Below are 142,546 nucleotides of genomic sequence, written 5' to 3'. Positions count from 1 at the left end.
GAAAAATCAATCAGCAATGAGAAAAGCACAAGAAGAAGTGAGAGGAGTTGTCAAGGAAAAAGGTTTTCTGCAAGTAAAATAAAGACATCTTCCGGAACTCGTATATCTGAAGACGATTGTAAAAGAGGTATTAAGACTCCACCCTCCAGCCCCATTACTTATTCCACGTGAAACAACAGAAAGATGCCGCATTGCAGGCTATGATATTCCTGCCAAAATGAGAGTGTTCATTAATGCCGCATCAATAGCTATGGACTCCGAGTACTGGGAAAACCCCGAGGAGTTAAAACCAGAGAGATTCTTGAATACTGATATTGATTTCAGAGGCCAGCACTTTGAGTTGCTACCGTTCGGGGCCGGTAGGAGGGGTTGTCCAGGAATCAGTTTTGCTGTGGTGATACTAGAGCTTGTACTTGCTAATTTGTTGCATAGCTTCGACTGGAATTTGCCAGATGGAGCAAGAGCTGAAGATATTAATATGGAAGAGTCTTTTGGGCTTGTTGTTCGAAAGAAAATTCCTCTTTACCTAGTTGCGTCCATGCCTTCGTAGCAATTTAGATGATTGCTTATAAGAAAATATCCAATAGCATCTTGTTCTGCCAGTAATATTATTGTTAGCAGAGAAGTTTTGCAATGTTTTAACTGCAATAATAAAAGTATGATTTTATACCGATAAAATAAGAATATTAACTTATCCTTCCTGTCATATAGACGTGTATAAAAGAGAAGTTTTTTATTACGATAGACAAAAGCCTTCACATATTAGCGTCTCATGATTTTAAAGATTTTTGGATTTTTAGATACCCTCGACTTGCTATAATTTGGGAATCCTAGTAAGGGTTTGAGGCAACCACACGCCTTTTTACCGTAAGGGTGAATGTGAAATTGTGTTTGTAGGCACATGGTCTCAGGTCCGGGAATTGACTTTGCACTGGTAATAATAGAGCTTGCAGCATCGCAGGCTATGAAATTCCAGCCAAAATGAGAGATTCTTGAACACTGATATTGATTTCAGAGGCCACCACATTGAGCTGTTACCATTTGGAGGAGGTAGGAGGGGTTGTCAGGAATCAATTTTGCAGTCGTGATAATAGAGCTTATACTTGCTAATCTGTTGCATGGCTTCGACAGAAATGTGCCTGATGGAGGGAGAGCCCAAGATATTGATATGAGATATCCAATTTAACCAATCATTTTTAGGCAACAGCATGCCATGCTCCTATTCTTTGAGTAAATTTTGATAACAAATTTGTCCAAATTTTATTTTAAAAAATAATGAATGTGTCCAAATAATTATTGAAGAGAAAGAAAATAAAATATTAGATTTGATAGCACCCGTCAAACCCGCGGAGATACTCTTGTGTTGAAGGAAGTGTTACCCTTGGAACTTCAAAATTGACGAACAAAACGAGGCCTTGAACTAAACGACCGCATAACCGGTCATTGCCGATTGTTTCGGGTTTAAAGTTTTCAGAAGATTTGTAAAGGGTATAACTCAGTGTTTAACCAATCTTGTTTAACCTAATTACATAGAAAAGGATCTTGCCGCTGATGCGAGTTATGCTAACATGGGAATCAACCTAATGGGAAGTTCTTATTCTGCAAATTAATGTCATGTTTTTGTGCTGAGGAACTAAAGATTAAGCATGAGGAGATATGCGCATTTTAAGTTTAAAATATTTTAGTAAAAGATTAGGACATGATGATTGCTAAAAGTTGACATCTTGCTCATTTAGTAGTAAAAATTAATATAGTATGAATTTATAACATATTAAAATATTATGTCATCATAGTTAGAAAGTTGACATCTTGTTTAATTATTATTTTTGTACTCATGATAAAATACTGTCAAGTTGAATTGTTTTATTTTTATTTATTGATAAAAAAAAAAAAGGCATGCTATATATCTAGAATGAATATGTATTACAGAAAAATAGTATAAGAAATTATGTACTAAATCAAAATGTACTCAAATATATATACTCTAATTTTTAAGCAATATGTCTTAAAGAATAACCGTACTTAGCTAGCCACTCATTATCAAGAGACGACCTTGATCATAGTTATCACAATTATTATCAAGATGTTTGTTTTGGGCATAATGTTATGATAAAGATTCTCTCGTACTACTAATTGTCGCCTTGTTACAATTTGGTATCACTCCTCCCCAGGCAATACAGTATATATGGAGCATAGACAACCAACTTTAAATGAGTGAAATAAACTGGCTAGCCTTTTTACTACACAACTCCATACAATGAGCTTCTCAATATTATTGGCAATTCTTTTCGGCATTTGCTTTCCTTTGTCAATCATCTTGATGAAGAAGAAAGCTGAAGCCAAGAGGCTCCCTCCGGGGCCTCGGAAGCTTCCCATCATAGGAAACATCCACCAGATTAGTCAACCTTTGCACCAGTCACTTCGACGCCTTTCAAACAAACACGGCCCCCTCATGCATCTCCAACTCGGTTCTGTTCCAACGCTTGTCGTGTCGTCAGCTGCTATGGCCAAAGAAGTTCTCAAGACACATGACTTGATTTTTGCTAATCGTCCGAGTTTGTATGCCTCAAGAAAGTCGAGTTACAATTACACAGATGTTGTTTTAGCTCCCTACGGGAGTTACTGGAGGGAAGTAAGAAAGATTGCGGTAATAGAATTGTTGAGTGCAAAGAGAGTTGAGTCTTTTAAATCTATCCGAGAAGAAGAGGTGGCGCATATGATTAAAACCGTCAGCAATTCATCATTAGAGTCGAATCCCATCAATGTGACTAAGCTGATATTCATGGTAGTGAATAATGTTGTAATTAGAGTTACGTTTAGTAAGAAAGGGAATCATGGTGAAGAGAAGAGAAAGAGCGGTACTCGTGAATTTGGTGATATAATTAATGAATCACTGGATTTAATAAGTGTGGGAAACATTGCAGAACTATTTCCATGGATGGGATGGTACAACAAGCTTAATGGAGTTGAAGCAGGATTGGAAAAGAATTTCAGAGATCTGGATAGCTTTTACGACATGGTAATCCAAGAGCACCGAGAGCGATCTGGAGGCTCTGAGCATGAAGATCTTGTTGACGTGCTGCTTCGGGTTCAAGATGATCCTAATCAAGAAATTAGACTCACTAATGCAAACATCAAAGGTGTACTAAATGTAAGTATACATGTTATTAAGCCTAGTTGTTTTCCTTATTTAATTACCATTATAATTTTTTACCAAATTTATAATACAGGACATGTTTCTAGCTGGGACGGATACTTCTTCTGTAACACTGATATGGGCAATGACAGAACTGATAAGAAGACCATCAGCAATGAGAAAAGCACAGGAAGAAGTGAGAGGAGTTGTCAAGGAAAGTGGTTCACTACAGGTAAACGAAAGCCATCTTCCGGAACTTGCATATCTAAAGATGGTTATAAAGATGGTTATAAAGGAGGTATTAAGACTCCACCCTCCAGTCCCATTACTAGTACCTCATGAAGCAACAGAAAGATGCAGCATTGCAGGCTATGACATTCCAGCGAAAACAAGGGTGTTAGTAAATGCCATGTCGATAGGTATGGATTCTGAGTACTGGGAAAATCCGGAGGAGTTCAAACCAGAGAGATTCTTGAATACTGATATTGATTTCAGAGGCCAGCACTTTGAGTTGTTACCTTTCGGGGCCGGTAGGAGGGGTTGTCCGGGAATCAATTTTGCAGGGGTGATATTAGAGCTTGTACTTGCTAATTTGCTGCATACCTTCGATTGGAATTTGCCGGATGGAGCAAGAGCTGAAGATATTGATATGGAAGAGTCATCTGGGATTGCTATTCATAAGAAAACGCCTCTTTACCTAGTTGCTTCTACACCTTCCACAGCTATCTAGATTATTTATAAATGACTGCATGTCATGTACCCATGAATGCTTGTACTTGTTTTTTACTCTTTTAGTTTGTGTTTTTTGGGGAGAACAATGTTAATAAAACCGGTTGTGTATTTGAATCATCTGACAGAATGAAATTTATGTATTTGAATGTTCTAACAGAACTAAAATTAATGTATTTGACTATTCTACGATTGTGTACAGCATCGAAAGAATAGTTTTAAAACTCATTTCCTACTCTTTGATGCATCAGGTACACCTGTTTCAGACAACATGTTACAAAATTTTTGCAGAGAATGATACAAAACAAGCAGAGTGCACCGATAACCTATATGATCTTGTGCAATTCAATGTTTAGGTCAGAAGATATAGATATTAGGAGCGGATATGTATTGTGCCATGCAGCTTTAAAGACTCGTTTTTGATGAGCTTTTATCGACTGACTTGGTTTTTTAGCATTATACCTTATATCAAATATGTGGATCATAGGGTCTGCTGATCCGGAGCTAATGTACAGACCATCTGGGGACCAAGCTTGATCTATTAACGCTGACTGTGAATCACTACTTTCTTGGTCCCATCCAAATGCATGGACTTCGAGCTGCCTAACCCTGTAGTCGAACAACCGAAGCTGTTTTCCCATAGTCCTGCACATAAACATGTTTTATTATAGGTGGGAAAGAGAAGCGGCACAAAGATAGGTGCTACGAGAATAAGCTTATACTTCATCCGATTCCAATCCCATTATATATATATCAGCAGTGATTCAAATGAGAACAGTTTGTTTATGAGAACAGTTGTTCTGCAATATTGAAAAAGTGCAGAACAACTGTGTTGCAGATATTTTATTTTTTAAATGTTGTATTGTTCTGCTGCAGAACAATAGTGTTCTCAGTGTTCACACACTAAAACATGTTCTCCATATACCCATATGTATAATATAAGTGCTTATTCTTCCAAGCACGCAACTTTTACATATGGTTCGTCACTAGGCGTACAAAAGTACAAGTCTAACTTCATGTTTGGATTAATATGTAATTAGTACTGTAAAGATAAGTTAAGATTTAGGGAAGTTATGTCTTCATGTAGATGTTTAGAACAGGTCTGAGATGTGAAAATTACTAGAATACATAGTTATTTGAGGACTTGTGCAGATACTTCATGCTTCTCCCATTGTAGAAAAATATTACAGTAGTAATTATAGTGGATTGACCAAATTCTTCATATGACCGACCTAGACAGCGAAAATAAATCTGCCTAGAGTACCAATAAGAACTCCTTCGGTGTAAAGTACGGACAACAAATCTACAAGAAACTGCAACTTAAGTCCAGAGAATGTAGGTGTTATTAATACCAAAGCAAGGTATCCTCTTAGACTTATATATAAATTAGACAAGGACTTGAGAAAGTAGGCTTACCCGGTCTGAACCATAAAGAGATTGAAATCACATGGATTTGGCACCACATTCATGCATTTACTTTCTATTTGATGGCTGTAGCTGGATTTACGAGCTACTAAATCGAAACCTATAATCCTCTTGTCTGCACCAGCAGAGACTATAACCTGCTTATGCTGCAACCCAGCAACTCCCATTACTGCAGAAGAATGAATGTTCCTGTGCAAAGCTTTCGGTTTCCATTCGCCAATACCTTCGTTCTCACTCCAGAGAACTACAGCATGATCACTTCCGCCAGTAACAAAACAGGTGTCTTCCCATGGCATGAACATTATATTGTTTATGATGCCTTTGACATGTGGTTTATCCTCCAGAAAGTTAACACGACGCCTCTGACATGGATACATGAAAGCTTTTACTACTTAGGTTACTTTCTATATATTTAAGAAGCATAAAAGCAGATAATATAGCAGTTTACATGAATATTGAAGTAGACACCCTTAAAATGGAAAAAGGATTTTTGTTGATAATTTAAACAAGGAAACAACTTAAACTGATGGAGATTAAATAAATAAATAAATCAATCATTGATTAGGACAAAACATTCCATTTTTCCTGCCCCCCCCCCCCCCCCCCCCCCTCTTTCAATGTCATCAAGGTCAGGTCCTAAGTACAGTTTTCATATACTCCTACCTTCTCCTATCTATACTTTTTCTGTAGAAATCACAGTATCTGGTAGAAATATCACTTTCTTTTACTCATAGCAAACTGCTTTTTGCTAAATCACTCATAGCATACACTTACATTTATCAAGAACAGTATCGTTTTTGTTCTTTTTATTTTTGTTTTTGACTGTTAGGGCTGTTTAAAGTTGTATTCAAGAAAAAAATGTACTGTACACACACACGTATATACATAAGTGTGTGTGTGTGTTCTCTGATAGTACACATTCCATATATATGATTAGTTAACAAGAGGAGAAGTTTAATCTGCACATACAATTGAACTATACTCATAATCAATATGCTATAACTCCACTGCAAAAAAAAGCTACCTCTCTTTTTCATTTGACGCCTTTGTAAATTTCGATATATGATTCTACATAACAGAATATACAACCCGGCATATCTTTATCGGTGTTTGCATTTATTTTCATAAAAGTGAATTTAATTTGAACTTGGTACAAACATAAATATTTATGGTAAGCAATCGTCTGCACAATTTACCTCATTTTTACTGTTTAGATCCAGGACAGCTACCTGCGAATCTTTACCATCAGCACTGAACACCGAAAATAGGCTGCTTCCATGGGGATGCCAGGCAATATCTTCTGGCCATCTCCTTTGCTTGACAGATACACAGTCTGTGCTACTTAAGCAATTGGCAGTTGATCTGTAAATTTTAAAACCAAATACATTATTTTTCAATTCTAGAGAGAGAAAAACATGTAATCTACATATGTTATTAAAAGAGATATGAAGGACCCAACATGGAATAGTTATCATGTTTCTAGACTGAATAAAGGCTTAAGCACAAGGCAGTATGAGATTATATGCTTGGCAAATGAGACAGGATAGGAAACAGACACGTCAAAAATCAGTATATAACCCCTTGTGCTATCTTTTTGTGGATGATGAAAATATCATAAATGACAAAAAATCACATGAAATTATGGAAGTGCTAATGGGAATGTCAAATAGAAAGCCAACAGGGATGTGCAAAGAAAAGATGACAATTTTTACGTCAAGACAACTGGAGATACGTGACAATTTTCTCGATCAAGACAATTAGTGATATGGTAACACTAGACAATTACATGTTTCTCAGTCAAGACATCTGGTGATATGGTGACATTAAATAAGTATATGTTTCTCAGTCAAGACAACTGATGATATGGTAATATAAGACAAGTATATGTTTTTCAGTCAAGACAGCAGGTGATATGGTAACATCTGACTTTATAAAAAATGAGATTGCTTAGCATATGAGTGTAGAAAACGAGAGGGAGAGAGTTAGCAGGCCTAATAATAAAATTAAGTTTTAGGTGTAAAACGAAATTTACCCTCTGGCTTGCAATTGCCACAAGTTGACAACTCCATCCAAGGCGCTGCAAAAAGAACAAATCTCAGTCAACTACGCTAAATGAAATGGCCCGCAAAGCATGGTATAATTTTTCTTCTGTGCTAATAACTTACAAAGTCAAACAAGTTTGTCCGTTCATGTTGGCAACAAAGAGACCAAGACATACATCAAAGCATGGTTGCGAACATATTTACTTAATAGTAAGTCCAATGAAGAGAAAATGAAAATAAAAATAATCAATCTTTACAAGAGGATCAACTTGTCCAACAAACATGCAAACAGAGTTGCTCAAGCCACATTATCAGTGAAAGCAACAAGGCATCACCCAACTTTAAATTCCAATTTAAAACCTTGTATAATGCGGAAGGACTCACTTTTATCGGTAAAACATTTAAACAGAAGAGGTGGAAAGACTATGCATGTGCAAATAGTATAATTTTACGGTTGAAAGGTAATTCTTATCAAATAAAATGATGGTATCTCTAAATAACTACAGTAATAGATTTACTTTAACTAAAACCTATCATAATTATAGTTATTCAGGCAAAATATACATTTTATGACTACAAATGTCATGTACATTATTAGTGAAACCTAAGTTTAAGAACCTCAGTCTACCTCGTAACAAAAAGCTGATCGTTTGTTGGACATAAAATTAGACTCCTTAACTTCCTCTTATGCTGACTAGATATAATACTTCCTGTCTGGCAACGTATAGTTTGAGCCGAGGAGCTGCCACGGACTAACCGAATTAAGTCTTGATGCTCTTTTTGCTCTGCAAATGGTAGAAAATTTTTATGAATAAGTACGATAAAGAGTAACTGGAAGTTATGTGACGAAAATCACAATTGCAGCTATGAAATCAAATAAAATGGTGAAATTACACCATAAAAAGTGAAGAATTACCAAATTTCCTCTTTGTTCCTTTAGATTGTATGTCCACAGAATCCTGCTCATACGAAATTTTACGAGACTTCACACTATTGCCATGGGTAAGAATTGAAACTGACCCATTTGAAGCTTTAGTGCCCAAGTGAGACTTGCTTAACTGAGGGGTAACAGGATTCATGGAAGGAATAACTATTTGTTTCCTAGGCTTAGCCTTGTTATGAGAAGAGCCTTCATCATTCTGGATAACAGCGCCGCCAAATACTCCTTTTACATCAACCTCAGATTTCCTGGATGACTTGACACTGCCTTGCAAAGGTTCTAATACAGACCCAGACTGGTTTTCAGGAGAATGTGAAATAATATGACAAGGACTAGTTGATCCCTTTTCAACGTTTACGTTCAGCATACCAGGTTCTAATATTTCTCTTGACCCAAGTAAATTACGTCGCCTACGAAGACGATATAGTTGATTCTTCGTCTCCTCCAACTTTTTCTCTGACTGCTCAAGCTGCATATCATATTATGAAGAAAGATTAATGATGTTTTTTAAAAACTAGAAAATGCAGAACCTTCCTAAGGTATTTTATTCATTTATTAATGTAAAGTATCTGTTGAAATATAGCATAAGATCCATTTGGGGCCTTCCTCAGTTCCTCTAACACCTTAAGGTTTTAGATGGACCGGTTCTCAACACGGTTCCAAAGCTCTGGTTTGGCGGAGGTCTCACTCTCACCCCCAATATTCTCACAAATTAATATGGACAGGAAGGCACTAATTGCCCCAAAATGGGCGCCAAGATCCATTAGATGGACTGGTTCTCAACAGTATCCAAAAAAAAAAAAATTGCATCATAAGAAAAATTACTGACAAAACACTTGCTACTTCATTATCTGAGTACTCTACAGGACTATATTACCATAAGTCGATATCATTATTTTCTAACTAATTATAGAAATATCAAATATCGGGCCTATCGGCAGATGTCTGAAATCAATAATTGCATCACCTATTCCACATCGATTCTGATTATTCCTTCCACAAACAGACATAAAAGTCTCTTCAGTTGTCACTTACAAAGTCGGGTGACCAATTTGAGGTTAAAAAAATGACCCTGTCATGATTTTCAATGCAAAGGACAAAACAAAAAATAGACCTTTTGATTCTGGAAAACACTTGTCTTGCTTGTTTTCAGTGAATTTCCATATAAACACCAAATCTGACTAACACAGATCTTTTAGACCATGTCTTTAATCTTCTATCATTATGTTATCATTCAAAAAGCAAGTCATTCACATCAAATGTGAAGTACACGACAAAAAATCTAAAAAGCAACAAATCATCCTATTCAGTACCTGATAATTGAAAAAACAGTAGTCGCGCCATTTACCAGCCTACATCTAGAACATCCAACTTGTAAACTACCATTCAATGTTAGGGTTTCATACTGTCTTTACAAGTACAAAAACATCAAAACTTCAAGAGTACATGTCGACCTTATCCAATCTTATTCACTTGCTTATCATTTATCAATCTACACTTAATACAAAACTTTGACATCGACATTCTTCCGAAATTCATCTTCTTGATGCAAATTCAAGATCAAAACTCTGAACAACAAATCAGCTTTCAACAAGATTTAAAAGTAAGTCTAGGAAATGATATCTTGCAAGGAGAACATTAATTTATGATCAGATAAATTATAACAAAAAACACGAAAACTCGAAAACAATCAATTTGAATGAAACTACCTGGGCAGTGTAATAGATGACGCGTGACTTGTTAGTCTCAACTAGTTTAGTACGATGATCAATCAGAGCTAACAGAGCTTGCTCGTCTTCTTCATCTTGTTCTCTCCGATCATCGCCGGCGCCGTGAGGTTCTTCTCCGGCCTCCTTTTTTACCTTGTTTCGCGGCAGCTGAGAGTTCATATCTACGTTGTATGCGCCCTTTGCACAAGGGGGACAATTAACAGTAATCTAATTTTTAAGACAGGAAATAACACTAATACAAGGAAACTATATTGTAATACAAGGAAATTATTTTAACGTTATAAAAACTTATCAACGCCCAGCAACAAAAAAATTCTTGAATTCTACAATTTTATGACCGTTTTGATCCGTATCATTTTATTTTTTTCCCGACACGTCAAAGATTTTAATATTGTCAAAAATAAGATAATAATGCTTTTTTCCTCTCACAAGTCACAACACATCAAAAATTCTTATTTTATCAAAAATAAGATAATTATGCGCGAATAGCACAAAAAAAATTGTCGAGGTTCTCGTTGATACAGATGATGTAACATACACTTTATTGTTACGGCTGGTGATTTATACTCCCTCCGTCTCCGGAGTAGTTTACGTACACTGTTTGCACGCATTTTGAGACTCCGGTAAAGTATAGCTTCGTAACTTTTTTCTAAATTTTTTTTTCCCTGAATAAAAGTTTAAACATCAAACTTTTATTCAGAGGAAAAAAAAATTGAAAAATATATTATGAAACTATACTTTAAATGAGGGTGGAAAAACGCGCCAAAAAATAACGTAAATAAATGAGGGGACGGAGGGAGTATCATTTTATGCGTCTTGACTCTTGAGGTTCAAAACAGTCTGACGTTATATCAGTTGAGATGTCCGGAAATTATACATCTTTTGATCAAAAGTATGCACACTTTACACTACTCAAAGGGGAAGAGAAAGACATGCCAGATTAACTTGGTAAACTGAACAAATGATACAAATATCACCAACCAGCTTAGCACAAGCATAGACAGGTTCCAAAATTTTGAGCTCCATAATAAACCAGTTAAATTAGCTGGTCAATAAGTTTACATAACAACTGTCTGAAAACCGGAAATTGCTACTCAGGTTGAGCTAGCCTCAGTTCACAAAATTGTTTAGATAATCTCTACAAGAAAAACGGATTCAGGCCACCAATGATGTACAGAACAGAAGGTGAGATCTGCCTGATTCGCAAAGTTAATGCATCGATTTAGTAGGTTAATCAAAATGAGTCCTTCACTGAACGCGGCATCGAGCTTGTCCCCCCGGATATAGCATCTCTTGCAGAACCCGACGAACTTGCTTGATTATGCTTTTCCACGTTCGGAATGCTTCGAGGTTTACTGGACCTTGATCGAAAACTAGTTCCCAGAGGAAATGGCTCCTATAGAGCAATGAAATGTATTAAACATATGATACGAGGTGTATAGAAAAGTTTAATATAAATATATAAAACTATTGCAAGAAAAAAATAATCATGTCTACTCTTATACCTGGTCACCTGCATTTGGACCTTCAGTACAAAAAAGAATTGGGCGACACCTTTTGTCCTCATTCATCAAGCTTGAGTTCTGGAAATGGGCAATTAAAGCAGCTTTCCCCTGAATCCTTGCATATGTTATAGAAGCTACTTTTCCACTGTTGAACTTCTCCCACTTTTTGCCATTGAATGTCTGCAATAGACATGTTTCGACCCATGCCAGCATTTGCAAGATTGAGAAAATGTCAGACTAAAAAAAATTCTATAAAATATATTGCACAGTCAATACCAGATAAGACAAAAAGAAATATCAAACAATGTATATAACCTTATAAAATGGTACAATTTGAGTTGTGTCGATCATGTTGATGAATGCATATCCCATATTGCACTTATTCTGTCACAGTAATAATTATGAAATCAGTAACTGCTAGATGTATTAAAACCTGAAATGTCCATTTCTTGAAACTACATATAATGAAAATATATAACTTGCCTTGAAATCAATCGGCAGATATATGAAGTCATAAGTTCCTCGATGCTGTTCATCAATTGTTGCCAGGAGCATTTTTGAAGTATACCTGCAGTGAACCATTTTTTTGATTCAAACTATTAATAGAAACAGGAACAAATGCATCAAACCAATATGAGGAAAATTTTAGTGTAAATCTTGATCCGACTTTAATTAAAGAAAAACAGTAAAATCCTTAGGACGAAGGGGTTAGTCCAATTTAAAGATATGATTGATCCAACTTCTACGAGATTCTAAAAGAAATGCAACACTGAATGACCAATGCCTCACTAATATAAAACAAATGAAATCAAATTTCCAGATTTTACGCTAATAAAGTAAGCAATCAGGCTCCACAACAAAAGAATGCAAAAGTAGATGTACATGTACATATCAGAAAATGCAGTTTTTCTAGATAAAATTACTTTTTTTGATCCCCATGACAAGATAGGAAATATTCACGAGCGACAATTTATTAAAGTAACTGTATAATAAATCTATCTAGAGAAAAGAAAAGGTGTTATTGCTTCACATACTTGTTTGGAATGTTCTTAATCATCAACGTTGTGCGGGTTTCTTCTCCACGCATCACGCGATCAATATCAAGTTCATACTTCATCTTATCAGAATGAGATGAGTCGGCTTCACTTCTGCAGTTCGATAGGTTTCTCGTGCGTTCTTTTGGGGAACAAAACGAGGTTGGTGCTGAAGCAACTAAATTCACTCCAGAAGTAAAATCGGACAAACGTTGAGGAGGGCTCGCTGCTGAGTTTATATACTTGCCAATATGATTTACATCATGCACGCAGTTATGAGGAGAGAAGTCAGGCGCTTTATTTTGAAACCCAGGCCTTCCGATAGACTCCATGTAGGCATGCCCTCTGTTCCAATGGGACGGATTAGAGGCCTGTGTCATGTCATGTGAATATGAAACTGTGTTGAGCCCGTGAGATGATAATCCAGAAAATTCAGGTAGATTTGGATTGCCATGAGCATGACTGCCACCGGCAAGTGGCAAAGAATTAGGCCAACCCAAGGAGCTTGATGAAAAATGCTGAAATATATTGGAATTGCTCTTTACATAGCGATCTTCAGGAATTGTGCAGCCAGTAGTCCGAAAAGAGCCAAAAACTAGTAAATGAAACCATCACTATCAGTATCCCATTATGTGGACCACCAAATTACAAATAAGATTAGCATCAACATTGTCACCCCCTTGAGTCCATAATTACATTTTTGATTCAGTATATATTTAATTAGATATTAAGATCTAATCGCAGATAAGAAAAACGATAGATAAAAGACATGTGATATCTTTCACATGAGTAAGTTCAGAAAAGAATTAAAAAGGTTAGCAAGTAATGCAATTTGACGTGCTACTTACCTCCAGCATGATGATTCGCTTGCTGGCCTTTGGGGTCATTAATGTATATGTTTCTGTCATTCATGCCTTCTAATATTCTAGGATTAGCATCTACGGACAAGTCCCCAACAGTGCCAAAAGGATTGTGTGAGATCACATGAGCAGAACCATTGTGATACTCTGGGAGGGAGTGAAGATGATTACTGGGAGGGCATGACTCATCTCGTGGCTCATGAAGCATAAATCGATCATGACCAGACCCCAGTCTCACTGGAAAGCTGTCTGGAACACTAAAACTACCTTCAGAGAATGCATTGTCATTAAAAGCATCAATAGTCATCTCACTTTTTGAATGTAATCTACCAACAGACCCTCCATTAAAGCAGCCAGGTGTCATCAAGGAATGAGAAACTGTCCCTGTAAAAGCTGCTGTGAGGTGGAAATCTTTAACTAAGCAATTATATAAAACTCAAACATCTTCCCCTCTATTTTTTATTGTACTCCCTCCCAAAATATATAATATACCTAGTAGATCTATCGATGAATAGCCATCCAAGCTTCCACGATGACTACGTTCATCTATTGCCATTGGGGGAAGAAACTGTTGCATTGAACTGCACACCATAAAACATAAAAGGGCATTACACACAAATAAGCAAAATTAACTCTCCACATGTTAAGTGTTAACAATTGAATGAGGTAATGATTGACATGGTACTGTTCTAAAAAATTAGCGAAAGAAGTGGAACTAAAATAGCCACATCAAAATGACAAATATATAACTATATATAGCCACATCAAACCCTGTTAAAAGAGTTAAGTCTGTGTATCAGACATGAAACATTCTTTCGATGATCATAATGTATGACTTAAAACATAGTATTAAGTAGATCAGTGACACTATATATACACGATGGTTGTACTGTACATACTGTTGTCTATCAGGGCCTAGTTCAAGCTTGATCTGCTTCCCTGCAATATTGCTACAATTTAATGTGCGATAAGCAGCTTCCGCCGATCGAATATCATAATATTCAATATATTTGTTACACTGATGTGCTTCTCCAATCTGCTATCACCAAACCATATAAGTTCCCAGCTATACAGCATTTTACAGGTATAGCATACACAAGTTCCAATTAATAACTTACTTCCTTGATCTCTCCAAAGCTGCGAAATATCTGGCGAATATAATCTTCTGACACCAAGGAATCAATATTAGATACAAGAACGGTGCCCGAGTGAATATCTGTCCCCAAAGGATCATCCTAAAACAAACAAGTTCAAACTTGGTTTTTTAGCAGAACTTGGAATCAAGATACTGCATTATACCGTATAAACTAATACATAAAGCTTTTCATTGATTTGATTATTACTAACAGTGGTCGACGAATATCAACAAGTAGAGAATGCATGTATGTTATCACTTGTGCTCAGTAATAAGAGAGTTTAACGCACCTTTGCTATCAAGTAATGTGCATCAAGATTCATAGGTCTCCATGGTTTATTGTGTAGTGAGTTCCTTGCGCTCCGAGCTGCTCTGATATCATAATAAGATACGATGATGTAGCCTAGGTGTTTACAGCTTGTGTACAGAGAATGAATTTCACCATATTTCTGCAGAAATAAATAGTAACATGACTATATATTAATTGAGGACTCTGCCGGAACTAGAACAAAATTTAAAGGTTCATGATGATTCATAAGCTTATGGACAACAGAACTATGCACCTCAAGAAGAGACCTCAACTCAGAATCTTCAGTACTGGTACCGAAGTTCATCACAAGAAGTCTTCTAGAAGATTGTTCTTCATAAGAGTGTCTTGGGGCAATTAAACTGTTAGAATTAGTTCCAACATTTAGAACTCCAGTAGTATAATTGCTGTTGTGTTGATGAGAGTTTAAGCAATTATCTGATTCTAATTCCATGCCGCCCCCACTTTGAAACAGATCTTCTTCATCTTCAATACCATCTGAAAGAGTACTAAGTCTCAGCTGATCCATTATTCCAGAAAAAAGATCATCCTCGTCAGGAAGGAGATTTCTGATACTCTGTGCCTCATTTTCTTTAGTCTCTACCAGGGGTTCTACTTTGTCCGATAATGCAGGATTACCATATTGGTGAAGTTGAACATCCTCTCTTGATAAAATAACTGCACACATCGATGAACATCGGATCAAATGCATGGAAAAAGCAAGTATCATCAAGTACACATAACCTCACAGGTCCAAAAACTGAACTTTTTGTGAGAATATAGTCAATCATAAGAACAACAGATGCATGAAAGAATAACAAATTTCATCAAAATTGAACACATAACACTATACATAGATAAATAGGCCATAAAAAGTTAGAAGAGAAAGTTGTTTTGAACTAGAAAGAACATATACATAGACATGTAAGTCAAATCACGGCTTTTAATATTTGCACGCATTGCGTGGTAAATCATGAAATTTGGCGCAGCGCGCCTCATTTATAACATGGTCCCAGTTGCCATTTTGAAAATTAATCGCTTCTATCGCACGCAATGCGCGGCAGCTGCGCATTTTTTTTAAGAAAGGTCTGCCAATCATGTCCTTTTCCATACAATGAAATGATAAAACCACTACTATTTATACCAGAGGTGACTAGCATAAGTAGACATGGCAATTTGTTTTTAAGAGTTAGCTTGGTAACTAAGGAAATTGTTAAAGTCTAAGCACTCATGACTACTATCATGAAATATGTAATATTCGGCTATTCGCATTTCGTAACTAATGGAAATAAAATATGGCTTACCATGCTTATCAGGCAGAGTTTTAAGCTCTCGGCAATCGGTCTTTCCCTGCCAATTCTAACATGCATAATATATGTAAGTTTAGAAAGAGGTGTATGCATACCAATCTATCATGTTGGTAAAACTAATTAAAAGAACTGTGCTTGTACCAAATCACGGCATTAGCTCACAAGCAACTAAAGTGGAATTACCTCAGAAAGGGTCTGTTTGCCCTTAAACAAACCAGAGGTCTTCCCAGCATCCCTTTGCTCCATCATCCGAAATGGCATGGGCAAATCCAATGCCGAAACTATCACAAAATTGTAATATTAGAATTTAGCAGAATCTGAAGTAAATTTACAGCTATTAATGCATCAATCATAGCAGACCATAATGTAGCAATTAACTTCCACAAGAGAAAATATCCTATTTGTCACCAGCCAGAGACTTAAGATTCCCTTTTTTCTTCTAAGCAATTAAATAAGTACTGGAGCAAGATGACACTAAAATAAGAATTAAACAAATAAACATATATACACTGTGACAACAAGTCAAGAACAGATCACAGGAGAAAAAGTGTGAGTTCATATATTCATGATCACAAACCAAATTGCAAAATCAGAGAATCAAATTTACCCGAAATCCCGAAAACAAACAAATAATCACACAAAAACTCATAATTTAAGCAGAACTTCACTCAGATAGCCAATCTCAACATACAATAAAAGTTCAAACATTATGAAAATCATCATCATACAAAAGTAAATTACTCACTAGCTAAACGATCAACTGTTCAAACCATATCAACAGTAACTAGGCCATATGAACTCAGAATTATGCAACTATCTCAAAATCAAGTCTAAAATTTGTAAAATTTCGAATAAATAAACTAAATGCATCTAAAAAACATCACTGTTCATTAAATTTAAACAGATATATAACAACACAAATAAAAATATTTTTACATACAGAATGAACAGTGCTTGAAGTTGTGAGCTTACCTTGCAAGTTATCTTACAGAAATGCCTCCTTAAATCAAGAACAAACGAAAGACACATTTATATGTATGCAAACATAGTACATGATAGAGACAGTGATATTAAAAATAATATATGTGAATAATTTAATGATAAATGAAAAGTTGAGTTTGTAGCAGAACGTACAGAGATGTGTGCCGGAGAATTAAGAATGTCCACCGGAGCTAGCTTCTGTGAGTTTAGTTTAGTTTAGTTGAGGAGAGAGAAAGTGTGTTTGTGTTGGATGAGAGAGAAAGTGGGGTTGGTCTTGTGGCCCTTGGAATAAAATAAAACAAAATAGACAATAGTGAAAATTGAAATGAGGTTGTTTGGTCAGTTGGAGGAGCGGTAAAAAAAATTCTTACGGTCCGTGAGAGAAATATTTAGAGCATTTCCAGGCTAAGAACGGATGAACAAGGAGTGAGATATTATTTAAAATTCGAAGAATTTATAAAAATTTGTTTTAATAATACTGTATATCATTATTATTGTTAGTTATTATAAATAAAATATTTTTTTTAATATATTAATAGATGATGTAAAATTCTACTATATTTTTAATCTATTTAAATTGAATTTTTAAATAATATCTATAATATGTGTTATAAGTGTTTTATGGGTCTTCCTTTCAGTCTCGAAATTTAAATAATATTCAATTTTAATTTGTAAAATATTATTTTTATTATTTGATATATATTTAATAAATTGTACTATAAAAAGGTTAAAGATGTAAAAATTTAGATGATGAATTTAACTCGATTTCAGGGTAAAAAGGGGTTTGAGATCGATATGAGGATATACATGAGGTGACATAATAGGCTGTGTTTGGATGTGGCGGGTGAGTTGTCCTGCTTAGCAAAATTTTTTGTTGCTTTTCGAGTTTCGGTCAAGTGTCTGCCAGTTAAACAAAGTAACGGCAGTTTCTTAATATTTTAAAACTTGAGGACCTTTGTTTGTCGTTTAATACTCACGCCATGATAAATTGAATAATTACTTGATTAAATATTATAAAATAATTGATTAATTTGATTTTAGAAATCTGACTAAATTATTATATAAATTTTTAAAATCAAAATATAAGATTTAATAAATTATGTTATATTATGTTATTCAATATATGTCATTAATAAATAATTATCTCAGTAACCATTCTATCATTCCATCAACATTTTTTTCCCTAATTAATTTCCATTCTCCCTTTAAAATATGTCAAATCTACCTATTGTGTGTTGAGCTTTAAAAATTATATATGTATTAAATTAGTTTTAGATATTTACTTATAAATTGATTAGTTTAAACAATCACCTTGAAATAGTCTAGGAATCGATTTATCATCGAACATTGTTTACCCAAACTTACATCAGAAGAAGCCATTTCAAAACAACTCACTCAATGCACTCATGCATAGGTAATATTAAGATAACTATGAAATTCAAGTAACGTAAATTTTCTAAAAATAAATGTGAATTTGCCAAAGATAAATAAAAAGCAAGTAACGTTCATGACATTTGTAAGGATTCAAGTAAAGTTCGTAACGGACCCGTAAAATAAGGGAAAGTGTAACAACTCTTTACAAGCTCACGTTGCAAGTCATCCTTTCATTCTTTATTTCCGCTTTAATCACACTATTTTGGTTTTCCTCGCCTATATACATGATAAAGTTAACTATTCATTAAAAGCATTTCCAACCATCAAAACCCCTTATCTAAAAGGTGAGTTTGCATACTAAAAATACAAAATTTTAGCTAACAGCTCGAAAAATTTAACTCCAACCATACCCAGCTGTTGTCTATAATTGTAGTCAACCTTCTATGGATGGCTAAATTTGTCGAAATTCTACAGATCTGTAAGAAATATGTAGGAAGATTGCACATCATTTATTACCATATTGATCTGATATATTCTATTTTAACAATCTAAAATATTAATAACATACTATTTTTAAATTATAGCCATCCAGTATAGCCATACTATTGAACCCTGATCGCTAGCTAAATTGAACCTGTAAGACATTATGTAAAGTTTGCTGAACCCGTAAGATATTGCACTTCAATGGTATTGGCTATATTGGTTGGCTATAATTTAAAATTAGAATGTTATTAATATTTTAGTTTGTTAAAATAGAATATATCAGTTTAATATGGTAATAAATGATGTGCAATCATCCTACAGATTTCTTACAGATCTGTAGAGGTTCGACAAATATAGTCATCCATGAGAGGTTGGCTAAAATTATAGACAACAGGTTCACGTGGTTGGAGTATGATTTTTTCAAAAGGTTGGCTAAATTTTTTATATTTGGAATGTCAGCCCACTTTTTAGCCAAGTGGTTTGTATGGTTGGAGATGCTCTTAAAGCAAAATGTCTTACAGGTTCAGCAAATTTTACATAATGTCTTACAAGTCCCGTTTAGCCAACGATTATAGCCAACGCCGTTGGAGAATCATTGAAAACCCTTAGCTAAAAAGTGAGTTGACATACTAAAAATAAAAACAATTTAGCCAACAGCTTGAAAAACTCAACTCCAACCATACCCAGCTGTTGTCTACTCCCTCTGTTTTTTCTATATGTCACTTTTGACTTGGGCACGTACCTTTAGGTGGGTTGACCGCATAGTAAAACTTAATATTTTTAATTATTTTTTTTTTGTGAATTAAAATTTTGATTACATATTTTTTTCAGAAAAAGAAAATTTCAAAAATAATACTTTTAACTACCCGGTCAAAACACTTAAAAGTGTGTGCCAAAAAGTCAAACGTCATATATTAAAAAACGGAGGGAGTATAATTTTAGCAAACCTCCTATGGATGGCTAAATTTGTCGAACCTCTACAAGTCTGTAAGAAATTTATAGGAATATTGCACATCATTTATTACCATACTGAACGATATATTCTATTTTAACAATCTAAAATGTTAATAACATACTATTTTTAAGTTATAGTCAACCAATATAACCAATACCACTGAAGCAAATTGTCTTACAGGTTCAACAAATTTTACATAATATTTTGTAGATTCCATTCAACGATTATAGCCAACGCCTTTGGAGATGCTCTGACACAAGATAACTTAGTCATCCAAAGAATGGTGTTTGTTTTCTTAGAGAGAACTTAATTAGTGAAAAAAGTTATATTTATATATTTAAAATGTTCAAGAAGTGTTAATCATTCACTATTTTATGGCATAAGTACTTGGTTTTAGGGGGAATAAAAATTTACATATTATTTTAATTTTAGTTTAATTTATTTTTAAAAATAAGATAAATTAAACATATTATAAATAAATTTGTATTCAAAAAATATTTGTTCAACGTACTTCTAATGGCTCGTTTCCATTAACACCGGGAAATTGGAGAGAAGATTGATATTTTTCTTTAACTTAATTCAAATTAAATTTTTTGAATATGTACGGACTTCAATTTAGAAATGTCAATAGTAGTAAAATTTAATTACGTAAAAAAAAGTAGAGATGTAATTCAAGTCAGGCTGCTCGCGAGCTCGCTCGGCTCGAACTTATTTAACTGGGTTCGCCTTGACTCGACTCGTTAAACGAGCCGAATTCGGAAAAAGCTTCCGACTCATTTAATTAAGCGAGTCGGCTCAACTCGACTCGTGAAAATAAATGAGCCGAGTTTGGGTAGAGGTTTAGAGTTGATTAAGTGTAAAATTATACGAGTTGGCTCGCTCGACTCGCTAAAACCGGCTCGTTTAGCCAAACGAGTGAGATCGACTCGACTCGTGAAATTAACGGATCGAGTTCGGATAGAGGTTTAGGCTCAATTAGTTAAACCAGCCGGCTCGACTCGACTCGATTAAACTTGACTCGAAATTCGATCGGCTCGGTTCGAATTACCGCCTATAAAAAAGTGTTAGAATGTTTTTTTAAGAAAAAGTTGGAGAAAGTTGCGTATGGCCATTTTTGACTTTTGACGCATAGGTATTAGGGTGTATGACTGGACTTATAAATAACATGATTACTCTTTTACTTACAAACTAGTGTATAAAGCGTTTTTTATAAATTTTGATACGAATTAATATTATAATTGCATAAAAATTATTTTGGGTCATGCTCCCGTTAAACATATCATTAATAAAAAAATTAAAAATAATATTATAATTAATATAAAAATTTCTTTAAGTGGTCCTCATGTCAAACACAATACTAATAAAAAAAATTGATTGAACCGCCCTCCCATCAAAGATAATATTAATCAATAATTATTATAATTATGATATAATTAAATATAATAATATAGATAAAAATTAGTTTGAGCCGCTCTCTTGTCAAACACAATACTAATAACAAAAAATTATAATATACATATTAGTTTGAGTCGTCCTACCGTCAAACACAATACTATATAAAAAAATACATTATGACTTAGATAAAAAATGTTTTAGCCGTTTTCCCGTCAAACATAATACTAATAGAAAATTTATTATTATTTACATAAAAATTAATTTGTGCCGTTTTCCTCTCAAACACAATACTAATCAAGAATTTTTTTTATAAATTTTGATACGAATTAATATTATAATTGCATCAAATTTATTTTGAGTAATGTTCCTGTTAAACATATCATTAATAAAAAATAACTATAATTAATATAATTTTTTTAAGTGGCCCTCCTGTCAAGCACAATACTAATAAAAAAAATTATTTGATCCTCCCTCCCATCAAAAACAATATTAATCAATAATTATTATAATTATGATAAAATTAAATATAATAATATAGATAAAAATTAGTTTGAGCCGCTCTCTTGTCAAACACAATACTAATAACAAAACATTATAATATATATATTAGTTTGAGTCGCCCTACCGTCAAATACAATACTAATAAAAATTACTATAGTTATGATAAAGTTAAAGATTATAATTGGCTAAATATTATTTTAAGTTGTGGTCCTGTTTTAATAAAAAAAAATATTATAACTTGGATAAAAAATTATTTTAGCCGCTTTCCCGTCAAACATGATACTAATAGAAAATTTATTATTATTTAGATAGAAATTAATTTGGGCCGCCCTCCCCTCAAACACAATACTAATCAAGAATCATTTACATTATGGTAGAATTATAATTATAATTGGAAAAATATATCCAATTTCATATATTTTAGTTATTATATTTTTCTTTAAAATTCCTATTTCTTAATTGTTTAGAATTATTTCTTTTTGCTTTTAAGATTTCTATTCCGTAACTACTTAGAATTTCATAGATTTTAGCTATTATATTTTTGTTAAAATTTCTATTTATTAACTACTTAGAATTATATCTCTAATTTTACGATTATCATTTTTTAGCTACTTACCTATTTTCTCTCCATAAATTAGAAAAAATAAACGGAAAGTTTCCGGGAGACTCCACGTAACCTCCCGCGTATCCTCTCAAGAATCATTTACATTATGATAAAATTATAATTATAATTGGATAAATATATCCAATTTCATAGATTTAAAAAAATAATTACAAAAATACTATAGATTTCTACTTTTGTAGGAGTCTCAACACGTGTGCAAGCAGGAAACATAAATAACTTGTTTGTTGGGACGAATGAAGAATGTCCGATTATAATTGGCCACTGTGATGTGTTTATTAAAATAAAATTCAATCGTTCGACACGCATTTTAATGCTATTATAAAATATAATTTAATAATATCTTTAGAAAATTTTCCACTAAATTCCTTTGACACACATATTTTAAAGCTATTATAAAATATAGTTTAATAATTTTTTTCATTTTTTTTTAAACATTGCAGGACTATACTTTGTAGGAGTCTCGACATACGTGCAAATTATAAACGTAAATAACTTGTTGGGAGGGACCGAGAATGTCTGATCATAATTGGCCAATGTGTTCTCTTGATTAAAATCAAAATTCATTCGTGATGACGCAAAATTTCCGATATATGCAGGCTCGACGGTATCAAAATTCTAAGACAGGGGATTGTAATACCTTTATGATTCTTGAATGAGAAAAAGAATTGTATTACTTTAAGGATTTTTTTTTCTCTAAATTTTAGAGTATTACTTTTAGAATCCAATAAGAAAAGAATTCTATTATCTTTAGAATTGTATTAAATCTGATTTTTCGAATTATAATTATATTTCTTTCTCCAAAATTTAAGAAAAATTAGAAGACTGAATCAAACAAATTTTATGATTCGAACATATCGTGTTCTCTAATTTATTATTTGTATCTATTATTTAGACTCTTGAACATAGTTGTAATTACGGACCTAGTATTAGATTGTTCTTCTATATATCGTATTGAAAATAAAATTTTATAATATAAAATTCAACTACATCTTCTATAGTATATCTTATCAAAAAAATAAGAATTGTACATGTTAAATTACAAATCTTAAATGTAAATTGTATTTTTATCAATTATTGTTAGTTTGAATAAATATAATCATATTTCTTTTAGGATTACTAAATAAGAAAAGAATTGTATCATCTTTAGAATTTAATAAGAAATACTAAATAAGAAAATAATCATATCAACTTTAGAATTCAAATAAGAAAAGAGTTGTATTACTAAAAGAATTCTTAAACCTGATTTTTTGAATTATAACTATATTTTCTACCCGAAATTTAAGAAAAATCAGAAGACTGAATCAAACAATTCTAGAGACGCCCGCATTCTCCTTTATATATATATATATATTGATAATAATTATTTTATAAATTAAGTTAGACAGTCCCGATAAAAAAGAAGGGTCCCAATAAAGAATGGTGCAAATCTACGTCGCTCCTAAAATCGTACAAATATATTGCTTGCGTGTTTGTTTTACAGGAGTTGCTAAAATCTAAAATCGTACTAATATATTGCGTTTGTTTTACGGGAGTTGCTTCTACGTACTTCAGCTTTTCACTGACCAGTTTGCGTAAATAAGTAGAAGCATTTTTTAAAAAATTACTTATCTTTCGCAGCTTCTACTTTTCTTCCAAACACTTTATTAACATATTCACTTATTACCTCTAATCCACTTCTTATTTTAAATAATACATTATTTTTTTTTAATTCATCAAACAACCCTGTAATACTGAACCTGATTTTGTGCTCGTGAGCATTACTCCTGCGGTCATGGAGTTATATATATTTGGAACAGAATATTTGATATGTTTTCTATTTTATGAAATATTATGATTTTATAAATTATTTTAAAATTACCTTTTTGATAAAATTTAATATTTAATTTTATCTGAAATTGAAAAAATATATATATACTCTCTATGTCCCCCTCATTTTTTTACGTTACTTTTCAGCACGTTTTTCCACACTCATTTAAATTATAGTTTCATAATATATTTTTCAGTTTTTTTTCTCTAAATAAAATTTGATATTTAAACTTTTATTCACAAAAGAAAATTTTAGAAAAAAATTATTCAACTATATTTTATAGAAGCCTCAAAATGCGTGGAACGTAAACAAACACGGGGCGGAGAGAGGCGGAGAGAGTATATCTTATAAAAATATTAAATACTTGTCAACAAATACAAAGAAATCGTAAGAATGAAATGGCAGGGGCAACACTGTACAGTGACGAGTTGCTGACTTGCTGGTCATTGGTCCACTTGTTCTGTTTATAGAATGTTTCTCTGCATCTCAGTTCTGATTTCGAAAACCAAGACTCTGAATTGACAAAATATTTAAATAACTGCTCATGATAAATAATGCAAGTGAATGACACTGTCTTTGACCTAAGATCTCTCCTTAACAATGATGTACAAAATAATTGAAATGAATTTTATCTATAATATACTCTTTCTCCCTTTCATTTATTTATTCTCTTTTTTCGTTACTTGACTTGTATTTTAAAACGCATAAAAAATATAATTTAACAAATTATATTTTATGAGAGTATTAACATACGTGCCCAGCCGCTTAACAATTAAGGGGGACGGACTATGCTATATATGATTTTGGTTTTTTTATAGGTCTAGCTGATACTAATTTTGCCTTGCTGTTTCACACGACGGTGTTTATCTTAATTTCTTATTCCCGTCTCTTGTTTACATTTTATTTGAAATTGTTCGACACATATTTTTAAACTTCTTATAAAATATAATTTCATAATTTATTTTCAAATTTTTATTTTGTTGAATAAAAGTTTAATTATTAAATTTTCGTTAAAAATAAATTTATTAAATTATATTTTACAAAAATATTAAAATATGAGTCAAGTCACGTGTTCAAGTAATTGATACGAACGAATTAAATATAATCACGAAGTAACTTGGGCTATATGATATACAAATCACTCAACTCACATGCCCCCGAACAAAATATTCCAAAGTGCAGTTCTTAGACAATGATTAAGATGTTGATAGGCCAAGATTGAAGTGCGTTATCCATAATTGTCCAAAAATCTTTTATTAAACTATGAAGGAACACCGTTAAAGCAAGTCCAAGATTATTTTATTAATTATCTTAAAGATATAATAAAATATAACTTTCACAATAGTTTGGGATTATTTTTATATATTCACTCCAATGTATTATTTAAATATTATTATATTTAAATTGTAAGTGTGATTAAATAAAAATGTAAATACAGGGAAAAGATGTGTAGAAAGAGAAGGAAAAATAATGTTTTAATATTAAAACTAAAATGAGATTTGAGTAGGACAATCCTAAAAATAGAATGAAAGATGTCTGAACAATTTAAAATTTTTGTGAGACATTGTTAGACCTTTTATTTTCACGAATTGCCATAAATTTTGAAAAGATGCGGGCATATCGTGACACTCGGGAATAAATTTGGATTGAAGTTTGGATCACGCTAGATAACACACCCCAAACCTGGACTAGTTGTCCTAAGGCCATCTCCAACCATGTAATCAGTTTTTACCTAAATTTTGGCCTAAATTTACACCGAATCATCTTTCCATTCTAACAGTTTGGCCTGAAATTTGGTCCAAATTCGTATATCAATATTTTATTCTTCTAACTATATTTATATTATTATTCTAATCTTTTAACAATAATATAAGATTTCATATTAATATTAAACTCAATAAATTTATTAAATAAGAGAAACATTACATATAAAAAAGAAAAAAATTACTTAATTAGCTAAAATTACTTGATATAAGATTAAGTTTTTTTTTTTTGACGGATTAATATAAGATTAAGTTGAAGTTTTAGTTTTTATTATGTTTTCGAAGTTTTAGTTATTATGTTTTCGTGTAAGCTTTATTTGCAATTAAATTTTATCGAATGTAATCTTTATCTTATTTTTAATGTATTGTTAATTTGAATTATTTTAAAAATGTTTAATTTTATTATATTTCATAATTAATATATATATATATAATTAATATATTTCATAATATATATTAACTAAATATACAAAACATAAAAAGTTATTATTATATTACTAAAAAGATTTAGGCCGGTGAATAGTGCCGGCCTAAATTTAGACCAATACGGTTCACCGGCCTAAATTTGGACCAAGATTTAGATGACTGTTGGGGAGATTTAGGCTGAAACCGGCCCAAATTTGGACCTTTAGGTCAGATTTGCCCTAATAACATGGAAGAACATGCTTTTCTCCGGAGCTTTCAGAATTCGGGAATCCAGATATTTCACAATCCAATTGAAAAATACTCTCTCTATTTTAAAATGCATGTTCATTTAAAAAAAAAAATTGTTTCAAAATACTTGTTAATTTCAACTCTCAATGTAAATTTATATTTCTAAAATCAACTCTCCTTCACGTATTGCTAATTTATATTTCCAAGATCAACTATACATCACATATTATGTTCAACTAATGACTTAATACACCTCTTTTTTCTCAAAATCCACTTTTCTTAAAATGTATGATTTTTTTAAAGTGGACATGTAATTTGAAACGGTGGAAGTATGTAAATTAACATCAAATAAGGGTATGTTTGTTTTTATGAAGTAAAAGTTGTTCCTGATTTCTGTTTTTCTTGAGTCGTTTGTATATATAAGTAGAAATACTTTCAAAATTTTAAGAATATTAGCTTATTTCTCAGAACTTCTACTCTATTCCAAACATTTTATTAATTTATGTACCTCTCACTTCTAATTCACTTATTTATTTAAAAAAAAAAGACCACTTTTTTAAACTTGTCCAAACGGCCCTAAGATTTTAATATAACCAAAGACACGGGGATATTTTAATAAACTTAAAATAAGTGTTTCTTTCCTAAAATGAAAAAAATTGGCTATAAGTGAGAGGTATTTACTGTCTCTTATAAATATTTTTGAATTTTTACACAAACGAATTAAGAAAAAAGAAATTAAGCTTGTTATTAAAAAAAAAAAAAAGGTCCAGAAGTCTCCCCTGCCAAACAGGCACGGTATAATGGACATGCGAGGTCAAATGTTTTTTCTTCTTCTTCCTTGTATATTCTCTGTGGCCCTCACTCCTTCCTCACAGTGTCCAAGTCTTATCCGCGTTTGTCCAGTATAACAGTACCGGGCTTCTCTAGCTTTCAATTTCCCATGCTGTGACAGCTGAACTGAAAAACCCACCTGCACTTGGCCATTAATTAAAAAATTTACTAATATACAGTGTAACATTTTTAATCATATTATCGTTTGCCATGATGATATTTCAACCTGTAATGCTCGGGAAGACAACTGTCTATATCCGTTTTGGTATATTCATATTACTCCGTATTGTTTTATCCTAGTCAAAAGAACCAGCTTTCTTGTGATGCTCAAGTATTCGAACAGAGATTGCACCCGCATCTCTTCTACAGTTTAAGCAATTTCCTCCAAAATTGTTAAATTAAAATCACTCACACATATAGAATTGTTAACACCCGAACCAAAATTCAAATTTTATTGAGCGAACTCGAGCTTTTTAATTATATTAAAGCAAAAATTTTGAACTTTGTCAAAATTTGGGATATACGTTTGAACTAAATCATGTTCGAGTTTATATTTTAAAATTGTTATACAAGTCCATATCAATATATGTACAAGGCTTAACTGAACCTAGGCGAGATTAAATGACAAAAATTTTATGTAACCTCAAACCACAATAAATCACCCACACCAGGCCTAGAATCTACATATACATATGTGAATAGTAGACCAGGAGTGCACGTACAAACACATAACGAAAGATACCAAGCAAATCTGCAGAGGGGGAGTCGTACGTAGTTTGAATATGGAAAAAGTAAAGCCCAAGTTTCCATCTCTGTACAAGTAGTACCACCTACTCTCTACCTGTCTATCTCCTACCATATCACCACCTTCTTCACTTTGTTTTTCTCTCTCTGATGACCTACGCATTGACTAGTTATTTTCACTTTCTTTCAGCTTTACGAATCAAATCATTAATGCCGTCTAACATTTCTCCGTGAATATAAACACTTCGTGCGCAATATTTAGCAAGACAAAGTTGATCTTTGATCCAACGATTAATACCGCCGTCATGTAAAGGGATTTAGATCGCTCTCTGATGATAACATGTTGCAAGAGAGTTTGGTAATTTCAGTAATTTTATAGATGATTAAGTTGTGAATATTAAAATTTTTGTTTTATGACTTCTGATCCGAAGATAAATCTTTAATTACTAGATTATCTAATGGTGCTCAAAAATCGGAACATCTTATTATTAATTTAGTATTGTTGGGCGTTCCAAAAATTTTGGTCAACGACAATAAATTAGAGTTTGATTAAATAATATTAATCAATTGATTATATTTTTTTTTAAATTTAGTTTTACAAATTCTTTAATATATCATAAATTGCTGGTATAAATATTAATCATTTTTATCATCTATTCGCAAATGTTTTTTTTTAATATTAGTACGTTTTAATGTGTTTTTTGAGCGATTTCAAATAATATTTTTTATTTCTTAATATGTAGGGAAAAGATATTATTTACTCAACCTTGACTGTGATATAGGTGAACACAGATAAATAAGATATCTTTATTATAATTGTTATTTGATGTGATGAGTTTTTTAATCTCCTTTTACAGTAGCTTGCAATTCTTGTTGATCTTGCCGATTTTGCTGTGAGTTGATCCAAAAACGAACAAAGGGCAGAGATCAAGAATGGCGGTTTGGTTTTCCATTTTCAACCTTATTTTTATTTCAATTTATTATCAAGTGGAGGTTATATATATAATTTTTAGATTTAAAAATAGGCTCCTTGTGAAGCAGGCCTCGTGCCATTGCATGGGCTGCACGGTATTTAAGCTGGGCGTGATGCACGTTCTTGAAAAAAAGTAAATTACACCGGATGATAATCGATTAACTATTATTAAAGTTGGAAATTTATCTTCCGTGATCTCATATCATGGTTCGACTCTGACTCGGCTCAAGAACATGTGAGAATACTCAATTACAAAGATATAAGTCATATACTCATATTAGTCAAAAAAATTTTTGACCCATCATGACATTAATCATTCAATTTCGGGCGGAGGGCTAGGCCCATGATATTTGGCAAGAAGCCCAATCGCAGCCAACAAGATAAATTTGGGCCCTGTTTGGAAGTTAAAAATTTAGGGTGTTTTAGAAGTTTTACCATTAAAATCTATTAATACAAGTGTTTAGTAGTTAGCGGATTGAAATAAAGGTTTAGACAAAAAAACTAATTTTGAAAAAACTATGAGGAGCTTTTAAAACTAATATCATATTGTCATCGGGATTTAGAAAAAAGTTCTGATAACAGTTTTTCTACATTAACATCTTGGCCCAACATGATCCTAATACAGCTTTTTGACAACTATCAACATAAAGCACTTCTGCATCCTGATCAAAACTTTGTTACACTAATATGGCAAAATCATAATTCTCAAGATCTCACACTGATATTGGCATATATGTACTTGTATTCCATATTTTCTATTTGCCGTTATCCCATTGCAATTTTACATACTAGGATACAAAATTTGCACTTTAAACCATTTATCTGAAGCTTCCATTTAAGCCTAATCTGGTATTATTAACCTTGCATTTCAAGAATTAGAGACAGAGATGACTAGAAGATTATGAGAGAATTTGCTAAATCAAGATTAAGGGTGCCTTAATTTTGGGTAGTCCATTACTAGTAAATACAAATACAAGGGATTTACTTCATAATATGGCCTATTAGTGTCCTTAGTTGACCCTTCATTAGACCATAAAGATCCTATGATGTACACCATTGCCTCACTGTGTTGTTCTAGTGACTAACATTTTAATGGCATTGGTGCCTGTTGATACGAAACCAAATGTCGAAACTCCAGTAGCTAAGGTGGTTGAAGGGCCACAGACTAAAGTTGATGGTGGTGATGATAAGAATAAAACAGCTAGGCATCCGCGATGGACCAGGCAGGAGACTTTGATTCTGATAGAAGGGAAGAAGGCTGCAGAGAATCGAGACAGGAAGGGGAGGAGATCAAGCTCAGTGTTTGGTTCGGACCAACTTGAACCAAAGTGGGATTCAGTGTCATCATATTGCAAGCAGCATGGAGTGAATAGAGGACCTGTTCAGTGCAGGAAAAGATGGAGCAATCTTGTTGGTGACTTTAAGAAAATTAAGGCATGGGAGTCAAAGTCACAAGAATTGGATTCTTACTGGATGATGAGGAATGATTTAAGAAAAGATAGAAAGTTGCCTGGTTACTTTGATAATGAAGTATATGATGTGTTGGATGGGAAGGCATATACTGCAGCAGCCTACCAATTGGCACTGGTGACTATAACTGCAGAGGCAAAAAACGATGAAGCAGAAGCAGTGGTAGCTGAGGAAGCGGAAGAGGTGGAGGAAGATGCTGAGCCTGTCTTTGATAGTGCTCGGCATGCCACAGCTGAGGATGGTCTGTTTTCAGATTCTGAAGAGTTGGGACAGATGGAGACAGATGGGAACCATGGGAAGGAGAGAATTTCTGCAGATGATCCAGCAAAGAAAATTCCTTCTCCCAAACCTATATCAGGTACCCTTAAAATCTTCAATTTCAGATTTTTTAGGTAAATGACACTGAGAGGAGAAAGAATAGCATGCAAAAAATAAACTTTAAACATGGCAAAAGTTAATGCAGAAACAGAATACTTGATGCACATCACACTAAGCAAAATGTGACATTCAAATCCGAGCGTGAGCTAGTTTTCTACAGGTATATAACAAATCAATCAAAGTTAAGGAGAGGAACAGATATGCACAGAACAACCGAGCTCATATCAAGCATTTAGTTTGCGTAGGATTAATTTTCTCTACAAGCGAGCTTCATTATAATCACTCAAAGGGTAAAACTCGCGCCATGTGATGCATGTGAAATGTAGACGGTACCTAATAACAAAATTTGCTACTTATAACATTATGGTCATCAGACAACTGGTGCAAATGCTGCATTGTAACTATGTGGGAATTGTTGTCATATACTGATAATCATCGGTATATATACATCTTGTGTGTGAATGGGGGAGTTGAACCAAAAGTTGCATCACAATTCCTGGAGCATTAATTGGAAATTGTTTATATGCCATATGAAATAGATGTTTTCCTAACTTAGTGTTTTGTTCAAATCCTTCAATCTTATGATGCTATTATTTTTCAACTGATAAGCAGAGAGAAAATATGGACCAGTCAGTCAGCCCTACTATATTCAAGGTAACTGTTACTCACTTGAACATATTACCAACTAGTTACTTCAATCTTTTGGTCGTTTCTTCTGCCAGAATTATTAAGAACATATGAATTTCATGCTCTGACAAGTTTAACAGCAGAATCTTTTAAAGTGTAGAAGCTAACTCACACGAGGCACAATGGCACCGAATCAGTAGAAAATTTATGAAAATATATATGCAAAACTGTACATGTGTTATTATCACATAGTTCCGCCTGTGGAATGTATTGTACTTACGGACACAGGCAGCTACTCATGCATTCAGTAAATATGCAATGGAGGGCTTAAAGGCTATGCACTAGTTATTTTTCAAAGAAAAAGATCTGCACTTTCTCGCTAGAGGGATCATGTTACTGAATATGCTATAATGACAATAAAATCTATAGTAGTTGATTAATGTTTCTTAATGAATATATCCTTCTTCTTATGATGCTAATTCTGTTTTTCTAATTACTGATGACATTTGTATTGGAGTTACCAAGTTATTCTTTTTTGTTATTAATGAAATTATAAGCCTCAGGTACTTCAAAAGAGCAGCAGGCAGGCTCATGTTATTGGAAGGAATTCCAATCTCAAGAGGGGTGCAAGCGAAGAAGAATGTCACGAGTTGAGTCTCGTGATGGCAATTTGGAAGACAGACTGGTTAAAGTTTTAGAAAGGAATGCTAGCAGTTTCAATGCACACCTTGAGGCTCAAAATATGAATCATAAGCTGGACAGGGATCAGCAGAGGTACCAAAACGAGAACCTAGTTGCAGCTCTTGATAAGATTGCAGGTGCTTTGACGAAAATTGCAGATAAGCTATGAGGCAACTGGACAGTATGGCCTTGAAGCCGTTTGCATCTGGCAATATATACTTGCACGAATCGTTATTCTTTATGATTATAATGCATGTTACAGATTGATGAGAGCTCTACTCTAGTTGTGTGATCTTTGTTATTTCTTTTAGCAACATAACAGTAGTTCTCATCATCATTGCCTTAAGGTCATCTCATAGCTGAGACACGAGAACACGTGTCCCCCTAATTTTATCACAATTTTAAATTTTACAAAATTATAAAAATGTCTCTAAAATTTAAAAATATATAAGTATTTTTTGAAAATTTGCTTGGTGCCCCTCCAAGATTGACATCTGAAAAAATTTATATATGATGTCAATTACATAGTGCCAGACCATACCAGGATACAGGGCCTTTCTGGGTTAAATTTATTCTCTTAAAATAAAAAACTTATTTGAGTAACAAAAATTCAATTTTCTATTTATTTTATTTAAAATTTGGCAAAAAATGTTAAGTTTTAATAATAATATTTAAATATATTTTAATTATAATTAAAAAACACAATAAAATTATTACAAGTAAGTTAGTCTTACCGATCAAAATATTTCGACTTCAATAATACAGCATACTAGCTTATAACCCGTGCAAAGCACGGGCGGATATAATATTTATTATTTTACCGTATATATTTTAGATTTAACTAATTTTATTGTAAAAATAAAATTATGACAGAATAATGTGGTATAATAAATCTTTTATTTAACAGTTGAATAAATTCTTAATAGTTAAGTCCGTCAAAATACTAATGACCAAGTTTTTAATATTTTGGTTTTGACCAATCATACAACCAAAATTTTAATTTTTTCACAATTTTGCTAAATAGATAATAATAAAAAATATTAGAACATTTATAAATTAAGGAGGTCCGTAAGGTCAAATACCAATCGAATGACTAAATTTTTAATATTTCGGTATTATTGTGAGGTCATTAGAGTATTTAAAAATAATTTTAATTGTAGTTGAAAAATATCATCGATTATTTATTTATAATTATATATATTAATATTATCTTTTTATATTATGCTGCCCGTTTTATTTTAGAAAATCAGCGTTTTAGTTTAAAAATCTAAAAAAATGATGTGTTTTAGTTAAAAAAGGTTATTAGTATGTTGCTCAATGTTAATTTAGAAGATTGAGTTGTTTTAGTTAGAAAATATAGAAAAGAAGATATGTTTGGGTTAAAAAGAATAATTAATTGTATAAATAGGCCCAATTCGGCCCAAGTACCGACCGACCAAACTTTTAATGTTTCGGCTTTAATAGTACTAGCTTATAGCCCGTGCAAGGCACGGGAACTTTTTAATTATTTATAAACTTTTTAAATATATTGTAAGTGGTGTGAAAGAATTTAATTTATAAATAATAAATTAAAATTTTCATTAATAAAATTTGAAATTATGATTTGTTTGTAAGTCAGAACTATTGTAAAAATATATAGGTTCTACTTGTTTCTGTAAAAAAAACTGATTACAAATGTTGGATCATCCGACGATGCGGTATAAAATACACCGTCACACTCATTAATGACTTCAAGTAAACTATTGTAATCAAGCCATTACTTTTCTCTTATGTATCATGCCAAAGTATTATATATTTTCTATCAAATTTTAATATATATTGAGAAGAATATGTGACATCAACTTCCATTAGATTATATTTATAAATGTATTTTATATAAGAATTATTATAATATGATTTAAATTTGGCTTACTAATTTTAAAATATATTTGATAAAAATAATTTTGTGACAGTGCGATTTATATGATTCTACAATTAAAACTGATAGGAAATATTTATTTTGAATTAAAATATCCGGCTTATTAATTTTAAAATATATTAGATAAAAATAATTTTGTGACGGTGCAATTTATATGATTCTACAATTAAAGCTGATAGGAAATATTTATCTTGGATTAAAAAAATCATAAACATGTGAAAGACAGAATTTGTTTTGGATTCAGAAAAGGAATTATAAACATGCATATCAGTTGCCTTATAAAAATAGAAGTTAATATTGTTCTAATCTAACGGTACTTATTTGTTCAATATACGATCCAACGGATGATAAGCTTTTGGACCATGTGACCATGCGACCAAATTATCTCCCTTACGCTTATTATATATAAGTATATATAATAGTATAGATATGATTAATTGTTTATTATAAATATTATCTACTTTTCCTATAAAAAATTAAAAATTATTTGTTTTGTTGCAACCCATTTGGTTCTTAATACCCGGAAAGACGATACCTGAAAAACCCCAATAGAATCAGACCTTACCTGGCGAATCCATAGAATTTCTAATCTCTCAAAGCTCACAAGTCAATCAAGGTATGATATTCTTCTGCAGCTTTGTATACACTATACATACTTTCGTGTGTTATTTTATGTGTCTATGTTTATCAAAATTATTCTATTAATTACTTTGTGTGTTATTATGTGGTTGATTATTTCCTTTACAAATTATCATTTTCTGAAATTTCATATGCATATACTGGATTAAAGTTGAATTACTTTGGATGCTTTATGTAAAAATTAAAACTAGTACAGGCCTAATACTGGTGTTTCTTTCTAAATTTAATGTTTGTTAGGGTCTTAAGGTACTGCAGGAATGGATCAAGTTAATCAATATAATCCTGGTAGCGCCTTTAATCACAACAAGCAGGCGCCTACTTCTCGGAACAATGATGGATTTAAACAATTGGGAGTTGAAGGGAAGAAGGCTGCGGTTAATGAAGAAATGAGGAGGCTTAACCAATTACCCTCAAATAGCAGTTACGTTGTTCATCGTTCACGCGTTCTTAGCAAAATTATGCAGCTTCTGTCCGTTCAGGTACTGGAATGTTGCTTGGAAAGAATTTTTTGCTCACTCTGTCTGGCTAATAGTTGGTTATGTTCTGCTTTAAATGTGATGGATTTATGTCAAAACCCCAAAGTCATGTGCTAAGACCATCTCCAACCTATGCCACCAAAATGGTGTAAATGTTAATGACTTTGGTGTAAAAAAGCGATTTAACGACACCGGAAGTTTTAAAGATAGAAAAGGGAATCTTAACCATGTACACAAGAGTAGTACACCATCTCCAACCTATTGACACTATATTTTACAGCAAAAGTATTCTTTTACATATAAAATGGAATATTCTAACTTGATCAAATTTTTTATATATATATATATATTTTTGTGAGTAGGACAATATGAGCTTCTAGCAGGTGATAATATGATGGCCATTTATATTAATGGGAGCTCAAGCTTGCAATACAGTTTGATCATAGGTGCCTGAGGTGTCTAGTTTAATTTCTGAGTAACTAGTAAAACTAACAGTATACAGGATGCAAACTATGAAATGTACATGGAGGAGAAAAATAGCAATGAAGTCATGCACCCTTGTAAAACAATTGCCGATCCTAGCGTATGCAAATATCAAACTTTCAACCAGTAAACTACTGGCACCACACTTAACAGCATGCAGGAAATGAGGGGTCAAACTATGAAACACACATTAAGGAGGATAATAGCAAATTACAATAACAGTGTTACTACACTGCCAGGGCATAGAAAACTTGCTACTACAACAGTGAACATAGAAGAACTACTATTACAAAAGTGTACAAGAAATAAGACTAGCAGAAACAACAGTGTTGCATATTAGGCCAGCTTAATTATATGAATTCATGTGTTCTTCCCATATGTGCTTGATCAAGGCATTACAAATTTCAATATGAGCTTTTTTATCTTTGATTTGTCGATATCTACTAAGAAATTTTTTGCACCATTTTGGAGTTGGATTGGAGTAGATTTTGCACCCAAAAGTTACACCATTTTAGAGTTTTGGTGTTGGGTTGGAGATGCTCAAGTATCATATTTCATAAGATTATTGCAGTTTTCATAAGTTTGCAAAATTTGAAGTGTGCACCTGCCCTGTAAATCCACCAGTAGACTATAGAATGTTCACAACTTGACTGGTTTGCCTGAGTTAGATCATTACATGCGATATAATAGAACTACCGACTTGTAAGCACACAAGTTACGACAGGGGCACAAATCACTAACTTAACTAGTACTTGATCTATCACCAAGGACAGGACTGAAGGTTCATGTTTCCCTCAGATTTGGAGTTATGTTATATATGGCAGTTTTTGTCAAAGATGCATCCTATTTCGGATAAAAGTCAGCTTTTGGGATTAAAAATTGACAAAGGTTTGAATGCTTGTGCTTACGTTTTTTCTGTGAAAGTTTAAACCATAGTTACTAGGATTTGCAATGGACAGGTGAAAACATGAGGTCTTACTAATGGTCACTAACCACTTCAGTACTTCAACTTGTTAAAAATGTGTGTGTTTTGCAAATTAGAACCTCCCTTATTTTTGTTATATTTCACCAGAGAACAACATCTCAAGACGAGGAACTGGAGCTGCTTTTTGCTGGGCTTTCCCTGTGAATAGCAATGCGTGTTTAAGTTAAGTCTGCATCTCAAGACGAGGAACTGGAGCTACATTTTGCTAGGCTTTCACTTTGAGCCGCAATCTAAACTGTCCAAGTTACGTCTGTCATTGCCAAGTTCTCCTGTGGGGCAAATATGTAACTGTTCTTACTTCTTAGAAGCAAGTGTTGTAAAGGCTGGGTTCACCTTCCATATTGTATATGTTCACTTGAATGTGTTAATATGAAGTTTTTGTATTGTGTTGTTTGGGGAAATGTGGATTGAAGTTTCTTGTGATGCCTTGATATCCTCCATGATTTGCTTCAAATTACCACCGTCTCTTTTGACGTTATTGGGCTTGTAATTTCTTTTTTATCAATAAAAGCGAAGACTAGAATTCTATGCAATATAATCATATTACATAAATTTTCACATTGATTTGTAATTAAAGAATAACACTTAATGAAAATTAGTGTAAAATTTTATATGAAATTTCACCCATTTCATATCTGCTGTACAAGCTTGTGGAACTTGTCTGTCAATAAATTTAAAAGGATGAAGTAAATAAATAAATAACTAAACATAATTGATAAACACTATGGTTAAAAATGCATATTCTTAAACTAATTATTATATTAATCTAAAAGAGAAAACTGGTCAGAGTGCCCTCATTCACCTTTTACGGTATATGAAATGAGGATGGCACTTGGATTCACAAAAATACCCAGTTTTTAATTAACCTAACCTGCACCCTCAAGCATATCAAACATTATCATCATTATACATGATGACAGTGTTTGAATAAGTTTTTTTTTTAAAATCTAATAAAATAAATCTTAGTTGGGTTTAAAATATAAATAAACAAGGTATAAGAAGATAATTAGGTTAATTATTATCTAAAAATAGGATTTCTCTTCAAAAATAAATAAATTAGATAGCCCTGGTCAAAGCCGGGGTGTGTGGTTCTTCTGGACATGCAATTCAGAGCAAAAGACACTATTTTTACACAGTGGATTCAGAGACTATATGCTAGAACATATTTTACAAACATGAACAACCACTTCTTAAATGCAAAAACTCATCCTTCCCAAAATCACATCCCCTTGTCAGGTTTGAAAAATAATTTAGGATAAATGAAACCAGAGGAGTGCACAGATGTAACAAAGGAATTTAAAGCTGATATGTAATATAAAACACTTGGCTAGATGACCAAGAAAATTCTAGGAGAGGGGGGATAAAGTGCGTTGTAGTCATTCTCTTTATAGATTCCTGTTTACTAGTCCGCGAATGGTATATTCTAAACAGAACAAAAAAAAAAGATCCTCATACTTAAATTTTGTGACCTCGCAAAGTCATGCAAGATATGCTACAGAAATATCAAAAAAATTATCTAGCACAGAAGTACAGGGTTATTCGTGCGTTCAAAACCAGGGGGAAAAAACGAATGTAACCTAAAATGGTAGTCTGGAACTTTAAAAATTAATCCAACACAACATTCTTCAATTTCTGGACACATTGTATCCAGACAACTTACACTAGGCTTTGACCTACGAAAGCTCAATTTATGTCAGATTTATTTCTACTGTCCTCTACATAAGCTGTCAAAGGAAGCTAATGCAGATAACACAAATTACCCACAAAAAAAAAAGGCCGCTGAATCGTCAAGATTCCGGTGCACTTTAAAAACTAAAGCTACTGAGTACATGGTACAAGGTCAAGGTCCGGATTCACTTACGGAAAGGAGGAGGTAAAGCATTTGGCTCCAAATGCCAAGAATTTTCAGGTATTCCATATCGTCCGATTCCCGGAACTCTGAAAGCAGGAATTTGGTGAGAGAAGCCAAGTATATCAGTCTTTAAAACTACACGAGACATGTCAAACCCGTCACGCTGAATCCTCTGGAAGAAAGTAAGACAACCCTTCACTTCGCCCAATCTAACTACCACCATTCTTTCATCTACTGAAAAATCTGATAGAATCTCCACAATCCAACACTTGTAATTTTCATAATCACCGGGGCCCCACTTGCAACTCCAGTTTTGGTACATAGCCCAAATCTCACCCTTCATCGGGTAAATCTTGTACATAGGCCTCGTTGTGCTCATTTGGCACTTCACTTGATGGGATACTTGTGATATATTTAAATGCACATTGGTTTCTTTGGCTTGAAATACCCCGCAGACAATGGGCATCACCTTCTTTAAATTATGATCATAACTATTTTCAAGTTGAGGTTCTAAGAATGTAACACCCACCTCGTCCCCTGAGATCACGCTATTCAATCGAGCATATCTACGTGGCATCAGATCTTCCCCATAGTATACAGCCCACACTTGACCAGTAGAAAAGTCACTTACTGACCATTTAGGTCCGAGCGTGGTGCATTGTGAGCTTCGCACCACAGGTGGAAGTGCTTCCATAGGCTTTTTGAAATCAGAGTTTTGGCCTGCCCTTATCATCAGTTGACTATCAGTATCTTGTATCCTATTGTACGATAGTGCCAGTTCATCAAGCTCAATCATGCCGCTCACGACTCCATCAATCTCTCCACCAGTAAATTTATATGCCGGCACATTGTGAGATAATATGTACAGATCTCTTGGGGATATGTGAAATATCGATGGATTCCCATCTTCGCTTTCTCTTTGATAGATGTTTTTAAAACCATCCACTTTCGACAAACAAGCACCTTCTCCTCCTATAATTTTCGAAAAATCTGAAAGGATCTCAATAAACTTAAATTTGCATCCTCTGACTTTTTCAGGATAATAACACCAATCATCAAGGTCCCAGTCCTCATAAAGTGCCCATACTTCACCCTTTTTCGGGTAAATTTCAAATTGTTCCTCTGTCACTCCAGGAACCCATGAACAATTGTAGGAAAATGCTAGTGTACTACTCATTATCTCTTCACTCAAATTTAGATCCAGACAGAAAGATCCACAAGCAACAGGCAAACCCGCATCACACCATCTTCTTTCGCATAAGGTTACAGGCACCGGTTTTAACCAACTGACTCGAACCTCAGATTTTGATATGGCATTAATCTGTGCGTAGAGATAGTTCTGATCGTCTTTCAAGTAATAGTAAACTGCCCATACTTGCCCTATCTTAAAATTCTCTACTGTTTTATTGACCTCAAAGTTAAAGAAGTCTTGATCAGGCTTCTTATATGCAACATGCCTTTTAGACCAAGAAGAATCACTCATCCTAGGTGGTCCAAGTGATGAGTTTAAATCATCAATTGACAAGTCAATGTCTTCCCTTGCATTCCCTTCAGAGTTCATATCAGAAGAAACTACACTGGAGTCTTGAGAACTAACTACAATATTTTGTTTGTTACTATCACAAGTAGCTTCTAGCTTAGGTCCCAAATCATCAACCCTCTCGTGCACTTGCATTGATAAACCCTCTGCATTTTGCACATTGCAGACTTGAGCAGAAGAATGTATTAAAGAACTTTGAGCATTAACACCTGTCTCGGCATCCATAAATGGTTGTGATGGCAAGGGGTTAGCAAATGATTCAAGCTCATCCCAACTACATGCTCGTTTTGAGTCAAATATTAAACGCTTTACCCTGTCAGAAAGCACAGAGAACGCCTCATCTACGTACTTAAGAGCCAGGGCTGCACCAGAGAACTTGCCCTTGATTGGTTGCAGCAGATTTAAGAGTTTATCGTACTGCTGTTTCAAATCAATGGACGACGCTGCAGGCATAATATTAAGAACCCAATAATAATCAGTTTCATATCCTGGAACTCTATTTCTAGAAGCTGAGAGTATATCACAAACAGTCAGCATTGCAGCAATATGATCTAGTGGTGGAAAAAGTTGCTTCGCCTTCAATAATTTTTCCCTTGCACCGACGTAATCATTGCATGCTATCAACTTTTCCGCATCTGCTTTTTCTCGTAGAGCCTCCACTTTGTTATACATCTTTAATCAGATCACTGTCGACACCTTAAAACTGCTGCAATCAGCATAATTGGAAAGAGTTCAATAGAAAGGAAAACTATTACGCCTCAGCGTTCGTTATCATAGTTGTGTAGGACCCACACGAGGTAAGAATATTTTAGTAAAAGTTTACAATAAAGAAACTAAAGAACATATTTTATAAACTCAGGTTTAACTAATGCTTTAATAAAGTTTTTATTAAAATTATTATACTTAGTGACATTATGATAAACATTCTTCTTTACCTAGATAATAAGGTACTTGTAATTAATTCTTACTCTGCAGTTCTAGATATATTAATTTGTTCTGTAGGCACTTAAAGCAAAAACACAGTAAAAAGACAAATGCCTTGTAAATCAAAAGGAAATTAACGAACATGCTAATAAACTATACAAAACAATGCAACCATCCTTTTAAGTACTAAATATCTGCGGGGGAAAGCATGATGCCTTATGTAGCAAAAATTGTATACATATTATAGATCTGCATATGCATCAGACCTCACCAACATGAAAGCTTCCCCAAAAAAGAGTCCAGTTGTAAAATACGCAGTGCATTAATTTGTTTTGTTTTGCATGTACAGATTTGACATACCAGCATCGTCGCACACAAAGAATAACGTACATACACAACCATTATTCACTTAAGTATTAGGTTACATCTTACTACTTAGTTCAGATCTCTAAACTCAAAATCACCAGGTAAAGGAAACCCACGATGTAACACACACAAAAACAATTCATATAAACCTTGGGGAACTCTCAAATCTATACAAACCCCCATCAATCTTTAATCACTCCTTATTATTTGTACCTTAACCAATTTTCTGGTCAAACAAATCAAATTCTCCGATGCATGTATCACCCGAAATAATCTAAGCCCCCAAAGTAAAATTATACATCACAAGAAATCAGCTAACATGAGCTAATTAAACATATCACATACTCGAATGCATGTCCTTCAATCCTAGGCCAAAACAGAAGTACAATTCTTGAAAAACATACAAAAACATGCCATCATAATTCTCAATTACCACAAAAAATTCAAGCCCATTAAGCTAAAAATCAAAATGGGTAGAAACCAAATAAATTAAACCACCAATTCCCAGCAAAATCAAACAAGATATAACAATGGCTAATTAAAAAACCCAACAAAAACACAAAAACAAGCACAAGAATCCCGACTTTAAACAACACAAAAACAAGAACTGAGCTGAAGGTGAAATTCACAAGTGAAGCACTCACATTTTGGGATCAGTGGTTGTTGTTACATCAAAATGAAAGAAGGGGCTGATTTGAGAAGAACCCAATTGGGGAAAATGGTAGATACAGCATGTATGTAAGTATAATTGGGGAGGGCAAGCTGTGTCGGAAGTTTTTTTCTAGGGGGGTTTTGTGTGTGTGCTGAGAGAGGAGATTGCTCTTTGTCCTTGGACTGGTTATTAGACTCTATTAATTTATTTTATTTTAACTAGAATTGTTTCTACTGTAAAATGTCTATTGCGTCCCTCTACAAAAGAAAACGTATATTTTTTTCTGATGTAATAATCATTTAAGTATCAAACTTTTATTGTTATTGTTATTTTTGATATGTTTGATGCCCTCGAATAGAAAACATGAATATGAAGTGTGCTGTATTTCGAGGATTATTATTGATGTGATAAAATATTTGTTTATCATTAAAATATGAATTATAATTTATATTTAATATTTAATAATAGAAAATTTTTGATGTTTGAAATATATATAATCAGATGTGTCTGAATACAAGTTCATTCAAATCATGAACTCAGCACATAATGATTAATCTAATTGAATTTATGTGAGGAATCTGACTAGAGTAGGCGTTCTTGTCAAGTAGATTCAATATTTGAAAATATATGATTGAAGCAATGATCACTTTTTAAGAAAAAATTATCAAAAATGATTTGGCTTGAATAAATATTTCACAATATGACGACCTCGCTTCAAATCATCACATAATCGTTCAATACGATTTGAACACTGAATAATTTTTATCAAAGTAAACTATTTCAAGACGTGATAAAAGAGCCATCATCCTCAATTTAGACTTGTTCAAATAAAATAACATAAAAAATAATATGAATCAATAAATGAAATGATTTTAGATTTAAGTAGTAATTCTGTATAAAAAAAAAAATCTTGAATCATATTTATATACCTTGAAAAAAAAAAAAATTAAACCCCATTTACAACCACTACCCACCCGTGATCACCCGTAACCACCATCTCTCTCTTTTTTTTTTTTTTTTACTCCGACAATCCAACGGGATCACCATCGTCCAATCATCTCGCCGCCTTCTTCAACCCCTAGACATGTATCAGAAACAACTATCGACCCGCTTTCTCTTCCCGCCCACTCTATATTCGACTCCGGCCAGCGAATACTGACTCTCTCTCTTTCTACTGGTAAAATTTTGATATATACAATAGTATAATACGACCAGAGTATTCAAATTTGATGTGCCCTCTTTTAGATTTATAATACATGCATATCATTTTACTGCATCATGAAAGAAAGTGACGAGCATAATTAAATGTATGGAACCAATTAGATCACGTTGAGCAGTCCTTTTAAAATCTTATTCCTAACCGAGAGTGTGCGATATATCTCAGCTGAAGGGAATGAATTGTGCGATAAATTATTGATTCATTAAGAAAAAAGAATACGAGACCTGTATTTAGATTTATTAAATTATTATGTTTTGACAGGGAAAAAAGAAAATAAAAAGGTAGTCGGCCCGTCAAAAAAATCAAACACTCCCTCCGTCCCTCCCATTTCTTATTAAATGGGTTGGGCACGGAGGTTAAGAAATACGAATAAAGTAGTGGAAAAGAGAAAGAAAAGTGGGTGAAGTGGTGGGACCTATTGATTTTTAATGTATAAAAAGAAGATGGTGGAGTAAAAGTAGTGTGAAAAGGAAAGAAAAGTGTAGAAGTTGTGGGACCCATTGACTATTTTTGGTAAGTTTTGAAATGTAAAGAATTGGATGGGACACCCCAAAAAAGGAAAGTGTAAAGAAATGAAAGGGCTGAGTAAAAAAAAAGCGACTAAAAAGATAAATTAAGGAGAAGGGGTATCGTGTCCACGAAGAACATGGGAGGGTGGATTTTGGCGCGAATTATGATAAGTTAGAAAAACAAGTAAACTAGTCGTTGATGAGAGAGAGAATATATGTATGTGACGAGCACGATTTATCGCGGCCTCTTTCTTCCCTCTTCCCTTCCCTTCAATTCCGCTTCTTTTTATAACCAAAACAAAACAAACAACCAACCTACCCCCTCTCTCTCTAGAAACTTATTCATCTGTACGTACATAATCAAAACTCTGATTACGTTTATATCCAACAATATAATCGCAATAGGTTTTGTTTGATCCAATTCGTGGATTCTATGGAGTTTATAGGTGCAATTAGGTTTCAATATTTATAAATTGAGTATTGGATCGTACAATTTTGTTTGAATTGGATGAGATGCAGGACGAAAAGATGCATTTTAACAAGCTCGATGATTCTCCCATGTTTCGACAACAGGTCTCTCTCTCTCTCTCCCCCCCCCCTCCCTTCCTCCCTCTCCCTCCCTCCCCGTCCCCCCTCTCTCCACCCCTCTCTCTCGATATTTCTCTTTGTATATGTGCGTATGATCATATTTCTCTTTGCACTATGCTGAACAAGTTTATCGAATTTACATAGGAACAATCGGAGTTTGTTCATGTTAATTGTTTCGTAACTAGTTACTAACTTACTTTAGCGCGTCTCACAGAATTAGGTTACAGTGTCATTAATAGGATTCTGTTTTGGTTCCTGGTATCGCTGTATGTTAGGTACAATAATGTATGTCGCTCTTTCTATAGTATAAGTAGAAGAGAAGATGCCCTCGTGGCCAGGCTTTTAGTGGCCTCACTGTCATGCTGCAAACTGCAGTATTCAGTATCCTTTTGCAGCTATGTTCTTCGAATCCGTAACGCGCAGTTTGGAGTCCTACTTCTTGTAAGCAGCTTGTTTAGTTCTTAACGAGTTTAGTGCTTCCGTGAGAAGTCAAACACTGTTGAAGTTGATATTTGTCACTTGTACTTTTAGATTCACGACACTGAATGCTACATGCTTATGTTGAGAGCTCCTCGTTGTTCTCCTGCTTCTTTTCTTGTTAGAATTTCTTTATTTATTACATAGACAGGAATATAATGTAACAGAAGGCAGTGAACTTCTCCAATAGAATTTTGATGTATATTACAGTTACTACAAAGAGATCATCAAACTCCTCTCTAACAGATTGTCCTTCTCTTTATTGAATAGATTCTGATACTGTAGAATGCTTTACACAAGATGAGGAAGAGATAAAAGGGAAAAAGATTTAGTACAGATGAATGAGTGAAAGAGCGATAAATGCAGGACAGAATTTTTGTTGACATTAGTAACTCGGAAGTCTGTTATAAAATGTAAGAACACTATTTGAAGGGTCTGTTTGCAATTCCTCTCCAGTTTTAAATCTATATACCACCCATAGTCTGAACAAAGACCACCAAGAATACCCTTTCTTATATAACATAAGTGGACATGTAAAACTATAAATTTTCTACAGCCCTTATTAATGCATATATTTGCTTAAATCATCTCCAAAAATTCTACTCCCTCTGTCCCATTTAATTCTATACGTTTCTTTTTCACTGCTCGACACGCACTTCAATACTCCTATAAAACACAGTTCTGTAACTTATTTTTAAAATTTTCTTTTTCTGAATAAAAATATAACATTCAAACTTTTATACAGAAAAGAAAAATCTTAAAAGTAAGTTATAGAACTATACTTTACGGGAGCATTAAAGTCCGTGCCGCGTCCCGGTCCCTTAATGTATGAAACTCAGGGGGACGGAGGGAGTAGTTACTAACAGATGTTGAGGCTTTGACTTTGAGGCATTGCTGCTTGTTAAATTTTAATCACTGCACACAGTTGTGTAAAATGAGAATATTTTGATGAAAAGCTTAGCATTTAGCCAAGGTGACATCAATTTCAATTTTTTTGGGACAACAAGGTCGTGATGCACATGGTAGACCATTAAGTTAATGAGGCGGTTGAAGAAAGTTATGGTTCACATGGTAAATATAAGAGAAATGTGTAATTGTGATGTATATGTATTGAGATATTATATCACTAAACAAATTAGGTATGGATTAAAAATTACTGAAATGGTTGAACTATGTGTTACAAAGACTAATAGTCACTAGTACTACGTGGTGCAAAATTTTGGAAGCTGATGCATCACGGAAATTTATGTATATGGTAAATCAAGCACAAGAAATAAATTAAATGCTAAGTACCTGTCTAACACATTGCTAGTATTTGAAGGCATCTGAATCTGCTGTGCTTTACAAAACTTAATAATGGTAGAGCTCAAACTTGTCCCATGTCTAAAGATGAATATGTGAACTGATTTTACTATGTAAGTATTGATCAGATTATTTTGCTTAAAATTTAAAAAAGACAGTTGTATTCAGTAGTCCTCGGCTCTATGAGCTCTTTGTGGTTAGCTGATATTTAAGCATCATATTAATAAAGTTCTTTTAGATAAAGTTTATGACATGACCTTTAATTAGTAGTCAAAATAACAATCTAATTTAAGTTGAAATATCTCAATCTGTGATGTAGATTCAACGTTTGGAAGAAAGTGCTGAGACACTACGGGAGAAAAGCTTAAAGTTTTACAAAGGATGTCGTAAGTACGCGTAAGTTTTTCCTCTTTCTTTCTACAAACCATTTTTGATCTTAATTCTCTATTGCCCTGACCCTGAATTTACATCCTTGGAAGAAAAGTATCAGTTGTAAACTTTACGTTTTTTTATAGGAAGTGTAATTCTTCCTTGCCCTATATTATCTTAAAGTCACCTTCTTTTTTTTTGCCGCATACTTTTACCGCTGAAATAATAAAATCTGAAAGGTATCATCAAATAAACTGTTTGAACTGTTGCATGTCCTTGGACTCTGGAGCGACTTGGGTGATACAGATTATATGTCCACACACAAGTTAATGAAATAATATTTGGTTAAGTAGCCTATTAGAACATTAAAATTGAGCACTGCCAGAAACATGGAGGCTCATCAATATCTATCAAAATCTGAGCTGTCATATATGAACTTATATATGTATATATATATAAAGAGATGTTTCAATTGCTTCATATATATTTTTTTTCAATGATATGGCTGTGAGCCTTAAATAATCAGCTACCACTACTTAGAATCTTCCTTAATATAAAGTCCTCCACAACAAATTATTTCATTCTCATACAAATTTCACTTTCATCAAATACTTGATATTACATGGTGGATCATGGAACCAATAGAGTTGTATAATGTGCTTTTTTAAACCACTAAACTGTTTTCTACTTGTTGCATGCTTCGCATGTTGTCATGCCTTCACTTCCCTTATTCTTTTTGGAAGAGCTTTGCATTGTCAATATATAACCCATATACCATACCATAGCAACTTCTTTTGCTTGATATAATACAAATTGTTTGTTTTTACAGAAGCCTGTATTAGATTTCCATGATATATTATAAGTAGTGATTGATGTCATAATGCATAATTATTACCATATACAACTTCAGTATATTAATTGTTCATGACTAGAACCAGTATCAAATATGTGGTCCTTGTAACAGTGATGGACTTGGAGAAGCGTATGACAGAATTCTTTATTACGCAAGTGCTCTTGAAATATTTGGAGGAAGTGATGATGATCCAATTTGTGTTTCATTTGGAGGTAAGAATGTTAGGTTATTTGCTATCGGGTATTTATTACCTATAAGCTAACCATAATAGGGTGAGCTATTACTTATAATAAAAATAATAACATATAAATACATTACCTTTTAATTGACATGAACCTTACTCCTTACTGTTAGTTTTGTTATAACATGCACTTTGCAACAATATGGATTTGTATCTATTCAAACCATAATCATGCATAAGTGCTTCAAATCTAAAGTTTCTAGTTGAACATGTACTTGCAGTTATGATCTTAAAAAATATACATTTCTTAGATTTGATCACCATGGTCTGCATTATATAGTAATAATATGTATTAATCAAAGGCAACATGTCTTAACTTTTCATGAATATTAGCCTCAAACCATAACCCATCAAAATGAACTGTTAAATCAGTCGAACATTGTTTCTCTTGTCAATTTCAACACTTCAAACTTACATGAGTAGTTATCTAAAAAATATTAGCTAGTTTTTTAAGGTAAAGCAAAAATTGAACTTGTATTAGTTAGAACGAAATACTAGTATCACAGAATAGTTGAATTCGACATTCACTTACATTTTAGGTTCACAAAGATCAAATCCATTTTGTGGTTTACAGATATACGGGTTACTCTTGTGCCCTTTTTTCATTAATTTAATAATATATAGACAAGAGTTTCAACATTTCCAAGGCAACAATCCAAAATTAAAATTTTAATGAAAACTGATGGAGGTAACACATCAATAATTATATTTACCTTACATTTTGAATTATAAAAAAATTGTGTATATAGCTGACAATTTTTTCTTCGGTTTTTAGGACCTGATATGACCAAATTTGCGTATACATTGAGGGAGATTGCAACATACCAGGAGGTCCTTCGTGTAAAGGTTGGGTTATCATGATATATGTGTGTACATATAATTCCAGCGAAACTGCTCAACTTTAAAAAAAAATTCTTGCGAACCTCAAAACTGTCTGAATGTTTTATTGTTGCTACATGCTCCCTTTTCATTTTAAGTGGGACTTGCGATAAAAGTTTGGATCCATAAAGAGATGGCTTAATTAGTCCTCATGAAAGAGTTAATTTTGATTTCTGTAATTTGCATGTAGTTATACTTTTAAGTTGATTTTTATGGCCTTTAGCCATGAGGTATAGGAGCAGAGTCCTGCCATTAAAATATTAAGATTCCTCACCCAGCAAATTTAATCACCTTGATACCTTGTAATGAATTCTTCCTTTTGAAAAAACTATGAAGAAAGGACTTATCAATGCTACATTCGTCTCAGTACTACTATTTTGCATACAATCAGGGTTGACACCTGAATACAGTGTAGTTCATTTTGGTCAACCATCTACCTTCCATAGGATAGGAACTGTGCTTTATACCACCAATATTGGCAGAGTTGGAAGAAGATATGATAAATGCCTACCAAGTTTATGCTTGGGGAGATCAGAGATATTCAAGTGATCACTGAGTGAATGCTCAATGGAATAAAATTTCAGATTTTCATTTCTTTAAGGCAGAGTGGAAAACAATATTGCGATTTAATTCTCTACATTGAGTTGGTAAGTGTCTAAGCTTGATGGTGATGTAGTTGTCATAGATCCTTTTGTACTTTTTTTTTCAAACTAATGAGTTAAAAATTTTAGTTGGTTTTGGGCCATCACCTGTCTTCAAAATGTGAATTGTGTTCCAATATGAGTGCTTCGGCCTACGTGCTGTATTTTGTTTGCCAGTACTTAAGGCTATGAGTATGTCTCGGGGTATTACATTACTGATAAATGATAATGTTCCACCTAAAATTATTGTATGCTTTGAGTTCATTGCGCTGACATTATATTGTCTTTCACAGCTTGAGCATGGTTTAACTGCTAAACTATTTGAATTAGCCAATGATGACCTACAAGAAGTTAAGGTATGCTGCAAATTACTGCATATGTATTTTTCCACAAACGAATAGAAGTACGTCCTGCTAAAGATTAGCTTGCATGTTCAGTTCCTTAAAAAGGATTTTTGCTTTGCATCCTTTTGGATATAGTCTCTCAGTATGTAGTATATGATGCAGAATATTGCTATTTGGATCATCTTTGCACAGTGTATGGTTCTTGAATAACTATGTTTCATCTCTTCTGGTTAAATAACTTTTTTTGAAACTTCATTAGAGTTGGTCCATGTGCATTCTATCTGGAGCTCTTAAAGCTGACTTATTGCTAACATCAATAAATTCTTACATTGGCGTAGGAAGCTAGAAGACGTTTTGACAAGGCCAATGTTACCTATGACCAGGTGGGGGAGTGTTTTCTTGGAAGTTTTTTTTTTTTTCCTAGTTAAGTTTTTTTTTTTCCCGCTAATCAAAATTCCTTTCTTTTGATCATATTTTGCTTTTTTGTTGTTGTTGTTGTTGTTGTTGTTGTTGTTGTTGTTGTTGTTATATGCCATATAGTAGCCGAGGTGGATTGGTAATGTATGAACCAAAGAGTCCATTTGAGATCATTATATGGTTTAAGTTAATATATACTGTGAAAAGACGATGAGGAAAATTAACAATGGCTTTTAATTTTTTAAGAAAATGGTCTGAGATCTTATGGAAGATATTTGTAGAGGGTAAGCTCACCTCGGGCATACTGTCTTTTAACATAACTATCTCTTGACCAAGTTTTGTAATAGCACTTTCACAGCCACAGGATTGAGCTAATGTGAAACATTCTGCTTCTACTTGTTGATGTTTAGTACATAAATTATTTAAGGGCAAGCATACAACAAATGCATTAATTGTTTCCCTCTAGTTAACTCCATCAATCACCACTCACATTCCCAGTCCATCTGATAGAGTTGATTAAATGCTAGAGACAGATAGTACAGAATTCATCTTGTTAAAGTTTTTTTCCCAAAATTATATGACCTCTAACAATGCGTCAAACTGCTGTTTGTTGTACTTTTCTACAAATATCATTCCCTTTTTGCATAACCTAATTCACTTGATATATCTTGAATTGTAAAAGGAAAGGGAGAACAAAAACCAAGAATATTATTTAAAGAAAATCGTGACTATAGTGCAATAGCTAAATCTTCAAATCCAGTCTGGAGTACCAGTTTGAGAAATTTATGCCCATTACGAAGTGTAGTAGAGAAATAACTACATAGACAGTATTAAAAGGTGTATTGCACAGTATCCTATTAAATGTCTTGTTTATGTATAGTCATAACTTTCTGCAGGTTCGTGAGAAGTATTTATCACTCCGGAAAAGCACCAGGATAGATATAGCTGCAGCCGTAGAGGAGGTACCAAGTTTTCGTCTGTCTATACAGATAAATCGGCTCCAACTGCTGATGAATTAGTTAGTTTATTACTGATAACAATCATTTCGAACTCTGGTTATATGATGCATTCCAGGAAATGTCCAGTGCAAGATTAGCCTTTGAGGAAGCCCGGTTTAATTTGGTAAGTTTATGTGGGACCAGATCTATTCAGCAAAAGCATTATTTAATATGCCACAATTTCAGTTGTATGTTTTAGAAGGCCCGATAAAACAAGATTGTAACAAGTGGACTAGTGTGCAGATTGGCGCTCTTTCCACTGTTGAGGCAAAGAAGAGGTTTGACTTTCTTGAGGCCTTTAGTGGAACGGTGGAGGCTCATCTTCGTTATTTTAAACAAGTAAAAGCTTTGACATATAATCAAGTTTTTTGGCGTTGCATGTAATCTGCTATTAAGACTGTTTGTTCCATGCAGGGGTATGAGCTATTGCATGAAATGGAGCCTTTTATGAAACAGGTTTTTTTCCTCCTCATAATTTATAGGAAATGCTAAGGGGTCTTAAATCAGTTCCCCAAAATTTTCCCAGATGTCATTTATCTCATTATTAATTGGCTATGAAAATAATGGAGGAGATGGACTGCCCCCTTATTCACATCAATCACACCAATTAAGACCTCCCATTATGCCACGTCATCTCTGCCACCTCTTTTTGGAATTTTTTTGGTACCCATTTGGAACCCTTACCACTACTTTAACTAATATTGTTGATGACTATTTGTGTCATTGGATTCTATCTCAAACTCACTACTCACGTTGTACCTCCGCGCGCGCGCGCTGGGGGGGGGGGGGGGTTTGGTGGTATTGCTAACACTGCTCTGTTGGCTCTGGTAAAGTTATATGGACTATATCAAGGATTTGATCTCTCAACTATAATTTCCAATCCTGAGTGATGTGTATATATATTACAGAGAAACACTACCATATTAATTTATAGGTCCCCTTGTCTTAAATGATACATTATTACATGTCCAACCCTCTGCATTCTATCTTAATTGTTCCTGAAAATGACATTATTAAGCATGAAACCTATGCATCCTTCCTTTATCAGTAATATTTTCCTGCACGGTTGTGTAATAACTGATAATCTCCTATATACGTACTTATGAAATCGTAAATGGCTTATGAATCTGTTATAGGTCGAGCCTAAAAAAATGCATCCAAGTAGTTTCTTGCCTTGGCATATAGTGAACCAGGTGTAATATCATTGCAAGTTCTTATAAGTAATATAACAACTGTTTTAAATGGACAATTATGGTAAAGATCTGCTCAGGTTAGTACATTACTGTCCAGAAAAGATGCGTTGAACTGTGTAATGTGTTATATTTTTTGTCTGGAATTTAGGGTAAGAACAGAAAGTCAAGGCATGTCTATATGTGTCAGGTTTTGTCTAATGCACAACATTCAAAGGAAGGTTTCATCAAAGAGCAGGCAGATCTCAGTGCAAAAATACAAGAGTACAAAAAGAATATTAATCAAGATAAGTGCCCTTTACCTGGGTCGCACCAATCTTTAAATGGAGACGGCACTCAACCTATCCCTAGAACTTCTCAAAAGGAGATAGAGGCGGTTATGCAATCAACTTCAGAAGGGAAGGTACTTAAGAGAGAATGTTTCCTCTTTGCAAATATAATGGACTTTGTTTTGCTCTGCACAGTATTGTGTGTGCGCGTGCGTTCCAAATTTTCTAATCTTCTGCTAAGACTTTAATAGTATAGGTTCAAACAATCAAACAAGGATATCTTTCAAAACGATCATCTAATCTGCGGGCTGACTGGAAGAGAAGATTCTTTGTTCTCGATAGCAGAGGAATGTTGTACTACTATCGCAAACAGTGGAGCAAGTTATCTGTAAGTTAGCAGAAAATAAATTCAATTTTCAAAACTAGCAATGACAATCTAAGATACCAGACTGTTCGTTAGCTAGATTTCTTTCTCTCATTTGTTATGTCTTTAATCAACATTACAAGTTTAAGCATAATTTAGGTACCTGGGGCCCCATCTGCACAAAAGCCATCTGAAACTGGTCCTGGGCTGCTAAGTAGGTGGCTGTCTTCTCATTATCATGGTGGTGTGCATGAAGAAAAGGCTGTTGCACGTCACACAGTGAACTTGATGACATCAACAATAAAGGTCGACGCGGAGCAGTCAGATTTAAGGTTCTGCTTCAGGATTATATCACCAACAAAAAATTACACCTTGCAGGTGGAGTTTTTCTTCATTCAGCTTGAACTTGAACATATGGCTTTGCTTATAAAAAAACTGTTTATTCCTTATCTTTGTTTGCACTTGCACTTTTCAGTAAGTGATGCAAACTCTAGGCATTGTATATTTTGTATTATCTGTGACTATCGCTTGTCTAATTCTACCATATGGCAGGCTGAGAGTGCACTGGATCAGATGGACTGGATTGAGAAAATAACAGGAGTCATTACGTCGTTGTTAAGCTTCCAACCGCTCGACAAGGTAAACTCTTATTAATGCTCAAGAAGCTTGTAGCTTTCATTTTTTTTTTTTTATCTTGTTTTGAATATAATAATTCAACTACATGCCAGTTTCTCCCTTGTAGTCCAACCAGTGGAAGCAGTTCTCCTGGAAGTCCCTCCCGTCAGAATCTTCAAGCAAACGAAGAACATACTTGTGCAAAGAATCCTGTTTCAAGAAATGTGATACGTACATCTAGAAGTTCCCAACAGCTACCTTACACTGCAAAAGGCGGGAAGCCGGTTGATGCATTAAAGAGTTTACCTGGAAATGATAAATGTGCCGACTGTGGTGCACCTGAACCTGAATGGGCTTCTTTGAACCTTGGAGTTCTAATCTGCATCGAGTGTTCTGGTGTGCACCGTAAAATTGGTGTGCATATATCTAAGGTCAGTGTATATATGTAGATGGTTTGTGCCTCAACTATTTTATGTGAAAGTCCTCCTACTAGTAGCTGACAACAAGCTCTTAGTTGCAAAACATGAAACGGTCCTCCTGGAAATTTAATTGTGTAGCATTTAATGTAGCGCATCGGTGATTGTCATGTATAGCATTTCAAGCATAATTTATGGCAGGCATTTTGGCATTAAAATTGGATTAACCTTATATTATTTTGTGTGCTCGTGTGTGTGTGTGTTTTCTGTGTATCTGCATATGAAACAAAGTGTACGCTATTAAGTATTTCTTCTACCATCTTAATGTTTAGCTTATGCATGTCTACTAGTGCAGGTTAGATCCTTAACTCTTGATGTAAAAGTGTGGGAGCCTTCTGTTATAACTTTATTTCTGGCTCTCGGGAATGTCTTTACGAACTCAATTTGGGAGGGACTGATACAATCAAGCAAGACTTATCAAGCTGATGAACTGCCAAAGAGGTAAATACTCAACTTGTTTAAATGTGAAACTATTCATTTAATTTATAAAAAAATATAATTATTCTATATGTAGGTTTCCTGATTTCCAAAGACACAAAAAATTCTTTTCCAAGCCTAGTCATAAAGATCACATATCAGCAAAAGAGAAATTCATTCAAGCAAAGGTATCATTTGATGAATGCCCGGCTTTTTTTTTGCTGGCTTATAGCGTCTGATTATTTATTTGGTATTTAAGCTATGTAATGTCAAACTGGTAGGGTGATATGTATTCAGCCATTGTTCACTTATTTATTCGGCCAAAAACAATTGTTGCAGCATACAAATTTTAAGCATAAATGAACTTTAATATATATTAGAAATAGGTGTACCAAGTCCACAAAACTATTTTGAGCAGCCTTCCCTTAAATTTCGTAAAGTAGACAATTGACCATCCTGCTAAGACCTTAAATGAAAAAACCGTTCACTAATAAATATGTTTCATCTTACTTAGAATCTTAATTAGTCAACTAGACAAGCAGCAACTTCCACGCTGTAGTTGTGCTTGTGCCTAAATTCTCAGACATTTTTCCAGTATAGTAGAACCTCTATCTAGTAATACTCTATGTAGGAATAGCCTCTGTAGAGCATTTTCAACTCTCTAAAATCCTTAGCTCAAATTAGATAAATAATATCTTAAATTAAAAATATTGAGAACAAGTGAAAATTCTCTACTCCAATCACGCATTCCCTTTGTCTAAAAATTTAACCAACATGTTTGCTATATTTGTCGAATCTCTGGAGAATATTTCACATTATCTATTATCATAATAAAATAATATATTCTATTTATAACAACTTGAAATATATTTGTCATCCATAATGTCCATCCAACATGAGCACACATTCCTGCAATTAGCATAATGTCCACCACTATATGTTGTCAAATTTATTTGTCATCCATAATATCCATCCAACATGAGCACACATTCCTGCAATTAGCATGAGCATTGAAAGTTGAAAACAAAAGAGAAACATGTACAATATGTGCATCTATGTATATCTGGAGAAATGTATCTAGTTGTGTTTCTCTGTTGTTTGATTCTTCATGGTGGAAAACCCAGTCATGTTGATCTTTCTTCCCTGTAGTATGCAGAAAAACGTTTTGTTCACAAAGTGAAGGACACTCGCAAGATCCTCTCAGTTGCACATCAGTTATGGGACTGTGTTCGGATGAATGACATAAAATCGGTGTACCGCCTTATCGTGATCTGTGAAGTAGATATCAATGCTCTCCATGGACAAGCCTTACCCACTACATTTCCATCTCTAGACAATATAATGAAATTGGAAGATCAGTCACCAAATCTTGAGGGAAGCTTTGATTCCTCATCTCGTGAATCTTTCAAAAGTTCTCACAGCTCTTTTAGCTCACTAAAAGAAAATGACGATGAGATCATTGATGAATTTCTTGATGGTTGTTCTCTGCTTCACCTTGCTTGTCAAACTGCTGACATTGGCATGGTAGAACTACTCTTACAGCATGGAGCTCACATAAATGCTCCTGATACTAGGGGTCAGACATCACTGCATCACAGTATTATAAGAGGAAAAAATGTGATTGCGAAACTGCTTCTTACGAGGTGATTTTCTAGTGACCCTGGTAATTTAAATTTACTTCCAAGCATTGTTTGGTTATTTTTCATTTTGCTTCATATCTGAGGTGGTATCCGCTCACTGAGCCGAGAATAAATTTGTCACAGTCGGTTTATATGGTCATATTAATTGTTTTCTGAAACTTAATAGACTCAAACCGACAGCGTGATCAACAGATTCATGAGTAGAATCAGGGGCTACCCTAGCCGAATTTTTAAAATGGTGCTCCTTTCTCTTTAAGAAATTCTAAAACAAATAAATTATGCATATTAAAATCTAAACATTCATACCAATTATATACGACACCAAGACAAAAAAAATGTGGTTTATATCAATTCGAGTTTAAATACAATCATGTATAAATATATTTACAAATATATGTTATATAAAACTTATATGTAATTTTTTTGGTGCCCCTTATCAGAGTGGTGCCCTAAATGCTTGCCTTACCCAGGCTTGCCCCGAGTAGAATTGATGTTGATGATCACAGTCTTTCCTGTCATTAAGTCTCATATCAATAACAAGGCATAATCTGAAAAATTTCCTAATAAAAGATTAACAATTAAGTTTTTGCCATCACATAGTTGATAGTACTCCCACTATATTTGTGCAGTCCAGGATTTCATCTAGCAAAAGGTTTTATACGTTTTATTAAATCTTCAGAGCATGTCGTTTACAGCTGTTACATAAACTTTACTTTGTTTAGTTGATGAGTCTGACGATTGGACTTCTTCATGTCCTGCCTAAGAGTTTGGTATGCATTTAAAGTGAGAACACATCTTCTAGTTGTGTAGTTTCAACCAGTGAGTCAACTTTTCATACATGTATTCTATCATATATGTATCTATCATTCTCTTTATCTTTAGTTTCATTGCGCTTTTCTAATCTTTGCAGAGGAGCTGATCCACTAGCTGTTGATTCTGAAGGTGCAACTCCTCTTCAGCTTTACTCTAAATGCGCTTTAGATGATGTTGAATTACTTGCTCTTTTACAAAATACTAGGAGATAATGAAGGTTTTTTAAAGGCAGCCCCTTAAAGTCCCCAGATCAGGATGTCTGTATCTCGGGGAATATTTTTGCAAATTATGAAAGTTACAGCTCAAGGGACTGTGGACATCTACCCTCAAGACCTATGCTGCAGATTCACGTCCACTGGATTGAGAACTTGGCAGAAGTAATGCATGAGCTGCTTCATCTTTTAAATATCAATACCGGTCTTTACTTTACCCAACATGGGGGTTAGATAGCTGTAGATTTAGGGAATTAGTTGTTGACATGTTGTACATACATTATATGAGCTTAGTGTTTCCGGCCTTTCAAAAATGAAACTTTTTAGAAGTCAGAACCAAAAGATGAAATTGATGCGGAACAGGGGCGTCAAATCCTTCATTCATGGTGTCATTACATGTATATCTGTAGCATTATGCAGTTAGATGTCTTATTGTTATTAAACCAATAACGTAACTAATTCTCCTTAAAAAAAGGAACTATGACTAGAACAGATAGGGCAGTAGCTCTGCAGATTAGAAGTTGTCTGGTGTATAGTTTAATTAGGATGAGGCTCAGAGGTATATTTTTTACTAAATGGCCATATAATCCACTGTCGTCAAATGATTCAGCCAGTAAAAGATACGATTAATCAAATAAAAAATAATAAAAGATTACAATAGAACACAACTTTTACAATCAAATAATATTAATATCATTAATAATTTGGGTTAATGCTCTATTTCATCACTCTACTACACTAAAACTTTCAGTTGGCCTACTGAGTCAAAAAAGTTTTCAGTCAACTAATTGTACCATTAAAAACTTTCAAATAGGCCACGTCAGACTCCGTTAAGTTTTTAATGGCTTAATGTTCTATTTCATCATTGTACCCGATCAAAACTTTCAGTTGACCTACCGAGTAAATGACAACTTTACAAGCACTCATCACGGATGTGCCAAGGTGAAATGCGTGATCATCTTCAACATTACAAAACAATGTCATTTACTCGGTAGAACAACAATGTCTCCGCTAGAACAAAGGAGACATTGTTTATAACATATCTCAATTTCCCTTCAACATGATCCACTGAGTTGATCATGATAGTTCTGTTCACGGGGATTTGGCCATAGTGGTATGATCCCTGTGGATTTGGTAAGGTTAGTCCTGCAAACATTACAAAACAATAAGACAATTCGATATAAAACGCAATCTGACAATCCTGAACCAAGATCAACAGAAGCATCCTTGATATAAACCATTAGAACAAACACTTTAACAAATAAATCGATTAACGAAACACACATGGTTGCAGATGGCCTGAGCCCAAACCCTTGCATTTCCATGTACACCCATTCACCGTATCAAACAAAGTAGCATAACATCCATCACTCGGTGAATTCCACGTCTGCCTCTTCGCCCACCTAAACAAACTCAAAGAAGCCTCCCCATCTCCCAGACTCCCACAGCCTTCAACGCCTGCAATTACAAGCTACTTCTTGCAGAAGGCCCCTCGTCAAGCCTAATAGGTCCGACCGAACTCACTCAACCCAAAAGCATACAGATCTCAATACATACAAGGCAAAAACATGCAATTTTGTTAAATTCTGTTTAAGTTAACATTTTCCGTTAAAGTCAAAGACATGCTTAACGACGCTGAAATATTTTTTTTGCTTAATCTCGTGATTGAAAATTTTTACGTACTTTATTATTTAAATGAAAACTTTTTTGACTCGGTAGGCTAACCGAAAGTTTTGGTTCAGTAGAGTGATGAAATAGAGCATTAACCCTTAATAATTTGGTAAACAATCTATGCTACTGAAAATAATCTAATATAATAACAGGAGACTAATCCTAATCATTTTTACTAATACACTCGAGACTTCTTGAAAGACTAATTTTATCATGTCGTCATATTTTCAACACTCCGTCAGTAGGAGCCCGCTGGAAAATGCATAAATCCTGGCCCCTGTTGTGTTAATTCCAGACGAAATGATATATCAGAGTTGACGGGAGAAAATACATGTAAGACGGAAGACTGTTGCAGATAAACCAGGGTGAAAACTAAAATGGTTAACAGTGGACTGTTAATCATAAACAGAGCTGGAAATTTGTTAAATATTGAACTTGTGTTCACAAGTTCACTAACTTGACAATTATACCTTTTTCTTACTTCTATAAGCCACAGATAAAGCTATAACTTTCTATACAACAAAACTACCTCGAGAGTAGTGCTGCACGTTGATATGACTGGGGCCGCACTTCATATTCCTGACTTGATTTTGCGGGTCACATGCCTCTTTTGACTTGGGTCGCCTCCCTAAGCTTTTGCAAGTCCTGTCATATCAATAACAGAAATTTTCCTATAGTCAGTCATATAATCTGTTCTTGGCTCAATACACTGTATATACTTACAAAATACTAATGTGCTCTTGTGTAAATATTATAAAGAGCACACGGGGTTCAGCAACAGAAACTGATCTGGACAAGTATGTAGATGAAATATGGAAAATGCCAGAGACCCCAAATTAGATCCCACAAAATTTCCAAACTTCACATGATACTTTCTGATTGAATATATCACAATTATATAATAAAAGCATTTGTATTTTTATAAGCTCTTTATGGAGTTTAGTTGAACAAAGCACCGAGACTACAGATTTAGTGTGCGTCAACAACTTACGCAATCCAATGTTGACCCAGTGTCCGTCCCTCCATGTTGTATAATGCAGTAAATACTCAGATCAGTTCAGTTACCTTCCTGGCATAACCTGGAATGTGGTAGGCCATGACTGTTAAAAAGCTGAACCTCATAAGAAACAGTGTCGATTGTTCTTTATTTACCGCAAGTTAATTTATTTCAGCACAATATGTGTGGAATCAGCATTTGATACCAGAGCCACAAATTCAAAGGGAACACTACTGATTAAAGATCGCCACTAATAAGCAACTTGCTCGGAAACACGCATCACATCTCCAGAAACCGAATTCTTTTTATGATCATCAGTCAAGTCTGCTAAACTGGTAGAGCGTGGAACCCATCCAAACTTCACCATACTTTTCAGGACCTGAGCTACTTCATTTTCATGTTTTGAGTTATATAGCCCATGAACTACAGTTTTACATGTAGCAAAACTAAGCATTAGCCCTTGTTTCCCTATAGAATCAAGCAATGTTAAAACTTCAGAGAATTCTCCCATCTTACAATGTGTATTTACTAATACTTCATACACATCTCTGCTAAATAGACCCCTCTCAACCAATTCGTCACAAAATTTAAAGGCTTTGTCAGAATTTCCTTCCTTGAGCTGACTATGAACCACACTCTTGACAATATCATCAGGTTCAATGCCCTTAGTTATCATTTCCTCAAATAGTGAAACCATCTTGGACCTTTCCCCTATATTGTTATAGCCCTGTAAAAGGGAGGTATAAGTTACTACAGTCGGCATAATATTCTTCTTTTGCATCTCCAGAAAAAGCTCTTCTGCTTTTTCAACCATCCCCTTCCTGCAGTGATAGTCAATTAGTGTTGTAAAAGTAACATGATTGGGAATGATTTGCCTAGTGACCATGTCATTCACTAACTCATTTGCTTCTGTCAGTTTCCCTGATTTGCAGTAACCATCAATTAATGTGTTGTAATTGATTGTAGATGCAATATTCTTTTCCCTCATGCAGTCGAATAATGACAAAGCCTTCTCTAAGTCTCCTTCTTTGCAGTACCCACTGACAAGAACATTATAAACAAAAGGATCTGGTTTAATCCCCCTTGATGACATGTCTTCAAATAACCTCAACGCATCGGCAAGATTTCCAGATTTGCAATAACCATCCATCATTGTAGCATAAGTCACAACATTAAGTGGCAAACCTTTTTCAGGAATACCATCAAATATTTTCCTAGCTTTTTCAATGTCACCTGATTTGCATAGACCATTAATCAAAGCATTGTAAGTAAATGTGTTTGGAGTAATTCCCTTTTTACACATATGGTCCAACAGTTCAAAAGCTTGCTTCATATCACACACTCTACAGAATCCAGAAATGAGAGAGCTATAAGTGAAAACATCAGGGACAAGACCCTTGCCCTCAAGTTCTGCATATATACCTGTTGCTTCCTGCAACTTTCCAGTCCTTGCAAGGCCATGAATAAGTACACTGTATATTTGCAGATCAGGGATCACTCCTCGACCGAGCATTGATCTAAATATAGAGACGGCTTCTGCTATATTTTCGTTTTTGCAATGTCCATCAATAAGAGATGTGTATATGACTTGATTTGGCACAATACCACAGCCAAGCATTTGGCTAAAGTACATGTCGGCTTTCTGCATGTCTCCACCCTTGCAGTATCCAGCAATGAGAGCTCCGTAAGTGTACCCATTTGGATTCAGTCCCCTCTCCACCATCTGAACTATGTAAGTCTTAGCTTCCTCCATTCTATTTGCTCTGCAGAGTCCATCTATAAGACAATTATAGCAGAAGACATCGGGTGAAATGCCTTCATCCCCCATCTTGTTCAAAAGCTTTATTGCCTCTTCGATTTGACCCTCCCGAATATAACTTTTTATGAGATTTGTACATATAATAACATTTGGTTTCAAACCTCCTAAGATCATGCTCTCCAGTAATTGGTTAGCCCCTTTTAGATCTCCAGAATGGCAAAGGCCATTTATTATGACAGAAAAAGTGTATGTTGAAGGTGCCAGGTCCCTTTCCTTCATCTCAGCCAGCAGCTCATTCGCCTTATCAGTGTTTTTCTCTCGTGTGTAACCCTCAATTAGTAAATTGTAAATCCTGGTATCAGGTTTTACACCCGCCAGAATCATCTCATTCAGTATATCAACTGCCTTGTCCATCTTACCAGCTCTACAGAACCCATTTACTAACGAGCTGTAAGTCACAAGGTTTAACTTAACTCCATTAGCAGCCATCTCAACTTTAATTTTTGAAGCCTCGTCGAGATCACCTTGTTTCATGAACCCATCCATCAAAGCAGTGTAAGAGAAGTGATCAGGACTGACACCTGTAGTACACATTTCTTGCAAAATCAACTTTGCCTCGCCGGACCGCTTCTGTTTACAAAATCCATCTATAAGTAAATTATATGTGTAGCCATCCGCAACCAACCCCTCACTAAGCATTGACTTCTTCAACTTTAATGCTTCATCAACAAGACCCGCTTTACACAACCCACCAATAACCACATTACAAGTAACCAGATTGGGTTTACAACCCTTTTCATTCATTTCCAAAAGAATCCTTCTAACCTCTCCAACATTCCCTATCTTACAATAAGCACCAATAACAGTCGTATATGTGTAAATATCAAACCCAATCTTGGCCTTCACCATCCCTTCATAAACCTTCCAAAACAAATCCATTCTATTACATCTCAACAAATCTTTCAAAAAATTATTACAACACACAATGCGCGGACAAAATCCACTACCCTTCACCGCCAAAAACACACTAACAGCCTCATCCCACAAACCCCTTTTCTGATAAGCACTAATCAAAACATCAAACACTAGATTATCAACTTTAGACCCATCACTATAATCTTTACAAAAACCAACAATACAATCCACAAGAGCTGATATCGGCACACGGGTACTGATCATTTGTTTTAAAACACCAGTAGCAGGCAAAAAGTGATTGGATTTACACAAAACAAAAGCAAGAATAAAGAAAGATTTCAAATTTTGAGGAGTACCCATTTGCTGACAAGACCAATTGAAGAAATGGAGGAGAGTCTTGGGGTCAGCATCAATGTTAGAGTGAAGAACAGATGGAATCACATCTGGGTTCAGTTTTCTTGGGATGTTTGATGATTCTAAGTAGAACTTCCAGTTGTTGTGTTTGAGAATCTTGGTGATTTCCCCAATTGTTGCATCCTCATTGTGAGAAAAGAATCGTGTTGTTTGTTTGATGAAGTTGTTACTTCTATGAGCTTTCTTGTGCAAGAATAACCTCATAATCATCAAGAATTTGTGTTAGATTATACAATCTTACATATATATAAGAATTTATCTTTGAGGATTGCTGCTTTCTTTTAGAAGGTGAGGAACAAAAGATAAATTTTCAGGGTTTACCTGATGAAGAAAAAGGACAGAACTGTCATAAATTTATACATCGTAAAACAATGCTATTTTCAAAATTATGGCTAAAATAGCATTTTGACAACAGATAATCCGAATTATTTACCTTTATTATTTATAATTTTTTGATAAAAGAATTATTGATGATAAAAAGATGATAAAAGGATTTATACATGTAGATGAATATATGGGTTTTATATGTAAAAGTTTCAGAATTTAGAAAAAAAATCAGATATTCGATTATTTATTATTTCTGAAAATAGATAGAATGTGATACAATATTCTGGAATGCGAAACACTTCTTAAAAAATAATTATTCCCGTTTGTTACCGGCCCAAGAATGGATAACACGTGGTATCTGACAATGTGCGAAAATTAAAAAAATATTATTTATTCCCAGAATGCATAATGTGTGATATCCTAATCGAGTATGTATACTAAAATGATATTTTTGGAGTGTTTTAGTAAAAAGAAGTGATAAAATATTCTAAGTGTGAATTTTAGCCACCACGTTCTATAAGATTATCACCTATAAATAGTGGACTAAATTTATCAGAACCTTTATGCACATCTGAATTTGATCTCGTGATGGATTATGGGATGTGCATTTGGCCTGGATGCTAGTGTCTACTCTGTCATTGAATGAGATTGATGTTTGGGGCTGACGCTCCCACCCCGACTAATCTTGAGAGCATCCACCACTTTCTCAATCTCCATTGACATGGCACTGTCCACACTGCCTGATGACAGTTTCTTGTGTGATTTCTGCAAATGTAGCTTCAATGAGCTGCTGCTCAGCCCTGCATTCTTTCCGCATATCGGACACACCTTCATCGTTGGCCTCCGCTGCTGCCATTCCATGGATACCTTTCCATGCAGCTTCTTGTCAAGCTCCACTAGTATTTTTGCAAAGCCATCATTTGGCTGAGCACGACGATGGACTCGCTTTAGGGTGTTCCATGCTTTTTGCAAAGTCAAGTTCCTAGAGAATGACTATTTATCAAGAACTAGTTATTATTACAGAAGGAAACACTGTTTCAGGAATTAGCCTTGCCTTTTGAGCATCAAGTATGCAAGAACCACGGTTGCACTCCGGCTTCTTCCTTCAAAGCAATGAACTAGGACCTTTCCTCCTATTTCTTCAACATCGTCGATGAAATGATGCGCCTCTGCAAAAAGATCATCAATGTTTGCATCTTCTTCATCGTTTATCTGCTTACAGACATCATAAATTAAAATAAAAAGTCATACTTATTTGTTTGTTTAAGTATCTACATTCTGTAGTAGACCCTACTTATTAGTGCAAAATATTTACGAGCTCAAGTACTTGAAGTCATACAATTTGGGATAGTTGAGATTGCAGATATCTGTTAAATTAATTCGATTTCATGCTATGAAAGTCGATGACAAAGTCGTTCTAGTAGATGAGACAAAAGCAGGAGTCAATGCCGACTTGAAATGATGGGGAAGAAGATTTGGCAACAGGGTTTTTGACAGGGGCGGCCCTGAGAATTGCAGGGTCCTAGTCAAAATCAGTTTTTCGGGCCCTAATTGATATTTACTCTTCATATGTCATACATTTATATATGAAGGTTTCAATAATACTTGGGGTCCTTAAGGACACTTAGGCACCAGTTCTTGCCTGCCTATAGCCAGGGGGCTACCCCTGGTTTTCGACTAAGTCGATCAAAGACAGAGTATATAAAATGCAGATTCAGCAAGCTCTAGACTTGAAACTCTAGAGTAATGAAACTTCACAGGAAAAATCTTAAGGACCAAGAAGTTTAGATAACCTAGTATCTATTCTGCAGAAGAATGGAGAGATAGACAGTGACTCAACCACAGAATCCATGTAGGTTGGCTAAAATGGAACAAAGCTAGTAGGATTATAATATTTTTTCAATTGAAAGGAATGATTATACAATTAACAATTTGATCCCATATTTTAAGAAAATTCATGCTGATGGGTTACTGCCTTGAAATTTAATCAGAAGCACATAAGCTAGGTGACTGAGAATACTCAAGTATATAAAATCTAAAGCACTTACTGAGAAATTTTTGTACTGGAAAATATCAGGATACTGAGAATCTGACTGGCCGATTTCATTAGAGCACAAGCACAAAATATGTGTAATTCCTAAATGCTGCAGAGTGTACTGAGACCTCGCAGCCAGGGCACCACCAATGAACAGTGTACTTGAAATCAACGATGGCTTTTCTGTGTTGGCCGCATCAGATATTAATGCTATCCTCTCCAGAATGTGCTCAAGCCTAACCTGCAAGTAGCAACAATATTATAAATCAAAAGGAAGAGAAACAAAACTTGAAAAGCCTTCCACAGATGCATAACAAGTGAAATTGTACCTTTAACTCATAAGCATCAATTACACTGCTACTCTCACCGCTCTCAAAGAACCCTGTACTGAAATTGTTCTCCTGGCACAGCTTAACTGCTTCGACTTTAAGCATTTCATTCCACTGCTCGATTTCTTTGTTTAGTTCTACATCATCCTGGAAACACAATTTAGCTTAACTAAGGGAGAAGATTATATTGACTTAGTAACACTGCATCTTATTGCATTTTTGTGTTGTGATTTTGCGGTATGAGATCTAACAGGGCGGGTTGAAAAATTGACCTTAGCAAACTTGTGGAAGTCACGTAGCTTGGATATGAAATGCATGTTACGAAGGGATTCTGAATTTCCCTTGTTGAACCTCCCAGGGACACCATCTCGAAACTTGGGGGAACCCGAATCAGAGCTAGCCTTGCATCCTGATGATGATGCCCTAGGAGTACCTCTCTGCACCTCTGGTTCATTTAAATCTGATTGGTTATCAATGGCTGCACGTTCTTTACTTGGAGTACAGGGAGAATGAACACAGCCTGTAGCCTGAGCTGAGGATCCGGAAGCCACCGTGTCAATATCCTCTCTGTCAACCTCAGTTTTGTCTATTATATTAACAAATATCTTTAGAAGGCTGTCCAATTTCTGGTGAAGAGTAAGAAGGAATATATGAAATCCCTGCAAATCGCGGACTGCTGCACGGAATCCACTCCGGAAATGATGAACAACTGAAGACATGTCAGTCAAATGAGAACCAGACTCTGGATCAGCATTCTCCGGAGAAGAGCCTAATTTTCCTCCACTTACCTCATAGAGAACTTGTGCTGCATATCGAGAACTGTTGATAATAAGCTCGACCAGCTTCGGATACTTTGCCCGATCATTTGCACGTTTTCCAGCAGGGGGTCGACGGGGGACACCTGAATCAATAGCCACGATATGAAAGTCCGGTATTGCTAATTCTGTTGAATTTTGGCTTTTAGGTATTTCTTTGCTTGATTTCGGAGATTCCATAATGTCAGAAAGATCAGAGCTCTGTGATACCAGTACCGCATTATGAGTGCTCAGTCTGCTATCAACTGAAGTTGATCTTAGCTCTTTTTGGAGGGCTCGGATTATAGTTGGTCTATATTTATTTATAACGGATTCGAAGGGTTCGTTCATTTCATCAACATATACTGAGGCAATCTTGTCAGCTAGCAGTAAATTTGCAAAATTTCCACGCCATCTCAGCTGCTGACAAGGAAGTCTATCTTCATTTCTGATGACAAGATCCAACAGCAAAATTCGGCCCAGGGCTGCTGCGGTTTTTGCAGCACCTTCACGTAAATCAAATGCAGCTGAACTTTCCAGTAGAGGAGTTCCATGTATGTAACTGCAAAAACAGACTTTTCTATAGGGTAAGAGAAAGAACCCGAAAAAAAAGAAGTAATAAATTCTAGCAAGTTACAAATTATTGCATAGTTGCTAAATGACATTAGATATCACTTATCAGGTTTTAAACATACTTCATCAGAAAAAGGCAGCGGCTCAGCTCAAGAGCTTCTAATAGTTCTGAACATGTCATTTCTCCAATTTCATCACCATCTGCATTTGCTGCATCTCGTACCCTTTCTGCAGCTTCCTTGATCTGCAACCACTCGTGACTAAGATTGTGTACAACTCGAGCCTGCAAGATTGATATGGTGCAATATTAGATGGCCATAAATAGGTGCCAGATGCTAAGGATCAGGTCATTACACTAGTAGAAGTCACTGACTTGAGGAGTTAGGACACCTAGCCATTTAGCAAATTCATAACCCAGGCGCTCTGATTGAGTTGCCATTCTTGTAGAGGATATTTTAATTACTGCAACCGCTTCCTTTGATGGAGATCCGTCCCTTTTAGGTTGTCTGAAGAGTGCAAGAAAAAGAACTCCTCCAGAATTCACCGTGACCTGTAGCCACATGAACAAGTTGGACTCAGGATATCAGATACTCTCATCAGGATAGAAGAAACATTTGGAAACACGTATTTCACAGATTGACTTTTAAATCTTCTGAACTAGTTTTTTCATATGATTTTCCAAACATTCTTCGCCCTTTTTGCACAGGACCCCGAAACTAGAAGGGTCTGAACACACCATACCTCTAATGGTTTATTCATCTCATCCTCAGATGGCTCAGTGCTGCTACTATTCTCTGTGCGGTGAACAGAAGAAAGCATGCTCCAGGAGAACGAATTCGACTCAATATCCAGTACGGCTGCTTTGCCAAGCCGGTCCCATAAAGTGAACTCCCTCACTTGATCAGCAGGGAGAGCACTAGTAGAGTCCAAACTTGATTCCCCTGCACTGGGCCACAAATTTTAATATCATGAACTTTCTCAAAATTTAAAAAAGTAATGCTACGTACCCCAAATTCTACGTGAGTGATTTTAATTGGATGGTTTATGTGCCCACAGAAGGTCCCTCTTATTCTTAGTGTGAGTAAAACCAATCAAACAATGCCAACCAAGATTTTGAGAAAAAAAATTGGGAACAATTTTTGGGATACTTTCCTAATTAAAATACCAACACATTAAATTCAGTTACACCCGAGTCCCTCAAAAAAATCATACTAAGTCGCGGAAAATTTGGTCTAGAGAAGGACTGGGAAGCTGCATTTGAGTTGACACAATCCAAGAAAAGCTAACCTTAAGAAGGGCATACTACTGATTCGACGAGGGTGGTTAGAGAAGGCCGGATTCTGGTACTTGCTGCTGCGTTTTCGAACCAGCTCCAGCCATTGAGTGAACCTATACCCAGGACCAGACGTAATGTCACCTAACATGTACAGCACCTGCATTTTACACCAACCAAATATTTATACACAAACATAAAATGCGCATAATTGCATTTGCTAAATGTAATTTCGAGATGTAACCCGGGAGGTGAGGGTAAGAGGCAAAGGAGCTTCATGATCATAAGATCCGAAATCGTACTCCTTATCCTCCTCGTCTTTCTGCATGTAAAATATGCAATACAAAGGCAAACATTAGATCAGATAGTACATTTTCAATACGAAAGAATGTAGTGAATTCGATCATAATTAAAAAAAATTCACCTGGAAAGCGTAAATGTCTTCTTTGTGATGATGAAGGTGATCTGTGTCTCTCGACATTGTAAATTTAAGTGAATGACATGATACTCATACTAATATTAATGTTAATTACTTTTGCTCTTGGAGTGAATAAGATGAAAGAAAGTGTTCAAAATATAGTTTGCTAGTTAATTGAGGGATTATTTTTCCGTTTTATATGGTCCATAATTATTGTGTGTAATATCTCTTTAATTCATCTCCAGACTAATATTTATTAAACTTACATAAATTAAAATAATTTAACAAATTAATAGTAATGTTTATCAAAGAAAACTAAATTTAAACTATGAAAAATTACTATGAAAAATTGATATTAAATGATAGAGCGGAATTTGAAATTGTCTTCAGCATGTTCGGCCAACCTTTTTCTTATGAATATAAAGACTTATTTCGGGAGAAAATTCACATTCACATTGTATGTTTATATTGTATTTTTTAGTATAAAATTATATAACAGGGGTTTAACATTTCTTATTTGCTGAAGAAATAAGTCCTTTATATTTCTCTAGAATGATCAGCTAAAACTTTTCAAATCATTTTAATCTGTATGTACAAAGATTTTGGTAACCTAGCAAATATGGGAGACATAAGATTATCTGGACAACAAATCTTAATCTGTTTACTACTGATCTGATCAATGTATTATGAGAACTTTTCTGGTAAAGGCATGCCTTTCAGAAATGATTTGAATACCACCAGAGATCGCTCCGGCTGTGAGAAAGGAGTTTCATGAGCAGCACCTCTTATGGTTGCATATGATAGAATATTTCCGTAAACTTGAGTCCATCCACCAACCTTGACAAACCAGATAATGAATCAGATTCATATAAGTTACACATATAAGTTATAAACCGAAAATGATATGATTGAATTATATTCATACGTAAAGTTTAACAAATCGTATATTTCTGTATATAAACTATTTTTTATGTTTAGTTTCTATTAGAAACCTTATTGGATAAATAAATTTGCAGATTTGCAGAATTTGTAGTCTGAAATGGTTTGTAGCAGAAACAGGCATTAATATGTTGAATGAAGAATAAATGGAGTTAAGTTCCACGTAGTCCACATATTTACCGTAGTACTGTAGACCACGTATGTTCTGCAACTATATAATGACATAAAAACATTGCAAAATGTATGAAACTTGTTATTTTGTGAAATACATTCTATAAATATCACTATTTCATGAAAAATATTGAAAATCATTTATGTTCGACAAGTAGAACACATATGTTCTGTAATATGTAAATATGTTCTGCAAACTTAACATGTTTTGTAGAATAATGTGTTTTTCACTATTTAACTTGTAGAATGTTTAGTATTGTCAAAATTTTTAACAAAATAATGATTTTTATAGAACATGATTTGCAAAATAACACATTTTGCAATGTTTTTATGCCATTTTATAGTTGCAGAACATACGTGGTCTACGGTACTACAGTAAATATGTGGACTACATGGAACTTTGTTCAGAATAAATGTGCCTATTCATCTAAACCAGATTCTAATCTTCTAATAGTAGGTGGTGAAGTAGCCATGGAAAATTGTGGAGTGATAGGGGATAAAATAAAAAAAAAGGAATCACGGCCATTATATACCAATCCTCAATCGTAAAATGAGTGTATGACAACTATTTTTCAAGAATTACTTCCTCTTTACCAGACTACAAATTGTATAAATTTCAATTTCATAGTTTTTACCTGCTGCCCTTGGAACCAAACTCTGTAAGGTACAGTTGTATTCAGTCCTAGCTGTTTTGCTAGTCCATGCACCAAGGTCCGGCTTCCAGTCAATGGAATAACAGAATCCTGATCTCCGCTGTTGTTAATAAATGTACATCAATAAACTTTTACTGAATCTTGTTAATGTTTTGGAGTTGGTAAATCAGACATCTAGGCGTACCTGAAAACCAGGACTGGGATTCCTTCCATGACAAGTGATCCAATTAATGATATTGTAGGTTTTTCAACATCCAGATGATCATAGTCCAGAATGCTATTGTAAAAGAACGAAACCTATATAAATCATAAGTTTCAACTTGCAAATATGTATAGATTCATTTACAGATAAATACTTTCCCGGAAATTTTTATGCACAATCACCTAGTCCTTGGCTTTATTTAACGAAAACACTTACTTATTTTATTCCTTTTGATACAGGTGACTGTGTAAACTCCAAAAAGTAGAGATAAAATCTACATACGTCTTATACTCCACAGACCCTAGTCTATGTGCAGGATACATTTGGTACGTTTAGTTTTACTATTTACACGTGAACTATGTGAAGAACACTTACTTGCTGGTTACATTCCATTTGTCGACTCCAACAAGACGAGCATGAAGTGCCTTCTGGACATCTTTCCGGTTCAAATAATTAACGGTTTCGTCTTCCAAGCATACATCAATATTATTAATAACCTGCTACGAGAATAAATTACTTGAACAGCATAATTATTACGTAAAATACTTCAAAATATATGCAGGAGTAATCAAAAGGATAAAATTTTAAGAGAAGAATTAATTACCTGAGGGCTAATAACCTTCGATTGTGCAAAGACTGATGCAATGCAAATATCAAGGGTAACATCATATATGTCCACAAACCTACTAGTTTCTTTGTTTACTTCACCAATCACCCCTGAACATGTAGATGAAAGGGAATCTCTATAAAATTCACTCATAAGGCGAGAATAGTTGCAGACGGAAGTAAAGATATTGTATGTTGAATCTGATATCACTCCATGAGACCATAAGAACTCAGCCCTCGAATTGAAGTCTGTCACATAATCTAGAACTGGATTACCCAGCTTTACGAAGAAAAGAGGAGGAAAAATTCAGAATGCTTTAATGTAATCACTTCCTGCAAATTAAAATGTAATTGGCTGCTCATAATTAAATATTGAAATATTTAAACAAAAAAAAAGACGCATGCTTACCGCGATGCCTTTCAAATTGAATACTCTCTGCTTTTTATTGGATTGGGTCATGAGCTGTGCAAGATGAGGAATATAGTGACCTGGTATTCGAGGGGAAGATCAACCAGTACTTTAAACATATGAAATATTAATGGACTGTTCTTTATGTGTCCTCAAATTCATACCTGCATAACTTTCTCCCATTAAAAACAACTCTCTCTGGCTATACTGAGGAAACTTCATGAACCAGCGTTTCAAGAAAACAAGATTGTCCCTGGCTTTGAATATCAACAGTTCAGCAAAGCTTCAGAAAAGTGCACAACTCAAAAGTAATATAGCTTCTTTGATTCCTCATAGTTTGTATACTTAGCAAGACTAAATTCTTGAACAGAGTTCATTTTTTTTTTTTTAAGAAAAAAGAATCTTTTTTTGTTATTGAAATAACTGAAGGTATCTCTAGTGTTATAGCCTGCTGTATATGATATCCCTCTTTTTTTTGTAATAATAGCTTGAAGGTTCGAGACTCAGTGAGGCATGTGTACGTGAGAGTGAACTAACAACAATAATTGAAGGCGACCTAAAGTGCATTACTGGATAGGCGGGCCTCCTCTTTTAGAGTCTCGTGAAGGCGGTTTTGATATCTTCATTTTCTTTCTAACTCACTGTTCATGTTCCACTAGAGGAATAATACTTCCTGAACGAAATGCAAAATAAGAAAGACAAAGATGAAAACAATAGAAATGTAAAGTCAAAACCTGTTAATTCATCATTCATTTTCGATTTTTCGCTTGAGTAGGAGAACCCCACACCTGCTGGACTCTCCCAGTACAGCATATTTGCCTCTACAGAATCAGATACGAAAAAGATAAACATAAATCTTAGTCCACATCATCTATAAATCAATATAACCATACATTTACAAAATGCATGACTACAAGCTATTATTTATAACATTTCTACCTGAGTTCCAGCTGCATTTATTTTTAACCAAGCCATTCCCATTTGTTCTAAAAGGTCCGTGCTCCGAAAATCCTCCTATACCCACAGAAGAACAACCAGGCCCTACAAAAAACACAGCAATCACAACTTTTAGTACTTGCATAAAATAAAACAAAGGGCATGTTATTTCCAGTCCTTTTCTTTAAACAAAAAAAATTAGAGAAATTTGTATAACAATTTGCATGCTCCATGTCTACCAGGAGAGGGAAACATAGCTGAAACTGCTCCGGAAATAACATTTCCCTGCAATTATATTATGTGCATTGAAGATGGTGAAAGACTTTATGTACCTCCATTCAACCAAAGAACCAAAGGCTTGGAAGCGGGATCACGCTCGGCCTCAACAAAATAGTAAAAAAAGGCTTTTTCTTTCATGTTAGTTTTGTCTACAATAATATAACCTGAATATTGTTGAAACCCCACCTTAGGTTGGCCTGGTAACTTCGTGATTTTGTCAAAACCAGATAAAGAACACTCAATTTTTATGAAGGAACAAAGAAGAAAAAGAAGCATCAAATGGGTCTTTGCCATCTTCCTATGGATTGATTAATGATTATCATACAGAATATAGTGAAATCTATTTTTTGAAACAGGAAATAAAATGCTGAGAAAGAAATGTAACCGGAGAAAAGAGGTATTCCTGGAAATGGTGAAAGTCTTTTTTATGATTACAGAAAAGAGTTTCTGAAGTCTTATTGTATAGAATTTTCTATAAATTCATCAATGTTAATTACTCTATTTTAATTGTCTTTTAAAATTTTTAACAGACAAATGTTGGTATCTTGTAAATATAATTGTTTCAAGTTAGCCTAGTATTTGTTCTCACAAAAAAAGTTAGTGTACTTATGATATTATTAAAAAAATAATGATACAAATTTATTATTTTATTTTCTTATTTCTTATATATTATTATTGTAAGTCATGAAATGTTGTGCCGTTCATATATCTTGTTCATTTGAAAGATGAAAAAAAATGTGCTGATAATTTGTAAATGACTGAAACTACTCTTACGAAAATAAAGAATGATGCATATTATAACCGTATGCATATCTCCCATTCTTTATTAAAATTGCTAAAATTGTATTTTTGGGTGAAAATAAGTTATTTCTAATTTGTATATTGTCTTACACAAATTTTTTAGAAAAGTAATGATTAATAAAGTCGTAGATTTTCTCAAGAAAATCTACAACAGTTACATGATTGTGGGTGAGAAATTACACTAAATAATATATAAACAAATTTCTTTTCTTAGAAACTAAAGAAATAAATTGTAGTCTTTTTTATACTAATTTCAATACCATCTTTTTTATTTTCTTCGTTTAAAAATTTCTGATACACAGCTAAGGGATCATTTGGCAAATCTGAAAGAGTTACATCTGATTGAATAAAATATTTGAATAATCTGAATGAATAAAATATCTGAATGCTGAATAATAAATATCATTTGACATATAAATTTTAATAATATCTGAATGATTTTATTTCCTAAATTTTTCATTGAATAATCAATTGATTTGAACTTAAATAACTGTCATATAGTTATTATTATTAATGTAGTCATACTTATTCAAACTTTAGAAATTACAAAAATCTCTATTAAATAAATAACGAAAGTATCGTCTAATGGCTTTCTGCGATAAGTAATAACTACTTAGTTCATAAACTGTTAAACACTTTTTTGTATGTCATAAAGCTACAAAATTAGCGTTGACTTTTTTTTTATAAACTATATTCTGTTAATTTATTATCTACGTGAATATTTACATGATTATAAAACATGCTAATGGTATACAGATCAATACAGGCATACAGCTGAACCAATGAGATAGAACTCTAGGAAGGAATGAATCAGCAGTAAATGTTTCGCTCAGTTCTGCAAAAACAATTATCAAATGAGATGAATCATATTAATCGGCCAGCTAAGTTCATTCAGCCATCATTAAGCAACAAACAAATGGGACCTAAGTGTCGTCTAATAAGAAGTTAGTTTGTCCTGAGAATATTAAGAGAAGATAAGTAACGAGGTGAGAATGGTCCAAACTTGGTCTTCAAATTATAAATTACTAGTTGATAACCGTGCCAAGCAGGGTTTAAATAAAATTTTAAAATTTGTTATTTATTGAAAAAATAATGTCTTTTTTAGTTACATTATCATATTTTTATTATACCTATTTAAATTATTGTTATTTAATATAAGATTTTCTATATATTAAAATTTGATCCTACTTTAAATTTATTTCATAACAATGTGGGTCTCTTTTCTATGGAGTCCACAAAATAAGAGTATTGGCGTCCAGAATTATTTAAAAATAATCTACTCGTTTCAATGTTAATCTTTTTAGTCTACAATATTTGTAAACATCTGACAATTTACTGGTTATATTCTACAATATAATTGTTACAATCAAAAGATAAAACAATTATATTATAAATCACTAAACACGATATCTGTTATAAAATATAACTCATAAGTAGAATAATGATCTTAATGATTGTAAATGTTGAAAGATGTTAATGATTAATTGCTAATTATATACTCCCTTTGTCCCTATTTATCTATCCACTTTTAACATTTTCACGCATATTAAGAAAATTTAAGTTTGATAAAAAACTTCTATCAATACTCTTATTTAATGCTTTAATTGTAGGAAAATACTGGTGGGATTACTCCATTATCCAATACAAATTTGATAATCAGTGAATAATAGTCATGATATTTATAGCTAGAAGAACAAAGTCAAAAACTCTTCAGGTTATTAAATGAAAAATTTTGCTTTGGTTATATAAATGGACAGATAAATTGGGACAAGTTTTTACTTCCAAAGTGGACAGATAAATAGGGACGGAGAGAGTATATAAAACTACTTAAAGATGGTAAATTATATATAAAATTTGAATAATTAAATATATTATTTATGATTATACTAAAAGATTATGACCGGTACTTACTGCGTCTTAAATGCGTACTTTATAGAACTTAACTCTAACAGTATGTTTTATTTTAGTAAAATTACTATGTTGTTTGATGATTTTTAAATTGTTAAAATAATATTCAAGATCAACACATATAAGTTCGTTTATAGCGTCTTTAATCTTGAACAAAAATTCAAAATTTTAAGTCACAATTATTTTATTCATTTAATAGGCAAACATTATATATAATTCTAGTTGGAGTTTTTGTAGATCTAACCGTTGTTGTAGTTGTTTGATAAACTGATATTGTAGTTTGACAAAATTAATCAACTTTCCAAAAGTAATTTGATATCAAATATTGTAACGTATGTCTAGAGTTTTGGTTCTTTTATTATATGTTGCAATATGGATAATAACTTCATTCTCTTTGACTTTCTATTTGTCAAGTCAGTGTTACCACCGCCTTATTTGTCAATATGAACTCCTTATTTATTTGAACTCTAAAGCATGATAAAAGATTTAAAGAGTTGTTTCGTATATTTATAAAATCCTAACATTATGAAAATCTTTTCATAATTCTATAATAGTTATTGTTATAAAATAAAAAATTTATATAACATTGTCCAAATCAATATTGAAGTTTTTAATAATAAAATTCTAATCAATACAGAAGTTTTTCACTGTCCTAATGAATATTGAGGTCTTTAATAATAAAATTTTATTCAATGTAGAAGTCTTTTGATAATAATATAATAATGACTATAAAATCCTAATCAATACGAAAGTGACCGAATTTTGATACCTTGGTACCGATGTTCCACCGAAACGTGGTTTCGCTTATTAATAAAGGGTATCGATTAATTATTATATACTGACCGATTCCCGCTTTTTGCATGTTATTCTTGTATGTATACATGTAGTATAATTTTACTAATGAATATCATGATGAACCGATGTACCATAAAAAAATGTTTTGAATATCACTTTTCAATCCAAAACGATAATATTTGAAAACTCAAATTAGAATAACCTTTTTAGTTTTCTTAATAAAAAATTATAAAAAGGCTAGACTGTGCTGCTTTAAGAATAACACTTGTTTAAAATAACGTTTTAGAACAATATTTGGGACGGCTTTTTTCAAAAATGTGATATTTGGGAACATGATTTCTCAAGATAAAGGGCCAACACCCCTTTTTACCATGTAAAAGAACAAAATGTACTTCACCCTAGGGCTGTACATTCAATCCGCTCAACCGCATCAACCGCAACAACCACCCGCAACCGATCCGTGTATTATGGATAACCGCACAATGTGAGCGGTCGCGGATGGATTTTTTAATAACCATTAATTTGCGGTTTGGTTGCGGATTCATTTTTTTTAAAACCGCAAAAAACCAACCGCAACCGCCAACCGCACATTATATAAATTTAAATATTTTTATTATATATGTTTATATATTTACATATAGATATTCACATAAATAAAAAAAGTTTACTAAATTAATGAAATTTGGACTCTTTGAGCAAGGCCCAATATAAATTAGTCAATGTGTCCATGACTGTAATTTATTTCATGCTCCAAATGGAAACTTATATCAGAGTGTATGATAGAACTTCTTTGTCTAACTATTTTAGCAACTCAAACCGCAACCAACCGCAATTACGTGGGTGTATTTGGTTGGTTTTTTTTAACCAACGGTTTGGTCGCGGTTTGAGATTTTAGAAAACCGCAAGTTGTGGTTTGGTTCGGTTATTACCCTCCAACCGAAACAATCCGAACCGCGTACAGGCCTAGTTCACCCCATAGGCACTTCTAATAAGAATGGTGAAAAGGAACTCAAATACACAAAAAGCATAGCACAGGACGTCACCTTCCAAAAGCTGTAAGAACCTTCCTAGTTCTCAGGCCACAGCAACTTGCCCAGCTCCCATGATGCCTGAATGAAAAAGAAATACCATATAATTCCAAAAAATTCTGATTTGTTCTAGTCTCCACTCCATTATACAAGCAGGCAAGCAAGTAGCATTGTTGGTGACTACCTCTACCCATGTAAAAAATAATTACAGTTATCAAACGGCCAAAAAAGCTATCAACTAACTTATGAATTTAACTATAGTTCGTTTGTCAGAAAACAAAAGCATGGCAACAAAATTACTGATACAAAGAAAGAATATATGGAAAATTAATCATGACAAAATTCATCACGAGGAATTCACTTCAGGCTGCAAAGGATCTTTGGAGTTGCCTTTTAATAAAACCTGTTGGTCAATTTCTCTGCGAGATGCTTCCCAGAGTTGCTTTTCTATGCTCAACTTCCTCAGCTCCGTCAGACCTTTTTCAACTGTGAAAATGCATTACTTCAGACCACAAGACTTGCAATAGTAGCAAAATAATTTACAATATGTGGACTATATAATTCCTTTAACCTAGTTTAGAGAAATTGTATCTCTGAGGAGAAAATGCCCTAAATCCCACAATTTGAGGTTGAAATGCCCTGAATATTATTATTGCTTGAAATTGTGATAAAGGGGGTCAACACAATTTCAAGCAAATAATGCCTCAAATATCACAATCTATTTACCTGGACTTGGCCAAAAGTGTCCAACATGGATACGTGTCCGAGTGTCAGACTCGGCAATAATTTGAAAATATCACATGCTTTTGGCCTAAAATAAGTGTCGGAGTGTCCATACTCATGTTCGAGTGTCGAGCATCCGACACGGGTACTCGACACAAAATGAAGAGTCCGGGTAACATAGATCACAATTACTATTCAAAACATGTTGGTAATATCAAATTCGAATCTAGTTATATAAGATATTTGACACGAGATTGAGTCCAATCGCATGTAATAAAGGTAATGACTGTCTCTATTAGCAGTTGCAAACATTTGGTGTCATGCAGAGTGGATTATTATTAAGTATCCACCTGGTCAAAAAAAATATTTCCCGTCTTGTAGACATTTATAACATAGTGATAACCTTAAGGAGACAAACAATTTACCATCAACAGCATTATGTGATGTTGGTGAATGGCCACTACGGCTTATCCAGAACTGAAGGCGCTCTTCTGCAATATCTTCTTCCACACCATAAACTTTAGCCCTTCTCCAATAATATGTAAGCCAAGCCTGTGGCAATAAATATAACACGGATACCGGATCTTAGGTATTGGCAAAGTCTTCATTAACATTTCCAAGTTTTAAGACCCGGTTAACTTCCAAGAATATGCGTAGTAGTAATTAAGAGCCACCAGCTAAAAGCGTGGGACCAAAAACAAGGCTTTTACTACATTGGCTTGTATCTCAAGAAAATGGTAGGGAAAACTTTGAAGTTATAAGGTGGAATATATCTAAATAAATAGAAAACTTGACTTATAAAAAAAATTGATGCTAATTCGAAGAGCATGAGGAAATACAAAATTATTTAATCAATGCCTTTTGCATGGTAGAGTGCCCATTAATTAAAGGCTACCAAGTGACCAAGAGTTTAAAGGCTCAATCCTCCAAGTAACATAGTGTGTGCGTGAATATATCAGAGAAAAGAAAGACGACTTCGTGTAGAGTACTTGAAACTCTTTTTAACAAGGATTCCCTCCTTTTTCCCATTAATCATAAATATATAAGATTATGTGAAAGTAGCCACTTTTGCCCCAGGATACCTATCTCTTCTCCTGTTTCCCATTTTTCAATTTTATGTGATTCACTGAACACAATATCAATCGCCTTAAAGAAGGCTACACACTATATACTCACTATAATCTGTGCAATTTGCAATGGGATTATAGAAATAACACTAGCTTAATTTATATAACTTCTAGGGTACCAATGGGAAATCTGTAATAGGTACCCACTGTAGCAGCCTTCACTTGGGGGAAAACGCAAGGTATATAATTCAGCATTGTAGCAACAGGGGGAAAGAAAGATCTGAATAGAAAAGATGCAAACCTCTTTAAAAAGAACATCTTCCGTCTCTTCCAGAGTTAACTCTGCAACCAAAACAAAGGGGGGTTAATGACTCCAATACATCTTCAAAGGGTCGGTGGAGAAACAAAATAATAGATAAAAATATTAACTATTCAGATGGCGAGCATAGATTTGTTTTTGGGCAACTCTCTAAAGGACTTGTACTAATGGATTTAAGTAGCTGCTTACAGCATTCTGCATTATTGCCCCTCCCATGGAATACCACATAAAAAAAAATTGAACATAAGGACAATGCAACCCCAGTTATGAATACTCACTTTCTAGTTAAGTATTCGTATCTTCCAACACAATAAGAATCGGGAAACAAAGCCCAACTAATCTTTAAATAACGATTCGGCAAAGACTAATAAGGATATCACAAGTGGCCGTAATCTTGAATACCATATAACCTATTGCAAGAAAATGCAAAATGTTGCCTAATATTATGAAACCTCCAAAAGGACTCGGGGAACTTTATGGTAAACTTGTTATGCCCCCCGGATTTCCAAACTGATAAACTGAATCAAATAACTACAATACAAACACAGAAACATATTAAATCAAATAAATTTTGCCCAATTTTGAAAAGTATATTTTATAATGTTCCGAAGGAAATGACAAAAGTATTCATCAAGCGAAACAACTATAACTGTGGCAGCAAGAGGACCAGAACGACAACAACAACGATAGGGAGACTAGAATTATGAACCAGATGACCGAAAGTGTGGCTAACTTGGTGGGAATTAGCAACCAAGAGCAAAGTACTCAAAGTTCAAGAGTTTAAGTCTGCCGCTGTGTTCGATAAAGCAACAAATTCTGTGATAGTAGAAAAGTAAGTACAAGAGATGGAAAAGTCATTCCAACTATTGGGAAGCGATGAGCAGCAGAAAATAACCTTGAGGTTTATAAACTCCAAGGAAGTGTGTATGATTGATGACTAATGGAGGAGAGGAGATCTTTAAGTTGCCATTTCATATTTAAATAATTATGAGAGCTACACCTCTGTATATGTGAACCTTTATTTATTAAAAATTCTATAAAAAAATATTCTGGATTTCGATTAAGATATTTGATAAAGTGTTGATTTTGAGGTTAATTTGTTCATTCATAGTTATTTGACTTGGTTTGACAATTCTGAAAGTCCTTTCATTACAGGTTACATAACCTACACTAAATGGAACATATACTACTAACCTCACTGGTATAAGATTATATGGCCGTAAACAAGATACAGACACACAAATTATTTAAAATACTCGGGGGGGAACGTCTGGGAAGGCTCACTTCAGGGGCCATTCGTTAAAGACCAATGATCTGATAGGTATCCAGCTCTCCTAAGTCCTCGTGCTGATAGTAGATGGTATGAAGGGCAAGTCCAATGGTGCTAAATCTTGTTCTATATATATATGATAGAAAAAAAAGTTTAAAATTCAACACTCCAATGGTGTGCTGAACTTTAAGCACAATGCTATAATTTGTTCTATATATAGAACAAAAGATGGATGGAGTTATAATTGCCACCTCATTAAAATGTGAAAAAAGAGAGAGAAATAGATTTTTTTTTTTTTTAAAGTACTTGTAAGTGTAGGATACTTGAAAAAAGTGAAGTATTTGGAAGTTTGTTAAATTTGGACAAGATTTAGAACCAGCCATTGCTACATTATAGCAATAATTCCATCTATTCGTAGCACAACCATTAAACATGCTCTACCAAAGATATATATAACAAGAAGATTATGTTGTTTATCAAATATATTGTTGGCAACAAGTACACAACAAATATTTTTATCGAAGACAAAAGGAATAAATTGATGTTTACACTAATACAAGCCAAATGATTTCATTTCAAAATCAAAACAGGAATACAAAAGGAATAAATTGGTGTTTATGTGGATACCTTACTATCCAAATGACTTCATTTCAAAACAAAAACAGAATTAGCACACTAGTGAAACTCCTAGAAGTTTGGGCCAATCTTGTAACATTCTAATCGTAGCAAGGAACAGAGGAAGAAAAATGAGAAATTTATTAACAACGTACAATATCATTAATGATATAAGAAGAGAATAATGACAAACTGGGGCACATATCTTACCATGGGACTCTGTAAACTTAGGATCACTTGATGATTTTCGATCTGTATCACAACAAAAGTAGAATTGATTAAGCTCATATTATACACATGACTATATCAGCACTGATATTCTATACCAAAAAAAAACTGTAAGCAATGGATATGGTCATAGATTGATTGTACAAAGGCGCCATAAGACTTCAAACAAGTTCCAGCATGCAAGAAATGCAACAACTTAAAGACACTATTGGACACCAAAAAATTCTACCTGGAACAATACATTGACTATATACGACAGATGATAAATGATGGGTTATAATTTTGAGGAGAAAAGATGATGGCTTAATATAAATTTATATAAATTATTATATATATGATGAGCCCTTTAAATTTTTATTTTTTTTAATCAAGTTGAACATTTGCTCTCATAGTTTTCTAGAAATCAGTTTACTTCAATACAATTTAACAGAGTGGCCACTGGCTACTAATTAAAATGACTAATGACAATGGTCATACCAGAAGAGGACTGACGAACCAAATTTGGACGCCGGTGTTGAGCCAATGCCAGAACAACAGCATCCTCCACCTACCAATATTTATACGTTAAACATGTAAGTATCAAAAGGAAAACTATAATTTAGTCGAAAAAATAAATATCTTGTAATGCTAACAAAATAGCTTGTGCTTGGTACAGTATAGTGACATTCAAAAGCTTATATTCTCTATGTCATATTTTCTCTTCACCCACTCGCACTATTGTAAGAAACTTCAATCTTCAAAATATATGACTAAATTAGAGATTACTACATTTGTATCACCCTCCACTAAAAGCTCCATGATTTAAGAACTCTTTATACTGACATGAACTCGTAACAATTAATATCTTGCATAAATTCGTCCTATGCAGTTTAAACTATAGAAATCTATGAATTTAACAAGTTACTGGTATTTAATAGACTACCCAATGAAAACATTTATCCCAAGTCAATATACCAAACTTGACAAGTACCAGTAATTAAAGCTCTGAAACCTCATTAAAAAGAACTTCAATTTTATAAATGAAATTAAGACACTAAGACTTTAACATGGGAACAGGATCAACCGAAGTCATTATCTATCTCCAACTCAATAGGGACATCACATTGACCTTAATTCTAATGCAGAAACAACAAACCTTGATAAAGTAATTTATAGGGTATTACCGATAATTTAATGACATGAAAAGCAGAAGGATAAACCTTTAACGAAGCTAATTCCCTAAGGCCCATTTCAACAGAAAGCATGCTCTCAATATTTCCTTCTCCAGATAAATCACTCAAATCACGCGCAAGGTTGCTCCTTCTCTCTGAATCATTGCCACCTACTTCACATAACGTCCCTACTTAGTCAGACATATATACTGGAGCACACAATGGGAATGCAATCTATAATATTATGCAAGTGAGAGGGGTGCACCATCCCAAGACTCTTCCTTGGCTTTCTGTCCAGCAGATATAATAACTTCAAAGGGAAGAGGTGCTAAAGATGACCAATGTTCATGCTTAGAAACTGCAATATCTGCACAGATTCCTGTAAAGAAAGTAGGCAAGTCCCATGACATTAGGAAAATTAAGACAATCAACACAAGCAAGAGCATATCTACACATCTCCAAACAGGCAAACCAACAAAATAAGTATATAGCAAATTTGTTACTTCTTTTTAATAATTATTCTATATCAACAAGTTCATAGCATCAGATTGATTCCAACTAGAGGCCCTGTCACCGGTCCATAGGAATTACACAATATAGACCTAAATAATCCACCAAAGAACCACTACATCATATTTACTGGTGCCGATAATGGATAGCCGCTTAAACATATATACCAGTGAGTAATTAGAACTCCTATTAAACTGTGCTCCAAATTCAGCTATAAACAGAAATTTTGATATTCAAATCGAAGTAAATCTAATTGATATCAACAGCTGCATGAAGGTATTTTCTTATTTAGCAAAAAAAAAGTATTTTCTTGGCTGACTTTAAAATTTCTATGTTGCATGTCACGTGACCAATAAGCAAATGCTTTCAAACAAGAGGGGAGGATATCTGAGGTGTATAATGCATCAAATGTCCAATATCTATTATTCCTAATATTATCAGGCTTAAAAAAGCGTAGCTATCAATATTGAGTAGAAGGGTTACCAAGTTGCAGCAGCAATCAATATTTAGGGATTAGAATTCAGAAGTATTAAATAAAGTTACCAAAAATATTCTACCTTTCCTTCCCTAATATCTCAGCAGAAGTAGATATAAAGACCAATACACAGTTAAGTTATTAAAACATGATACTTTTGGAAGACATTACCATGATTCAAAGCTAACCCCCAGTAGCGAGCAAGCCAACACCTCTTTAGAACAACCTCCTCCTTGATTTAGACATACAAACCATTGTTAACACCAGGTAAAGAGAGCATAAAGGTTGAAATTTAAACAGTAGGTTTTCAACTTGTGGAGATTTTACTAGAGTTCAAAGGACTACCATCTCTTCCTGAGTCAAAATCATTCTTTGTGTCACTTTGTGAAGAGCCTTTGCTTCAGATTCAGCTTCCCTTAGCTGTTCTACAGTACTGGCAGCCTCATCTTTTACATTCTAATTTAAACACGTTGTGTTACTAATACTACAACAAGAATCTATATACATTACATAAACTTATATCAGAGTAAGAATGGGAAAAACCATCCTCTGATTGGCACATGCTACCTCAATTTCTGCACGAAGGGCACCAATTTCCTCATCTTTACCATCTTTAGATTGTGTTGCAGCTTTAAGAGCAGCCTGGGGGGGGGGGGGGGGGGAAGTGAGAGAGAGAGGGGGGGGGGGGGGAGAGAGGGGGGGGAGGGAGGGGGGGGGGGGAGTCAGAGCCCCTTTTGACAATGAATGGATATTTGCAAAATTAACAAAATATAAATCATCATAATGGCAAATATATACAGCAATAGACATACGTATCTAATATAATCAACTCCATGTCCTAATTTGAAGATTCCAAATTATGACCACAAAATAAGTTCTCTACGTGTGCACGATATGAACTCACCTCCCTTTGTCGTAAAGCTGCTTCCTTCCTGCAGGTAACAACATTCTATGTCAGAGTTATATGTATGCAGACACATGTGGCTCAAGTAAGACAACTTGAATTTACCTGCTCAATAGCTTGGCTTCCAAAGAAACCCCTTCTCCAAGAGAAGCAACCTGCATTAAATGTAAACAGCGAAATAGAGAGGTGGATATAAACTAAAGGAATGCCAAGACAGAAATAAGGTTACTATCAGAACTACCACTACCGATAATGCATTAAGAATATGTAGTTGGCTGGAAGGAGAAAGATGGACTTCTTATTACTAAAGGACTTCAAGGAGATCAAGTTTAAGTGCATACCACATATACATCGATAACATGAGATAGAAAAAATATATAGCAGTGTACAACTTTATTCGTCATCAATCTTTAACAAGTAATCAGAAAGATTTGCAAAATATAAATTGTCGAAAACTTTTTAACCCTATTTAACAGTGTAAAATAAATCTACTTGGTGTAAATAAGAAGATTTGTATCAGTCGTCAAGCTCAAGACAAACTAAATAGTCTGTTTTACAAGATTGCATAGGATTAGGTGACTCCATTTCTTTACCTGCTTCTCTAGCTCTCTCGCCCTGGCTTCTGCTTCTTCACATTTTTCTTCTGCCTGGCGAAGCTGTAGCTCAAACAGTCAAACTTAGTATCCACTCATATTACCAGTGTAGTTTCTCTTTCTTAGATAATCAAATTTCTTTGTAAGGGAACACAGAAGGCCACCTTATTGAGAACAATATCATTTTCTTCTTGAAGCATATCAAGCTGCAATAAACAAGGGCAACTTCATTGACAAAATAAAGGAATTGATAAATTATACATCAACTTAGATGCCTTCAAACCCATCATCATGTTGATGTGATAAGGCATTCATTTTGTACTCTTATTAACTTATTAATATAATAGCATCTTATCAATAGGCATTAATTATTCCTTGAGAGAACTTCAATTTTCAGTAATGATGTTAAAATTATGATGATATGATGCTATTGAGATATAAAAAATGACAAGTCAAATACTAAAGTTTTCTGGTCTGTAGGATCAGTATTATGGGTGTACACCATGTTAGTGAATCTGACAGCATTGAGCATATTATGATTGCTCTTACGAAGAAGATGATGTATCTAATATACAATATTCTTAATATAATATTAATATAATGAAATAAAGATATAATTAGTTGCACCAACTTTATTTCTATATATTAATATAACATAAATACATATCAATATATGATTTTCTGTTTCACATGAAAGACAACATTTTAGGAATGACCACCACATCAAAGTATCTTGTTCTATTGAGGTTCCTCCCAAAGCTATTGCTTGTGGATTTACAGTTTGATTTGACGGATTCAAGTTTGGCAACAAATTATCACTTTGTGCATTAATTTTAACATTTTATAAAACTCATGGATGAGTTTTTTCAAACGCAAAGAGAATGATGCGGAACGAGAAACTACAATAGTCATTTAAATTTATTTTGTTGTTGTGTTAGAGTCAAGTTAATTGTAACTTATAAAGTACTACAGATAAACAGATTATTAAACATATCCTAGATGATGGTGGAGATAAGATAATAATTTGTTTTCAATATTATTAGGATTTTACTAAGTGTTAAATTGAGATGTAATATTTTATTATTGAAAGACCTTAATTATTTATTGAATTAAGATTATTCTCTCCTATAATGCGTTGTGATCCATGCATATTCTTCTCTTCTACGATTAAAAATCCTAGAGCAATGGATGTTCAATGGTTGGTTCACCTCAGGGCTTCTGGATTTTCTGCATTTAATCCATCTTTGTTATCTTTCCTTGTTATAATTCTTTGTCTTGCATCATAAACCGACCCAACTACACTCAATAGCCCAGTTCAAAACATCTATACACAGGTCTTACAGTCTTTTAGGTTGTTTTCGTAAACTTGGAGTGGGCGATCACAAAAGGTTTCACAATATGTTAAAATATTATTAGAGGTCTTAACATAGTCAATACAAGTACTTGTATTGTATAGAATTTTAGTCACCCTTTTCCCGGAAATAGATTCGTAGAGGAAAATATCACTCATCTAAAGTTTTTCGTGGATCAATATCACACTCTTTAAAGCAATCTTACTATCGAGTGCAGGACAAACTGCAAAGTGGATAAGACAGCTAAACAAAGCCCAAAGGATCAGCTTTTGTGGTTTGGTTGAAAAGGTTTTGGTCCATCATTGTTGAATTGATTAAGGTACAAAATTTAATGTTTTAATCCTTCCTCGATTAATAATTAATGCATTAAGGAGATTCATGAGAGTTTTAGTAAATTTAGGTTTAATATTTTTTGCTTCTTCTATAATCTCCTTCAACTGCACCTAAACAGACAAGCTTATAAAGATTAATTGTCTTTAAAAAATATTTTCTTTCATATATAACATACAAATTAGGGAACGAGAATTCACAGGAGAGATAATATTACCTTTCATATATAACATACAAATTAGGCAACGAGAATTCACAGGAGAGATAATATTACCTCATCACGAAGAGCAGAAGCTTCACGCTGATTTCCAGTATCTTTCGTGTCTACTTGTCCTTTACTTGCCGTAAACCTACAACATATGTAATAATAGTAAATCCAATTTCTTAACTAAGAAACATACATTATAAAAGAGGTAATACATTCAATCACCTAATATCCGAATACAATTGAACTTGAAACTCATGTCGATTGTACAAGCATTACCCGCACCTAGGTGGTCCAGTGAAAGGGTTAGGCACCAGGCCTTTTTCTGATGGTGTTAGGCTTCTTTTTCTTTTGGTTTGTATACTATATAAAATTAGGGGCTGTAATATCAGACCTGACCCGACAACCCAACACGAATTCGACCAACAAAATATGAATTCGGATTGGAGTTTCCGGATTCGGGTCGAATTTGGGTTGACCCAAAATCAACTCGAGAAAACCAGGTCATTTTCGGGTTGAATTTGGGTTACCCGAAATTGTCCCCAAATTACCTATATATATATATATATATATATATATATATATATATATATATATATATATATATATATATATATATATATATATATATATATATATATATATAGGGTAGCACTCCATAGCATACCCTCTTATATGGAGTTACGTAGCACACCATTATAAATATATTATTAAACCGAAAACAAAGTTATACAATTTTTTTATTCCAAAGATCATCTAAAATTATGCAATATCTCAACATGATTCTATAACAGAATAATAATCATTCAGAATTATTCTGTTGTAGAATCAGTTTCGAAAATATACTTTTCCCCATCAAATTTTAAGTGCTAAATTACTTAAAATAGATATATTTTATAGTATTCTATATTAGAATCACGTTTTATGTGTATTCTATAACAGAATTTATAATAAAATTGATGATTTATAGTGGCGCACTATGTAACTCCATACAAGGAGTCCCTCTCTGGAATGTTGGCCTATATATATATATATATGGGTTGCACTCCACACAGAACACCTTAAAAAGAGAACATCACAGAACACTATCATAACACCTTGTTTTTCACAAAAAATGATTTGTTAAGATCATAATTACATAGTTAAACACCAATTAAAATCAATATATATAATCTAAAATCCAAAATCCAAATTATTAATATGAAATATTATAGAATCTGGAACAGAATCCATAGCAGAATCTAGAATGGAATCATATATGTATATTTTGCACGATTAATATTACATAGAATCATGTTATTTTTAATCCATATTTATTGTTAAACATGGTAGATAATAATATTATTATTCATAATAAAAGTTTAATTAGCTTAAAATTAGAGTTTAATTCAAGTTTTAGATGAGATTCTATACTGGATTCTAAAGTGTTCTTCTTTGTTCTTCTTTTAAGAGTGTTCTTCTTTAAGCAATGCCATATATATATATATATATATAGATATATATATATATATAGATATATATATATATATATATATAGAGTACTACTCTAATAGAAACCAAATTAGCCTAAAAACTAAAAACCAGTTTCTGGACAATTTTTTATCACTATATTTAACTACAGAAATCACTAATTTGTACATAACATATCACTAATTTATATATAACATATCTCGCGAATATAAATATATATATACACATATATGCAACGTATATGACCATCATCTTCACCCAAATCGTAATAATAGACCTCTTACCACCATTACCAAACGTTTCTATGACTTGCCACCATTGTCTATCATCACCAATAGTCGCATACACTTTCCATCATAACTTACAAAAATAACAACTACTTACCATCATCATACAACTTCTCTTGCGGCTTCCTACCACCAAGAACCTTCCTACGGATGAAATTAATCATCTATAATCGATTATCAATAATTTAGATAAGTAGATTTTCTCAATTTTGATGATAAAAATCGTTGTTTACATACTATATAAAAACAGTGATTAGTGCAGTATAAATTAGTGATACCCGTAGTTATAAATAGTGGTAGGGAAACTGGTTTCTAGTTTTTATTTTAATAGTGGTTTCTATTTGATCATGAGCCTATATATATATAATATAAAATTGTTTTATATTTATAAAAGATACATACTTTATTTTTTTTATCATCTATTATTTAAATTTAATAAATATTATAGTTTGATTTTATAAAAATTAATTTATTAGTGATTAAAATGACAATATATTATTTAAAAAAATAATTTACTAATAAATTATAATGTGTCGGGTCGTGTTCGGGTTACCTGCGGGTAGTGCAGGTCGGGTTCGGGTTGGGTCAAATTTATGACCCGCGTCTGTTAACCCAACCCAATACCCGAAATTGTCGGCCCTATATAAAACTAGCTTATAACCTGTCCGATGCACGGGTGGTTTATAATATTTATTTTTAGTATATAATTTAATTAATTAAAATAGATTTTCGAATAATTAATAAACTTATATGGGTTAATATATTTTATTGGATATGTTAAATAAGTATTCTTATTGAAAATTTTAAAGAAGTTTCTAATACTTAAACCCGTCAAAAGACTTAAAAATAATTAGGTCCGATAGATATACCGACCAAAAGTTTTGATGTTTCGGGTTTAAAATTGTAGTATAGATAGATATACATTAGTAGAAAGCTTGATGTTTATAATTACTAATTGACAACTAAATAATAACAGAACTTGGAAAGCTCAATATATTCTCTTTTAGCACTTAATGTTTTCAAGTCTTCAATGCATTGGTTAAATACAGACCTAAGTGTCACACGGCCTAAGTGTATATGTATAATGTATGGCCATTGGTGTCACGGAAAAAAAAAAGACATGGTGCATTATGACATCATAGATTACAGTTCCAGATCTCACTGCAACATCATCTGAGGCTAACTAAGTATTTCTGAAACTGCTATGAACATCTATGGCTGTTTTTATGGGTGTTTCACTGTAAAAATCGATGTAACAGGAAAAAGTAAGAATGGCTTCTCCTTGTTCTCACTTTTTTACTGGATGAAACCATGTCCCAGCGTCCTTCAATTTCCAAGAAGTACAAAAAAAATGCTGGGGCCTTGAGGTATGAAACGGCGAAATTTGGTGGTAAATTGTGGGAAATGTTATGAGATATAAAAAGGTTCAGCTACACACAATTTCAGGAATAGTTTAAGGAGACAATGCCACGTAAGTGAAAATAAGAGTATATAGAACTTGCCAAATTTATGAACAAAATCAAGCAAAAGTAAATGTTCTTGTATCCCTAGCGTCCTATCAACCTACAAACACGGCAAAATTTAGTATGAGGACGATTTACTAACATAATGTAAGATCTAAACTTCAATTCTGTTCTTCAAAAAAAAAATTAAAATCCAGCAAAGAAAAATAATTAATATAGCACAAAATATGTATGATATATGCTAAAACAATTAGCATGATAACTACAGGAATGATGGAAAAGTGGTAGAAGAACTCATCACCTATTATTATTATTATCTCGTAGTCTGTTGCTAGGTGGTTCTATGGGCGGACCAGCAACCGGGGTTCTCAAAGAATTCCTACTGGGCGGCACAACCTGTGCTGAGCGAACGGATGCTGGTCTTCCAGCTGAAGTTGAACGAACTGAAGGAGTATGATCCATTAAATTCCCCCCAAACTACATTGTGAGAATGAACGATTCAGTTCTGGTTTCTATAGGCAAGAAGAAATTGCACAAGGTTTTTAACTTAAAACAGATATTAATAATCGTATATTCCATAATTTTTAATAAAAAGTTTGTAAGTGATTTGACATCGTAGATAGAACCCTAGCCTAGTACATCTAAATTTAAAAAATAAATCACATATATCATATAGAATTGTACAGGATCACTTCAGATATTATTCCACTCTTTTTCTCTATGCAACAGGAAGTTGAGGTTTCAAGCCTTAGCAAATGCGTGTGTGTGAGTATTTGAATTCTCGCATTTAACCATTAGTCTAAAAACGTATAAAGATTAAGGAGATCAGGTTTTACTAACACATTGATAACTGATTGTAACCAGACAAATATTCATCACAGGCCACAAAACAATCACAGTGGCATTGTTATCGATAAAAATTGAATTAAAAAACAAGTCTAATACGAGATCGTACCGCAGGCGACGGAGATCTATTAGGCCTAGAAATCGAAACACCTGTAAAACCACCACTACCACCACTAGACCTCAACTTACTACTAGTAAACGAAGAAGCGCCGAACTGAAAGCCGTGATCATCATCTTCCTCATCATCATCAACCGTTCGCGAAGCCATGACCTGCGCCAATCGTTGCGCGGCAAATTTCGCAGCGACGTTTTGCGTTCGTTTAATAGCGGACATTCCGGCGGCCGGAGGAGGGCGAGATTGAGGATGCGCCGGCGATCTCACCGGAGACGATGATCCGGTGCTGCTGGAGCCTCCGCTCCACTGTCTAGCGTACACCGGACTTTCATTTCTCCTCCTATCCATAAATACACACAATTATCTGTATGTATAGGTTGAGGAGAGGAGAGAGTCAATGGAGAGAGATCGAGCTATATATTCGGGAGCTGGAAGTCTGGAACATAGAGAAAGAGATGTGTATAATTGTCTGAATTTGTATAATTGATGATCGGAGAGAATTAAGTGTGACCGTTACAGGCAGCGGCAGTCAATATGTTATAAATTCCAGTCCACTCGGGAGAAAGAGAATTGAATTGAATAAAATTATTGTTATAAAAAAAATTTAGACTTGTTAATTGAAAATTTTCAAATTTACTTTTTTTAAATAGAATATAATTTTAGTAATTGTTTATAAAATAATAATTTTAAATATGCTCAATATTTTTAGAATTATATGTAAAAGAATTTTAACGTTAATCATTTGAATGTATAAACGCTATTTATTAGTATCAGTTATGGCATGGCCGCATAAGTATTACAAGGTTGAGAGTAATTCAGTGGTAAAGTTATACATCCTAATTCTTGGGTTCAATTCTCACTTATATAAAATTTAGTTATCGAACAAATATTATGACCCCTGTTATATAATTTTTGTAATATCAGTCTCTCAATTATGGTAAGTTCAAAATGACTTGTAATAAAATGTGAAGTTTAAGAAGTAAGATAATTTTTTAAGAGTAATGCTAGGACACCAAAATTTGTCCACGAATTATAGTTAGATAATTTATGTGCATATAGAAAGTACATTATTATGAATGTAATCAATTATACATTGCCACATAGATTTGAGAAAAAAATGAAGAACAAATTGAGATACTTAACATTACATGTAATCATCATGTTACAGATAACCATCATGTTTAATTATAGAATATCTAAACCAATTAGTTTTTTAAAACTTCGCTCCATGTTTCAAATAATTTTGACCAGTAAATTTAAAAATCTGATTTCCAATTTTCACAAACAAAAAGTAAATAGGTTTGTTAGACTATTTCCTGCTTTTTAGAGCACCAACTGAAATTAAATATATCTACAGAGTCGAATTTCTCCGAAAACAAGGGGTAAAGAAGAAAAAAGAAGATCTAAAACACATCCAAGGAATTTTTTTTTTGACAATGCAGGCTTATATGCCTGCAACTTAGTATCTGTTCTAATAATTCTCGGGGTGAGCCAGAGTCGAACCCGGGTGCCCCGGGTCAACAGAGGATAAACCCACCACTGGGCTATCCAATCGTGCTCTAATTTAGCTGCTTTAATTTTCGTTTCAAAATCTATTACTTTAATATAAAAAGTAAAGACCTTCTACTCCGGACTAGTAGAGACCGGGTATACAGTGTCAAATACAACCCTGGCAAATACATGTCGAACTTCCTCCAAACTACCTAAAGTTAACAATTCACTATCAATTTTACTACCTTGCTTTGGTACAAAATCCTTTTGCCTTCCCATTCTAACGCATTCGAAAATCTTGCGCACCCTAAAATACAACTGCGGTGAAATAAACACCTGCAATAAACATAGCAGTTCTTACTCAGAGATGGGCACGGTAGCTTAGGAATTCAATCACATTACATAGTGAGATTGTGGGATTTTATCATCAGGGACTGGGAGTAGAGAACTCAAGAATCAAGAATTTCATGCTGGATATTAATGGAAATAATATTGCTCAGCAGTCAAGGTTGCAGAAAAATTAGCACGGGCCGCATCCAAATACAATAAAGAGATAAATGACCAATTACCAGATCTGATTTAGGAGCTTTGGGGAAGGCTGACATAGCCTTTGAAACATAATCCTCCTCGGTCATATCAGACAGTGCCGTGCTAACTGAATTATCAAAAAGCAAAACCTCCTCCTTCAATTCCTCGTAGTCCAAGGTACAGGGTTCCAATAATTCATTAAAGCCAGCATCATGTGGTCTGGATATCATTCTTGCGATTTTTAAAGCTTCTGACATATTCCCGCCATTATAAACAGCAAGGCTGAATGCAGCTACCACCACAGGGTCCCTGGGTTCGTCTGACAGTGCTTTATGAAATGCTAAAATGGCAACCCTGAAAGCATACAAAATTGGAAAAATCACAACAGATGCTACTCCTGAATGAAAGTACTGATATTTTTCATTATACAAGATAAAATTAAACAAAGAAAGATTGTGAAGTTTTCACATATATTAAAACCAATCAATCAAATATTTTATACTTAATTTATTCTGGACCAGTGACAAATTGTTTCAACTTCTAGTATTTTGACAGCAGAGTATTAACATACTTAATTTCAAATATTTTAAGGAGTTTGCACATTGAGTCGTTTTAAGTTCCACACCACATGGAGTAGTGACCTGCTTATCATGGCAAGTTCAGTAAATTGCACCAAAATTAGTAAGCTATAAATTACAGCTGCAGTAGAAGTCTTATGAATTTAAAATTAAGTTACCCTATAATGCAATCCATGGACACCCATTAACTCGAGCTATTAGCATGAGTTGATACTATTCCCAATACTGTACTATATTAGATATCAAATATTTGCAAGATTAGATAAGCATGCAACATTCCGCTTTTAAAGATTATCTTACCATAAGCTACTGTGACATGGTGTATCTGGTGCCAAAAACTTGTCCATGTGAGAAAAAAGACACTGCATGCAAAACCAATCAACCTTGATAAATATGACTTATTTAACTTATATAGAATAATAGAATCAAGTGATAACAAAACAATTACATAAAGAACACCTTTACTCTAGCTTTGCCAATTCATTACACATGGCATTGACAAAATGGTGTAAAAAGACAAACTAATTAGTAATTACTACCAAGAGTACAATATAGTGCAATAGTTGCACAACTATGCAAACACTATAACATCAGAATTCAGAAGTTTAAAATTAATATTTTTGATTTCTCCCCAACTATCCAGATGTAAATGAAAGTGCTACATGTATAACACGACAACGTTAGAGATCATTGATATTAGTTGGACGGAGTTACCAAAAGCATATTAGACCTCTTGTCACGTCTGCGAAAACGACTTCGGACAAAATATGCAGCCTGAAAATGAGTGAGGCTTAAAAGCAATACTTCAAATTATTAAGAGAGCTACTCAACAAAACTTGTATACTGTTATACCTGAAATGGTAATAGTATATCTAAAAGACCAAATCTCCATAATAATCTCAGTGACGACTCTGCAGAACCATAGGCTAACATGTAATTCATTTCCATCAGATGTCTTCCCTAAGTTATTACAAAAATGAATGTAGCTTTATTAATGTAACAAAAGGAGACAAAAAATAGTACAACAAAAAAACACACCTCAAAATACCTTATCAAGCCTTAAAACTGAATATGATAAATTTTTAACATCTCGAGCTGTCTCTCTTGTGAAACTAAACCCTAAACGGGAAGCAATTCTAATTCCACGTAAAATGCGAGCTGGAAACATAAAGATACTTTAAATATTAAGAAAAAGAAAAACAGAGATGGAACCAGTAAACTCAATGCAAATGCTGAAGCTATTAAACAACAGAAGTCAGTTCATTTCTTTTATCCAATAAATTTAAGTTTATGATGTATATGTGATTATGCATATACTGTCCCCTGCATAATAACTGGAATCTGACTAGTTATTAAAATTAAGAATATATATATATATATTTTTCTTGGTTACGATCGATATACTTTTCCTCTCTTTACATATGAGAAATCTTAAAGAGTGAATTTTGTACTGGTAATTTACCCAAGTTTATCTTTTTATAGTTTCCTGTAAATGAATTTTTCAAACTTCTAATATTGTACTACATCAATTGTCCAATTCCTACATTTACTATGGACCCAAGGCTAGCCATTACCTTAACTAGCCCATACAATAATAATATGTATAGTTGGTATGGATTTTATTTTTGAGATCCTAGCATTAATGAGCTTGATAAGTCCCCGACAAAGTAGTAAATCTAATAAACATGAACAAGAATAGTAAATCTAATAAACATGAACAAGAATAAAAAACTGAAGTTACCGCAATCCTCTGACAATGATATGTTTGAAGGCTTCACCGTTTGCACCTACAGCAAAAGACATGATTTAAGATAATTTTAGTCTGTACAATCGTCTAACATACTTTTGTACATTAGTACTGCTTAAGAAATACATGCACACTTTCGCTTTTCTGATATCTTCCAGCCCTCCCAAGTAATCATATACTATCTTTGCATAAGGATCTAACATCAAGCTGAAACAAATGAGAAAATTATTAATTGTGTTCATTTAAACTGTGACATGCAAAAAGATATATGGCTACAAAAGATAAAGAGTTCATGATATTTTGTGATGAAGGAAAAGGCATATGACTTGGAATCCAACATAAATAGTATATAATCTGTTACCCATTTATTGTAAAGTCACGCTCCAAGCAGTTCCTCCAACGCTTATAATCCTCCTTCTCATAGCCAACAGGTCGTTCCATGTCAAAATTTACTCTCCCCCTAGAACTCGTGCAAAAGCTTGAAACCTAATTAATGAAGTTAATTACTCAACTTCAAGTAAGTACAAGGAAGCTTGCATTTTAACCAAAACGTCAACCATTGCAGCATTGCCAAGAAAAAATGGAAGAGTTCTCATCAAATAACTTCTTTCCTAGCTATCAGATATTAAAACATGTCATCCAAAGTTAACAAACCTCCACAATGGTACCATCAACGGTCACATGGCAGATAGGAAATCGTCTCCCAACAATTTGACATTGTGAAAATATCCTCTTCACCTGTGATTTAAAAGAGTGTCGTCAATTTTGAGCTTTGATCCAATTCAATTTTCAAAAAATATAAGATGTCTGCATAATTTCAGTAAAGAAATGAGAAATATATACTGTACAAAGTATTCAAGAGAGGAACTATTGGTTCTCGTTCACACGAACCTCGCCAAGTTCTGCTGATGTCAGTACATCAAAGTCTTTTGGCTTTTGCTTTAGAATAAGATCACGGACACATCCACCAACAAGGTAAACTCTATGCCCTAAAATATAAAACCGAAAACATATTACAAAAATAGTATAAATGGCTAAACCTACTAGGTATACATGTTAAAGTATAATGCATAAACAATGAGTTCAAAAGTGTATTCATGAGATTAATATTGCCCAATTAAATGTATGGGGTCTAACAGCTCATACATGGGATACAACAATTTATACTTCCGTTTTACCCTTGAGGTCAGTATTAAGTAAGGCTGATAGTATACAACAACTAGATCTACTGAGCAAAGATTAGCAAGCACAGTCATTTTGAGAAAATATATGTATATGAAGAGCAATTCTATTACAACCTATCTTATTAAAGCTAATTATGACTTACGAGTGTACGTGTTAGTTCAGGTGACAATATTTGACATAATTTAAATCCAATTTGATTCTCCACACAATTACAAAGACAAAACCGAGAGTAAGACAACTCGATTAGACCCGAACATGACACACGCCACTCACTTACCAAAGTTGTTTCGCCTTCAGCTTAGAGCAGCTCCAGTACAAGTAACAATCGTTGTCGCAAAAACTTGACAAATCGTTTCTAAAAAAAATAGTTTATTCTAACTCTCATCCACATCATGCTTAGCATTAGCAATCTCTATTGTTAAAATGCTCCAATGCAAACAAGTGGCCACCACACATCCCCCGTTCCCCATATAATAATTTAAAATATAATCTGATAACTGATTTGATTTACTGATCTCTTGGCAAAAGTTAATGAAATGTTAATAAATTAGGAGTGCGCAACGGTTGCCTGCAGCTGGCAATACTTGTGTTTCTCAAGCAACTGAGTGGCACCAATGCACAAACAATCTTTTGGCAACTTCCAACTTTGCAACACTCATCTGAGCCACCTGCATTGGAGTATGATTTGACAGATTTACAGACACAAACATGGCTCGGAACCCAAAACGTTGCTACCCCTACTTGCTACAGAACTACAATTGAACAGTTAGTACACTTCAATGCCAACTGTCAAGATTCTACCAAATCCATTTTCACTAAGCAAGTCCAATAGGTGTGCTAAATCAAGTCTTAAATCCAAAAATAGGGAATATGGGATAAAATTGCACTCCAACACTATGCTAGTGATGTGCTAAATCACTAGCACAAGCCTCCCCTTCCCTATTTTTAGAATATGCTAGCCACTTCTAAACTATCTTTATCATTAAAATATTCATTTCCCTCTCTCCTCCACATCATTTCCCTCTCTTTCAAATAGATGGCAGTTGTTTAAATTTAATATTATTATAATAATAGGGAATGAATATAAGGAGTACTATTGGAGCTCATGTGCTAAATCTTGTGCTAAATCACTAAGACATATTATTTTATAATATTTTTAGGGAACCTCTTAGCATAGTGTTGGACTTGCTCTTACAACATAAAAGTTCAATATAACAATTCATCTCAAGAACAATAAATTGAAACCAAAAAACGCCACCTTTTCGGTTAAGGCCATTGAGGACCACTCGTGTAGATCTCGGAATCATGGAATTACTAATCCCAAGCTCCTTAGAGCTGAACCTCTTCCATACAGGTGCCTTGTTATCCTCATCAACCCCTTTAATCCCAGATTATAAAACTCACATTACATTCTATTCTTTCTCTACATTTACGAAAACCCGGATACAAAATTCACATAAACATACAAAATTCAACTTACCTCCATCACTAGAAAAAGAAACAGACTCAGAATTCCTCTTACTATATCCCTTGAAGAAGCTATCAGGCTCATCAAGAACAGCCGCCACTGACCCGAATCGAACCTGCAAACAAATTATCAAGCTCAAACAATATTCAAAACATTAAGAATATAAGAGATAAAGGTAGGGGTTTGTAGATAAATGAGGAACCTTGCGAAAACAGTGGCAGAAATGAAGTTGGGGTCGGCCGGAGAACCCAAAGCCAGACGAAATGGCCATCAAGGAGGACCAATTGGATGATTATTTAACCTATCATAACTCTCTCTCTCTCTCCCCCTGCCCTCCCTCTCTCTCTGTCTCTCTCTTTCTCCCTCTATGTTCTTATCTGAGGTTTAGATAAAGGGTTTTACGGTGATAACTTGATAAGTTTGCTCTGTTTCGTCGCCGATGATTTATGTTCGGCTTGAGTTGAGAAATGGCCCATCGTTTAGTCCATATAACATTGGGCCTAGCCCATTTTAATAAGTTAGATATCTCAAATTATTTAATCCATAGCATTTTAGCCCACAAGAAAAAGAGAGATGTTATAATTCTTAACTTCAAATTTAAAGAGTAATGCAAGAAATAGAGCTCCAATGTTAGGAACACATCATCTCTCCTCTCTTTTAAAGAGTATATAGGAGCTCTTAATATTTTTTTCATGAATATAATATTATTTTACCTCTAACATTTCCGCCAACATTTCTCTCTCATTATATGAATAAAATATGAATAAAAAGCAAGTATAAAGAATAGTATTGGAGATGTTTTAACTTTCTAGGAGTCAGGTGTTATATTATATTTTAAAGAGTGATTTAAGAACCTAAGACATGCTCTTATATAATAACAACGGGATTGACATAAAATTTGCGATGAATGTTCGTTCAATTACATGAATAGCTAGCAAATTAGTTTTGCTCATAACTTTTAAGAAAAATAAAAATAGGTTTAACTGGTCAAGAGTTTGTCGTTGTCCTAGTCTCATGTCGCCCTATAATTTATTAAAACATATACTAATTTATAAAGTTATAAGTCATACCTGTCTGAAAAAGTAAAAATAGATTATCGACTATTATGCACATTAATCCATTCTATCATAGTCATACTTGTCAAAAACGTAAAATAGGCTTATCGACTATTATTTACATAATATTTATACTAGCATATAATTTCTGACATATATGTACAGAAATTTTCGAAAAAATATATCTATTTTAATAATTTGTATGTTGTCCAAGTATTTCTGTATAACAAATTGTATTAATTGTATTTCTATATATTTCCGAAAATAAAACCCAATAATTCGTATTTATTTTTAAAATACTATACTAAACAAGTAAATTATCCTTATTTATTATATATAAGGAACTTAATTATGTTCATATGTTTGAAATCTAACTATGTAAACAAGTTGAACGCAGTGGCGAGAGTTGGTGTTGGAGCAGGGGCATGCATTTGTCATTTTCAACTAAAAAGACGAAGAATTGGCCTCATTCGAAACATGCAATTTGGTTGCATTTACAGATACGAAGAATCTAAGATAATAGAACCTCCCATTTCATTTTCGCAAATATACGCGGATCATGTCTTTCTTCGTCACCTTGGTACAGTACTACACTACCTTCTGCTGTTTACCTGCGGAGATGGAATATTAATCCGGAAGAAAAAAAATATGAATTACAGTAAGGATTTTTATGTTTTATATCTGGTTGAGGTTCGCTAATTTTTTAACTGAAGACTTGGATCAGGTTGAATTGACTCATATTATCGGCACTCGATCCGAAATTTTTTATATATGTAAATATTGTTTTGAACGAATTTATCTACCTAATTATAATCTTGTTGTTTATATACTTTTAATATATCATAACATAATTATTTACATAACAAAGATAATCAATTTTAAATAAATTTCACGTTAGTATGAGCATTTTCGGATTGATTCGAGTTGATTACATGACAAGGCACGAATACGATAACCCTATCTATTTGTTGAAGATAAACCTGCACATCCAGATTGTTCTGGATGATCTCATCTGTCCAGCTCAGCTAGTTGACAGCTCAGAGACAGCTCAGCTAGTTGACAACTCAGCAAGTTAGTTAGAGTTTGTTACAGAAGTTAGTTTGTATATAGTCTGAGTAGCACTACTTCATTTTCTACAACTTTTCATTACTGCACTACTGTAATTCTTCTCTCAGTTTGTAAATACAATGTCTTTCTTCTTCTTCAAGCGATTACATATCTACATTTCATAGCTTCGAATCATCATTTTATCATGGTATCAGAGCAGGAATTGTGAATCCACATCAACTACCAGGTGTTTGATTCTACATCTCTGCTTCTTAGATCTATTTTTTTTCTTGCGATTTGCCTCTATTTTCGTTTTCGTTCAAGTTTACTCGTCTTCAATCATGGCTGATACTGGAAATGCATGGAATATCCATAATCGTACTGTTCTTCCACAAATTCAAGATCAATCTAGCATTTACTATATTCATCCGTCCGATTATACTTCATCACAAGTAGTTTCTGTGAAATTTAATGGTAATGGATTCACAAATTGGAAGCGATCTATGGTTCGCAGCTTAATTTCTAAGAACAAATTCGGATTTGTTGACGGCTCTGTTGCTAAACCTGATACAAATTCGCCTGACTTCAAAGCTTGGGAGCGATGTAATACGCTTGTTTGCACATGGTTAATTGCTAATTTGGATGAAACTATTGCTGGAAGTGTTATGTGTTTCAGCAATGCAATTGACATTTGGTGTGATCTTGAGGATCGTTTTGGATTTGCTACTATGGCACAGGTTTATGCTGTAGAACAACAATTGACTGATGTTCATCAAGGTTCTAAGTCGGTTTCAGAATTCTATACTGAAATCCGAACTCTATGGGATGAATTGAGTGATGCTAGTCCTCTAGCTTTCTGCACTTGTAACAAATGTGTTTGTAATGTGAATCAGCGTATACGCAAGAAGGAGCAAGAGCGTAGACTCATCCAATTCATGATGAAACTTGCAGATAAGTTTTCTACTATTCGAGGTAATATTCTTATGCAGCAACCATTACCTCCTATTGCAAATGCTTTCAAACTGTTTTCTCAAGAGGAGAGGCATCAAGAAATTGCACAGTTAAGTTCTAATACTGAATCACTGGCCTTCTTGGCTGACAACAAGAAGACACTAGATCACAGTCAACAGAGTGCTAATTCAGCTTATTCTGGTACTAAACCTAATTCTGTTGCCAAGAGAAACAGCAAGTATTACTGCACACACTGCAAAATTGCTGGTCACAGTATAGAAAGATGCTTTAAGATCAATGGTTATCCTCCTGGTTTCAAAGGCTTTAAAGACAAGAAGATGGCAGCTATGTCTTCCAGTAATGCTAGCAATGATGACACTGCACATATCACCAATGCTCAGTACCAGTAGCTCATGAGTATGCTCAGTAATCAGTCATCCTGTGGTTCAAACAATTCTTCAGCTAATGAAAAACAGGATCATATGGCAATGTTAGCAGGTAAATACTGTTTTCTATCTGAACATAGTGGGAAAACAGGTTGGCTTATTAATAGTGGTGCAACAGACCACATCTGTTCTAATCTGTCTATTTTTGCCAATTATGCAAAAGCTAATCCAAATGAGTATATTACTATTCCTGATGGTAAACAGATAGCTGTTAAACACACTGGTTCAATACAGTTAAATGCAGATATTATGCTTCACAATGTATTACATGTACCAGATTTTCATTTCAACCTAATTTCTGTGCAAAAACTGTGTAAAGATCTCAGCTGTGAAGTGCTTTTTACTGTTGACAAGTGTGTTATACAGGGCCTTTCTCAGAAAAACTGTCAGATGCATCTTGGTGAGATTCAAGGAGGCTTGTATGGTTTTAATAGCACTGATAATTCTGAAGATAAGAGAAGTTGTTTTGCTGCTGTTGCAGATGCTAAGATTTGGCACTTAAGACTTGGTCATGTACCATTTTCTAGTCTTAAATTGATAGTACCTCAAATTGTACCTCCTTCTGATGTAGTATGTCAAGTATGTCCTCAGGCTAGACAAACTAGACTCAAATTTCCTCATAGTTCTATCAAAACTAAGTCCAGATTTGAAATGATACATATAGATGTATGGGGTCCTTATCAGTTCAAGTCACAAACTGGTTGTAATCAATTCTTGACTATAGTAGATGATTTCAGCAGATTTACTTGGGTGCATCTTCTTAAACATAAATCTGAATGTGTGCATGTCCTTTATAAGTTCTTTAAATATGTCAAGAATCAGTTTAAAACTACAGTTTCTGTAGTAAGGTCAGACAATGCTAAGGAGTTGTGTTTGGGTTCCATGAATGAATTGTTTCAAAAGTATGGAATTGTTCATCAGACAAGCTGTAGTTACACTCCACAACAGAATGGTGTTGTGGAGAGGAAGCATAGATTTCTACTGGAAACAGCAAGGTCTCTTTATTTTCAATCAAAGGTACCTCCTCAGTATTGGAGTGAGTGTATACTTTGTGCTACCTATCTGATTAATAGGATTCCACTGCAAAGCTTGTCATCTGACACACCTTATTATAGGTTGTATAATAAGACACCTGATCTGACATTGTTAAGAGCTTTTGGTTGTTTATGTTTTGTGACTACTTCTTCTGTTCATAGAAGTAAGTTTGATCCCAGAGCTACCATGTGTGTTTTTATGGGATATTCACCTGGTCAGAAGGGATACAGAGTTCTTGATTGGAAAACAAAACAGTTGTTTGTTTCAAGAAATGTGGTTTTTCATGAGACAAATTTTCCTTTTCACACACAGACATCTTCTCAATCTGGTCTTGGTCAATTTTATTTGCCTATATCTACTGGCAGTATTTTTGCAGATGATTCAGATAATTCTGCACATCCAACTGGAATTGGTATTTCTGGAGAAGCATCTGGTGCTGACAATATTTCTAATTCTGGAGAGGAATATGGAAATGACAGTTTTTCTTCTGATATGTCATCTCCAATTAATGCTTCAGAAAGAAATACACATCAACCTGATTCTGAACCTGAAATTTCTACTTCTGATGTCATTGATATCAGTACTGTGGTTTCCTCTCCTCAACCTGTGAGGAAATCTTCAAGGGTACATAAAGCACCCTCATACTTGTCTTCATATCAGTGTAATGTTTCTACACATTGGTGCAACTTGGTTCAACATCCTGTTGCTGCACCTACATGTACTTTAACTGAACCTAAGTCTTATGAAGAAGCTGTTACTGATCCTCTTTGGAAAGAAGCAATGCAGAAAGAAATTGATGCTTTACATAAAAATGATACTTGGGATTTGGTTCCACTGCCTCCTGGAAAGAAAGCAATTGGATCCAGATGGGTTTTTAAGGTTAAGCTGAAGGCAGATGGTAGTCTTGAAAGGTGTAAGGCAAGGCTTGTTGCCAAAGGTTTTAATCAAAAATATGGAGTAGATTTTGAGGAGACTTTTTCTCCAGTTGTGAAGATGGGGACAATCAGAATGCTGCTTGCCTTGGCTGCATCAAAGCATTGGTCAGTTTACCAATTAGATGTGAATAATGCATTCTTACATGGAAATTTGGTTGAAGAAGTCTATATGCAGGTTCCTGATGGCATACCTAATCCACATCATTTGGTTTGTTTACTGAAAAAATCCATTTATGGACTCAGACAGGCATCAAGGTGCTGGAATGAGAAACTGGTGGCTGAATTACTGAGTCAAGGTTTTTCACAATCTAAAAATGATTACAGTCTTTTTATTAGACATAATCAAGGAAAGGTTTGTATTGTGGCAGTTTATGTGGATGATGTGATTTTAACTGGTACTGATCAGGAAGCTATTACATCTCTTAAGCAGCATTTGGATCAGATGTTTAGTATTAAGGATCTGGGAAAATTGCATTATTTCCTTGGTTTAGAAGTTGACTATTTAGAGGGTGGATTTCTGTTAACACGGAGAAAATTTGCCAGAGAATTGTTGAAGTCTTCAAGACTTGATCTGTCTAAATCTGTTGCTACTCCTTTGCCAGTTCATCTCAAATTGAGTTTACTTGAAGGGGACTTGCTTTCTAATCCTGAAATGTATAGATCACTAGTGGGTAAGCTGAATTATCTCACCAATACTAGGCCTGATCTTGCATACACTGTTCAGAGTTTGAGTCAATTCATGCATGCTCCAAGAACTTCACACTGGTCTGCATTACATCATACTTTAAAGTATGTGGCATCTACAGTTAATCAAGGTATATTACTAAATTCTTCTGGCAATCTCAAACTGCAAGCATTTTCTGATGCTGATTGGGCATCTTGCCCTGACTCCAGAAGATCAATTACTGGTTATATCTTGTTACTTGGTAATTCACCTGTTACATGGAAATCTAAAAAGCAACCAACTGTTTCTAAATCTTCTTCAGAAGCTGAGTACAGGGCCATGGCTTCTGCAGCTTCTGAGGTTACTTGGGCTGTTAGGCTGCTAGAAGATCTTGGTATTAATGATCTTAAACCTGTCACACTACATTGTGACAATCAGAGTGCATTGTATATTGCCAAGAACCCAGTGTTCCATGAAAGGACCAAGCACATTGAGCTTGATTGCCATTTCACAAGAGATAAAGTGCTAGAGGGTTTACTGCAGTTAACATATCTGCCTACTACTTCACAATTAGCAGATGTGTTTACCAAAGTATCACCTTCTCCACATTTTAACACTCTACTACACAAGTTAGGCGTTTCTTCATCTACGTCTAACTTGAGGGAGGCTGTTGAAGATAAACCTGCACATCCAGATTGTTCTGGATGATCTCATCTGTCCAGCTCAGCTAGTTGACAGCTCAGAGACAGCTCAGCTAGTTGACAACTCAGCAAGTTAGTTAGAGTTTGTTACAGAAGTTAGTTTGTATATAGTCTGAGTAGCACTACTTCATTTTCTACAACTTTTCATTACTGCACTACTGTAATTCTTCTCTCAGTTTGTAAATACAATGTCTTTCTTCTTCTTCAAGCGATTACATATCTACATTTCATAGCTTCGAATCATCATTTTATCACTATTATCCTGTTAGTTAGATATCATTAGCACGAAGCTTCGCAAACACAGCCTTTGATGCTTTTCCAGTTTCCACAAACTACACGTCTTTCATAGATCTTTTCTACCGGTTAACTACAGCCAAGTGAGAATGCAAGCTGAGGATCCTTAGATCCCATATGCTAATTATTAGGGCTGTTATTCGGTCCGGGCGAGCCGAGTTTCGAGCTGGGCATAATTCGAGCCGAGTTTTATTTAGTCGAGCCGAGACGGCTCGTTTAAGAAAACGAGCCTAAACCTTTGCCCGAACTCGACTCGTTTATTTTCACGAGTCAAGTCGAGCTGGCTCGTTTAGTTAAACGAGCCGAGTTTAACGAGTCGGGCGAGCCGGCTCGTTTAATTTAACACTAAATCGAGCCTAAAATGCTACCCGAATCCGACTCGTTAATTTTCACGAGTCGAGCCGAGCCAGCTCGTTTAACAAAACGAGCCAAAACCTCTGCCCGAACTCGAGCTCGATTAACTAAACGAGCCGAGCCGAGCCCATCAAAACGAGTTCGAGCCGGGCGAGCTCGCGAGCTGCCCGGATCGGATTACAGCACTACTAATTAATATACATGCACACTCTCAATCTATCACTATTTGATAGTCTATGAATTCTATACAGTTAAGCTAGAGAATGAAGATGAAGTAGAGAGAATAACAGAGCAGAGAAACTGTATTTACATAACAAGAATGAATATGTCTGAGTTACAATACTGAGCAACTTATATTGAGAAACTATACACACACTTATGTATCTAGACTATCCAGCTGTACTCCAGCTGTCACACCACCTTCTGTAACTAACTCGTCACCCTCTGTAACTAACTTTCTTACTGTGTCTTTGTGCTGTTGTATATTAACATCCCCCCTCAAGATTGAGGGTTGAAACAGGTTAGCAACACCAATCTTGGACAACAAGAACGTAAGTGATCCTGAGGACAAGGACTTGGTGAACAAATCAGCAGGTTGCATGCTAGTGGAAATATGAGCAGTCCAGATAATTCCATTTTGAAGCTTCGTACGCACAATATGACAGTCAATGTCAATGTGCTTGGTACGTTCATGGAAAACCGGATTTGAGGCAATGTATAGTGCAGATTTGTTATCACAGTAGAGCGTGACTGGAGTGAGCTTATTACAGCCAAGTTCTTTGAACAGATTAAGAAGCCATTGAATCTCACAGCAGGTATCAGCCATGGCTCGATATTCTGCTTCTGCAGATGAGCGTGATATTGTTTGCTGCTTCTTCGCTTTCCAGGACAACAAAGATTGGCCAAGCGTAACACAATACCCTGTAAGAGATTGACGAGTAAGTGGGCAAGCACCCCAATCTGCATCAGCAAATGCAGTCAAGGACAAGTTGCTGTTGGCAGACAACAAAATACCCTGGCCAATAGTATGTTTTAGGTAACGCACGACCTTGTAAGCAGCATCCAAATGACAAGCCCTGGGAGCTGATAAAAATTGGGAAAGTATGTGCACTGGATATGAAATATCAGGACGAGTAATTGTTAGATAAATCAAGCGACCAACCAGTTGTCGATAAGTCTTGATATTGTCAATAAATGGCGAAGTGGTATTGGATAGCAGTGTGTGATGTTGCTCCATTGGAATGAGAGATGGTTTAGCCTGATCAAACTTCAAATCTTTGATGATATCAAGTGTGTATTTGCGCTGATTAAGGAAAATACCAGCAGTAGACCGAGCAGCTTCAATGCCAAGAAAGTAGCGAAGAGCTCCAAGATCTTTGATAAGAAAGTGTTTAGCTAGATGGCTCTTAACAGTATTGATGAGATTAAGATCATTGCCAGTGACAAGTATGTCGTCAACATACACCAGAACAGCCACCATAGAGTTGTTCTGATTGAGTACAAACAAACTATGATCTGAGTGAGTTTGTTTAAAGCCATACTGTAGAAGAACAGTGCAAAATTTCAAGAACCATTCTCTGGGAGCTTGACGCAGACCATACAGAGATTTAATTAATTTGCAGACAAGATTAGGCAGATGAGCAAGGTGAGGGGGAACAACTGCACCTGGAGGAATTGACATGTAAACTTCTTCATGAAGTTCCCCGTGGAGAAAGGCATTAGTTACGTCTAGCTGTGTAACATTCCAATCAAAGACTGCTGCTAAAGCTAATAAAGTGCGAACAGTGGCCATCTTGGTCACAGGGGCAAAAGTTTCAAAGAAGTCCAGTCCCTCTGTTTGAGTGAAGCCTCTGGCTACAAGACGAGCCTTGTAGCGATCCACTGTACCATCTGGATTTCTCTTAATTTTGAACAGCCATCTACAGCTCACAATACTTTTATCTGGTGGTAGTTGCACATAATCCCATGTATGATTAGCCTCAAGGGCTGCCAGTTCTGTAGCCATAGCCTGACACCACATAGGACTTTGACAAGCCTGTTTATAAGTATGTGGTTCAGATTCTTTAGAGATATTGGCTAAGAAGTGTTGATAAGGTATGGCCAAATTATTGTATGATATTGACAGAGGGTAAAGTGGACTGGTACAGGACACAGACTGATGAAGCGTAGGAGGTAAACCTGTGCAGTCACGAAGTCTAGCAGGTAATTTCTTTACTCTAGCAGGTCTGATAACAACAGGAGATGAGTTAACAACTCTGTTAGATGCAGTACTATCAGATGGAGTGTGCTCTGTGTGTTGATCTGTTGGATTACTTGAATTAGACAACTCAGTAGTAGAGATGGGACTCTCTTCAAACAGGCTTTCAACAGTAGTAAAAAGAGGAGTGACAGGCGTATCCATAGTAAGATGTTTGAATGGAAAAATATCTTCAACAAACGTCACATCTCTAGAAGTGTATACTTTTCGAGTAGCAAGATCCATAACTGTATAGGCTTTCTTACCAAAACTTAGAATTCACAGAAACAGAAGGTACAAATTTCAAGGAAGACAAGGATGGATGACCAAGTCTTGCATGCCATAGAGAGACATCAGCTGCACTGGAGACAGAGTTGCAAGATCCTACAGGAAGAAGTGCTTGGTGAAGAAGATAGAGCCCCCCCTGTTGCCTACCAATCTCTTTGACAGTCTTCAAGATAGGGTCCTGTATGTAACAGGCAACAGGGTCAAACAGTACTGAACAACTATTTGTATCAGCAAGTTTAGTAATAGAGAGAAGACTATAGTCAAATGAAGGCACACACAACACTTTATCAAGCACCAGATTATTGCATAAGTGTAGGCTGCCAACATGTGTCACAGCAGCTGAGTCACCATTAGGTAAGTGCAGTGTAGAATGTAAGGGTTGGGGATTTGTTAACATGTGTAAGTGAGGTGTGATATGGTCTGTGGCACCAGAATCAATGATCCAGATTATTGATTTTGATGCCTGTTGCCGTTGTGTATAAGCAACAAATGGAAAGTCTATACCTGAAACCACATTATGAGCAGATGTGTTCCAGCTTGGTGAGGAAGTAGCACTGGTGGATGGAGTAAATTCTCTGAATCCAGCCTGAATCATGTTCATAATTTGTTGACATTGAGCATCAGAGAAACCTGCAGGCTTAGACTCCACAGCAGAAGAAACTGACTCTTGAGTTTCAGTACCAGTATGTGCACCTTTATGTGAAGTCACATGATTAGCCTGAGTGTTACTCTTTACATTCTGCTGTTGTGACTTAGGCTTAGGCTTTGGCTTACCAAACAGCTTGTGCCAATCCGGATATCCGTGTATACAAAAACACTTATCACGATTGTGACCTGAGGTATGACAAAAATCACAATATAGGCTAGAAGAGTCAACAGCAGACTTTCTAGTAGTTCTGGAGTTTCGATTTCCAGTATCAAGCTGCTTAACAGCCATTGCAATGTTCTCACTAGGAATTACAGAGGTTGATCTTTCTCTTTGTTGTTCCTCTTGCAGAAGGATTCCATACGCCTCACTCAGTGATGGAGGTGGATTGATCATCAGTACATGACCGCGAATAACCGTGTATTGTTCATTCAGTCCCATAAGAAACTGAGACAGCATAACAGATTTAACAAAGGCAACAAGTTTTGAGTTGATGTCACATGTACACTTTGCACAAGTGCATTTAGGCATTTCTGAAATTGCCTCCAATTCATCATTAAGAGCACGAAACTTTGTAAAATATGCAGAGATTGACAAGGTGCCTTGTGTAAGATGCGAGATCTCCGTACGCAGATTGAAAAGTTTAGGCACATTAGTACGAGAGAAACGTGTTGCTAAATCATGCCAAATATCAAAGGTAGAGTCCATATACATGATGCTTTGTCGAATATCAGGAGCAACAGTATTCAGAATCCATGAGATTACAATATCATTACATCGATTCCAGTAAATCAACATAGGAGATGTAGAATTAGGTTTAGGTGTAGATCCATCAATAAAACCTAATTTGAGTTTTGTTGATAAAGCAATACGCATTGAGCGGCACCACTGATTGTAGTTGGAATCAGTTAGAGTAACAGTCACTAGAATCATACCTGAATGATCTGAAGCATTGAGGAAGTATGGATGATTGCAATCAATCACAGATCCAGATGCAACATTCGAGTATGACGCCATAGCAAGTAATCACAAGAACAGCAACACAATTGACCTAATATATCAGATCTAGTTGTGTAAATGTATTTTCACAGCGAATTTGCGATATGAACAGCAAAATCGCAAGAAAAACTGGATAGAATCGAGACTAAACTAACGAAGATTGACGAAGAGAAGTGATTTGCGGAACTAGAGGATGCTCTGATACCATGATAGTCTATGAATTCTATACAGTTAAGCTAGAGAATGAAGATGAAGTAGAGAGAATAACAGAGCAGAGAAACTGTATTTACATAACAAGAATGAATATGTCTGAGTTACAATACTGAGCAACTTATATTGAGAAACTATACACACACTTATGTATCTAGACTATCCAGCTGTACTCCAGCTGTCACACCACCTTCTGTAACTAACTCGTCACCCTCTGTAACTAACTTTCTTACTGTGTCTTTGTGCTGTTGTATATTAACACTATTCATAGTACGTAAGTACATAAGTACGTATTACATTTTTTTATTTAAAAGCTAGCTACATAGGTACGTTTAGGACCACAACCGTGATTGTCATGGAATTCACTTTCGCAAGCAGCTCACGTTGTTTCGCTTATTTTTATTACAAAAATAATTAATTATTTCTGGAAAAAATATAATTATCATATATTTTTTGTAAATAAATGACTTATATTATACACTCGAGCCTCCCCGGCCACATTACAGAATGCCCGCAACCCTAGGATCAACCTGGCTGATACTACTTGTTGGGTCACACAACACCCATTAACTCCGTATTAGTATGATATTATCCCCTCTAGGCCGTGGCGCACGAATTTGTTTTCGGGCTCCACCCAAAAGGTCTCATGCTAATGGTTCTTTGACGGCTTATATTGAAGATAAATCTTATTTATCTTTCCGATGTGAGACTTGGGTTGAACTCACTCCAACACTGAGGGGTTAATTAATGACCAGTATAGAATTATGGGCGGGGTAAAGACAGCATGCATGGTATACGCAGCGGTAAGAATGGTGGTCGGTGGATACAGATATAACCGATGGGGATCTTGGGATTTCATTGTCATGGTGTATTAATGAAATTTGGGTCTCTCTTCCTTGATACTTCTTGTCATCCAATTCACCAGCTAATTCACAACCGGGAGGTTACTTTAATCATCTGTACTACGCTACTGTATCATCATGTGCTTCATGCGTGATGTGACTGTCGTCTGCAACATAGATAACCTACTGGATATGGGCCTGCTGTGATTTAAGCAAGCCTTTTTTCTTTTATATGAAATCTGAAATTAACACGTTAACTAAGGCCGTCATAAAAAAAAAATAATTATACATTGTATATCACTTCTCTTTCAGGTTTTTGATTTCTTTGGTGTTGTGTTTGGTTGGGGTAAATTATTCGGGAAGGAATGGAATGAAAAATAAACTATCTTAGGGATGATTTTTAAGAAATTTCATTTTTTCTTCTATTCCATTCCCTACATCATATGCTACATATCACCCCTTCCATTTGTGATGGAATGCTCCATTCTCTCTCATACTTAATTTCTTCTCAAATCTCATCATAGCAATTTTGCATTGCACTCCTTCAAATTTTTTCAAAACTTTCTTCCTATCTCTATTAGTTTCAAGTATTTTTTACTCATTTCATTCCATTCCATTTCATTCTCCTCAACCAAACACAACATAGGTGTTATCTTCAAAGTTATGAAGAACTAGAATTCGCATTCCAAAACAAGTTTTGCGGCTTGATGTCCGTTTCTCTCGGATCTTAGATGACTACTTTTGTTTAATTTCAGTTTTCTGAAAAGACATAGCATATATGGAAAATTAAAGAACGACCAACTCAAGTTATTAATGTATAACCACTTAACCAGTAACCAACGTTCAACGTCACCGACCCAATATTTGGAATAACATGCTGTAATGTGCAAATAGAAATAGCTGCGGTAAGAACACCAGGAAACCTTAGTCCTTAGTAAAATGTCTGGCATGTTACGCATGTCATAAAATACAAATAATGTTAAAAAGATATGTTTAAAAATATTTCAATTCCAAATAATGTAAAAAAAACTCAACTCCAATGATACATTCTCCTTCTCTATCGAATATGTACAAAGAAAAATGTGTAAGAAAATTTTACATCATTTATTATCACATTAATAGCATAGTGTTATGAAATATACGTAATAAATATTGATAATACCATCGAAGAACAAACTATTATAGGTTCAATAAATTTTGCGCAATATCCTACGTATCTATATTATCTATATTATACTATAATATAATAAGGCAACATAGGTATAATTTGTAGTCGTACAAAATTTTGGTTTGGTCATCTACTTTGTAACTACAAGTCTGTCACATGGAAACTTCTCTTACTCTTACAATATTAAAGAGTTTTATATTATTTAAATTACAAACACTTGAGATTCTTACAATATTAAAGAGTTTTATATCGTTTAAATTACAAACACTTGAGATGTAGTACAAGATAAAAACTCCACCATTATTCTTTTAAATATAATTTATATACTATATTATAATAAATCGACATTGGTATAATTTGTAGTAGTCCAAAAAATATAATCAGTTGGTAAATATAATCTGGTTAAAATCCAATTCATCAATTCTAAAATACTAATAAGATGATGTTAAAATTTAAATTATAATTAATAAATTACGAATTCTATAAAGAATTTTAGGAATGTAAAAATTTTTAGTACTGTGAATGTGAATAGAAATCCTGACGATTTATGCGCAAATTGCGTGGAATAAGTGACACCAGCCTTCAACATTCAAACAATGCTGCGATCAAGAGCCTAATTATTACAGTACGGGGTACATTTGACGTTTGACTGAATATTTGTCTGAATTTATTACTGTATCTGGCTATGAGAATGTTCTTACTTCTGGTGTTAGCTCATCTGGTTTGGCATGCATATTTATTTACCTCAACTGCATGATTTAACAAAACATGCATGATTTAACATAACACGCCGCATAACTAAGCCTACCTAGCTGGCTAGCTAGGTTGAACACAAATTTAAGTATTTAACACATGTATGTTGAAGACCAAATTGTTACAATAATTACTAATTAGTCTCAAGAAGACCGTGCATTTAGATTATCATCTCATTTGTTTTCTCATGACTGTTATGTGACAAAGTGAGAGGATCATATGAAATTTTTAAGTTTTAAACTGACCAATCATCCATAACAAGGGGAAACATGATGATAACACCAATGAAAAGTGTTAGCTTTTCAAGCATCAGACTCGTAATTAGCTTCCTAAACAACAAACAGAGGGGATAATATTTCCCACATCTGAAATTCAATTTAAATTAATTTTATGATGAAATTCAAAAATACTGTAATGTGGAATAAATTGTTGAAGATGTGTTCGAGGTGAGCCAGAATCAAAGCATAACCTTGGACAACACAAAGGATAACCCCTTTATGACTAGGTTATCCAATCGTGTTCAATCTATAATTGTTTTATAGATTAAGCACACGTAAAATTTAAGCTGAACTCAGGCGCAATTAATTTTTCCATCGATAAATGCTTGCATTACGTTGAGCTCGTATTTAGTTGTGCTTCAGTACTTTCGTTAAGCATACACACGATTCAGTGATCTGAGCTAGGCTCGTAAAAATATTCAGATTTAACTTAACAATCAATCTTATATTAAATTTGAACAGTTTTAATATTTTGTTATGTCCAGTTCGAATAATTTCAATTTATGTATTAATATGCTCTTATAAGATTCAGTAAAATAAGTTTTAATCATAAGACCCGTAAAAGTAGTTAGAGCATCTTCAACGGCATTGACTATAATCGTTGGCTAAATTGGACCTGTAGGATATTATGTAAAATTTGTTGAACCTGTAAGACATTTTACTTCAATGGTATTGGCTATATAGGTTGGCTATAATTTAAAAATAGTATGTTATTAATATTTTTAGTTTGTTAAAATAGAACATATCAGTTCAATATGGTAATAAATAATGTGTAAACTTTCTACAGATTTCTTAGAGCATCTCCAACCATGAAGACCCCTTAGCTAAAAGGTGAGTTGTCATGCCAAAAATAAAAAATTTAGCCAGCCACTTCAAAAATTCAGACTCCAACCACAGTGACCTGTTGTCTATAAATTTAGCCAACCTCCTATGGATGGCTAAATTTGTCGAACCTCTACAGGTCTGTAAGAAATCTGTAGGAAGATTGCACATCATTTATTACCATATTGAACTGATATATTCTATTTTAACAATCTAAAATATTAATAACATACTATTTTTAAATTATAGCCAACCAATATAGCCAATACCATTGAAGAGAAATGTCTTACAGGTTCAACAAATTTTACATAACGTCTTGCAGGTCCAATTTAGCCAACGATTATAGCCAACACCGTTGGAGATGCTCTTACCGGCTCATCTATAGGAGGTTGGCTAAAATTATAGTCAACAGTTGGCTAAAATTATAGTCAACAGATACACGTGGTTGGAGTGTGATTTTTTCAAGACGTTGGTTAATTTTTTTATATTTGGAATGCCAACTAACTTTTTAGCTAAGGGTTTTATATGATTGGAGATCCTCTTAGGTAGTCTCTCCATCCCGAGAGACTAGTATCTTTTAACGATTTTTTTTAATTTATAACAGTTGTCCATATCTTATCCAGTACAAATTTATCCTTTTACTTTGTCATTTTTAATATGAATTTATTACACATATATGTGAAATTAATGCAACAAATAACGAAAATACTTGAAATACATCAACCGACTTTTTTCCAATATACCATATCTTTAATAATACTACTAAAATGGGATATTGGGAGTAATAAACACGTGCCATATTAAAATGATTCCATATTTTAACTGAAATTGGTTTTGTAAGATAAGTAAATGTAAAGATAAGTTTTAGGAGTATCTACTCATCCATTTATTTAGTTAAAAAATAAAATGTGTCAACATAATTATAGTTGTATGATAAAAAATTAAATCACATTTCTCATGTCAAATAAAAAACTAGTCCATATAATTCCTATCTTTAGAAAGCTCACCGAATTAGTATTGATGCGGTTTTAACCAATACACCAAGCTTATGCCATGCACGTGGGAGTATAACGTAGTAACAGAATGCAAAACCATTATCACAACTACTTGTGGGCTTAGCCCATAGAAAATTTGATGCAGTCATTCTACTGGTTTGCAAAAACAGAGAATATAAATTAATACTGTAGAAAACAATTGTGACGTTCAGTACTCAAGTATCGTGATTGTAAGACGACAAATGTAAAATCGTTAATTTCGAAAATTATTTATATAATTTTCGAAAGTGAGCCGGAATTAAATACCGAACTTAAATTGACAGTGATGGTTTCGTCAGTTTCCTACTTGCTACTACTCAACTTGGCTGTTGTTTCTTCTTAATGTAATAAACACTCGATATATACTCTGAATGCGATATTAAAAGGGGCTACTGTGTTCCGTGTATTAGTGAAACACGTACTGGAGATAACAGTGTGTAGTTTGTATCATTCATTAATTTTGATTGTAATAATGATAGATATACTCGTATGAGAATCCAAGTCTGGGGTAATTAATGGCACTGAGAAATGAATCAGAACTGAATCACTGACTGTGTATATGTTTTCAGTGATTCATTGACAAGTATAATTAGGACTCTGTGGATCATGGAATGGAAAGTGAGGAGCTGACAAACATGAAGTAGTTATGCTTTCGTCTTTTTTATTTTTTCTAAAATTTTTCTAACCTCCGTTTCTGTAAAAGTTAATTTGCTGCTGTAAAAGCACGGAGTAATGGCACACACACATTTCTCATAATATATGCTCATTTATGCAAAATATAATGCGTAAAAATTATACAGCAGCAAATGAGGGGAGAAATTTGGTTCAGTTGCATTGCATAAGGACGAAGATGTTGGGCCGCGCAACACCCTTTAACTCCGCATTAGTATGATATTGTCCGCTCTGGACCGTGGCCAAGCCCGCACGGATTTGTTTTTGGGCTCCTCCCAAAAGGCCTCATACTAATGGAGTTTGGCTGCTTATATTCAAGATAAATCTTCTTTATCTTTCCGATATGGGACTTGAGTTGAACCCACTCAACAGAAGACTCATATAAATTACATATTTTTTATATTTTATAATACTAATTTATATTTGTAGCCTACTTCAATCTCTCTCTTACATCTTTATATATAGATAGAGACCTCATGGCTCTTCAATCTGTCTCAGGCTCCTCACATATTTCCTCTGCTCGAAAAGAAACAGTTTCCCATTTACTAGTTCCAAAGCACTCATTTCATTTATCACTTTCCAAAAATGGCAGCTTTTTCATATAACAACCCTGCCCTTGTTGACTCCACCTCATTCCTCTTCCCAAACACTCCTTTGCTTCTCCCAAGCTATGATAACAACAATAATGATAATATTATCAATAATAATGGTAGGATTTGTGGTTTCTTGGGAGATATAAACAACTCTTTTCCTTGCTTTTCTCAACCATTCTATCCTGCTGCTCAGGGTCCTCTTCAAGAGGTGTCATCTTTGAATGTTAGCAGCACTACTAAAGTTTCTTCTCTCAGCAACTCTTCATCTATGGTGACTGATCAAAATCAGAACAACATGATTCCTGATAGTTCTCTGGAGCCTCACAAGAAGAGAAAGTCCAGTTCTAAGTTCAATTCCGCTCAGTCCAAGGTAATTTTATTTACGGATTTTCTAGTGTGTGGAGGTGACGGATTTTTATTAGCTCCAATCTCGTTAACAATGATGACATCCTGTATGCATAAAAATCTCGATCATATTGTTATGTAAGCTCATGGTTTTTTATTTGTTAAATGATTAGGACACGAGTGAAGTAATAGAAAAAGGAAAGAAACAGAGGAGAAGCAGAGGGGGAGCTGAAAAGAAAGATGAAGAGATCAATAAGAATAATAACGTGGAAAAAGGTAAAGAAGAAAAAGAAGGAGCTCCAAGTGGTTACATTCATGTTAGAGCAAGGAGGGGCCAAGCTACAGATAGCCACAGCCTTGCTGAAAGGGTATAGTCACTCATTCATCACTTGCATAACTTAATATTGTGGAGGCGGTTCTGAAGTTCACGGTGTCCTGATCAAAATCGGTTTATAGAGTCGAAATTTATATTATAGTTTGCATGTTCAAATTTATATATAGATAATTCTAAAATTTGGGGATCGCGGGTGCCAGACTTGTCCGTCTATAATCAGGTCATGCGTAACTTGTACCGATTGTTAATATTTCTCAAATATTGATACACTCAGGTAAGAAGAGAAAAGATCAGTGAGAGGATGAAGATGTTGCAAGCTCTTGTGCCTGGTTGTGACAAGGTGAAAAAACATGTCTTTTGTCTTTACCTTGTCTCTCTTCATAGTTCAACCCATAAACTATATATGGTATGGGCTAATCTGACAGTTTCATGTGGCCTTGACTGAAAATAGGTAACAGGCAAAGCCCTTATGTTGGATGAAATTATCAACTATGTCCAGTCCCTACAGAATCAAGTGGAGGTAATAAAAAAAACTGGCATTTCAACTCTGTTTCACCTAATCAGTAATATTGTTGGAGAAGATGCATGCCTTCATTTGATTCCTATACTTTCTTCATATGTACATTGTCACAGTTTTATTCCGTTCAGAGTACAAGTTTTTAATGAATGAATAGAGGTGTATATGCATAATTAATTTAAAAATCCATTTTAAATTTCGCAGTTCCTTTCGATGAAGCTAGCTTCCATGAATCCCATGTTCTATGACTTTGGATCAGACATGGAGACAATTATGATCAAACCCGAGGTAAAAACTTTAGTGTCTTTTATAGTACTGTAGACTAATGGATATCCCTCTTCTCTCGGTAACAAGAGGTTGAGGGTTCGAGATTTAGTAGAATCTGACACGAATATGTTTATAATCCAGAGTGTTAGCTTTGAAGCACAACAGGCAGATTGCAGCCCACCTCAGTTCACAACAAACACCTTCACCCCAGCTAATAACTATCCTCTTCTAGACTCTTCGGGTTCACTTCTACTTCAACATGGCCAAATGCCAGAAATCCCCCATCAGGTATGTATATAAAATAATCGATGAAAACGAAAACATGCATAGTATTATCTTCAGCTAACTTATAATAATTCTGTTATCAAATTCAGGGTAATGGACAGCTATCATGGGACTCCAATGAACATAGACAAAAAATTATGAGTCAATCAGGGTTCCCCAACAACTTGTGTTCTTTTCATTAAAATCTATCTACCCTACAAACAAACTTATGGTAAGACCTCAATTCCATACCAACTTATCCATTTTTTGCATGTCCCTTCATTTTATACACATATCTATCCATTTGCTTAATTATTCGATACGGTGCCTAGCACCTTGAGCTGGTTACTTAAGATGGTATCTTATCTCTTTCGATGCAGTCATGGAGGAGTATGGTCCGGGGTAATTGAAGTGGATTAAAGCTGAAGTTAAAGGTTGTTGACAACTCTAGGATACATATCAGCTGGCTTGATGGATAAATGGAGAATGCAAGGGTGACAAAGAGGTGGGGTCCCGGGGCCCAGGACAAGAAATAACCGACCAAATAAGACTAGATCTTTTGAAAGATCCTTTGGTTCGATCCCAGTTTGTTAGATTTCTCTAGAGTTGCCTTCATTTCATTTGTATAGCTTCATATGTACCATGTTTTTATAGCCAGCAGCTAGCTTCATTGCTCTATGTAATCATTCCTTTTTATATGCACTAGTAGCCATTTTGATCCAATTTATTTGTTTATAAAGAGAGTCTTCTTATCAATAGTCATTCGTATCATATTATTTGAATTTTGATTAGGATTCGAAAATTTAAATCGGAGGAGGCAGAGCTACTAATTGCTCGGAATCCACGATATGAATAATTTTTCGAAACGAATCATGGAATACACGACATTATTTTCCGAGGGCCAAATATATGAAAATGAAATGAGATTGCGTTGTAAGAGCTAGCCTTGGTGATGTCATAAACAAATGAGATCTCGTATTTTTCTCATGGCATTCCAAAAAGTCCTACAATACGTGACTTTCGATTAGACACATTATTCATGTTTGCACAAAAAAGAATCAAAATTAAATGTCACGTTTTGTTGTCGAACACGATACATGTGGTCACTATGAAAGAGTTCAAAGTTGTATAATTTGTAGTACGATACCTGTTTTTTTTTCCTTTTAATAATTAATTGAATTTTAAGCTGTAAATAACAAACCAAGATTTTAATAGTAATCAAAATTCCAGCTTTTTCGTAAATATCTTATAATTTATTTAAATAACAGTCAACTATTTCATGATTTCAAAAAGAACGTTTGGATGATAAGCGGAAATGAGAGTTGTAAGAGATGTGAAACGAATAACCTAACTATTAAGCGGGAATGGTCTTTCCATTCCCTATAACAAAATTATTAATTCAGAGATCTGCATATATTTAGGATTCCATTTTTATTAACCACCTCATTAGTTATAAACGGTCAATCAAGGCTGTAGTAGCAGGTTCCAGATGTTCTATCATATAGAAACTGTCACATACTCGTATATCTTTTTCCTGCTGCAACTAAAACAAGAACAATAAAAAACTATCAAGACACAAGCCCACAATCCAAGCTTAAAAGGAAACAAAATGAGGATAATAACAAAACATTTATAATCAAAGTGATAACAAATCATTTATAATCACTCCCAACTAGGCTTTGAAAGGATACTTGAAGCATTACTTGCCCACATGCTGTCCCTTCCATAATTGAATGATTAAGATATATCTTGATGTGCACTGTTTTCCTAATCACACATAACTGATCTAGATCAACAAGGGAGTTCTATTTTAGAAACCTGCAGGGAAGAGAAAGAGACAAGGTGCCCTAGATTGCTAACTACTTAGTGGATTAAGCTAATCATTGAAGCTTTTCATGTGTTGCCGACTGTATTAAACATTAAACTAATCAATTCTGTGTGTCTCACCAACTCATCAATTTCTACTTAAGTGGGGTTTATAGAAGTAATTAGCAGTAAACAGTGTCAACCCTAAAGTAAACAATCACTTCCCGTTTCATGCATGTTATATACTATTTTTGTCACGAAGCATGTTCTATTCTTCGTGTACATTATACTGTACATATATACTACATATACGATTGATGTGTTAATCTTATCTAAATCTCATTATACTGTGCAAAAATCTTCTTCCACCATGTTAGTGTACTAGCGGATTCCTTTTTTTAAAAAAAATAAATTCATTATCATTTAAATTTTACACGTTACAATTTTTAAGTAACATAACATCTATGTATTATGATTGAATAAAACATAAGTTGTAACATGAGACAAGAAAAATGAAACAGGAGTAATAAAAAATATAATAAACATATACAAGTTACAACAACGGTGGATATTGAAATTTCGCATGAATTTATATTAAATATGTACCAAAATAATATCAACAGTGAATTTTATAAAAAATTTGGAGCTAAATTTTAAATGTGTTCGAAAACTATATACGCGACATGACTGCATTCGACAAGTGATACAGGTATCGAATAGTCTGTAAACAAAAAGTGTCACCGATAGCAACGGTCCGAAAAGAACTAATGATTATAGCGTAATGACAAGTCACCCTCCGTAATACATCTGACGTGCACGAAGTCAACAAAAATACAGTCCCGTTACAGAAGCAAGTCAGTGATCTGGACAGCTTGTAGTCCAGTTTCAAGACATGTCAGCATCAAAATGTTCTGACGTGTCACCATATCAACGGATTCAGCAGTTATATTACGAACCCGTTAACGCCAATGATTAGTTCTTATTTACTCGAAGACATAATGAGTATTGAGTAGCTTTACTGTATTGAAAACTAGACCGGCTAAATTTGATTTTTTTGTCAATTATTTGAGTTTTTGACATTTGATTTTCTAAAAACTAAATGATGATGAGCATACTAGTCCGTCAAAAATTTGTATTTATGAATAAAATTCCCCGATAAAAAGATAATTCATAGTATTTTAGTATTATATTACTAGTTATTATATCTTATTATAGAATTACCAATAAATTTTATGCTGATATAGTTTAAGTAATTTTTGATTTATAAATAATTAGTAATTTTTTAAATTGAAACTTAACAATATTTATATACTAAAAATAAATGTTATATATATAGATCCCCAAGACCTTTTTCCAAAAATTTATAATCGGAAACCTTCATCCATGTCTTTAGCAATAAAATATAACAAGAATTGTTCATTGAATCCACCGATAAACACGTTCCACCAAACAAATTACTTTCATATTTTGGCTGTTACGATGGGTATAAGGATAGTGAACCATCACTTTCTATCTCTTCTATGTGAAGCACACTTTTTTGAATTTGTCAGTTTCTGTATAATTGGACAACAGTTCTTCATACAAAGACATAAATTTATATATACCTTCACCACAACCACATTACTGTATCTTTCAGAACCTCCCATAATTTAAAGAAAAATCTTATCTTATTTCTCTAATTTCACATATTTTTATGTCTGCTTATGTAAAGACAATGAGCTAATAACGCGTACAACAACACAATTAAGTCGGCACTAAAGTTAAACCAAACAATTTAGCTAAAGCTCAAAAATCTTTTTTCACTAATATTTAAAATAATGTTAGAAATAATAAATTAATTTTAAAGTTTTAAAATTGCAGAGTTCGTGCCAATCTAATTTCGCCTAACTTTTTGTTCAAACTACTTAATCCTAATTATGTTCTTCATGTAGTATCAGATTTTAATTTTTTCCAAAAATAAAATGGCATGATATTAAAATAAATCATAAAAAACACATGAATAAACGTGAATACAAGGTCCATTATATTTATAGGAATGTAATCAATTATAACTTGACACATTAATTTTTTTAAAAAAATTGGGATATTTTTTGGAACCTCGTTATTCTTTTTGATTTTCTCTATGAAAAATTTTATCTCTGTACTTTTTTAAAAAGACTTTGGAGCAAGCTATTAAAACTTTATAATTTTTTTCCTCTTTCATTCAACAAAAATCGCCGAACGACAATGTAATTGTTTCTTGTAAGGAACATGAATAGATGTATTATGAAGAAGACAAAGAAAACAGCTAGGGTTGATATGTTTAGAGATGTTGCTACAAGTTTACACCAGAAAACAACTGGATTTAGTTATATTCAGCTCCCATCTTAACTACACAAACAACTGCATTTGCTACAAAGTCGTCTTTGTTTTGTTTTCCCAACTCGAAGCTACAAGAATAGTAATTATTTAGGTAAAGGATAAGGATGGTATTAGAATTAATGTTCATCTTTGAAGCTAGGGTTTATGGGCTTTGGAACACGGGTCCACCACGGTCCGGTGATATGGTGTAAGGAGATGCAACCTCCTCATGGCCTATTTGCCTTCTAATTATTGGCTTGTCACTTGTCCGCTTCCTTTTGCTTTTATTTTCCATTTTTCAATTAATCATTTTGGAAAAAAAATTCAAACTCTTGAAGAACTTTTCAAACCCCCCTTGAGTCGAGACCGATAAGGATTGGGTTAGACAATACGGTGGATAGCTTCGTAACTACTAGGAGCGAGGTAAATTGTAGATTTTAAATGAGGTGTTTTGATTTGATTTTTTTTTTTATTTATAATTTGAGCTTAGGGCAACTCCAACGCAAGACAAACTACATATGTGGCACCTACGTGGCATATTTTAGATAATAAGTAAAAATCCAACACTCCAATCATTACCCCTTAGCAAAAAAAATATAGATAACTAAAATTGGGCTAGCTACGTTTGTAAAACCTCTAAAGCTATCTATAATTTTAGATAATATAATGATACATAAAAGTGAACCTAGAACCTCTTAGTTATAATTTTAGATGATTATCCTTGTATTATATTATAGCTAACAAATATATATAACACCTTGGATATGCTCTTATACACCCTACAAATGAATATATGTTCTAATATTTTTTGGAGTAAGTCATAGTCGAACCCGAGTGTACCGGACAATGGAGGATAAACCCACCACTTCGGCTGTAATTAATCATATATTTGTTAAAATTTAAGTGATCATTCATTCCATTTAAATATTTTACTTGAGTCATCATTTTTTTTAGGAACTCACTTAATTTTATGAAATCATTTGTGTAAACTTATGTAAAATATGATAGAATGCAAGACGTGTAGGATAAATATTTGACAGGAGAATTGTAAATACAAAGCATAATTTGAAATTTGTTATATTAATTTTGTCACATTTTTCATAATTATTTTGAGATTTTTATATCAAACCGGGCTATTCATTGGAACAGAATATCTCAAATAGATTACCCATTCTGCAGATGAATCAAGTGAAATATTCGAATATAACAAATAATGAGTCATCATTAATACAAAACCGCTAAATATATAATAACATACTTTGTGCAAAATGAGTTCTTAAACTTAAATACAGCGACACAAAATGACGTTTCAAGAGTATTGTAATGATTCCTTGTATCAGGGGATATTCTCAAAATGAGTAGTCTATCTTCTATTTCTAGATAAGTATCATCATCTCCTATTTCATGTTTTGAAATAAAATATTTATCTCGTTCTCTATACTCTCGATCTCCACACTTCTATAACTTTTGAATTGTTATATAAAATGAAGATTCTAGTTACCAAGATCCTTTATTTTACGGTAGTAATTTGTAAGAAATGCAGTGTAAGAATATCTCTAGCAGATTACCTATACCATATCCTAAGCTAAAAATATAAGAAATATGGACAAAAATTCACTCTAGCAGAATCCCTGCTCATTCCCTAAATTTTAGGATCCACTTTTCATTCCTCATAAATAGGTAACCCTTAACTCATTCCTCATTTATTTTTTGATGATTAAATATTCAACTTGCACTTTTTGGACACTCTTTCCCATATTTTTCTTATTATTTTTTGTTAAAAGAATTTGAATTTAATACTATAATAATAATAGGGAACACAAATAGGGATCATTGTTGAAGTTCTCAATCAATATAGGATCCCTATTTCTTAGAATTTGAATTGTTTATTATATATTTAGGAAACCTAGTTGGGATACTGCTGGAGATGCTCTAACACGGAGGGACTTTTCACGAAGAAAAAGGTGTTCTAGCCTAGATTCTTCTTGAAATAATGGTGTACATACATATTAATAAAGGGATATAAGGCTCACTTATCTCGTGTAGCCGTGTAGGTATGACACCTTCATGTGTTAGAGCAAGTCCAGCACTATGCTAAGAGGTTCCCTAAAAATATTATAAAATAATATGTCTATTTAGCACAAGATTTAGCACATAAGCTCCAATAGTACTCCCTATATCCATTCCCTATTATTATAATAATATTAAATTTAAACAACTACCATCTATTTTTGGATGAGAGGAGAGAGGGAAATGATGTGGAGGAGGGAGGGAAATGAATATTTTAATGATAAAAATAGTTTAGAAGTGGCTAGCATATTCTAAAAATAGGGAAGGGGAGGCTTGTGCTAGTGATTTAGCACATCACTAGCATAGTGTTGGAGTGCAATTTTATCCCATATTCCCTATTTTTGGATTTAAGACTTGATGTAGCACACCTATTGGACTTTCTCTTACACCTTATGCCATGGTCGGTCCAGCGTGAACCGGAGATTACTTGTTGCTTTTATTATTTGTGCAAAATTAAAAAAAACCGTGTTGCATTTTTCCCGCTAAATATTTACAATCATCTGGCATATTGTGATTATTGTGACTAATCTCCGAGTGTATAATCTTGATTTGCTGTTGTATATTTTCTTTGGCGGAGATTTACATATTTTTCGGTACATATTTAAAATCTAAGAGCGATACTTAATCCGAAATAAAAAGAAGAAAATTTGCCACTAAATCGATCCTAAATAAATTAAAATTGATGCTTTAAATTACTCAGTACTCACCGTTTCAGGACTGCCGCCATTGACATTCGACAATGTGCATACAATAAACAGTAGTAGTATAATATTCTAGTTTTATTGTATTTTCCCGACATTGTGGCATGGCTCTCATCTCATGTTTTGTCCGCAACCATTTATACCACCAAACTTGGTGCAATGCAAGCATGTATATATAATATATCCCAAAACAAATATTTACTCGTTAAAATTATAATTTTTAAATATCTATATATGGTCTGCACCAAGTAGCATATATAATTTGCAATTCGATTGGCTTTCAAAATAATTAATAAAAAGTTGAAGGGTTCTCTCGAAGTTCTGGTTCCAATCGTAAATATTTTTTCGCTAAAATTATATTTCACGAGTCAATTTTCGCTGTATGACTGTCTTCAACCGTAAATAAAGCTTTACTAAAATTATATTTTATGAGGCAATTTCACATTATGTATTAAAAACTTTGAATCAATCAAGCCATCCAGCAGACAAAAACTGTTTGACAAGATGACTCGGACCTTTTACCTGAAAGCGATATTGTTCTGGGAAATACACGAGATGACGAGATCTTGAATTCATTTTACAATAGTGCATTTACCTTGGAACTATTTTGAGCCGACCAGAAGCCTTGAGATACCAATCTCTAAACAAGTAGATTCATGAACCTTGCTCAATTTGTCAGCTTCTCAGTGGGATTGCATTGGAAGATACCTGGGCGCACAGTATATAATCACTATTTGTTTTGCACAAAGCCTGATTACTGGGACACCCATGTTGGAAAGATATAATTCACTGAACCATCATCCAGCTTGCCAAAAATAAAGTATTCTAACAAGAGAAGTAAAATGGGACCTTTGAACAATGTAAGTGTCTTCTGTGCTGGGTCTATTTGTTTGATCTGGATCATAGTTGGTTGTAGGGGTGAACACGGGTTGGGTCGGTCGGGTTGGAGGTAAAAAATGACCCAACCCAATTTAATCGGTTTATAAAAAATTTAACCCAATCATCTAAAAATATATGGCTAACCCAACCCTACAATTTATAGTTTGGTTCGGTTCGGTTCGGTTTGGGTTGGGTTGAAATATGATCTGTAGTCTATTATTATTCAGTTGCTAAAATAATTTTCAGGTATCTGCAGTTGGTTAGTCGAAGAATGCATCACCATACACAACTGGGACTAACACCTGATAGTGATTACTGATATAAAACTATATGAAGAATTGAAGATGATAAAAATTAAAAGACCAGGCAGTTGGCTCAGATACAGGTTGAACACTGAAGCATGAGAGACTAAAAACACTGAAGCATGAGAGACTAAGAATTTTAATCATATACTTACTGATGGTTACCAAAATAAAATTTTGAGGCACAATAGGACTAGGAGGGTAAAATGTGAAAACGAATACACATGCTATTATAAACCAATTCAAGTTATTCTGTCAAAACTGCAATGCTATTATATAAGTACAAGCTGAATATTTTACTTAATTGGCTTTTAATTATTATCGGGTTGGGTCAGGTTGGTTTAGGATTAAAATTTGTCAAACTCTAACCCAACCCAATTTAATCGGGTTTTTTAAAATTCGAACCATTCAAGTTTCGGTTTTGATTGGGTCGGTTTAATCGGCCTAAAATAAGGTTGGTTTGGTTCGGTTTGAGCGGTTTGATCGGGTTATGTTCACCCCTAGTTGGTTGCCAGTTTAGTAATTAACAGAGACAGAAACCAGAACAAAACAGTAATCTCGAAAATTAGGCAAGTCTCCAAACATTTGGGGTCTGGGTCGAGGCGTCGAGTTATATGTATCACAACTGAAATATCTGAAAATGCCTATCAGTTATGGCCTATTGACAACTAGCATTGTCTGAGTTTGGCAAATCGGGGTCTACTGTCGCAGAAGCAGCATTGCTCATTAGTCACTAGGAAGATTTACCTGCATACCCACTACTCCAGCACTAGATATATAGAGGGTCGAAGCAAAACAATTTATCACAGATAGAAAAAAAAAATAGGGATGCTCTATTTAGCAAATAAATGAAAGAAATAAAGAATTTTCTTTGTTCACACAAGTGCTAATATCTACACTTCATATCGAAAGTTCGGTTTCAATGTGCACATGATGCATTGCAGTGTCGGATGGCACAGATAAGGGTATCCAACAAATATACAGAACTTGTGTTGCATATAAATGTGCTTCATGAATCATGATACGTACTTGAATGAAGATTCTAAAGAGTAAGTACACAACTTTCGTAACTTCTTGTTGTGACCGACTTATATACGCCACTACTAAAGAAAATAGCCAATGTTGTACAGCCTTAAAACTGGGACACGTAAACAAACTAAAGCCTCGATACAGAATTGGAGAGAGAAATAAGGTGCTTATACAAATTACATACACTCAATAAAGTTATATATTTGGGTAACTGACCCTATAATACAGCAAGTTCCGAATCTCTCTCTTATTCGATGATGCCCAATGAAGAATTTTAGATGCATAGTGACACTGCAAATGCCTAACTCATATAAGATTAATGGTAAAGGAAACATAAGGATATGCATCAGCATCACCTCCGAAACCGCCCATGCTTCCTTCATCTTCAACTTTCCAAAATGTACTGCAGTTGCATACCAAAAATATATTAACTTGATAATCCAGCAGTCAGAGGTTCAGGCAAACATTACAAAAAAAGAACATGTGGTTCACTGACCACTAAAAAGTGGGTCATCTAAGTATTTAACTCAATCTCCATGTGAGAAAAAACCTCAGGAGCGACATTTAAACAACATGTCTGGAGTAAGGGAGAGATTATACTGGTCTGGTTCAGGACCACCATAAAGTTGGGAATGGTAGACTGAACATGGAGAGCTCAGAGCTCAGGTCCTATCAGTTTGATTGTGACCTTTTTATGGAGATCCTTAGCATATTGAAAAAGACTTGCATGATGTGCTTCATCATAGTTTATACAACACAACTATACCTGAAGTCACTTAGCATCCTAGTTTACTCTACAACACTAGTTAACGTATAGTAACATAGTTCATCATGACTTGTCCGGGTCTCTAAATAATGGCAAGAAAACTAAATCATAAAATAATGGCACAAAATATTAAATTTCCCACTATTACCTGTTTGAACTGTCTGATAATCCCTCTAATATCGAACGTACTTTCTTCTCGCTTTTTACAGATGGCGACAACACAACAGACTGAAACAATTCAAAAATGCTCAGAAGAAACCTAATGAAGAAGGCGAGGAGAATAGAGAAAAGTGCATTTTAGTTACCAAGAATGTCGGCGGCAATCCATATCTTAGAATACTTTCTACAGACACACGTACAGCACAAAAGTGCATCCAGGAAGTGAAAACCTGTAGGGAATTCAATCAGTCCAGAAGTTCTAAGATTTATTCGTAATTACGAAGAGAGAGAGAGATAACTTCAACAAGAGAACATGTGAATTTTTGAACACGGATAACGGAAGTTAATGCTTTATGTAATGGTTATCACTTTGTTCCAGACGAGCATGGTTACATCAAGTACACTGGGTATCAACTGGACAGAAAAGAACTCAATATATAAACAAAAAGAAACATAGCACTATAAAATTATATAGAGACATTATTGATTGGTTAGAGCAAGCAGTTTTGTGAATCTCAGTAGTTGGCTCATATTAGTGGTAGAACCAGAAAATGAAGGGGAGGGGGCAATATATAGGCCCAAATTTTTAACAGATCAAAATTTTTAAAATTACAACGAAGGACTATAGGGCAGCCTCTAAACCGTTGTCATTAAGGAGATCTCATTCTACTGCAAACTCAAAAAGGTTTATTGTGCAACAAAAAAAATAAGTCATAGAATAAAACACAGGAGTAATCTGAATAGAACTTGTTTAGGACATGCACCTCCCCATAACTAGCATAGCACCACTGAAGGAGAGAGCTCCTTAGAGTATCCTGGTCTCGCAGCAATTTTTCAAGCTCCTGCTTCCGAGACTCTTGTGTCTCTGAGTTGTATTCAAAATCCCGGACCTAAAACATATGCAAAATTTATTATGCAATCTACAAACAGTTTAAACGAGATAATTACATTATATGAATGTGTAGATTACTATATTTAACTGTTAGTGGCCAAGTGCAAAGTGGGATCAGTATAAAATGTGAACTTGATTACATCAAAACTATAAATAGATGTTAAATTATAGATTACTGCTTTCATAAGACAATAAAGACATCATTTTATAGAAAAAAAACTTACTTGAAAACCTCTTTCACGTGCCTTGGTCCTAAAATTGTCAGCATCGCGATTGAATAAAGTAACAGTATAAAGAGCATATTCATTGTCCTCGTGTAGCAACTTTGATGATCTGGGAACCTACAACAACTTGTGCAATCAGAATACAGATTATTTTAATACTGACATATATTCAGGACAAAGAAGAAATGACTGGCGAGACACATACACTTTAGTTAACACCTTGACCTTTCAAGTATGTCCATTTGAGGCGATGACTGTCATCACATTAACCCTCAAATAAAATTCCTTACCTCTGTACCCTTATATTGTGTTTGGTTAGGGAGAATAAGATATAATGAAATGAGTGAATATAAGAAAATGCAATAGAGGTAGGAGGGAAAATTGTGTGTGTGTGTGTGTGTGTGTGTGGGGGTGGGGGGGGGGGGGGGGGGATGGTAGGTTTGAGAATTGAGCAGTTCTTCTCAAAATGGTAGGTTTGAGCTTAGTTTAGGTTGTTAGGAATGGGATGAGGGAAGGAAAGAAATTTTCAACATTTACCCATAATATAGTTCAAGTCTCATTACATTTGTTCCAAATTCATTCATCCCAACCCAAACAACATAAAAGTATTTCTTTTGTACATCTCAACACTGTTTCGAAAGTTAAAATCCAATTCTACCCTCACCGAATACTTAAATTCCGCTTAAATTGACCGGAACACTGTAATATTTTAAATGCTTAGGTTTAGCAATTTTCATAAGGCTTACATGCATGGGAGCTGCACGGAAGGATGATGAATATGCATTTGTTAAACAACTTGCCTTGTTGGAGGCATAGGACCTTGGTGGTTCTTTTTTGTTTGTTGCAGGGTTCATGTGTGTTCAAACTTCAAATGGACATAAGTAAAGGGCCTAAGTGCTAAAAACCCTTACTTTATATAGATAAAAAGAGAATGGCACTTTAAATGTAGTGAAGCAAAAATATATTGCACCCCATATTATAACTATATACGCCAACACTAAAATGAATAATTTACCACATAAGTTGTAAGTGTCTCATAACTTGACAGCCAATCTTTCTGTGAATACTTGGGCACAACAGCAAGGAGTGTCACCAGATGTTCTGATGTGACAAGATCCTGAGGCTTTACTATATTAGACAGATCACGAACAGCTAAACTGGAAGAAGTAGAAAAGAGGGAAGGAGATATTAATGAAATAATCTGAAAATATAGTGCAACGTGATTACTTCTCCAACACTGGACACTGTCTCGGTTTCCGAGGAATGAACAGCAACCAGCGCTTACGAATGTACAACAAATACTCGGGATGCAACATCCAAAACTTATACTTAATCCTATGAACACTTTACCACCCTAAGCAAAAAGGAAAATCTTTATTATAACGTCATAAAAGTGACAGACACAGAAGCTTGACTGTTCAAAATGGGGCACAAATTAAACTGGGCCAAGGACATGTAATTAATATTCCAAATAGGCACAGAAAAAAGCATCCAAATTCTAGATCCAAAAACGTTCGAAAATGATGTAACACTGAGATACATGCTTACCTTCCAGTTTGCTTTCTGTTTATGGCATTAAGTTGACTGCGAACGTTGTTATATTCAGCAACCCGAACCTTGCATAGAAAACACAGAACTATATAAAATTCTCGTTCAACACTTCAATATAACACATTAAATAAAAATGCAACAATGTGAAACTGAGTGCCACATTTGAGCTAGTATACATATCAATAGTACAAAAGGACATGCAACAGTGAAAACTGAATAGAGCTTAGTATAGAGAGATGCAAACAGCAATAATGTAAATCATGACATTAAACAACCCCTATGCATAGAACAAGGAACTTCTAGCCATATATCTGTAGACAAAACTGGACCATGTGACATTTGGAATAAACAACCATTTCAGCAAAACATATTATGACAGACGGGCAGAAAAGCTGAAAATGAAATCTGCACTTGGTATGTTTGTCATATAAAAAAACAAAACTGAAGACTATATTACTTGAGGGCAAATGATTTTGAGCATGATATAATTAAATTACTTGCTAATTGTTTTACCTTAAAGTAAAGTTCATCATGCTTCCATGCCCTCTTGCCCACATACTACTTACAGTACTACATTTTCGAAACTACCACATTTGACAATTTGCTATGCACATCTCAACTACTTTGCCTAATTCCATGAGGATTATTTCCTTCAAGTCTTATTTCAAGGACTACAATGGGTTGGGAACAACACAAACATAATCATTGAAATGTGAACTAGTAAAAATTCCTCATACAATTAGCTATAATAGACAAAATGTTTAACTTTAATATCGCAAATGGTAATTCCAAAAGTATTGTAGCACCGCGGGATGACGGCTAAAGTGCATTTACACATAATGCACTTTACTCTTTATATTATATTTAGATGAGAATATGTATTAAAAAAATTGTATCATCAACTAATATTCAGACATATGGTATATTTATCTACTAAAAAAATCATATATGTGATGATAGTTATTAGGAACCCTGATGATGATTATTCAAATAGAGGCCTATAGGGTTATTCTCTTGTTATCCAAAACAAATTTAAACCAGTAAAAGGAGATGATGCTAGGACAGATTTAAGAACAATTGATTTATGACATTAAAAGATAAAGAAATGAACTGGCATGACTCAACCACGGAGAACCGTTACCTGTAGAATTTCCTGAACATAGAAGGGAGAAAGGGTGATGGATTGCAACCCATTAAAAAAAAAGACTCGGTTCAATATTCAATATATCTCATTTTATTAAGTCTGCGATGACATATGGACATGTGGGCACATCCTTACATAGATGATAGAAAAACCTAATTAAACAACCTCATGGGTTGAGGTCTATAACCAATTAGGATTATTACATTTAAACTAGATTATCAGCGTTGATCTTTCATTGTACTTATCCTCCAACACTACAGACTTGGGCACCATTTGATTTATCTTATTTTTCAAAAATAAGTCACTTATTTCTGAAATTAGTACGTAAATATATACTTTTTTCTACAAATAAGTAACTTATTTATGCAAATAAGAAATGTTAAACATCTATTAAATACTTAATACTAAAAAATATTACGTAAATGTGAAATTTTTTCCTGAAACAAGTCCTTAGCTTCATCAAATAAGGCAGGCCAAACATGTCCTTCATTAGGACAAGAAAGAGTGTCCAGGTGTTGACCAAGTTTATGTATAACGACTAGGTACAATTTATCAGCACATGACCATAAAATACAATTCATCGACACATGCCCTTTTCTTCAGTAGATTGGAATTTAAATAAATTAATCTTTGCTTTCATTTGTGCTGAATAGTAAATAATATATAGTGAGTTTCTCTCTCTTGCATCTTCAAATATTGGATTGTAAGAAATTACATTAATTTTTATACTAGCTATACACACGAAATGATTATTCCCAAGAATTCAGAGGATGAACTGTTTTTTGCCTGCCACTGTCACTGACTACAGACGTAACATTACGACGAAAACATCTAGCTAATTGTAGTTTGATCTGGATTAAATCCTAGATGATGTGTACTTAAGACTTTCTCAATAGAACCTGTTTCTCTTTGGAATAACAATAGTTGTAGCTTGGTGCTTGAGTGACTTTTATGTACTCCCTACGTCCCAGTGAATTGTATACAGTTTCCTTTTTGGGACGTCCCATCAATTGTATACATTCCAAAAGTAGTAAACTTTTATAATATAAAATATCATTACACCAACTACTTTCCTCCACTATCTCTATTTTATAATAATATAAACACTATTACACCCACTACTTTCCCCCACTATCTCAAATCTATTATTAAATATTAATGGGTCCCACCACTCTACCCACTTTTCATCCAACTTTACTCATTTCTTACACAATTTATTGGTCTCCGTGTCCCAGCCATTTGTATACAAATGACTGGGACGGAGGGAGTACAAATTATACCATGCATTGTAACAAATCAGTTAGTCTAATACCTGTAGCAATTATATAAATTTTCAATCTATGTTAGCCATCTACAATAGTATGCCAGGTAAAGTAAAAACAAAAGATCCTGGTAATCGCTAAGTTATCTAAAGAGACAATAGAAAATGCAGGATAACTTTGTGATGCTCCCCCCGGATATTTCTTTAAGTTGTTCCTGATTATTAACTCTGTATTTCTTTGCAATTCTAGGACTGATAACTCACTAGTGAATATTATGTAATTTTTTCGTGTATCTTTCTTCACATAAAAAAGGAAATTAAACAAGATTAAGCATTGCAACTAAACTTAGGCCCTTGATAGATTATATTCACATTAATTTCACAGGGTTGAAAGTGCAACACGAAATAAACCAAAGTAGGTTAATAGTACCTTAAGATCATCTTCTATCTTAGCAACTTGTACATGGATGCCATCAACAATCTCTTTAAGAGGAGACATCGTCGGATACCTAGCCTCATCCCACACAAACCTAACAACCATAAAGATGGAAACTTGCAAGTCAGATAAATCCAAAAATTAACAGTATTTTATTAAATCAAGGGACATTGTTACCTAGTAAGATAAGAATCAACAGGAACTCCATCGACAGTCAAGGAAGTACTATTAACACCAGAAACCCTTTCCAAATCCTCGATCTGACGACGTATCTTATGTGACGCAGCTTCAATGAAGTTATTAGACTGCAGAATTTTCAGCAAATTAATATAAGAATTCAATCTTGTGAAATTGAAATTGATTTATATATAAAAGGGACCATCATTCATCACCTTAATAAGATCATCGCTAAGTGATAGAAGGGAATCTAAAGTGCCAACACGAAGATTGGGAATATTGAACTGCAAAATTGGAAAGAGGATTATTGTGATCATCTCTAATGATCAAGTGGTTAGAGAGAGATAGAGAGAGGGGAGGGGGAGAGAGAGAGGGAGAGAGGGAGAGAGAGAGAGAGAACCCTGTAGAGAGGAGTGTCGAAGGAGTTTTTGGAGATGGAATCTTGCAAGCGAGTCCAAAGAGAAGAGGCGGAAGAGGAGGCTTGGAGTGGGAGAGAGACAATCCAATATCTCGTCGCCATTGCTTCACTACCTCCAGATACAGAGATGGAGGACACACAAGTGTTCTGTTCAAGATTTTTTATTTCTTCCTTTTCTTCCTTTTCCTTCAGGAGATGAAAAGCCGCGTGCTGCGGCGGTTTATAAAAATTATATTAATAATTTAATATTGATATTTATAAATAAAATAAATTTACGGCAGCATATAAAAATTATATTAATGATTCAAAATTAATATTTATAAAACAAAATAAATTTTATTTTATAAACATATCGATGCAATACTAATATTAATATATAAAATTGCAAAATTTGACTATAATTCATGAGTTAAAAAATGAAAATAAAAATCTGCATGTAATTAATGATTCAAAGCACGACAAATCTTAATTTTAGTTGTGTTTAGCATATGTGCGTAAAAGTCTGAAACATATTGAGATACAACTCCGAAACCATCCTTAATTTTAATGGGATAAACATTATATTCTAGTTGTACAAACATTAATCATCTCGACAATGATTCCTTTCTTTTTTGGATTGGTTGTCCGCAAAAACATCAATTCAAATCCATGAGATCGCGGTCTATAACTACTCTTACTTCCAAGTCACAACGACTTTTATTTTTTTCATACTGTATAAACAGTCTTCACTTAAAAGATTCTTGAACCGAACAAACAGATATTGTGAAAGTGTTACATGAATAATCTTTTCTTTTTTACAAAGTAAATCATATAACAACGAACATGTCCGATGAACAAAGCAAACATTATAAAAGAATAACGAACAAATATATATCCCTAACAGTTAATTTATCGACCTTTTCATCCATCAAGACTATATTGTTCTCCCGTGTTTGGATTTGTCGACTGCCACATCCTGGGAACTCTTACTCTTACTCAGTAATCATCTCTAGCGTCATTCAAAGCATCTAGCATAGTGTAACTCATCATTGTATTAGATGAACAAGACAAATAAGCTCAAAAAAAATTGTGTACGTTAAATTTTATGATGTCCGACCTCAATTTATAGGGGTTGATTTGAGAAAAGACTGGTTATCAAAAATACTTTCTGTTTTTGATATACATTTTTTCCAAAAATATGATGATACTTTCATATTCTGGTTTGATTTTGATATTTTGAAAAAGGTAGTTTTGAAATTTTCTTCAAATATATACAGAACTAAAAAAAAAAGTTTTTATTTTTGATATTTTTTCATCCAAAAATTCCAGAAAATTAGAAAAATAGAACGGAGCTCTCTAAGAGACGCCACCTAAACGTCTCATGCTTCTTCTTTATATAAGTAGGGCCTGTTTGTTTAACAGAAGCAGCTTCTGCTTCTGGCTTCTACTTTTCTTAACCCGTTTGTGTAAAGAAGCAAAAGCACTTTTAAGAAGCTGAGAATCCTAACTTCTCTCTCACAGCTTCTGCTTCTTTTCCAAACACTTTATTCACTTATTTACTTCTCACTTCTGCTCCACTTCTCTACTTTAAGCAAAAAGTCACTTATTTTAAGCTTGCCCAAACGGCCCCGTATATTGATGATTTTCCCCGAATTTCATTTTGAGTTTTTTTTGGTCACAAAATTTCATTTTGAGTTATCGTCTAATGAATCTTGTAATGGTTTATCAAATTTAATACCACACTTGTTAATTTATCTAATTATCTACACGAATAATTTATTTTTTTGAGTAAATCTACATGAATAATTTAAACTTATCTCTTTGTTGTTACTAGTTGAGAAGCCCCGCGGTGCGGCGGCCTATAAAAATTATATTAATAATTTAATATTAATATTTGTAGAATAAATAATTTTGTGGTTGTTTATAAAAAATATATTAATATTTCAAAATTAATATTTGTTTGATAAAATAAATTTTATATTATAAAAATTTTGATGTAATACCAATACTAATATATAGACTATAATTCATGGTGAAAAAATGAAAATAAATTTATACACGTAAAGATAGTAATCATTAAAAAAACTAATAGCAAAAAAAAAATAGACCATAAAAGAATAATAATTTTTAGCTAATAAATAGGAATCATAAAATAAAAATAATTAATAAAATAAAATTAGAATCATATATTGATTTTGTGATGATGTAAATGATTTTTGATTAGTATTGTATTTGACGGACACGGGAGGCGGCCCAAACTAATTTTTATCTAAATAATAATAAATTTTTTATTAGTATTATGTTCGAGAAAGTGGCTAAAATAATTTTTTATTTATGTTATAATATATTTTTTTGCTAAAAGGAGACCACGGTTCAAAATAATTTTTATCCAATTAAAATATTTAATTTTATCATAATTAGAATAATTTTTATTAGTGTTGTGTGTGACATATGGAGACTCAAACTAATATTTAAATTCCAATATTTTGTTATTAGTATTGTGTTTGACAAAATAGCGGCTCAAACTAACTTTGATCTAAATTATAATATTTAATTTTATCATAAAAATAATAATTATGGATTAATATTGTCTTTGATGTGAGGGCGGTTCGAACTAATTTTATTATTAATATTGTGTGTGACAGGATGACCACTTTAACAAATTATTATACTAATCATAATATTTTTTTTATCAGTGATATGTTTGACCGGAAGATGACTCAAAATAATTTTTATACTATTATAATAATATTCGTATTAAAATTTATACAAAATTTATAATGCCGCCGCGAAGCGCGGTTTTATTCAGTAGTCAATATATATATATAAAGGAGGATGCGAACGTCTGTCAGATTACTCGATTCAGTCTTCTGATTTTTCTTAAATTTCGGAGAAAATATAGTTATAATTCAAAAAATCATGTTCAAGAATTCTAAAAGTAACACAGTTCTTTTCTTATTGAATTCTAATTAAAAAATTAGGTTTAAGAATTTTAAAGATAATATAATTTTTTTCTTATCAAATTCTAGACATAATACTCTAAAATCTAGAAAAGAAATTATAAAAGTAATACGATTGTTTCTCTTATTTAGCAATCATAAAGGTAATATAATTCTTATTTAATTTTTATTTTTAATTACCAGCTCACTAACGCCTAACGGAGCTTACTAACACAGTCGACCACCATAGCTCCGCATCCTACCGCATCATCATTCTATAAGGCCACTGCTACTTTCACTAGACTCACGTGTGACTAGACTCACGTGGCGTTAAGGTATGTGGAGTGCAAACTTTTCATTTAATTTTTTTAATTTTTTGAAAGAAAATATGTAAAATAATTAAAAAATAGTAATTGTAAAAGAAATATAATTCTAAGTAGTTAAGAAATAGGAATTTTAACAAAAATATAATAACTAAAATCTATGAAATCCTAAATAGTTAAGAAATAGGAATCTTAAAAATAAAGAGAGATAATTCTAAACAATTAAGAAATATGAATCCTAAAGAAAAATATAATAGCTAAAATTTATGAAATTGGATATATTTATCCAATTATAATTATAATTTTATCATAATGTAAATGATTCTTTATTACTATTGTGTTTGAAGGGAGTGCGGCCAAAATTAATTCTTATCTAAATAATAATAAATTTTTATTAGTATTATGTTTGACGAGAAAGCGGCTAAAATAATTTTTTATCTAAGTTATAATATAATTTTTTATTAAATCAGGCCGACAGCTTAAAATGATTTTTTATCCAATTATAATCTTTAACTTTATCATTATTATAATAATTTTTATTAGTAGTGTGTTTGACGGTAGAGCGATTCAAACTAATATCTATATTATAATTTTTTGTTATTAGTATTGTGCTTGACAAAAGAGCGGCTCAAACTAATTTTTATCTATATTATTATATTTAATTTTATCATAATTATAATAATTCTTGATTAATATTGTCTTTGATGATAGGGCGGGTCAAATAATTTTTTTTATTAGTATTGTATTTTACATGAGGGCCACTTAAACAAAATTTTACATTAAATTATATTATTTTTTATTAATGATATATTTAAAATTAACGGAAACATGACTCAAAATAATTTTTATGCAATTAAAATATTAATTCGTATCAAAATTTTTAAAAAAAATTCTTGATTAATAGTATTGTGTTTCAGGGGAGGACGGCCCAAATTAATCTTTATCATAAATTTTCTATTAGTATTATGTTTGACGGGAAAGCGGTTAAAACAATTTTTTATCTAAGTTATAATGTATTTTTTTTATTGAAACGGGACCACGGCTTAAAATAATTTTTATCCAATTATAATCTTTAACTTTATCATAATTATAATAATTTTTTATTAGTATTGTGTTTGACGGGTGACTCAAACTAATATCTATATTATAATTTTTTGTTATTAGTATTGTGTTTGACAAGAGAGCGGCTCAAACTATTCTTTTTATTAGTATTGTGTTTGACAAGAGGGCCTAATATTTTTTATTAATAATATGTTTAACGGGAACATGACTCAAAATAACTTTTACGCAATTATAATATTAATTTGTATCAAAATTTATAAAAAATTCATAACGCCGCCGTGAAGCGCGGCTTTATTCACTAGTTTTAACTATAATCTAAAATCTTAATTGAATACTACCAGATTACATAGCATATTATATACTTATATATAATAAGCGTAAGGGAGATAATTTGGTCGCATGGTCACATGGTCCAAAAGCTTATCATCTGTTGGATCGTATATTGAGCAAATAAGTACCGTTAGATTAGAACAAAATTAACTATTAATTCTATAAGGCAACTGATATCTAATTGCATCTTTATAATTCCTTTTCTGAATTCAAAACAAATTCTGTCTTTCACATGTTTATGATTTTTTTAATCCAAAATAAATATATCCTACCAGCTTTAATTGTGGAATCATATAAATCGCACCGTCACAAAATTATTTTTATCTAATATATTTTAAAATTAATAAGCCGGATATTTTAATCCAAAATAAATATTTCCTACCAGTTTTAATTGTAGAATCATATAAATCGCACTGTCACAAAATTATTTTTATCTAATATATTTTAAAATTAGTAAGCCAAATTTAAATCATATTATAATAATTCTAATATAAAATACATTTATAAATAAAATCTAATGGAAGTTGACGTCACATATTCTACTCAATATATATTAAAATTTGATAGAAAAAATTAATACTTTGGCATGATACATGAGAGAAAAGGAATGGCTTGATTACAATAGTTTATTTGAAACCATTGATGAGTGTGACAGTGTATTTTATACGGCATCGCCACTGTCGGATGATCCAACATGTGTAACCAGTTTTTTTTTTTACAGAAACAAGTCTGAAAAGTAGAACCTATATATTTTTACAATAGTTCTGACTTACAAACAAATCATAATTTCAAATTTTATTTAATTGAAAATTTTAATTTATTATTTATAAATTAAATTCTTTCGCACCACTTACAATATATTTAAAAAGTCTATAAATAATTAAAAAGCTCCCGTGCCTTGCACGGGCTATAAGCTAGTTTTAATAAAAAAAAAAAGAATTAACATGCTTACCGAAGTAACTCGTCATATAAAAATTATGTCATCAGACAATAATGTCTCATGATGAATATCTTTTTCGGAAATTAGATGTTTGTGAAAAATTATAAAATTGAGTCAATTTTGATTGGATAAAATCTTGCATTGTTGTCGATAATTTTGAAAAAATCAGCAAATTTTTTTTCTTTTTTTGATATCAAAAATTATTATGCGTCTAATCAAAATATAAATAAATAAATATCAGATAATTTGATTATAATGTTATAACATAAATCTGCGAACCAAAATCGATAAATACGACTAGATCAATGCGCCGCTGATCAAACGCTATTTTGTTCCAAGAACATGTAGCAACTCTTTCTCGCTGGGAACATGTTATGCTTTGTCTGATCCATCAGCAAAACAAAACTATAAACCCAAGTCCACTTTGTTTCAAACCCAAGCCCACTTTATATCATATTGTTTCTTTAATTCCCCACCCCTACACATAACACCATCCCAACATAACACCGCTCCAACATAAAATCACCCCACGCCCCTACATAACACCGCCCCAACATAAAATCACCCCCACATAACACCGCCCCAACATAACACCGCTCCACATAAAATCACCCCACATAACACCGCCTCAACATCTCATAACACCGCCCCAACATAACACCGCTCCACATAAAATCACCCCACATAACACCGCCTCAACATCTCTTTCATCCTCTCTTTTTATTCAGCCCCCAACCTACTTTCATATTATTTCTTATTAACCTCCCCCATATAACACCGCTCCCAAATAACACCGTCCCAACATCTGTTTCATACTATCTCTTTTTATCACGCAAACAAAACCCCCATATCCTATCTATCCCCTCGACATCTACATTGGCAACAATCTTACCAATTATAATAGTTAAAACTTACGACAAGAATCAAAGTTCCATTTTTGTATTTTTAGTCGATTGTTGATTTGTTATCCCGGTAGGAAGTTTTTTCTAGATTTTTGTCCGACACATTTTTTTTATACCTAATATGCATGTTATTTCTTATAGTTGCTGAAAGTTCAAGATCCGGCACTTCCCCGATTCTGATTTAGATGAGTAAGTGGACTAAACCAATTTCTTCAAATTTTATATATTAGATATACTATTTTTTTAATAACATTTTTTGTATATACGGCAGGAAACAATGAAGAAAGTGCTTCATCAAATCATCCATGTATCTCCTCCAACAACCATCCCATTTGGCCAGATCTGCAGGTAACTTCTTCAAATCAACTTAATTAAATACCACTTGTTTAAAATATTTGATAAGTCATATTTTATGAAAGCATGTAGATATACTGGGGGTGTCCTCCCCAGAAGATCAACGTGAAAAAGATGGGGCGATTGTTCCTGTCACATCCGTAGTACCATCATTCCCTTGTATATTCAGATCTATCTTCAGAAGTGCTCCAACCAGCAGATCTTCTACGAGAGATCCTTGTGAAGCTTCCGTCAAAAACTGTCTTTGGTTTTACATTGGTATCAAGTTACTGGAATAAGACTATAACGGATCCGGAACTTACATGTCTTTTGAAGGTTCCTCGGAATCCATCAGCTATTTTTCACAGAAGACTGGTACTGCAGGAGAACGATGATGTTGTCAAATACATCCATATCCCCCTTGAGGGTGTCACTAGAGGTGGTCGTGTACGGGTTAGACGTAGCCCTGTAAGCCTTACTTATTTATTTTTATTATTATTGAATAACTTTCACCTTTTATTTTTTATTTTTCAATAGACTTAAATATATACGTGTTTCCATGTTATCAGTGAGCCATCCACTTGTGGTTCTGCTAGCCGAATTCTCCGCGGTGCTAGTACGTTTCCACTCGGGTAGTTCAGATAATGATCAAGAAGGTTGAGCCCACAAAGTTGCTTACAACATGGCTTGAGTCATGTTCATCAAAGGAGCCGCGCAGCTGTGGGATTTTTCAAGTCTTGGCTGAAAAGCCTCAACTTCACAAAGTTGAGATTTATCCGAGAAATGGTCAACTGTTGGTAATTTGCAAGAACTGGGCGCTGGGATGTTGCAGAGGAATCATTTCGAGCTCCTCAGAAGCACCCGCAACTCGAAACCGGAGGCACCCGGTTCAAGATCATATTTCAGGGACGTAATTGCCTCTATTTTTGATCATAAATTTGGGAAGGACGGAAGATACTTATTAAGTCGTGATTACATGAATCTGAAGGTTTGATGAATTGTTTTACTTGGAAACAAAACCTATGAATTTATGCAATAGGCTCTAAGGACATTTTTCTCGAACGAGATTAATTTTCAAGCATCAAAGAAAGGAGAGAGTGTATAAGATTACTTTGAAGATGAGATGAATTACTGTTAGTTTGTGTAAACTGCATAAAGAGTAAGAGAAGAGTTCACATTTCTGAGAATATTAGAAAGTTCATGCTGAAATGTGTACAATGTACAGTAGTATTGTTTTTATACATGGAAAGCTTTCACTATTGTGTAACAAACTTATCTAAATATCTTTAGTTGTCTGAATAATTTTTAGGAATGAAAATACGAGATTCAACTTCAATGCAAATCCACGTATTAATATTTCGACTTTTTTAAAAATATTTTTCACTGATCCAACCGTATGGATGTCAACGTTTATATATTCTAGTGATGTAACCAAAGTTTCAGCTAATAATAATTCTATTTGGTTTGCTATTTTAACAGTCAAATGGAGGTTTGACTATTATCGCTAACAAGTGTTTAATCCTAATTTAGTGTTTTGATTTTTTTAAAAATACTTTTTACCTATTCAACCGCATGGATTTTAACATATATACATTTTAGTGAAATGACCAAAATTTCA

The 142,546-nt window shown here is 33.8% G+C and overlaps 15 protein-coding genes and 1 pseudogene across 28 annotated transcripts; 7 read left to right on the top strand and 9 right to left on the bottom strand.

The window, feature by feature from the left end:
- Positions 1-644, top strand: part of LOC108226766 (cytochrome P450 71A9-like) — a 1,870-nt pseudogene extending 1,226 nt beyond the window's left edge.
- Positions 645-2,198: 1,554 nt separating this feature from the next.
- Positions 2,199-3,985, top strand: LOC108224552 (cytochrome P450 71A9). The gene is made up of 2 exons (XM_017399208.2): positions 2,199-3,151; positions 3,231-3,985. Exons 1-2 carry the CDS (start codon positions 2,258-2,260, stop codon positions 3,864-3,866), a joined length of 1,530 nt encoding a protein of 509 aa, XP_017254697.1. The 5' UTR covers positions 2,199-2,257; the 3' UTR covers positions 3,867-3,985.
- Positions 3,986-4,010: 25 nt separating this feature from the next.
- LOC108224551 (uncharacterized) lies at positions 4,011-10,247 on the bottom strand. Its single transcript, XM_017399206.2, has 7 exons — positions 9,982-10,247; positions 8,249-8,741; positions 7,961-8,117; positions 7,323-7,367; positions 6,487-6,652; positions 5,282-5,652; positions 4,011-4,510 (listed from the first exon to the last, which is right to left on the bottom strand). Exons 1-7 carry the CDS (start codon positions 10,159-10,161, stop codon positions 4,192-4,194), a joined length of 1,731 nt encoding a protein of 576 aa, XP_017254695.1. The 5' UTR covers positions 10,162-10,247; the 3' UTR covers positions 4,011-4,191.
- A 758-nt stretch (positions 10,248-11,005) lies between these two features.
- On the bottom strand, positions 11,006-17,417 carry LOC108224428 (protein MEI2-like 4). 6 transcript variants are annotated; one of them, XM_064080282.1, is made up of 15 exons: positions 17,288-17,394; positions 17,094-17,153; positions 16,337-16,434; positions 16,148-16,202; positions 15,100-15,521; positions 14,827-14,985; positions 14,520-14,636; positions 14,301-14,440; positions 13,894-13,982; positions 13,390-13,794; positions 12,542-13,136; positions 11,991-12,075; positions 11,823-11,891; positions 11,508-11,687; positions 11,006-11,398 (listed from the first exon to the last, which is right to left on the bottom strand). In XM_064080282.1, the coding sequence occupies exons 3-15, from the start codon at positions 16,412-16,414 to the stop codon at positions 11,237-11,239; spliced, it is 2,556 nt and encodes an 851-aa protein (XP_063936352.1). In that variant the 5' UTR covers positions 16,415-16,434; positions 17,094-17,153; positions 17,288-17,394; the 3' UTR covers positions 11,006-11,236. The 6 variants fall into 6 exon arrangements, with proteins under 6 accessions (XP_063936352.1, XP_063936353.1, XP_063936350.1 ...); XM_064080283.1 differs by having other exon boundaries at positions 17,126-17,153; XM_064080280.1 differs by lacking the exon at positions 17,094-17,153 and having other exon boundaries at positions 17,288-17,417.
- A 12,914-nt stretch (positions 17,418-30,331) lies between these two features.
- On the top strand, positions 30,332-32,612 carry LOC108226179 (trihelix transcription factor ASR3). Its single transcript, XM_064080164.1, has 2 exons — positions 30,332-31,067; positions 32,278-32,612. The coding sequence occupies exons 1-2, from the start codon at positions 30,332-30,334 to the stop codon at positions 32,562-32,564; spliced, it is 1,023 nt and encodes a 340-aa protein (XP_063936234.1). The 3' UTR covers positions 32,565-32,612.
- A 2,182-nt stretch (positions 32,613-34,794) lies between these two features.
- LOC108225236 (uncharacterized) lies at positions 34,795-37,319 on the top strand. 3 transcript variants are annotated; one of them, XM_064080606.1, is made up of 3 exons: positions 34,795-34,929; positions 35,208-35,431; positions 36,984-37,319. In XM_064080606.1, exons 2-3 carry the CDS (start codon positions 35,210-35,212, stop codon positions 37,038-37,040), a joined length of 279 nt encoding a protein of 92 aa, XP_063936676.1. In that variant the 5' UTR covers positions 34,795-34,929; positions 35,208-35,209; the 3' UTR covers positions 37,041-37,319. The 3 variants fall into 3 exon arrangements, with proteins under 3 accessions (XP_063936676.1, XP_017255552.1, XP_017255553.1); XM_017400063.2 differs by having other exon boundaries at positions 35,190-35,431; XM_017400064.2 differs by having other exon boundaries at positions 34,801-34,929; positions 35,199-35,431.
- Positions 37,320-38,330: 1,011 nt separating this feature from the next.
- LOC108225191 (uncharacterized) lies at positions 38,331-42,422 on the bottom strand. 3 transcript variants are annotated; one of them, XM_017400013.2, is made up of 2 exons: positions 42,223-42,422; positions 38,331-40,994 (listed from the first exon to the last, which is right to left on the bottom strand). In XM_017400013.2, the coding sequence occupies exon 2, from the start codon at positions 40,958-40,960 to the stop codon at positions 38,750-38,752; it is 2,211 nt and encodes a 736-aa protein (XP_017255502.1). In that variant the 5' UTR covers positions 40,961-40,994; positions 42,223-42,422; the 3' UTR covers positions 38,331-38,749. The 3 variants fall into 3 exon arrangements, with proteins under 3 accessions (XP_017255502.1, XP_017255503.1, XP_063936590.1); XM_017400014.2 differs by having other exon boundaries at positions 38,331-40,991; XM_064080520.1 differs by having other exon boundaries at positions 38,331-40,984.
- Positions 42,423-44,059: 1,637 nt separating this feature from the next.
- Positions 44,060-57,504, top strand: LOC108227563 (ADP-ribosylation factor GTPase-activating protein AGD3). Of its 2 annotated transcripts, XR_010284411.1 has the most exons (20): positions 44,060-44,531; positions 46,645-46,721; positions 47,659-47,759; positions 48,564-48,634; positions 49,602-49,664; positions 49,991-50,035; positions 50,966-51,031; positions 51,144-51,191; positions 51,311-51,406; positions 51,482-51,523; positions 52,448-52,660; positions 52,783-52,914; positions 53,050-53,268; positions 53,443-53,529; positions 53,619-53,936; positions 54,277-54,422; positions 54,496-54,586; positions 55,548-56,041; positions 56,761-56,857; positions 56,949-57,087. XR_010284411.1 is itself a non-coding variant. In XM_017402778.2 (19 exons), the coding sequence occupies exons 1-19, from the start codon at positions 44,472-44,474 to the stop codon at positions 57,061-57,063; spliced, it is 2,484 nt and encodes an 827-aa protein (XP_017258267.1). In that variant the 5' UTR covers positions 44,061-44,471; the 3' UTR covers positions 57,064-57,504. The 2 variants fall into 2 exon arrangements, 1 of the variants encoding a protein (XP_017258267.1); XM_017402778.2 differs by lacking the exon at positions 56,761-56,857 and having other exon boundaries at positions 44,061-44,531; positions 56,949-57,504.
- Positions 57,505-59,090: 1,586 nt separating this feature from the next.
- LOC108227562 (pentatricopeptide repeat-containing protein At5g61990, mitochondrial) lies at positions 59,091-63,164 on the bottom strand. 2 transcript variants are annotated; one of them, XM_017402775.2, is made up of 2 exons: positions 59,726-63,164; positions 59,091-59,379 (listed from the first exon to the last, which is right to left on the bottom strand). In XM_017402775.2, exon 1 carries the CDS (start codon positions 63,027-63,029, stop codon positions 59,982-59,984), a length of 3,048 nt encoding a protein of 1,015 aa, XP_017258264.1. In that variant the 5' UTR covers positions 63,030-63,164; the 3' UTR covers positions 59,091-59,379; positions 59,726-59,981. The 2 variants fall into 2 exon arrangements, with proteins under 2 accessions (XP_017258264.1, XP_017258266.1); XM_017402777.2 differs by having other exon boundaries at positions 59,800-63,164.
- A 306-nt stretch (positions 63,165-63,470) lies between these two features.
- Positions 63,471-68,521, bottom strand: LOC108225504 (dual specificity protein phosphatase PHS1). Its single transcript, XM_017400392.2, has 10 exons — positions 68,395-68,521; positions 68,165-68,310; positions 67,619-67,823; positions 67,251-67,427; positions 67,000-67,160; positions 65,783-66,866; positions 65,511-65,657; positions 65,195-65,422; positions 64,201-64,358; positions 63,471-64,128 (listed from the first exon to the last, which is right to left on the bottom strand). Exons 1-10 carry the CDS (start codon positions 68,476-68,478, stop codon positions 63,774-63,776), a joined length of 2,745 nt encoding a protein of 914 aa, XP_017255881.2. The 5' UTR covers positions 68,479-68,521; the 3' UTR covers positions 63,471-63,773.
- A 731-nt stretch (positions 68,522-69,252) lies between these two features.
- Positions 69,253-73,206, bottom strand: LOC108225505 (serine carboxypeptidase-like 45). The gene is made up of 10 exons (XM_017400394.2): positions 72,817-73,206; positions 72,488-72,589; positions 72,283-72,369; positions 71,713-71,805; positions 71,549-71,628; positions 71,138-71,419; positions 70,909-71,030; positions 70,516-70,608; positions 70,314-70,431; positions 69,253-69,405 (listed from the first exon to the last, which is right to left on the bottom strand). Exons 1-10 carry the CDS (start codon positions 73,055-73,057, stop codon positions 69,253-69,255), a joined length of 1,371 nt encoding a protein of 456 aa, XP_017255883.1. The 5' UTR covers positions 73,058-73,206.
- Positions 73,207-77,377: 4,171 nt separating this feature from the next.
- On the bottom strand, positions 77,378-91,786 carry LOC108192861 (coiled-coil domain-containing protein SCD2). Of its 2 annotated transcripts, none has more exons than XM_064079708.1 (17): positions 91,213-91,786; positions 90,559-90,734; positions 87,107-87,182; positions 85,315-85,356; positions 85,151-85,213; positions 84,663-84,712; positions 84,558-84,585; positions 84,221-84,295; positions 83,999-84,109; positions 83,825-83,885; positions 82,934-83,047; positions 82,717-82,838; positions 81,995-82,064; positions 81,500-81,541; positions 79,387-79,427; positions 78,444-78,570; positions 77,378-77,781 (listed from the first exon to the last, which is right to left on the bottom strand). In XM_064079708.1, the coding sequence occupies exons 1-17, from the start codon at positions 91,564-91,566 to the stop codon at positions 77,642-77,644; spliced, it is 1,692 nt and encodes a 563-aa protein (XP_063935778.1). In that variant the 5' UTR covers positions 91,567-91,786; the 3' UTR covers positions 77,378-77,641. The 2 variants fall into 2 exon arrangements, with proteins under 2 accessions (XP_063935778.1, XP_063935777.1); XM_064079707.1 differs by having other exon boundaries at positions 82,717-82,841; positions 91,213-91,758.
- Positions 91,787-92,601: 815 nt separating this feature from the next.
- Positions 92,602-98,637, bottom strand: LOC108228056 (uncharacterized). 2 transcript variants are annotated; one of them, XM_017403532.2, is made up of 14 exons: positions 98,418-98,636; positions 98,228-98,330; positions 98,006-98,125; positions 96,454-96,551; positions 96,217-96,300; positions 95,924-96,048; positions 95,697-95,769; positions 95,557-95,602; positions 94,864-94,973; positions 94,668-94,775; positions 94,530-94,589; positions 94,116-94,177; positions 93,279-93,591; positions 92,602-93,045 (listed from the first exon to the last, which is right to left on the bottom strand). In XM_017403532.2, the coding sequence occupies exons 1-14, from the start codon at positions 98,484-98,486 to the stop codon at positions 92,842-92,844; spliced, it is 1,575 nt and encodes a 524-aa protein (XP_017259021.1). In that variant the 5' UTR covers positions 98,487-98,636; the 3' UTR covers positions 92,602-92,841. The 2 variants fall into 2 exon arrangements, with proteins under 2 accessions (XP_017259021.1, XP_063935807.1); XM_064079737.1 differs by lacking the exon at positions 94,864-94,973 and having other exon boundaries at positions 94,668-94,726; positions 98,418-98,637.
- A 2,021-nt stretch (positions 98,638-100,658) lies between these two features.
- On the top strand, positions 100,659-101,678 carry LOC108204208 (uncharacterized). The gene has a single exon (XM_017373537.1). It carries the CDS (start codon positions 100,659-100,661, stop codon positions 101,676-101,678), a length of 1,020 nt encoding a protein of 339 aa, XP_017229026.1.
- A 14,445-nt stretch (positions 101,679-116,123) lies between these two features.
- On the top strand, positions 116,124-118,721 carry LOC108225152 (transcription factor BC1). The gene is made up of 8 exons (XM_017399969.2): positions 116,124-116,608; positions 116,757-116,951; positions 117,192-117,257; positions 117,369-117,437; positions 117,639-117,722; positions 117,843-117,989; positions 118,076-118,197; positions 118,346-118,721. Exons 1-7 carry the CDS (start codon positions 116,231-116,233, stop codon positions 118,166-118,168), a joined length of 1,032 nt encoding a protein of 343 aa, XP_017255458.1. The 5' UTR covers positions 116,124-116,230; the 3' UTR covers positions 118,169-118,197; positions 118,346-118,721.
- Positions 118,722-127,027: 8,306 nt separating this feature from the next.
- On the bottom strand, positions 127,028-134,305 carry LOC108224361 (V-type proton ATPase subunit C). Its single transcript, XM_017398942.2, has 11 exons — positions 134,103-134,305; positions 133,918-133,986; positions 133,703-133,830; positions 133,520-133,619; positions 130,682-130,749; positions 130,149-130,290; positions 129,134-129,250; positions 128,782-128,907; positions 128,164-128,247; positions 128,007-128,086; positions 127,028-127,495 (listed from the first exon to the last, which is right to left on the bottom strand). Exons 1-11 carry the CDS (start codon positions 134,220-134,222, stop codon positions 127,399-127,401), a joined length of 1,131 nt encoding a protein of 376 aa, XP_017254431.1. The 5' UTR covers positions 134,223-134,305; the 3' UTR covers positions 127,028-127,398.
- Positions 134,306-142,546: the final 8,241 nt, after the last annotated feature.

This window comes from Daucus carota, chromosome 6, assembly GCF_001625215.2.
Source record: "Daucus carota subsp. sativus chromosome 6, DH1 v3.0, whole genome shotgun sequence".
NCBI classification, from domain to species: domain Eukaryota; kingdom Viridiplantae; phylum Streptophyta; class Magnoliopsida; order Apiales; family Apiaceae; genus Daucus; species Daucus carota.
Note: the sequence above shows the minus strand (reverse complement) of the source record. Positions and strands in the feature narration are given on the sequence as shown.

What these genes read in the sequence shown, in the direction of transcription:
- LOC108224552 (XM_017399208.2), top strand. Translation starts at nt 2,258, where the DNA reads ATGAGCTTCTCAATATTATTGGCAATTCTTTTCGGCATTTGCTTTCCT. An exon ending in ACATCAAAGGTGTACTAAAT is followed by an intron (nt 3,152 to 3,230) that starts GTAAGTATACAT and finishes TTTATAATACAG; the next exon opens with GACATGTTTCTAGCTGGGAC.
- LOC108224551 (XM_017399206.2), bottom strand. Translation starts at nt 10,161, where the DNA reads ATGAACTCTCAGCTGCCGCGAAACAAGGTAAAAAAGGAGGCCGGAGAA. An exon ending in TGGCAATTGCAAGCCAGAGG is followed by an intron (nt 6,653 to 7,322) that starts GTAAATTTCGTT and finishes TAAAATTTACAG; the next exon opens with ATCAACTGCCAATTGCTTAA. An exon ending in CTCTTTATGGTTCAGACCGG is followed by an intron (nt 4,511 to 5,281) that starts GTAAGCCTACTT and finishes GTTTATGTGCAG; the next exon opens with GACTATGGGAAAACAGCTTC.
- LOC108224428 (XM_064080280.1), bottom strand. Translation starts at nt 16,414, where the DNA reads ATGCCATTTCGGATGATGGAGCAAAGGGATGCTGGGAAGACCTCTGGT. An exon ending in GCTTTGGAGAGATCAAGGAA is followed by an intron (nt 14,441 to 14,519) that starts GTAAGTTATTAA and finishes GTTTGGTGATAG; the next exon opens with CAGATTGGAGAAGCACATCA. An exon ending in ATTAAGAACATTCCAAACAA is followed by an intron (nt 12,076 to 12,541) that starts GTATGTGAAGCA and finishes GGTTCACTGCAG; the next exon opens with GTATACTTCAAAAATGCTCC.
- LOC108226179 (XM_064080164.1), top strand. Translation starts at nt 30,332, where the DNA reads ATGGCATTGGTGCCTGTTGATACGAAACCAAATGTCGAAACTCCAGTA. An exon ending in TTCTCCCAAACCTATATCAG is followed by an intron (nt 31,068 to 32,277) that starts GTACCCTTAAAA and finishes TATAAGCCTCAG; the next exon opens with GTACTTCAAAAGAGCAGCAG.
- LOC108225236 (XM_064080606.1), top strand. Translation starts at nt 35,210, where the DNA reads ATGGATCAAGTTAATCAATATAATCCTGGTAGCGCCTTTAATCACAAC. An exon ending in TGCAGCTTCTGTCCGTTCAG is followed by an intron (nt 35,432 to 36,983) that starts GTACTGGAATGT and finishes ATATTTCACCAG; the next exon opens with AGAACAACATCTCAAGACGA.
- LOC108225191 (XM_017400013.2), bottom strand. Translation starts at nt 40,960, where the DNA reads ATGTATAACAAAGTGGAGGCTCTACGAGAAAAAGCAGATGCGGAAAAG.
- LOC108227563 (XM_017402778.2), top strand. Translation starts at nt 44,472, where the DNA reads ATGCAGGACGAAAAGATGCATTTTAACAAGCTCGATGATTCTCCCATG. An exon ending in TAGCTGCAGCCGTAGAGGAG is followed by an intron (nt 51,032 to 51,143) that starts GTACCAAGTTTT and finishes GATGCATTCCAG; the next exon opens with GAAATGTCCAGTGCAAGATT. An exon ending in GCTTCCAACCGCTCGACAAG is followed by an intron (nt 53,530 to 53,618) that starts GTAAACTCTTAT and finishes ACTACATGCCAG; the next exon opens with TTTCTCCCTTGTAGTCCAAC.
- LOC108227562 (XM_017402775.2), bottom strand. Translation starts at nt 63,029, where the DNA reads ATGATTATGAGGTTATTCTTGCACAAGAAAGCTCATAGAAGTAACAAC.
- LOC108225504 (XM_017400392.2), bottom strand. Translation starts at nt 68,478, where the DNA reads ATGCAGAAAGACGAGGAGGATAAGGAGTACGATTTCGGATCTTATGAT. An exon ending in ACTTCCACAAGTTTGCTAAG is followed by an intron (nt 65,658 to 65,782) that starts GTCAATTTTTCA and finishes TTGTGTTTCCAG; the next exon opens with GATGATGTAGAACTAAACAA. An exon ending in GCATACTTGATGCTCAAAAG is followed by an intron (nt 64,129 to 64,200) that starts GCAAGGCTAATT and finishes GTCATTCTCTAG; the next exon opens with GAACTTGACTTTGCAAAAAG.
- LOC108225505 (XM_017400394.2), bottom strand. Translation starts at nt 73,057, where the DNA reads ATGGCAAAGACCCATTTGATGCTTCTTTTTCTTCTTTGTTCCTTCATA. An exon ending in TAAATGCAGCTGGAACTCAG is followed by an intron (nt 72,370 to 72,487) that starts GTAGAAATGTTA and finishes CTGATTCTGTAG; the next exon opens with AGGCAAATATGCTGTACTGG. An exon ending in TTTGGTTCCAAGGGCAGCAG is followed by an intron (nt 69,406 to 70,313) that starts GTAAAAACTATG and finishes TGGTTTGTCAAG; the next exon opens with GTTGGTGGATGGACTCAAGT.
- LOC108192861 (XM_064079707.1), bottom strand. Translation starts at nt 91,566, where the DNA reads ATGGATAGGAGGAGAAATGAAAGTCCGGTGTACGCTAGACAGTGGAGC. An exon ending in ATAGATCTCCGTCGCCTGCG is followed by an intron (nt 90,735 to 91,212) that starts GTACGATCTCGT and finishes CTCACAATGTAG; the next exon opens with TTTGGGGGGAATTTAATGGA. An exon ending in TAAGTTTACAGAGTCCCATG is followed by an intron (nt 79,428 to 81,499) that starts GTAAGATATGTG and finishes TTTTGGTTGCAG; the next exon opens with AGTTAACTCTGGAAGAGACG.
- LOC108228056 (XM_017403532.2), bottom strand. Translation starts at nt 98,486, where the DNA reads ATGGCCATTTCGTCTGGCTTTGGGTTCTCCGGCCGACCCCAACTTCAT. An exon ending in CATCAGCAGAACTTGGCGAG is followed by an intron (nt 96,301 to 96,453) that starts GTTCGTGTGAAC and finishes TTTAAATCACAG; the next exon opens with GTGAAGAGGATATTTTCACA. An exon ending in AGAGGTCTAATATGCTTTTG is followed by an intron (nt 94,178 to 94,529) that starts GTAACTCCGTCC and finishes TTTTGCATGCAG; the next exon opens with TGTCTTTTTTCTCACATGGA.
- LOC108204208 (XM_017373537.1), top strand. Translation starts at nt 100,659, where the DNA reads ATGGCTGATACTGGAAATGCATGGAATATCCATAATCGTACTGTTCTT.
- LOC108225152 (XM_017399969.2), top strand. Translation starts at nt 116,231, where the DNA reads ATGGCAGCTTTTTCATATAACAACCCTGCCCTTGTTGACTCCACCTCA. An exon ending in CCCTACAGAATCAAGTGGAG is followed by an intron (nt 117,438 to 117,638) that starts GTAATAAAAAAA and finishes TAAATTTCGCAG; the next exon opens with TTCCTTTCGATGAAGCTAGC. An exon ending in CAATTATGATCAAACCCGAG is followed by an intron (nt 117,723 to 117,842) that starts GTAAAAACTTTA and finishes TTTATAATCCAG; the next exon opens with AGTGTTAGCTTTGAAGCACA.
- LOC108224361 (XM_017398942.2), bottom strand. Translation starts at nt 134,222, where the DNA reads ATGGCGACGAGATATTGGATTGTCTCTCTCCCACTCCAAGCCTCCTCT. An exon ending in AGATAGAAGATGATCTTAAG is followed by an intron (nt 130,750 to 133,519) that starts GTACTATTAACC and finishes TTTCTATGCAAG; the next exon opens with GTTCGGGTTGCTGAATATAA. An exon ending in AACAGAAAGCAAACTGGAAG is followed by an intron (nt 130,291 to 130,681) that starts GTAAGCATGTAT and finishes TACTTCTTCCAG; the next exon opens with TTTAGCTGTTCGTGATCTGT.